At 41.5% G+C, this 144,179-nt stretch overlaps 1 protein-coding gene and 1 pseudogene across 1 annotated transcript; one reads left to right on the top strand and one right to left on the bottom strand.

Moving 5' to 3' along the window:
* Positions 1-31,694: 31,694 nt before the first annotated feature.
* MRPS9 (mitochondrial ribosomal protein S9) lies at positions 31,695-93,338 on the bottom strand. The gene is made up of 11 exons (XM_021680282.1): positions 93,181-93,338; positions 82,133-82,312; positions 63,876-63,938; positions 63,755-63,785; positions 51,324-51,403; positions 42,410-42,495; positions 41,508-41,583; positions 38,884-39,049; positions 37,830-37,938; positions 33,695-33,864; positions 31,695-31,889 (listed from the first exon to the last, which is right to left on the bottom strand). The coding sequence occupies exons 1-11, from the start codon at positions 93,313-93,315 to the stop codon at positions 31,798-31,800; spliced, it is 1,188 nt and encodes a 395-aa protein (XP_021535957.1). The 5' UTR covers positions 93,316-93,338; the 3' UTR covers positions 31,695-31,797.
* Positions 93,339-121,150: 27,812 nt separating this feature from the next.
* Positions 121,151-122,212, top strand: LOC123325986 (annotated as a pseudogene).
* The last annotated feature ends 21,967 nt before the right edge of the window (positions 122,213-144,179 follow it).

Genomic DNA, 144,179 nt, shown 5'->3' with positions numbered 1-144,179 from the left:
TCCAACAGACCAGCCTATGCATTACAGCTTCCAGAACTGGAGGTATCTCTCCCTTAGTTTAGTTCCGAGTCAAAGACTTTTATAGCTTACCATGTGCTAGGCACTGTTCTAAGCATGTTACATATGTTAATTTATTCCTTATAACCACCCTATGAAGTAACTAGTATTTTTCTCCATTTTACAGATAAGGAAAGTGAGGCACAGGAAGGCAAATAAACTGCCCAAGATCACACAGACAGGTGGCAGAGGTAGGTTTCAAATTAAGCAACTCATATCTAGGCTCTTAGCTATGCTGCCTCCCAAATGAATGAAAGAGTAGATTTTTGGATGGATGGATGGATGGATGGATGGATGGATGGATGGATGGATGGGTGGAAGGATGAATGGATGGATGGAAGGATGGATGGATGGTTTGGTGGATAGGTGGATGGATGAATGGATAGGTGGATGGGTGGATGGATGGATGGATGGATGGATAGGTGGATGAGTGGATGGGTGGGTGAGTGGATGGATGGATGAATGGATGGATGGATAGGTGGATGGGTGGATGGATGGATGATGGATGGATGGGTGGATGGATATGTGGATAGGTGGATGGTTGGATGGCTGGATGGATATACAAATGATTGAATGAACAAAGAAGAAGTTTGTCCCAACAAATAGAATCCCCATTAGTCAGAGAACGCTATGGTCCTCAGGGCCTATCTGTGGCCTCCACATGTCAGCATTTAGCCTTGTTCCTGGCCCAGGACTTGCTTTCTAATAAATGCCATGGCTGCCAAAGTATAATACCAGGAGTCCAGTGTTGGGAGGCAGGAAACATGGGTTCTTATTTTGGCTGTACCACCAACTTGTGTGTTTTCAGGTAAATCAATGACCTATTTTCCCATCTGTAACTGAGTGTTCAACTAAAATAATCTCTAATATTTCACAATTCCAAGTGAAATTCTATCAGCAAGCCCAGAAATATAGGAGGTGGGCATGAATCAAGCCTCACAGACACGGAGGATGAAGAACTGGAGAGCACTGCTGAGGCTGGGTGTTGTTCAAGTTCACGGTCCAAGAGACTACAATAGTGTTGTGTGGCCACAGCTCAGGGAGAGGTAGTAGATGAGGCCAGAAAAGGTCAGCTGAGACTGATCCTCAAGGACTTGGAGCAAATGCTGTGGTGTTGCAACTTTGTAGGCAGTGGGAGACACAAGTTTTTTTTTTAATTGTGGCAAAAAATGCATAAAATACTCCTTTTTAACCATTTTTATGTGAACGGTTCAGTTGCAGTAAATACATTCACATTGTTGTGCAATCATCACCCCCATCCATCTCCAGAACGTTTCCATTTTCCCAAACTGAAACTCTGTGCCAATGAAACACTAATTCTCCATTTGCCCCTCCCCCCGAGTCCCTGGCAGCCACCATATGACCTCTGTCTCTATGGATTTGACTTTTCTGGGTACCTCATAGTGGAATCACACAGTATTTGTCCTTTTGTGACTGGTTTATTTCATTTAGATAATGTCCTCAAGACTTATCCATGTTATAGCTCACATCAGAATTTCCTTCCTTTTGAAGGCTTAATAATATTCTATTGCATGTACACACCATATTTTGTTCATCCATTCATCCATCCATGGACACTTGGATTGTTTTCACCCTCTGGCTATTGCCAATAACACTTCTATAAAGATGGACATACAAATATCTGTTTGCACTGAAGGATTTTGAGTAGCATACTGGCTGGACCATATTTTTCCTTTAGAAAGTTCTACCTGGTAGTGCAGAAGAAGATGAGGATGATAACCACAATGAACATTTAACGAGTGACTACTGGGTGCCAGGTGCTGTCTCAGGTGCTGGACATGTATGGACTCACATAATCCCCATCCCATCTCATACCTACTCCCTTGAGATAGATGCTATTATTGTTTCCCTCTTACACATGAGCAAATGAAAAGAAGTTAAAGAACCAGCCCAAAGCTGCAGAAGATAGAGTCTATAATTGAATCTGGAAAGTCTGCCTGTAGAATCTACCTGCTCTCATGATGGATGGGGAGAACGGGCTACAGAATGGAGGTCATTTGTGGGGCTGTTGGAATAGTCCAGGCAGGAGCTCACGAGTTGTGAGATGAACTGAGGAAGCAGTGAAGGATGGACATGAGGGGAGAGATTGGAGAGCTTTAGGAGGTGGGATGGACAAGCTCCTAGTGAGTAAGTGGCCCCAGATGTGAGGAAGGGGAAGGAGTCTGAAGTGAGAGACAGCTTTTGAACTTGGTCACGTAGGTGGAGAGTGGTGTCATTCACTAATAGAACATGAGTAACCTGGCAGGTAAGGTGAGGGGGGAGTAATGATTCTGTTTGGTACCGCTGAATCTGAGATACCTACAGGACCTTCAGATAGAGTTGTCCACTGGGCATCTCTTAGATAAGAATCAAACTCAATAGAAAAACCTTGCTGGAGGCACAGATGGGGAAGCCATTAGCGTAGGGGAGGATTATCATCTTGGAAGCAGATGAGCTTGTCCATGGATCACAAGTATCTGAAAAGAAGGTGGAGACTGAATCCAGGATTGGGAGTCACAAAGCCAGAGTAGAGGACACACTGGGGTTTGTAAATTTTAGAACCAACAGGACAGCATGGAGACAGGGCATGAGGCCCCATTGCATTGTCCTATGTACCATTTATCCCATTTGGGGAAACACCAATGATTAAGGGCTGCGTCTGCAAAGAGAAGACAGCAGACATTTGCAGAGAAGCATCAGAAGGGTAGGAGGACATGGAAGCCGAGGCAGGAGAGTTTCCAGAAGGGTGGTGTTAATGCTTCACAGAAAGCTAAAGCAAAGTGCCTCCAAGATGTCCCTGACTTTTGCAGTTCACATCACTGGTGGCCTCGTAAAGAGCCATTCCATCGAAGAGGTGAAGGCAGGGGCCAGATTGCCTGGAGTGAGGTGCAAAGGGGAGGTTGGAGCATCGATGGGGTATGGAAGCACACCTGGGGAGGAGAGGCCCACTGGAGGGCCCCTGGGGAACTGTGGGCACATTCACAGAATGAGAGGGGGCTCTGCTGAGGGTAACCAGAGGATAACCATGGGACCAGCCGGGGGGAGTCAGTGTATGGGGACTGTGATAAAGTGCACACATGAGCATCCACCCTCAGTAGGAGGGCCACCCCAAAACAGAGGGGCAGTAAAGAATGGCTGCATGTCCATGGGGCAGACTGTGGGCGAGTTGGAGGCTTCCAAAAATGAAAATGCTCAGTGCTGATACGGATATAGTGACGCCGGTACACTCATAGATTGAAATGGCAAGGTCCTTCGGGGAAGTCATTTGGCACCAGGTATAAAGTCATAGTTGGTGCCCATTGACTCGATGAAGTTAGTTTGGAGAATTTACCTTAGGGATAAATGAAAAGAAAAGCATGCATCCAAATGTGCTTGTGGCATATTATTTACAATATTATTTTTTAAAAGCGCATGTGGCTAACGGTATGGAAACCAGTTAATTATGGAACATATGCTCAATGGATGGAATATTATGAGGTCATTAAAATCATAATTATGACACTTATAGCTGCACAGAAAAGTGATTATGACGGTAAATGGAAAACCAGTTTGAAAATTGTATGTGTAGTCTAATTGCAACTATGTGAAATACGCCTTCATGTGAAAACATACTACAATAGAATTCCTAAAAATGATACTAGCTGTTGGCTGGGGATAATGGTAAGATGATTTGTTTTCTTTCTCCATGAGGTAAGCTCCTTCTGAATCCTAATGCTACAGTGCTGGTTGGAAGGATAAACAGTAGCCTGTATCTTGTGAATTATTACTTTATTCAAAAGAAAACATAGCTGATTTTTTCTCCTCTCTGTACTCTGATGGTACTGAGGTCCCCTAAGATGGATTTTACATGGTGTAATGATTCTGTTAGGACCCTCCCCCAGTCCGATGTCAAGATTGAGTGTGGATAATAACTAACAGGGGTCTCCTCGCTGCCAAGGCAGTCTCCGTCATCAGCAGCACCCAGCATCTTTGGGGGCTTTGGCTAGAAAATACGCCAGCCAAACTCTGGATGACATTCTCAGCCCACGCATCATGCCAGAATGGGTTGTTGGTGGGAGGCAGGAAAGGGAAGAGAGGACTCTTTTTGCCAATCCTGGATCCACAACCAGTGAGATTTTCATTCTGCAGGGGTGAGTCCTCGCTGCAACCAGCATGCTCATTTGCTTCCCATACCCTCTCCCCCAAGCCTCGTGATGGAATGCGGTCCTAATGCCTTGTTTTTGAGTCTCAGTCTCTTATTATTGGTCTTCCTCTATTTTGAGTCAAGTCCTCTCTTTTTCTTTTTTTTTTTGTACACTAACATTTAGAGAGTTTGTTAATGGTTCAAAACATTGATGTAAATGTTTTGAAAGGCACTCGAAGTCGAAAGGTAGCCATTCTGGGGGGGGGGGGGGGCAGGGCAGATTGAGGAGGAAGCAGCGGGTCCCTGACCTTCGTGTGCAAGAGTTTTCCTTCATTAGAAGAAGCTGCTGCTAAATACAATTTTGGCTTCTAGTCTTCTCTAACAGTTTACCTTTTGTTAAAAGAAAATAATTTAATAAGAAATATAAATTATAAGTTCAAAATGTAAGCATCAGAAAAATCAAAATTTAGAAATTCATCTGCAATAGATGGATTTTAAAATACAATTAATATCCCTGATGTTTTCAAGAGGCATCACAACGCACATGAATCACCTAGATTATATTCTGGAACGGGGCAGGAATCCCATTCCCCTCGCCTCTCCCTGCGTCTGGCTGCTTATTCGATTGTAAACTACTCCATCTTGTGGCTGAACAAAGTTACTCATAGCTAGAAATCTGGACACTTGTCACAGTGAAAATCACCGTATTCTCTCCTCTGTTATGAAAGTTATGAATGAGCTGTAAAAAATCTAAACCGTCCCTAAAAGAAAAAAGTAAAATGTATCAATCATTTCATTGTCTAGAGGTATCTAGACACACATATTTTATAAGTCAAATATAGGTACATAATACTTGCACATTCTTTTATGTAAGAAACAGTAGTTATCATTTGCCTGTTTTCACTTCAAAGGAATCACCCCATCTCAACACGATTCAGGAGAGAGCTAATCTGTTTTTGGTTGGCAGGTTGGAATAAAAATGGAATATTTTCATATCAGTTGGGGTAACCACAGCCTACGCGGGCCTCGCTTTCCTGATCTGTTATGGGGGTGGTGTCAGGGGATCCACCAGAGAATCCTGATTCCAGCCCCCAGCCCTTCTGGTGCCTGTGGTCTCACACCATTCCACATGTTTATGTTGCCTCCCTGGGGAAGCATTTGGTCTGCAACAGTTAGTAAATGATTCTTCTTTTTTCTTTTTAAAGATTTTATTTATTTATTTGAGAGAGAGGGCATGAGCAGGAGTAAGGGGCAGAGGGAGAAGCAGACTCTCCACGCAGCAGGGAGCACGACGTGGGGCTCAATTCCAGGACCTGGGATCATGACCTGAATGGAAGGCAGACACTTAACCGACTGAGCCACTCAGGCACCCCAGTAAATGATTCTTAAATTCTCCTTCGCTGGAGACATTCAAGGATTCTGTTCCTATCCTAAGAACTAGTGCTTCTCAAAGTGTGGTCCTTGGACACTGGTAGCCTCAGCCTCAGCCTCAGCCTTTTGGTGCAAATTCCCTGGCTTTTCAGACCTCCTGAGTCAGAAACTCAGGGAGGCAGGAACCTGGATGTGTCTGAACAAGACTTCCAGATATTTCTGATGCACACTTATGTTTGACATCAATGAAATATCCCATCCATTCTTATTCACTCTCTCTCACTTTTTCATTATTAATTTTCAAAGTTTTCCCTCCACATAGGATTGGGCTACTGCAGTTCGACTGGTCATAATATGGGTTATAATATTAATTGGTTTGGCAGTTAGTGGCAAGAGTACCACTGATAAAGTAACAGGACAGAGTGACCTAAACTTTAGATGAATCGAGAATGACTTAAATCGGGACTTGGCTTTCCAACTCGAGTGTAAAACCTTTTCCCTACCTTCACTACTAGCACTGGGTCCAAGCTAGCATCATGTCACCTAATTTGGCACAGAAGGCCCCTGTCTGGCCTCCCTGCTCCTCCCACCCACTTCTTGCAGTCACTCCTGGGCGCATCAACCTCTGCTTAGAACACTCATCACTCTCCTAAACTCCCAAGAGAAACTACTGCTTAAATAACTTCAGGGACCTCTACTCCACCCCTCCATCCCTCTGACCTCATCTTATACTATTTCTATCCACCCTCCCACCCTCTGCTCTAGCCACATATGCCTATTCCTGGTCTTACTTCAGGGCCTTTGCACAAGCCCAACCCTTGCTTGGAGCCCTCTGGTCCCGGATGTACCTGTGGCTCACTACCCCGCTGCCTTCACATCTCTGCTTAAATGGCTCCCCCTGACCTCCCTGTTAAAGTTGGAGCTCCTCCAACTTTAACCCCAGTCCCCCATTCCCTGCTTCCTGGCACTTTCCACCGCGTGCAACACCAAGGTATCTGACTTAGTTTATTGTTTGTTTCCTGGCTGGAGTGTGAGCTCTGCGAGGGGCAGATTTTTTTTTTTTTTTTTTAAGATTTTATCCATTTGAGAGAGAGAGAGAGCACACAAGCAGGTGGAGGGGCAGAGGGAGAGAGAGAAGCAGACTCCTTGCTGAGCAGAGAGCCCAATGCGGGGCTCATCCAGGACCCTGGGATCATGACCTGAGCCGAAGGCAGGCGCTTAACCGACTGAACCACCCAGGTGCCACAGGGGTTGGAATTTTGCATTCCACTCTGGAACATCCTCAGCCATTTCACCCGGGTCTACTGGTAGTGGTGATCACTATTTGCTGGATAAATGAAGGAGCATCTGGGGAGCTCTGGCTGGGAGGGGTCCTACTCCTTCTCTTGGATGGGTATCAGCCTGTGAACAATAGGAGTACGGAACTCGACTGGGGAAGGAGGTGCTATGTTGACCCCAGCCAGAGCCATAGTCTTCCATGCAGCGAGGCTCTTGCCTGTCCAGCTGAACTTGGATTCAGAATCCTCCCAGTACAGAGATCCACGCAGCTGCACCCAGTCAATCCATCCATGTGCCATGCCTAAGACTTTGGCCAAAAGGGGCTGATAAGGCAATATGTGTTTGAAAAGAAACTTTCATCTCTCCTTCTGGAAATAAGTCTTTTTTTTTTTTAAGATTTTTTATTTATTTATTTGAGAGAGAGACTGAGAGAGAGAGCATGAGAGGGGGGAGGGTCAGAGGGAGAAGCAGACTCCCTGCTGAGCAAGGAGCCCGATGCGGGACTCGATCCTGGAACTCCAGGATCATGACCTGAGCCGAAGGCAGTCGCTTAACCGACTGAGCCACCCAGGCGCCCTGGAAATAAGTCTTTATGGTAGAGCCATGGGAGGTGCAAAATTACCCCACACAAGCTCTTCTTAGGCCACAAAAACAGCCTGAGAGAAGGCTGTGTCCCTGGGTTGCATTTGGGAATTCAATTTACAGATCTCACCCAGAAGTCCTTGGCTCCTGTGACTCCATGATGTACTTGGAACAGCTCCCTGGAACCTCTGCCCGGCACCAGCTTGGTCTCATTCTTTCCAAGAGTCTGGTATAAAAATAACAAGAACTATATTCCATACACACCTGTATTAGTTCTCTATGTCAGCTGTAACAAGCCAGAAGTTTAATGGCTAAAAACAGCCCAAATTTATTATCTCTACAATTCTGTAGATGAGAAATCCACCTGTGAAGGTTTAGTCTCACCAGGCCAAAATCAGGGTGTGGACAGTCTATGTTCCTTCCTTAATATTAAGGCTAGGGATTCATTTTGCTGATTAGATTAAACGTATAGAATATGGCATCAGTTAGTCAATGTGTAAATTTTCCTATTTAATTTTTCTAACTGAAAGGAAATAATAGAGATTTACTGAGCCACAAGCAAGTTTTTGTTACTCTGCTAATTGAGCTCAGAAGTTAGGCAAATGGTTTTGACAGTATTTGAAAAGACTTGAGGTCTAGAATGAAATCAGTAATAATAGGCATACACTAGGTATGTTAAAAAATTTTATTGAAGTATAGTTGACACACAATGCTTTATCAGTCTCAGGTGTACAACACCGTGACTCAGCAAGTCTATACATCATGCTACGCTCACCACGTGGTAGCGCCCATCTGTCACCATACGTGCTATTACAAGACCATTGACTAGACTCCCTACACCGTACCTTTCATTCCTGTGACCTATTCGTTCCATAACTGGAAGCCTGTACCTCCCACTCCCCTTCCCCCATTCTGCCCATCCTCCCACACCCGCCCCTCTGATAACCATCAGTTTGTTCTCTGTATTTATGGACCTGTTCCTGCTTTTTTTTTCGTTTTGTTTTTTATTTTATTTTTTTATTTTTTTAAATTTTTTATTTATTTGAGAGAGAGAGAATGAGAGACAGAGAGCATGAGAGGGAGGAGGGTCAGAAGCAGACTCCCTGCCAAGCAGGGAGCCCGACGTGGGACTCAATCCAGGGACTCCAGGATCATGACCTGAGCCGAAGGCAGTTGCTTAACTGACTGAGCCACCCAGGCGCCCTCGTTTTGTTTTTTAGATTCCGCATATAAATCATGTGGTATTTGTCTTTCTCTGTCTGACTTATCTCACTTAGCACAATACCCTCTAGCTCTATCCATGTTGTAGAAAATGGTATGTTCTCCTTTTTCACAGCTGAGTAGTACTCCATTGTGTATGTGTATATGTGTGTATATATATTATGTGTTCGAATTTAAATATATATTAAATGTATATACATATATATATTATGTGTTAGAAATTAAAAACCCCCGTCAATTTACCCCACAGCCACTAGTGTCCTCAAGCCCCACAAGCGCTGGTCACGCTCCACACATGGGATGACATCTCAGCTCCCACTCCAGTGTTACCCATGAGTGGGCTGCATTCTGTGGAAGGAGCTAAGTTTGTAACGTAGAGATCTGCTTTGGAGTTTTGGGTGGCTTATTGTTGGTCTCCATATGCTCCCTTCAAGCCCTCTGAGAGCTGAAAGGATGTCTACGAATCAGCCAGGTGGTTCTCGAGAAGGGGCAGCGTGTGGGGACAAGGGTCAGATGCTGATGGCGAGCTGCCCCCTTGCTTAACATACTGCCCTTCGTCCATTCAGATCCCAAGTTCAGAGGCAGGCTGGGTGGGGGGCAAGTGGAGGGAGGGAACTCAGGAATGCTTGGATAGGGAGAGATCTCAGATGGCGATGCCTTGCAGACCGTCGGAAACACCTATCATCTACATGTGATAATAACTGGGGCTTATATTTAGGGAGCTTATAGACAAAAGCCAAAATTAATCCACTGTGCTTTTAATTTTTTATTTCTTTCTTTATTTTTTTAAAAGATTTTATTTATTTATTTGAGAGAGAGAGAATGAGAGAGAGCACATGAAAGGGGGGAGGGGCAGAGGGAGAAGCAGACTCCCTGCCGAGCAGGGAGCCCAATGCAGGACTCGATCCTGGGACTCCAGGATCATGACCTGAGCCGAAGGCAGTCGCTTAACCAACTGAGCCACCCAGGCGCCCAATCCACTGTGCTTTTTAAAATAAGTATTTCAAAGGTAGGAGCAAGAAAATCAGAAATTAAGTAAGTTGACTGGACAGTTTTGAATTTGTCTCATCTCAGTAAGGAACTCAATGGGGATTCTTAGCTTGGTGGTGCGTAGAAGCCCCAGTCCATGGATGACCTTTAGGGATACTGTGAACCCCTCAATGTGATTGTATGATATTGCCCATACATGATGTTTGTCTAGGGCGAGAATCCCCTGCTTTCATCTGATTCCATGACTCCAACATGGATTAGTAGAATTTTTAGGTGGTTTAATTTCACATCATTTGGAAAGAAATCAAGTGTCGGTGGTGTGCATGGTAGCCTCTAGCTCAGAGAATATTTGTTTGCAAAGATGTCTGTAGAGAATGCCTCCAACACCTGTGTGTCGGGCCACAGCTGACTAAGTTTTTGTCATAGGCTGTGAGATAGGTCAAGGCAAAGAGAAGCAGGAACCAGGAGGACCCCTAGAAGAGAGATCATCAACATGAATCTCAACAAGCCAATTAAAGCCAAACCAACTTACAGATGAAGAAATAATCATAGCATTGTCCTCAGAGACCCAGTGACACATCCAGTTAATATTGTTTTCCTATTGATTCTGTTCTCAGGAAGGAAAGGCCCGGGTAGAATGGCAACCCAATGTCACATGCCTCTCTAAACGCTACCTATGGGTCAGGGCTCACTTTCTCCTCAAAGCAGTTTTGACTTTGGGGGTTAACCCTGAACTTCTTTCCCTTTTAGTCTTTGTTGGTTGGACTAATAATTACACTGACACAAAACAGATGAACAGGAGAAAAATGAGTTCTAAGTTTGTCCCTATGGGAGATCACAGAAATAGGAGATTCCCTGAAGTGACCAAGGCAGGCAGCTTCTGTAGCTTTTAAACAGAGAAACAATTATTTGTGAAGAATTGACAGAGGGGTTTGGGCTTGGGGTAGCAAATAAAGGAAGAAGCAACAAGGTTTGTTTATCCAGCCTTGGTGGCCCCGAGGGCGCTATTTCGGCAATTAGGATGCCTTCCACCCTCCAGGTGCAGGGAGGCTAGCCTTCACCGGGGGACTAGTTCCAGCTTTCAGGGGACAAAGGAGGGTCCGAGTGGCCTTCTTGCACTGGCGGTTTCTTAAATGGCTTTCATGCAAAATAATCAACATACCAAAGTGGCATATTTGGGAGTGGCCTGCCCTGAACCCCATCAGTTCCTTCCTCTGAAACTTCCCTGGAAAGTGCACACTTTAAAGGTGAGCTGATGGCTGGAGAGAGCAGAATCCAGTTTGTCACTGAGTGGGAAGAGCTCTGCAAAGGGAGAAAAGAGCGTAGGCTAGAAGCAGGATGGACAGAGATGAACAAAGGGAAGTAATTTGACCCACAACCCATTAAACCACCTCCCAGTCCTGGGACTCGATCAGTCCAATACAATGGTTGTGCTTCATTTATCGGATGGCCAGAGTTCATCTTCTCTTTCAATAGATGTAAGTTAGACTCTACTTGTCCTGTTTCATTTATATTAAAACAGCATTTTTCACCGATGATTGCATACGCTTCTTATCACCCGGCAGTGAGAGCATGATGAATTTGGAGGACGGCGGAAGCAAAGCTGTTAACTTCCAACTGAGTAGCTTCCAAGCCCGCGTGGTGGTGTGGAACTCTTGTTCTCTCACCATGGAAGGATTTAAAATCACCATTTCCAATTCATAACTCTTACAGCTTGGGAATAAGGTCCTCAGTGCTAAAAAGAGCTTGCAGTGGGGATACCCAAGCCGATTTTCTAGTCTAAGATGTTTATGTGGCATGACTTCATGAACAAAGGGGCACAAGTCTGCGATTTGGCCAGCATTTAAGGTGGGGTGTCTAGTGACAGAAAGAGCCAGGGGTCCGGGTCTACATCACCCTGACCACTTGGGTGGGAACCCTTTATAGACCTTGTCACCACATAAGATTAAAAGACCCGTGTGAGGGTGCCTGGGTGGCTCAGTTGGTTAAGCGACTGCCTTCAGCTCAGGTCATGCTCCTGGAGTCCCTGGATCGAGTCCCGCATCGGGCTCCCTGCTCGGCAGGGAGTCTGCTTCTCCCTCTGGCCCTCCCTCCTCTCATGTGCTCTCTCTCATTCTCTCTCTCTCAAATAAATAAATAAAATCTTTAAAAAAAAAAAAAAAAGACCCGTGTGATTCAAAGATAAGATCAGAGCAGAATCTGTAATATCTCAGATCTGGGGCTTTCCATCACCTCTGCTTCTAGTAATGTTAGCATCCACACATCCACACTTTGTCTGGAAGAGCAGAGCAGGTTGCAAAACATCCGACACAGGAAGCCTGCATGCCGGCTTTGGCAGCTATAAATCTTGGTTTTGTCCCCTGGCCAAGTTAGGCCAGATTTCTTGGTCCACTCATATATAGTTTGGGGTGTTGGGTAGTCTAATCAGGGAGCAGCTAAGATACCGCAAGTCATACAAGTGTGGCTTGTGAAACCATCTAAAACATATAGTGATTTGGCAAACATCTGTGCCATGGGAGGTAGTGCTTGAGTCACTTTTAATCTCCTTGACACGTTTGCAGATGCCCAGTGTTTGTCTGCAACATCATCCTGGTATGTCACCCAAGAAGGGCCCAGTGGCACGTCTGTTTTCAGTATAAAGGGAAACATTTTCACCTGTTGTCCTTATCTGGGCAAGGGACTGTCCTTGAGCCTCTCTAGAGGTTTTCCCAAGCCCAGTAACCCACCTGAAGAAGAGGCAGAGTGATGTTTCTCTAGGAGTGAATGCCATTCCCTGCCGTTCACCCACTTTCCATACGCAGTCCGCCACATGGGCAGGAACGAAAACCAGTATAGGTCCTTTTGCACTCTTGAGGATGTCAACATCACCAACAGTCATATTCATGAGTCAACACAGCCAGGGGCTGGTAAACTAGCAAGAGGGGGTGTTGGGTCTGGGGCCAAACTGTTGGAAAGGTAATATTGGTAAGAGCAAGATACAAGTTGAAAGAAAGCCGTCGTGGAAACTCAGAGGGAGCAGAGGACGGACTGAAACAAGCATTCTCCGCTCAGCCTTCTAATACATGATTAATAAATGTGGGGGGAAATGTTCACTAATAACAAACGGGGTGTGTGTATGTGTGTGTGTGTGTGTGTGTGTGTGTGTGTGTAGGGAGTCTTAAAAGAGAGAGAAGGGAAGGTGGAAGCAAGTTTATTAATCCACAAGCTTGGGAAAGGAGGTCTACTCCGTGAGGCCGTCTGTCGGAGTGCTGACAACAGCGAGTCCATCTCTGGTGCTCCACCTCTCACGCCCTGCAATGACCTTCCTCGGGGCCACGTGTTCCAGGTGGTGCAGAGGTTAATGGATGCCCTGCCCCGGGTGTGGGAAGGCTTGTTCTGAGCTTCCCTGAGCACCCAGAAGGCTCCACTCTGGGTAACTGGTGGAGACCCTCTGGCGCATAGATGGCCCCCCTTTAGGTCATGACCTTGTGATCCCACTACCATGTTCCTCATGCTATAAATGCTGGGGATTAAGGCCCGGACTGGAGGGAGAAGGAGGAGCATCCCGGTTCCCCCCTTCAGTAACTTACCCCAAATAAAACTGTGAGCAGTATGGAGTGGCTTGCTTCATTTTTCGGTCTCAAAATGCCTTCTCTGTGTAGAGGAGACCCTTTCCTGACCCTCCTCCGCCTTCTGAGAATTGGCGAGCCAGGCACAGAGCGAAAATGAAACAAGCATGGGTAAAAGGGGGTGCTGGGGGCAGCCTGCAGTCTGCATGGGTGGGGGCAGCCAGGGGTCTGCGCAGGAAATCCCCAGCTGGCTGGACACCGCATGTGGGGAAACTTGGCCAGGTCTTTCAAGCATTCCGGACCAGCGCGTGAGTATGGGGACGGGAACACCCTGCAAAGGCCCCAGGGAATGTTCGAGGTCTCATCTGAAACCGTGGGGAAAAAGCAGAGAAGGGAGAGTGACCAAGCTGTTGCGGCGGTGGCTTGGTTGTTGATCTGAGTGTTCGGAGACCCCAGGGAAAGGGAATTATGAGTAAGGAGAGAATCGGAACGGAGCTTTAGAAAACCTGTCTGAGCCACAGGCTCTTCTAATGGGGATATTACGTGCAAGAGAAGGCCTGGAAATCCTGGCAGGAGCAGGCATGGGTGCAGGGGTGCGGACTGCCCCACACTGAAGTGAGACGTAGTGTGTCTCAGGAGAGCTGGGGCCTGGAGCACGGGGTCCCTGGGACGGAGACTCCCCCGATGAGGAGAACTCGGTCTTGGAGGGAAGAGGAGGAGGTACAGGGCCCTTTGATTCAGGTGGAGAGCCCGGCCGGTTGTGAGCCTGGGCATGACTGAGAAGAATTCCCACTAGTCAGAAGACTGCTATGAGGGAATATTCTGCCATTGAATTCGTGGAGCTAACGAGCCCCTTTAAGCCCAAGGGCCAGGAAGGGGTGGCTGTTTGGATGTCAGGACTGTGGGAAACCGGGGGAGATGGTATTGTATGAAATGGGTTTGAGACACCGGAAATGGCCTCAGTCTCGTGGGACAAAGGTTGTCTGCCTCAGGCTTGGGCGCCAGCACTAACTTGATGCATTAGGTCAGCCTGACATTGAGATAACCTGGCCTCATGAAGGGGCTGTTCCATTCCCTCCCTTACACTGGCCCTCTCTAGAAGAACTACAAGAACTTACACGTGAACTAGGAATGAGGCATGCCATTTACATCCAGCATTTTAGAGGCCCAGACACAGAATGGTTTTTCTGTGGTGTGAAAGACTGATTCGTGCAGTCAGGCCCCCGGGGGCTGTGGTGTGGGGCTTGTGTATCTGCCCTTGCTCCTATGGGTCGTCAGCTCACGGCTACAGTAGCCGCTCTGGTGGCAGACTTATGTGAAACCAAAAGATTCTGTCACAAGGGAAATAGATGGGTTGAAAAATGGAAAAACAAAGGACCCTGCCAAGGACAAAATGGCGGACAGGGGGCCCATCAAGGTCTCTCCTAAACAGCTGTGGCAAGATCCAATATTAGCTGGGACCCGGGGAGAAAATATGGACAAACAATCCAATCTGGTCTTGCTAAGCCTATGGAAGGCGTTGCCTAAGGGAAAGCAGTTTACTCCCTTGAAGGAAGGCTCCGAAAAGCCAAGTGTATCCCTGAGTGCCCTTCCACTAACAGAGGAATTTTAGGGGTGGATCCCCCATACCCGCAGAGACTAGGGGTTAGGCCAACATTGCCCTCTAGTGCATGTGCTAGGGGGCGACCAGAGGCCCCATGTGTTGCACTAACAAACACACTGTACTAGCTCTAATATTCACTGGCTGAATGAACACTTATCTATGGAAACCCCTCTATATTTCAGGGAGAAATAAAGGCTACTGATGGTTATGGGAGACAAACTGTCACCGACTCGAGTCCTTGGGCTCTCCAAGCAGTAGAAATTGGCTGGGGCCAACAGGAATTTCCAGGCAAGGCTTTTACTGGGGCTTATGCTTGAGCACAAGGGAGACAGAATAAGGGAAAGGATCCTTCATGCTGGCATTCTAAACAAAGGCCAGAGAAAGTTTTTGAAAAGACTGAGGTGGGAAAGGAGTGATGTCTAAGAATGGGAGGTGGGGAGAGGTACAGGAAGTTGGGTGCACAGGTGCAGTGGACAGAACATGGTTGTCATGCATTGAATAGCTCATTAGCATGTTAAATCTCCAGCCCTGAGGGTGATCTTTAGTATTATAATGGGGGCAAAAGTCAATGACAGGTCAGTGCAGGGGTCCACCTTGGTGCAGACTGATTTGGTTTGGTCTTCCAGTCTTTGTAGTTGAGCATCTCCTTTGGTAAGCAACCTTCTTCCACCTTCCTGCAAAACATGCTACTCAAGAGTCACAGAGTGTTATCTATCAAGGAACGCTGGATTTTGCGGTCAGGGTTGAGGGGACTTGAGTCCAGTCCCTGCTCTGTCTCAAAATTATTGAGGTCAGACAAACTAGTCTCTACCTACAGACCAGCAGGCTTCCTCCCCACTGTTTTCTAGTGCATATCTCCCCCATTCCTGAATGTATTTGGGGTGTAGATGTTTTACAGGTTTACAACGACAGGTGAATTCAGGTTGTGTATCTGAGTAGAGAAACCCATCATGGTGAGTCATGCAAAATGGGAACCTCTATAGCTGCTGGTTCCCAGAGTGGGACAAATGTAAAACACTATAAGCTGTCAGGGGTGCTCGACGAGATTACTTCCACCGTGACCAAATTAGAGTACGCATGGGTCATCAGGTCCGCTCAAAGCCCATTCAGTAGTCTGGTTGGGCCTGTAAAGAAATCTAAGGGGATCTGGCAAATGACAGTAGATTGTAGGGAACTCAATATAGTTATTCTGCCCATCCACGCTGTGGTGCCAATGTAGTCTTATATTCAGAGAAAATCATGGAGTCCATTAAGACCTACCATTTTGTACTGGGCCTATCTAACGCTTTTTTAGCATTCCATTAGGACTTGAATTCCAAGACCAATTCACTGTCACATGGAACAGGAGACAGTGGACCTTCCAGGCATTACCCCAAGGGTATCTCCATAGTCCCACAGTTTGTCACGGGATAGTAGGCAGAGATTTGGAAGAAAGAATATTGCCAGAGGAGATGGTGCTTTCTCACGATGTAGATGATGTCAACTTGTGATGATTTAGCCTCCCTGTCTCAAGCAGCCATGTCATTCCAGTGTACTTAAAGTCACAAGGATGGGAGATAAATGCTGACAAGATCCCAGGGCCCGGTCAATCAGTACAATGCCTGGGTTCCATCAGGTTGAGGAAGACACAGGTGTTGTGGGAGGTGGTCATCCATAAGATCCGAGCCTTCCCAGTCCCTAATATGGTAAAGGAATCACAGGCTTCTGTTGGTTTATTGGGTTACTGGAGACCTTTTTTTATTTCCCATCTAGAGCAGATATTAAGACCTTTATATGCCTTGGTTAGGAAGGGAAGCCAATGGGCCTGAGGTGCTAACCAACAAGAGGCTTTCTTAAAGGCAAAAATGGTAGTGAAACCAGTACGCCCCAGGAGTATTGATGCCTGATGCGAGTTGTGCATGAGACGTGAGTTCATTTCCAGAAGGGCTTGGCCGGGGCTTGTGGCAATGGCAAAATGTGAAACAAATCCTGTTAGGATTCTGGTCTCGATTATGGAAGGGAACAGAAACCAGGTGTAGTCCCATCGAGAAACAACTTGAGCTGTATATCTTGTACTACAAAAGACAGCAGGACTGATAGCTGACCTGCCTGATGGTAGGAATCTCTCTGCAGGTAGGAGAGTGGATTTAGGACACGTTCAGCAAAGCCTATGTCCAGGAAAACACCTTACAGAAACGGCTTGCTTACCTACAGGAGACATTATGCCTCCCCTCCCCCGAGCAAAGGAAGGGGTAGACTGGCCTCCGGCAGACACCGGGTATACTGATGTCAGTTGCAGGGAAACCCACCTCTTTGGCATTCCTCTGCCATCCCGCTGGATTCTGATGGACTTTGGTTCGGAGAAAGCTATCTGGGAAGCATGCACTAAACCCAGTGTAGCCGTCCAAGTATGGCGTGTGTCCGCTCAGTACCCATCTACACCAACACCACCAGGCAATCATGAGGCAGAACCACAAGTTGCTGACAAGGACTGCCCCTGATGCCATCTCAGGTGACAGCCGGGGCATGTTGGCTGGACCACACACCACCCTCTTTCTTGCTGGCAAATAGATAGCATCGGCCCTCTGCCAGGACTGGCAGGACCCAAATAGGCACTGGCCTGTGTGGATACCTCCACAAGACTTGTGCAAACCTTTGCCTGAAAAAGAGCAAGTACGGGGGGGAGGGGCAGGGGCAGAGGGAGAGAAAAATCTCAAGCAGACTCCCCGCTCAGCTCGGAGCCTGACGTGGGGCTCGATCTCACAAACCTGAGATCACGACCTGAGCTGAAACCAAGAGTCGGACACTTAACCGACTGAGCCACCCAGGCATCTCTCCAGTATTCTTCTTAACCCCTTGACATTGGTGAGGGACCCACACATGGATATAGCTTTTGAACCTCTGACACTCAGTGCTGAGGTAGACAGGTTAGTATGGGTACCAACTGAGACAACTGTGTACAATATAGGCTCACCCTCTTGGATATGAAGGAACATAATTTATGGTATCATCCCTCAGGGAGAATACCTAAGCCAACAGTGGTGTTGAGTCATGGGGACCAAACCACTTCCATGTTGCTCCAAAAGGAAGATTTGTCCATAGCTATTGCCTGTAGAACATTGGTCTTATCGCCTCTACCCTCAGTTGCTGATGTTCCTTCCTATCTGGTCAGGAAACCTCTCCCTGTCATGGATGTTCCCAGTCCCTCTGTGGAAAGGACCTCTTTCCTGAGTCGCTGGGGAACCACAGTTCTGAGTTTTTTCTTTGGGCTTAAGGGCATATTAATGTCGCTGTTGTGGATGCAAGTCACCTCCTGATATGTGGCCCTAGGGTCACGGTGGAAGAAGGGCATGAGGTTGTCTGGGCTGTAAAGATGTCAGGGTGGAGGCCATCTTTGGCTTTCCCTCTTGTTCATGCACCCCAATGCCTTGCAGGGCCAGGTGTTCCAGGGCCTGTGGGGTGAATGTGTGCCCTGACTGGGGTGCAGGAAGGCTTGTTCCGATCTTCCCTAACATGGTGCACAGAGGGCAGAGCAGTGCAGAAGGCCCCACTTTGGGTGACTAGTAGCCTCTAGCGCATAGATGGTGGCCCTTTAGAAGACTGCCATGTGACCTCACCACCATGCTCCTCGTTCCGTAAAAGCTAGGGATTAAGGTCAGACTGGGCAGAGAGTGGGAGTGGAGAATGGCCGCATACCTCCGGGATCGCCCACCTGCCCGATCTCCGCATCAGTCAGTTACCTGGAATAAAACTGTCCGAAAGAGCCTTCTCTGTGTACAGGATGCTTTCCTGACCTCTTCCACCTTCTATCACCATCTGTTTCAAAAGCCTGGGAGTTTGCTCTAGAAATCCTTCCTTTAGGGTCATCTATAGGGATTGTCTTCCAGTTATCTCAGAAGTGATGAGCTGGGTTTTCTTTGGCATAGCTTGCATGAATCCAGGAGGATTTTTCTTTTATTTTCATTGTGGTTCGTGGTCAGCAGTACCTCATAAGGTCCTCCCAGAGAAGAGAGGTAACCATGCATGTTTTCTTCTAAAGACCTTGAACTATATTGGTCTCCTGGTCAAGAGGGATGGCAAGCCTTGTCTATCAGTGGAGGCCATGCCCCTTTTACCTGTTGGTGATACGTTTTAGGTATACTGAAGTGCTTGTATATAGCTAGTCATAGCATCAAATGGTTCACTTAAGTTCCCACAATGTTCACTTATCCCAGGCATGGAAGGTTTGTTTGTTTGTTTGTTTAAGATTTTATTTATTTTTTAGAGTGAGAGAGAGCATGACTGGGCGGGGAGCAGAAGGAGAAGGACAAGCAGACTCCGTGCTGAGCATGGAGCCCGATGTAGGGCTCGATCCCACGACTCTGAGATCATGACCTGAGCTGAAATGAAGAGTCAAATGCTTAATCAACTGAGCCACCAGGCGCCCCCAGGCATGGAGGGTTTTAAATGCCAGGAGGCACTGGGTGTCCAAACACTATTTCGGAAAGGGTCAATCCATGTCTCCTATTTGGAGTGTTCTGGATCTTTATAAGGGGAGGGGTAATGCATCTGGCCATTGAAGTCTAGTTTCTTGACCAGTCTTTCCTACAGTCCTTTGTATGTCTAAATTTTACGTTCTACTTGCCCTGATGATTGAGGACGGTATGGAGTCTGAAACTGTAATGAGTATCCCGAGTCTCTGTAAGCAGATGGTTTCTCTCTGCTGTAAAATGAATTCCTTGGCCTGACTTGATCCATAACAGAGTAACAAAATGTGGAATAATCTGTTATTAATTTCTTTACCACAGTTGTGGTATCAGCACATCTGGCCAGATAGCACTCGGTCCACCCACCAAGGATACAGACTAAAAAAAAACCACACAGTGAGAAGATCCCAAGCCTGGGGGCAAATCTACAAAATCCATTTGGAGCTGCCACTATGTGGGCCTGGGAGGACTTCCTAGGGTATGTCCATTTCTTCCAGAAATTTGGTGATACTGACAAGTGGACACTGGTAAATAATCTGGTCAGCAATTCTGTGGATGCCAGGGCAGAACCAACTGTCTTTTAGTTCCTTACCTATCCCCTGTCCGCACATACGTCCCATTTGGTGGGGGATAAACACATGCTAACAAGTCCAAAGGAAGGGACTATGGCAGTCTGTCTGGCCCAAGGTATAATCCATCTGGTAACTTGTTTGGCACCTTTTTGTATCCATTTGTCTTTTTCAGACTGGGGCGGGGGGCATTTGCCTGATAGTCCATAATACCAGTCAAGGATAAAGGCGGGCTTAAAAGTTGGGTGGAGAAAGGAAGGGGGTTCTGTTTTGGGCTGCATACTTCGCAACTGTGTCGGCCCTATTGCTTCCTAAGGGTGTACCATCCGTTTCCCTAGTATGAGTTGAGCGGCGAATGATGGAGGTTTTAGAAGGAGGGGAATGGCTCGTAACAGGGCAGCGATCGTACGCACGTTAGCAACAGGAGTAGCACAGAGGTGAAGAATCCGAGGGCTTTCCGAACTGCGCCAGCAGCATGGCAGACCCCAAAAGCCTATGTGGAGTCAGTGTAAAAAGTGGCACTTCTCCCTTCCACCAACGTACAAGCTGTGGTGAGCGCTAGCAGTTCAGCCACTTGGGCCGATTTCATAGCGGGCATGGAAGGAATAGCCACCAGTGTCTCACACGGGGACACTATGGCATAGCCGGTTTTTATGTTTCGCTGGAATTTCGTCGACAGGAGCCATTACGAACGAGAAGTAAATCTGGGTTGACTGGGGGGGGTGGTGTCTGGGGCCCCTCCTGTGGCTTTGAGCCCGTTCTTTGGTGGCAAGGCGACCGTCATGGCAGGGGCTGGGGGGCGGTACTGTGGGTAGCATGACGGCTGGATCGAAAGCGTAACGACAGTAAGATGGTGGACGGTTAGTTAGAAGAACTAGGTTGTAGGTACTGTGTCTATGAACTTGTCAGCGGGCAGACACCTCACGGGGAACACAGGTGAGAGGGGAGAGCCCAGTGCAAGGCTCTGTCAGTCAAGATGGCCGTGGTGGCTACAGTAGGTAAACATGAGGGCCATGCCTGCGCCACGGGGCCTGACCCACAGGAGCCCCCCGTGAGTGCTACGCCACAGGATGAATCGGAGACGCAGAGGCTGTCCTGGGACCCCGTTATTTTCATGGCAGTATAGATAAAAAGGTTTGTGAACGTTAGATAAGCCAAGAGCTGGGGGTGTGGACAATGTTCATCTTAAGGCTTCAGAGGAGGTTAAGGCCTTGGAAGGCTGGCCAGGAAATGGGCTCTGGAGGACATACGGAGGTTTAGCAAGGGCAGCAAAATTAGGAATCCATTGGCCGCAGGAACCGGTTGCCCCATAGAAATTTATGTAGCTCTTTTTTGGTTTCGGGGAGAAGGATGGGCAAAAGTGATTCGAGGCATTTTGGGGTGAGCCTTTGAACACCCTGAGGACATCTCATGCCCTGAGTAGGTAACAGCTGTTTGCACCCACTGAAATTTAGATGGGCGGGCCTTATGGCCTCGTTCAGCTGGTGCCTTTCGGAAGATGCGGGCGGCTCTGAGAGTGGCTGGCCTAGCGTGGTTCTAGCGTAAAAGCTCATCAACAGACTGAAGGAGAGGGGAGCCTTGTGTGCAGCCTACGGAACCCAAGTTGGCCTTAAGGACTTAGGAGAGTAGTGAAGGAGACCCATCGTATCTTTGAGGTATCCAAGTCCCCGTTAACTGCTCCCTAAGGCAATCTCGAGTCAGGATGCCGTGGGGCTAAAGAGAAAGCCGAGCAGAAGTCAGCTACTGCAAACCAGACAGCATGCCCTGGAATCGAGGCAAGAACAGTAACTGGATTAGGGACACAGGGTAACAGGGGGGTGCAGGAGTTTATGGCTCTTAGGTCTTGCACAAATGGACAGATTTGGTTCCTGTCTGAGTCCAATTTACCTTCTTTCTTTACTGGCAAAATTGGAGTGTCACAGGGTGAGGCCGTAAAGACCAGTGTGAGATCTGCTGCCAACAAACCTCTTACGGGCTCCAGGCGCCGCTCTGTGTGTCCGGGGGGGGGCGCTGGGCTGCTGATGGGAAGGGCTCATTCCTTTCCAAGAAACACACCCGCTCAGCACTCAGGCACAACCCAACCTCACTCGCATGTGTGGCCCAGAGACAAACTGGGGCATCCTTTACAGACCCATCCTCTTCAGAGGAATTGAAATCAAGATGAGTTACAAGTAAGGAGAGTGGGAAATCTGTGGTTTGGCCGGAGGGCTGGGAGATAGACCCCTCTCTCATTGTATTTTACAGTGGCATTAAACTTACACAACAAGTCTGAACCAGGAAGGTTTGCTGATGAGAAGCTGGACCCCAGAAAGGCATGCTGGGTGCCAGGAGGGCCCATGGAAGAGGGTCCCAGAGTCTCCAGTGGCTCAAATAGAATCAGGTGACAGGCAGAGATGAATCCTCCGAGCAGATGGTAGAGTCACACCAGGCTCGATTTAAACATCCAGTTCTGGGTCCTCTATTTCCACTTGAACGGTGGGCTTGGGTGTGATCGAGGATTAGCTGACTCCATCCACGGATGGCGAACTGTCCCACAGGGGGAGACAAACTGACCTTCTGGGGACATGGGGCCCCGGGGGATGGTTTCCTTGACTTTTCTCTCTGAAGTGCAGGGCAGTTATTCTTCCAATATTGTTTTTTTATAATATCCACAAATGTCTGGAGGCAAATAGGAAGGGTCACAGTGGCCTTGGAGTAGCTTTGAGAGTTACAAGTTGCAGAGAAAGAGTAGTTGATTTAAAAAAATTTTTTTTCCCTACAAGCTATTTTCCAATAATTTAGTAGCTGTTTCACTTATAGGCTGGCCGGCCGATCCAACTATATTATTTTGAAGGTGCCTCTTTATATCAGGGAGAAAGTTTCCTACTAAAGGGGAAATTAAAAGATTTTTATATTCTGGAGTTTCTGGGCTCGGTGCAGTCGCACGTTTGAAGAGTTTGCATAAAGCATTCAGCAAAGGCCTTTGGATGTTCTCCTTCCCTTTGAGTTCACAATTCAACCTTCGACCAATTCACTTTAGGGAGAAAAGCCTCTAATACTGTTCCCATCAAGCCTTGAATATCAGCCTCTAGCTGAGCCATCTTCTGGTCATTTGCAGAAGGGCCTTGGAGAATTTCTGGCCATCTGTTTCCTCTGCGAGGGGGTTTTTCCAGGGGGCTGTCTGGCCTGCCTAATAACCACAGTACAGTCACGGGAGGGAAGAATACTCGCAAGCAGCCGATGCAGGTCTCTGGGAGTAGGGTGGTGAATGGCCACTAATCTTTCTAATTCCTCCCTAAATTGGATAGGATCTTTTCAAAGTGGAGGTAAAAGGGCTTTATTGTTTCAAAGGTCTGCTGCTATCCAGAGGACATGAATTCTTTGTGGTGGGGGGTCCAACATGCCATCTGTGAAGGACCCTGCCTAGGCAGGCCTGAGGCGAGCAGGGTCTGCATAGAGAGCCCTGGCCAGCAGGGGGAGCTATAGGGGGACAGTAAGCCCGCCTCACCACCTGCCCTACGTGTTTCGGCTACACTCACTTCCCGACCTTCAGCACCTCCACAGGCAACCTGTGTACCCTGGGCCAGGAAGTCAGGCCGGGGTGCTCTCTGAAAATCTTGTAGGGAAAGGGAAGTTAAAACAGGGAGCTGATGGGATTTTTCTGGGGAAGATGGAAGAGTTTGGGGAGCTCTGAGAATTTGCTGAGGAGCGGAAGCTGGCTTCTGAGAAGGGGACTTTGACCCAGGGCCTGGAGTTCCATAAGATCTTCTGGAAGGCAGGGGGCAGGGAGCTGGGGTAAAGGGGTGCACGAGAATGTGGAGGCAGGGAATTTATGCTGGATGTGGATTTTAATCTTTGTTCCCAGTCTGATTTCCGTTCCTTCCTCTTGTTAAGGGAGCCGCACAGGTTAGCCATCATACTCCTTGGTGTCCTGTTCTCCATCTGATCTTCCCAGAGACACCAACAAGATCGCTCTGTAGGAGGAGAGCTCTTTTTTTTTTTAAGTAGAGAAATTTTTCCCATTCAAAACATCCATCATCTGGTCATTGACGAGTGGGATCTCCATTAGTATATTTATTCCAAATGCGACTCAATCCAATAAGCCTTTTTAGTGGAAGGACCTGGAGATAACTTCCCAGGCTTAGAATAAATCAATAAATCTTAACCATGGGTGTCAGAGGCACCTCCAAAGTGGGTGCAGAAGATGGAACCCCCACAACCCAAGGTCTCCTGGAGTTACTCTATGAAAACACAGACCTTGGTAGTCACAGGCGAACAGTGTGGTGAAAATGGGGTCTCGGGTCTGTCACGGGAATGTGAGACACCTGCCGTCACAGACCCGCAAATCTGTGATACCAGGCAAGTGCTCCTGGAATGGGGCTCATGAGGCTTTTCTAACATTAGCAAGACAACGAAGGCTGGGTGGAACGACAAAGGCCCCATATGGGCCGGGACCCCTTATAGTAAACTCTCCTGAGAGCAGGCGAGGAAAGACAAAGAGAGTGCTGCCTGACTTTGTGTCTTGGATCCCCAGTCTCTTGGACTGGCCACCACTGGTACCTCCCCCTTCTCGATGGTGGGGACCAGAAGGAATACTCTCTTCACTGGTCCCAAAGCCAAGCTCTCAGGCCACAGAACAAGACAGGAAAACCTCATGCAGTTTTTAGAGAGAGGACCCACAGCAAAGTCTAAGCAGATGCCGGTCTGGTGAGGCTGATGGGGCCGTGCCTGTGTCCCACCCTGTGGGCTTCTGCCCTGTGACAAACAAGACAGACAAAAGAAAACAGTCACTGCCTGTGGAAGGAACAGGATCAATAGAGAACAGAAGTTCTCCTAACAAATCTTTACCAGAGTGCACGCAGGTATTTTCTCCTGCCAGGAAGAGGGCTCTCTCCGGGTTACATCTCTGGGACTCTGCGGGCAGAGCAGGCTGATGTGAGAGGAATTTCACCTCTGCCAGCACCCGTCAGCCGTCCCAGGGCTCAGCCGGGGCAGCCCCCCGGGGCGGGCAGCTTCCAGCCAGGCCAGGCCCCCACACTGGGCGCCAACACCGTAGGGAGGAAAAATGTCCTTTCTTCCCTTCTAGGTTCTGTGGCTGGCCTCATAATTACATTGACACGAGACAGAGGAATAGCAGAAAAACTTTAATTTTGTCCATATGGGGGCTCACAGAAATAGGAGACTCCCCAAAGTGACCAAAGCCTTTGAAACCGAGAAACAATTATTTGTAAGAACTTGACAAGGGGTTTGGGCTTGGGGTAGCAAATAAAGGAAGAAGCCAACAAGGTTTGTTTATCCAGCCTTGGTGGCCCCGAGGGCGCTATTTCGGCAATCAGGATGCCTTCCACCGTCCAGGTGCAGGGAGGCTAGCCTTCACTGGGGGACTAGTTCCTGCTTTCAGGGGACAAAGGAGGGTCCGAGTGACCTTCTTGCACTGGCGGTTTCTTAAATGGCTTTCATGCAAAATAATCAACATACCAAAGTGGCATATTTGGGGGTGGTCTGCCCTGAACCCCTGCACATCTATTCCCCCAGGACGTGTCCACGTCAGAGAGGTATTTTGCTCAAGTTTGCTGAGTGGTCCGCAGAACCCTGGGAGGCAGAGACAGCGGCTCCATATTTCAGACTAGAAAGCGGAGGCTCGGCGAAGGCAGAGTGGCGGTTTCCTGAGCACCTGTTGAGCACCAGGCCCCACAGGGCGCAGCGCCTGGAGGCCCATGGCTGTCCCCTCTGGCATCTGCCCTGGCCGCGCCCTCAGCTCTGACTCCTCTCCCAGCCAACACTTCTCAGCGGGGCTGAACACTTAACTGGCCTCTAATTGTTGTCTCTAAGTCAGACTCTGGGGACAGAACTCTGACTCGACTAGTTTTGGTAGCCCTCTTACTGCCAGACCCAAAGGAGAGCACGTGTGTGGAGGGACAGAAGAGTCCAGGCTGCACGGGGCAGGCAGGCACAGCGCTCCCTTTGAAATGGACCGTTTTTCTGAGGACTCGCTAACGAAGTCCTTGACCTCTGGGGCAAAGGTTTATTCCTGCCCCTTCTGTGAGCCAGGCCCCGGGCCGTGAAGATGAGCCGGACACTCTCTCCGCCTTTGCGGAGCTTGAGGTCCGGTGCGAGGAAAACCCCTAAGTGGGCACTCACTGTTGAGCGCCGTGCCCGCTGCGCAGGGCAGGTATTATGGGAGCAGAGGGGAGCCGGTGGGGGCCGTGGGGCCAGGCCTCAGCACCTCAGATGGCTGGCGGGAGGGTGTTGTAAGGAAGAAACAGGCCCAGAAGGGTGGGGAGAGACCGTGCTCTTTCATGGGTAAGGGGCCCCCGACCACAGTGTGGCAGGGGGAGCACGCAGACTGCCTCTACAGACCTGCAAGGACAATTTCTATTTTTCTTTTTTCTTTTATTTTATCATGTTAGTCACCATACATTACATCATTAGTTTTTGATGTAGTGTTCCATGATTCATTGTTTGTGTATAACACCCAGTGCTCCTTGCAGAACGTGCCCTCTTTAATACCCATCACCAGGCTAACCCATCCCCCTACCCCCCTCCCCTCTAGAACCCTCAGTTTCTCAGAGTCCATAGTCTCCCATGGTTCGTTTCCCCCTCCGATTCCCCCCCTTCATTTTTCCCTCCCTTCTCCTAAGGTCCTCCATGCTATTCCTTATGTTCCACAAATAAGTGAAACCTTATGATAATTGACTTTCACTGCTTGACTTATTTCACTTCGCATAATCTCCTCCAGTCCCATCCGTGTTGATGTGAAAGTTGGGTATTCATCTTTTCTGATGGCTGAGTAATATTCCATTGTATATATGGACCACATCTTCTTTATCCATTCATCTGTTGAAGGGCGTCTCGGCTCTTTCCACAGTTCGGCTATTGTGGACATTGCTGCTATGAACATCGGGGTGCATATGGCCCTTCTTTTCACTACATCTGTGTCTTTGTGGTAAATACTCAGGAGTGCAATTGCTGGGTCATAGGGTAGCTCTATTTTTAATTTTTTGAGGCACCTCCAAACTTTTCCAAAGTGGCTGTACCAACTCGCATTCCCACCAACAGTGTAAGACAGGGTTCCCCTTTCTCCACAACCTCTCCAACATTTGTTGCAAAACCCCCCTTATGTTCGTGCCATTACAGGGATGGACCCCTCTGGGAATCTCATGAGAGCGATGGACCAATGTCCAGGAAGAATTACATATCCATAAAATCTTGGGAAGGATTCTAAGGTTTCACACATGCCCTGAAGTGTGGGGAGCCAAAGAGCGAGCTCCTTAGGAGTTACACGGAGATAACCCAGTGATACTGAGAGGTGTAGGCTGGGCCATCGCAGGCAAACTGGGGGAGTCCTCACCTTCCTCGGGCTTCATCCCTGGACTCGCATCGCTGTTCATGCCTCACCTAGAACCTTCTCCCACCGGCACCTGGCCCACTCATTGTCCTCCTAGTGATCCCATCTTGATGGCATGGCAGGGACATCCCTCTCTGGATGTGATGAAGGCTCAAGGTTGGCTGTCGGGCATGGCATAAATGCTAATTAATCAATGGTTACCCATCCATTACGATCTGCCGGAAACTCCATCGCCTCTGTCAAATCTCCTGACCGCACCGAGCAACAGGCTCTCCTTCCATGGACCGCGTGAGCACGGGTGGTCTGTGCGGGCTCCTGTGCTGTGTGTCCTGCCTCGGCCTCCCACAGGCTTCAGAGCACCATGCTGGAGCCAAGATTCCAGATTCCAACCTGGCCTGGCCACTCCCTCACCGTGCAACTTTGGGGAAGTTACGTAATAATGTCCCTGGGCACTGATTTTTCTCAGGACTACCTATTAATAGGGTTGCTGTGAGGATTAAATACATTCTTACTTGTAAAGTACTGAGTACTTGGCACCGAGTAGGAACTACAGAAGCATTAGCACTTAACTATTATCTGAAGGGAATAATCTTGTCAAATGCCTTAAAAAAAAAAAAAAAAAGTGCCTATCAGCCCTTCTCAATGCCGCATACACGGCTGGTGTTCAGAATCCACTTCCCGAGTTTCTGACTAAGTTGGCCGAGAAGGTCAAGAATCAGAGGCTGGAAAGGTAAGTGCGTTCAGCTCCTGCCCTAAGCACTTGTTTGCAAAAGAGCCGGCCTCAAGCTGAGCAGAGAAACAAGGGTCTGGGCCTGCTTAATCCTCTTCCTTGGCTGCCTCGTCCACACACTCCGATGGCCCAGCTCCTGAGTGGACTGCCACTGCTGTCCCGCTCTATCTTATTTGATCCTCACGAAAGGGCAGGTGGGGCTGCCAGGGCAGACAGTGAGTGACCCCAATCTGACGTGAGGCACTGAGATGCAGAGGGGAGCGGGACCCGCTGCACACACACACAGCCCGCCCTGTCTGCCAGCCCGGGGAGGGCCCCTGCAGCTTCCTTCTCCAGTGGCCTCTGGTCACCCACCAAGACTTCCTCATTCCTCCCCCACCACTGGTGCTGCTTCTGGCTCGTCTCCCTCCTTCAGGCTTTAAACGTCGCTGTTTTCTCCAGAGCAGAGGCTTGGCCTTCTTCCCGCTGCATGTCCCTCCTTGCTGGTTCCAGCCGTGTTTCAAGTGCCCAACCAGGTACTGGCCTCCCAAACCGGCCAGCTGCCTGACGCCCCTGCTCAGTTACAGTCCCTTGTTTCCAACTGTCCCCGAACATCTGAAACTCCAAGCCAGCCCCTCTGGTGTCACTGTCCCCTCCGTCGTGTTTGCAGTTCTCTCCTTTACCAGCTGCCTGCTCACTCTTCTACTTGGCATCTGCCCCTGCCTCTTACAGCCAGCTTGGGCCTGCTCTGGAACATTCTGCACACCTGTCCCCGTTCTGGTCATCCTGCCTGGTCCTTCCGGTCACACAAGCCTCCTGATGGGTCCCCTACTTCGAGTCCCTCCTGTTCCTGCAACAGCTGTGATCTTCCCGAGGTAGAGGTTCTCTCTTGGAGCCCTGGATTCCTGAGAGCCGCCTCACATGAAGGTGGGACCTAACATTCAGACTGTTGTTATAGGCTGTACAATGTAGGGGCTCGGGGTGCCGATCCCTGTGCAGTAGAAAATCCGTGTAGAACTTCGGACTCTCCCAAAATGTACTAATAGCCTACTGTTGACTGGAAGCCTTACCCATAACAAAGAGTTGTTTAGCACACATTTTGTTTATTATATTTATTATATATTCCTATAATAAAGCTAGAGAAAATGTTAAGAAAATCCTAACATACATTCACAGTATTGTACTGAAAAAAAAAATCCAGATATAAGTAGACCCATGCAGCTCAAAGGTCAACTGTATTGTGTGTTGTGATCCTACCTATTAGCTAAACTATTTCAGAGTCGTGTTGCTAACAGTCTGAAATCACTGTTGTAATCTCAACCCTCCTGGCTATTTTCTTGAGAGAAAGCCAGGCTCAGGCATTCTCCGGGGGCAGTAAGCACAGTCACAGCTCTGTGACTCTGTGGCCGCCACAAACCCACCCAGCACCTTCCCCACCAGCAGCAGCCCCGCCTGCTGTTTCTGTCCCGCCCGAACATCCTGAACTTCTGCCTTCTGCCTCTCTGCTGCTGTCGGGGTCTGCACCCCCACCTCCTGCCCCCACCGCTGTCTCCGCCAAGTCTCCAGTCCTTCAGGGCCCCCGGCTTCCCCGCACCAGCACCCTGGTTTCCCCCGAGGCGTCTCTTCCACGAGAAGCGCCGGCCGCCACGCGCTCGGGCTGGCCTGTCCAGAGCTCGCCAGGTGCGCGCCAGGTGCCGGTGGACCCACGCGCCCACCTGCAAGACCTCAGCGGACCCACACCGCACGGCAGGACCGATCGTCACTCCCCTCGTCAAGGTGATAGAAAGCGCGCTCTGACAGAAGCGGGACGAACCTGCCACGACTTCACAGGAGAATGCAGCACAGAGAAACCAGGGCACGTTTTCTACGATTTCGTCCGATGAATAATGCATTGGGCACGATGCGGGGATATGTATGCCCTCGATTTCATTGGGTTACCGCATGGTTTAAGGATCTGAAGTGTATGTACACATTTCAGAACTTAGCCTAGACTTTTTAAAAAACAAATTTACTGAGAAATCAGTACTAGATAATTCCCTACAGAAAGGACAACTGAACACTGAGGGTCTAATTTCTGAAGTATTTATTAAAACAAGTGTATTAAGATGGATTTAAAGCACCCCTGTCACCAATGACCTTTTCCCCTCAAAAACCTGCTGCAAAATTATAATACAGTTAAAATCTAAGTTTCTTAGATTAAAGAACTTTAGAAACCCTATAACAAGCTCCTCAATTTAACACTCAGCTGACTGAGGAGTACGGCTGTTGGCCAGAAACCTTATGTGGTCTTTCAGACCCAGTGCAGGCAATTACAGAGGCTGGCCCAGGGAAGCGGCCCTCCCCACCCCTGCCCTGCGGACAGCTGGTGTGTGGCAGTCTCTGGGGGACCCGTAGTCAAGGACTCGGCCCCTGGCCCCCGCCCTCGCTCTTCCACCTACGTGAACTCGTGGCCTACCCACCTTCCTTCAGAGCCTCTGTATCGCAGGCACCTCTGCGGAGCCTTCCGTGGGCTGGGGGCGCGTCCCTGGCTTATACCGTAGCAGGAAGCAGTTACAGACTTCACTATTAATTTCACTCAGCTTTCTTCCCAGCTTTACTGAGGTAGAATTCAGTGTTGTAATACATTTAAAATGTACAATGTGACGATTTGATATACAGTAGTCCCCCCTTATCTGTGCTTTCAGATCCCCGTGGTCAACCACAGTCTGGGAGCACTTGGTCCTCCTCCTGCTCTATCATCTGAGGGTCAGTAGTGGCCTAACGCCGCGTCCCGATGCCCACGTCTTTCCCCTCTCTTCATCTCCTCATCTCACACCATCATGACAAGGGTGAGTACAGCACAACAGGGTACTCTGAGAGATACCACGTTCACATAACTTTTATTACAGTATACTGTTATAACTATTCCATTTGATCATTATTATTGTTAATCTCTTACTATGCCTAATTTATAAATTAAACTTTATCACAGATATTTATGTAGAGAAAAAAACCCCCGTTATGTATCGGGTTCGGTGGTTTCAGGCACCCCCCCGGGGGTCTTGGAACGTATACCTGTGGATAGGGGGTGGGGGACTATTGTACGCACACACGGGTTGTGAAAGGGTTCCTACCATGAAGTAAATTAACCTATCCATCACCTCATGGTTTCCCCCCCACACACTTTTTTTTTTGGTGAGAATGCTTCAGATCTACTAAGCAAATTTCCATTATATAATACAGAATTATCAGCCGTAATCCCCACATTAGATCCTCAGAACTAATTCATCTTCTAGCTGAAAGCCTGTACCCAACTTGGAGAGCATTATGCTCAGGGAAATAAGCTGGATGAAGACAAAAACCACATGGTATCACTTGTATGTAGCATCTTAAAGCTGAACTCCTACAAACAGTAGAGCGGTGGCTGCCAGGGGCTGGGGGGGAGACTGGCCTATTGTCTGAATCCGCTCCTTGAACATTTGGCAGCTCAGTCCTCTCTGGCTCCTGACAAAGACCCTCACAACTTACTTCATTCTCTTGAACAAGCATTCTCGCCCCTCATTTTGAAAAATATGTTGTAACAATGGCTGTATGGGAAAACAAGAGAATCAGGAGAAATGAGTTCCCTCATTAAATTAGCAGTGTAGCTCTGGTAGGTCCCTTCATTTTGGAGGCTGGGCCTTCTCGTCTGCAAAATGAGGTTACTTGACTAGATGTTGTTGAATGTTCCTTTCAGATCTAATATGCCAAGGTTCTATGAATCATGCTTCTAAAACGACCTTCTGAAAAATAAAGCAGCAGAATGAAGCTAAATATTTTTTAAAAATTATGTTTACAAGGTAACCTTTACAAAGTAGCATTTAAAAATAAACCATCTCACAACTCAAATGCCTGATAGTGTTGCCCTCACACTGGCCAGCAAATATTTATTGTATGTCTGCCGCATGCCAAGCACATATACACGGCGTTTCCTCTCCTCGCCCGTGAAAGAACACTTAGCGCTTCTTCCAGGTGAACTTTCTGCGGGCTCCCTCTTGGCCTGGCTTCTTCCGTTCTCTGACGCGTGGATCAGCAGTCAGCAGTCCAGCTGCGGTGTAGAAAGAGAAGCCTTTATGAAGCATGGGAGATGCACGCTGCCTACAGGAAAGCAACCAGACCTGTAATAATTTACCAGCCTGGTATAAGTCTCACGATAGCAGTTTGCTCTCACTCTTTTAGGATAGTTCCCCCATTTCGGAGACAAACACCGGCTGCACTGTTTGAGTCTGTTCTTCTCTTCCTATGAGGGCTGTGGTTCCTTGTAGGTTTTTAAGCCTGTTCAACTTAAGATAGGTCTGCTCATGTGTGGGTAGTCACTATTCACTGTGACGGCACTGACACTGCCTGCTTATTATTACGGGTGTGAAAGTTCCAACGGAGACACGAGGCAGACAACAAACACTATATGGCTGAGTAAGAGGAAGTCTACGGACACTGTAGATTTGAGAACATGAATATACAAACATACAGGTACAGTATGACTTATCAAACCTATCTGAGAAAAGAAACTTCTGGAAGTTTTCTCTCCCTAATCATCAAGAGCGGGTAATTTCTAGGCAACTGATGAGCTACTCTCAGCATATGCCCCGAATAATGTGCCCCTGTGGTGGCTGGAACCACAGATTTCGAGAATACCAGTGATGAGAAAGCTCTTACAATGCTTTTATAAATACGTAAACAGACCATAGTTTTTCCTTGTCTTTTTTACTCTTCCAACACTAGCACTGCTTTTCCCTGTAGACAAGGTGGGGTTATCTTATTAGGAGTATCTGAATGGGCGTAAAGCAAAGGCAAACTTCAATCACTCATTGTACACCCATTACGTTTTTGCATTTACTTGTCTTTAAAAGGGCATGGAATAAATATTTTGGACAAAATGCAGACAAGACTTGTCTAAATTCTAGTTTGGATTATAAGTAATAATGCTTTATTACTTTTCAATATGCCCACTAAGTCAAACTGGCAGAACTGTGAAGTAAGGTCCTGTAAGTTATTGGAATGACTAGTCATGAATCGTACAAAATGGTAAATTTTTAATAAGCAAATGGATTTTTAAGAGACTTAAAGAATCAACTAGCCTAAGCCGTAAGTGGCGCTTCTCTGCAGCGCAGTATCGGACCGCAGCAGCTCACGCGGGAGGGGCACAGGGCAAGCCATCTTACTTGCCCAGAGAGGAGCTGCGGGGCCCAGAGGCGCTAAGTGACGCGCCCGGGCCACACCGCTGGTCAGTAGTGCCCCCAGGGCTTTCCGCCCTTCGTAAACAGTTCGAAGACGGTCTTCAGCTAGAACCGCCCTGATTTATCGTAAGCGCTTAAAGCAGTGCCCTCATGAACAAACTGACGGCCTCTTCCTTCTCACACTGCAGACTCTCATATTCATGACGAGGTGAGAGTCACCCAGCGAATAAGACAACATAAAATTCAAAGTCACATCACAGTGGAAAAATGGAAATCTCCAATTAATGTTGGAAAGATACAGTATAGGGCTTCATCATCACATCGAACAGTTACAAGTTTCTAGGATAAGACAAAAACAGTCACTGATTCATCTGTTAAACACAACGGGGCAGCGCTTGTTAAGCTGGTTAAGCAGTTAGGCCCTAAAGGCCAGAAGAAGCCTTCCCTGATGCTGGAGGGCCTCCTTTTCTTTTTCTAGCTCAAATTCACTTCACAGAAATCAGAAGTGAAAAGCACTGGTATGGTTCTGGAGCATACAGAGAGAAGCCGGCAAACTGCAATGCCGCGTATTTAACAGTATTTTCTGATTTCCGGGGACTGGTGCAGGAACCAGGGAACACCACAGATCGGGCAGAGATACCCCCCGCCGCCCCGCCACTCTCAACGCGGCTCATACCTTGTCTCATCCACTCGACCTCTTCGTTGGTGACAAAACTGCACAAGGCTCTTGCCACCGCCAGGCGTATGGCTCCAGCCTGGGACGACCGCCCACCCCCGGAGACTGTGCAGGTCACGTCGTGTTCTCCAAGCCGGTCAAGGAAGCAGAAGGGGAACATCAACTGTTCTCTAGAACACATCACAGGGACAGGTAGCTCACTACTGAGATGCTTGTGTTACAAACTGCTCACACTGTCCACATTCACAGAAAGCCAATCAGGCACACCGGCACGCATACTTCAGTCAACCTGTAAGAGGAACAACTCCTGGTGTCTCTGATGTCGAGAACGCTCTGCGGACAGCCACGTTTCTTCTTCTTCCTGGATAGAGCAATACACACCCTCTCACAGTTGAGCCCTTTTCTCTCATGAGAACCTTGCGAAGCTTGAAAATAACCTGGTAAAGAAGTCTCAAAGTTGGGAAATTCCACTCATCAGCGGAATCTCCTGGGATTCAGTGATCGATTATCCAATGCCAGTTAGATTCACTAAACAAAATGCACCATAACACATCTGTGTAATGTAGGATGCTCATCCTGACATGGTTTTGGCAGTTACTAGAGCCACAGTCAACTCCGACCCCACCCCCCACCTCCGAAACACCTGCTCCTATGACTGGTTCTTGAAGTGGCAGGTGCCACGTGACACAGTGCACACCACCAGCTGGGCCCACTTGCCTCGGCAGTCTGTGCCCGCGCGGGCCCCAAAGGCACCCCAGCACTGGAGAATGGAACACGGACAGAACACCACCCGACCTTCTCTTGCTCAACCCAGCAAGGGACTGCTGAACACCATTTATGTACCAGGTCCAATCACCACTGCCTGTCAGTTAACGCTGATCTTGCTGTTTTGCCCCAATAGCTCTACTGAATATTTAGAAAAGCCGATTCATTTTGCATTGACTTGCTTTATCTGACAGTGTAGCTTTCTAGACCTCAAATAAAACTTATACCACAGTGATGCTGAAAGACAGATATGGACAGTTACATTCGACTGTTACTCTTCAAGCTACACGGGCAAAATAATTGCATGCAGACAGATGGACAGAACCTTCTCTCTGAACAGGACTTTCCAAGAACACAGTTAATTAGAATCTGCAATAGTGCTGCTTCAACAGGGATGTTGTTTGAACAGGGATGAAACAACAACAAACACGGGCCTGAAACAACATAAATCCGTATTGCTTTTTTGAATAAAGCAACCAAATCAAAAATAGGAATGTTATAAAAATAATACTGTTCTGGGCGCCTGGGTGGCTCAGTCGGTTAAGCGACTGCCTTCGGCTCAGGTAATGATCCTGGAGTCCCGGGATCGAGTCCCGCATCGGGCTCCCTGCTCAGCGGGGGGTCTGCCTCTCCCTCTGACCCTCTTCCCTCTTGTGCTGTCTCTCATTCTCTCTCTCAAATAAATAAATAAAATCTTAAAAAAAAAATACTGTTCTAAGTAATAGCCATATTATCATAATAACTAAAGAAAATTTAGAGACTGATAATGTAATTCCACCATTCCACTTTTCCAGCAGGGCAAGATAGGCCAAGACAGAATCTATGGGATTGACACCCAGACATGCGTGGGGGGTGGGGGGGACTCTGTGTTGCCTGACACAGGTAAGTGGTTAGTAATGTAAGTGACATTATGGAGCAGCTCTGGTCACCCACTTGTTTGGGAGCTTAAACACTTACCTGTGTTAATTCCTAAAATTCTAAGATTCCCTAACAAATGCTTATATAAAGAAATAGAGACAAATTCAGAAAGAACACATTCTCTAATCTACTCCAGACACACTAGAGGGACTGAACCAGGGGTCAAGGTAAGACAGACCACCAAGAAGGGTCTGGACATTTGGGAAGTGGGTGCACACTAAGGAAGAAAACTTAACTGATACGTAAGTGTGATCCAAAGGGTAACAACTGAAGATGATTATATGTAGCTATCGATTTTAACTAATCTGGACTGCAAACAAATACGTGCAAAAACAGTCTTCATCTGCTCTCAGGCATCTCAGACAGAATCCTGAGTTAAAAGAATCAAATTTATTTTGTTCTTTATTATCTAATCAAAGTCACTTTGAAAAAAATATAAAACAATCTCCTTTTCCATCTTCTCTGAACGAACTCCTTATGGCACCAATTCAAAAGCATATAACTTAGCATATGTACAAATGCATGCTCTTATTTATTTTTAATTGCTTAGAATGCTAACCTTATCTCCCCTATTACACGGCTAGTGCTGTGTGAGGAACGTATTTCTTTTGCACAGATGATCAGTTAAGAGTTACTTTAGTGGTTGCCTGACAGAGCAAAGGACTTTCCAAATCAGAAGGGTTATTAATCTTTGTATTCCACAGTACTAGGCACTTAGTAATAAATGTCTGTTGTGTAAGTGAATGGATGAATGAACAAAAATTTTCTGATAGCACTGGGAAGGCAACACAGTCAACGTTCATTCCCAATGATCTATTTGTGCAAACAGCCTGAAGAAAGGACCCTGGAAAGAGAGCTAGCCATCCAGCTGACTTGTAGGCGAGCATCTGAGAGATCAAGTCCAATTCTCCTACAAACTAGCAAAGTGACCTTTAAGTATCTGGGCTAAGGTCACACAGCTAGAAAACAGAACTCGAAGCGAGATCACCTGATTCTCAGTTTAGCTGTCTTCCTGCTGGTCAGTGGTCACCTTGCTGCTGAATCTGTAAGCTCCTGGCTGCTCCTGCACGTGGGAAGGCCAGCCTAGCACAATCCCTACAACCACTTTAAGATGACGAGATGGTCCGGGTGCCCATTTCTGCCAAGATTCACTTAGGCTTCCCAATCAGAGAGGAAGTCTCTTGATGATAGAAATCATATTTAAATAGCTCTGATATCTTCACAACACCCAGAACAAGACGGTGCACACAGACCGTCCTTAGTAAATGCCTGCTGAATTCAAACTGGAGAGTAAGTTCTAAGGATAACTATTGATTTATGAGTTCAAGCCATAACTGAGATTTATGGTTAAAGCATCAGGAGTTATATCTGAAAGTAAACTAACAGGTTATTACTGGTCAAATGCCATTCCTCCAAGCAGTTTCCAGTGCTGACGTTCTGGGTCTCTCTCTGGCTTTTCTTAAGGGAAAGAAGAGCTTCCTCTACCCATTTCCCTGTGAGAAGGATGGCAGAATTAGCCTACTCCATTTGAATGGAGTTAGAGTGGGTTACTCCTCGACACAGACACACATACCAATAAAATAAACATACATTTCCTGAAGTCATTATTCGGTCCAGAAACTTGCATGACATTAACAGGGTCCTCTCTTCCTTACATAAGCACTGGGATCAGCGGAGCTTTTGCCTCTTTTCACCTTAAATAGCGCACTACACATTCAGGAAACAGGGCCTAATCATGAAGAACTTGTGTTACTTGTGGATAATGACAGTAACTACTAGAAAAATAATAACCGCCTCCAAAAGAGTAAGCCTTTAGATAGTGACTCACAGAGATCGAAGATGAGCATATTTAGAGAACGTGAATTGTAATACTTATTTATGACTAATGTCTATTTCTCCATGGGATACAAAGTTCAAAAAAATAAAACTGCCATATTTGGCACTGGGACCTAAAGCAAAGCCTGATGAGCTCTTGTTTTAACACATCAATGTCAGGTTTAGATTTGCTTGCTCAGTATGTAATCAGTTTCCTCTGAGTAGCAAAAAAAATCCAGAGTGATAAAGCAGACTTTTTCTAATATTTATGCTGGTAAGGGCCAAGGTTGGTTTCTGTTGTTTTGTGCACATCCGCCCCCCAACTAGGGAAACAGAAGGTGGGAATCTACTTTTCTTTCATTTTGGCATAGTCTGCATTTCAGAAAGGAAGATACATCTAAAATACTCAACTTCCAGTAGGATCTGATAGAGGAGGAAGATTCAATTAACGAGGAATTCTAGAGATGCTTTTTCAAAATCTGGAAAATCACATTTAAAAAACAGTGACAGCTTCCCTCTAGCTAGTTTGATTTAATTACATTGGTAAAGAGAAACAATCATTCAGACATATATAATCAGAAAATCATAAGGCTTTTTAATATAAAGACAAAACGCAAACGCAAAATGAGAAACAAACCTGTCTTGTGTCACTGGGAAGTAAAGCAGATAATCGATTCCATTTACTTTTATTTTTCCACTTCCATGCTCATAAACAACTGCTTCCGCTTTTGCACTCTTTCTTTTACCTTTGTAAATACAGAATTTCTATTAGTAAAAATCTTCGAGGTGAATGGGGTAGGTAAAACGACGTTATATTTTTTCCCCAGAAGGACAATATACTATTACACTATACGTAGTAAAGTTCTATGAGTATTATAAGTCAAACAAAAATAAAACAGGCAAACTACACCATTATCGATGCAATAGAGCTTATTATGGGGTAATTTTGTTCCTCAACTCCATTTTAGGAACACCACAATGATTTAAAATTAGTTTCAATGAGCAATGAAGTAATTCGTATTTATTTATGTTACTTTAGAAAAACAACCACTTTACAGTGTTCTTCTTTGATAATCAGTAAGTATATCTAATCATGTAACTTTTAAAAATATATGAACAGTATAATAAAATATAGTTGGTAAAAAAGAAAAGAATCCTCAGGAAAGGTCCCATTTCTTTGAAAGCATTAGTTGAAATGCCAAGGAAGAATGCTCCACTATGAAGAGTTGCAGGTTTATCATTTAATAGGTCAGGCCTTAAAAGCTGCATCATAACGAAAGTCTGCATGGCTCCAAGGAAGATGTGAGGTTGAGGACCTCAAGTTTTCACGTTTCACAGTTTCAGTATCCAACAACCAGATTCCCTGAGCATTTTCATTTTAGATGGGAAACCCTTATCACAAACATTTTTTGTCTCTGCCCGTTGAAAATGTGAAAAAGATTTAACATAAGTCTAAAAATAAAAAGCATCAACAAGATGGGGTAGGTACGCATCCACATTTTTTCCTGGGACATGAGAAGGTTCAGATTTTTGAAACTTCAACAGAGTCTTAAAAATTAGAAAATTCAATGTTTCGGTAGCAAAAAACAAATGGTCGGACCAACTGAATACCAGGGAGTGATAGCAAATAAAAATAATTGTTGTTTCTCAGTTTTCACAAAATTTATTTTCTCTCCACGGAATGTCATTACCTTCGCTGGTGCTGAAGGCCATTCCTTGCTCATCATACTGCACAGGTTCAATCAGCTGTTTTTTTGATTGAATAGTTACACTCCTACGGAATCTCTGCACAAATTCTTCTTCGGCACCACTGTACAGTGTCAATAACCTTTCTAGCAGCCGAATGAACTGTGCATACTACAGACAATAAAATAAAAATTCATTAGAAGATGCAAGTGTAATTGCATTTGCTAAATTTTTTCTATTTCTGTATACCTGATTTTTCCAATGTTGCTTTTCTTGATGAATTTTGACAGGATGACACTCCTGCACCTTCATGCTGCTTTTAAAACAGCATGCAGACACAACACTTCCCCTGTGTATCCCTCAGTGCCCAATCTTTTCTTCTGAGAAACAAGAGAGACTTACCAAGCAAAGAAATATCAGCTTCTCTGTATTTTAATTACATGAAATTGAGATTTAAATTCATTTTCAAAAAATATTTAGATGATCTTCAAGTGTAATTTCTACTCTTTTATTAACTGGATCAAGAGGAGGTTTAAAAATAATTTCCAGTTATGTATAGTAAAATGGGAAGAGTTTGATTTTGAGAAAATGTACCTCTTAAATTATATTTCATAATACATTTGGCAAATATATCTTTAGCTGTTCAAGCTGTGTTACTTTAATGTTTATGATTTCCTTTAAAACCGAACAATCAAGCTATTTAAAAATTCAAGAGATACTTGACTTAAAGGGCAACCTCTTGAAATAAATTATCCCTGCTACTCTGTGCGTTTTTTTTAATAGTTCTCGAACATGTGATTAGAAAGTAAACAACTTGGTATTAACCCCTTAAAATTAGACGCCAGAGTAATCATTCTAAAGTGTTTATGCAGAAGGAGACAACTAATACTCGAGAGCCTTAATGTGGAGTGTGAGACCCAATTTTTGATAACCTTATTTGTGTTTCTGTCAACCCTAAAAATCATACTCTCTTTGTTGCCTCTGACTTTATTGTGGACATCTGCCATTAATGATTTGGAATGTGGAGAAATCTCAACAGTAAGTTTTAAGAGACTGCTTCAATTACTGCTTCCTGTGCTGTCACAATAAAAGAGAGGGGAATTTTCTAGGTAAGGGTGACAGACTTTGCCACCTGCGGTACCTGGACTGACACAGCTCTGTTCTTCCCCTCCATTTCTGGGCCTGTGCCCTCTGCTCTCAGCTGTTCTCTCAATTCCATCACATGCTGACTATGCACGTACAGAGGGGTAGCTACGAGTCTGGCATGGCCTTTCTGATGAGCTAGGGGTAAGGTTTAAGAAGTCCCTGCCTCCCCCATCTTGATACCAGCCAGCAACTTCAGGATCTCTTCTGCTATCCAGTACCCCAAAAGTACAGCAGACTATCACCCACACATCTACTGTCTATGTATAGGAGATACATACATCATTATGTGTATGTATGGAAAATGCATATATTTGGTCTTCCCAGTTGCACACCTCTAAAAAGAAGTCCTTGGGATGTTTTCAAATGGAAAAACAAACAAAATAAACCCCAAAAAACAAACTTGTATTATAAAAAAAATCAAAGCAGCCAGAAAACATAGGAAACAATGAAATGATACATTCAAAGAAGAAGCAAAGAGAGATTTTTTTCAGTTAGATCCAAATGCAGCAATAGCGACTTGGCAGTTAGGATATTAGAAATTAACTCCAGATCTACCACTCACCAAATGCCTGACACCTTGTTAAGCAAGTTGCAACGTTTCCAAATCATTAATTTCTCCAATATGTTAAATGAAAAAAAGCGCAATTTAAGTACATGACTTAAAATCAACACGGGTGGCAAGGTACTAACAATGTTAGCCAGTGCCATGGAAGAAAAAATCCTTCTTGGAACAATTTGTGAAACTTACACTCATATCTTCTAGAAATAATCTAAATTTAGAATATCAGCATATTTAAAACATCAAATTTCCTCAGATAATATTGGTGTATATTAGAGCCTTTAGCAAAAGAGCGCTCCAATGAAAACCTAAAGCAGGGGGCACAGACTTTATAGGGTATAAGACTCACCTGGGGAGCTGGTTAAAAAGAAGAATTCCTGGGTGACACCCCTGGAAATTCTGAGCGAGGTCTGAATTCTTAGGAAACTGCATTTTCTAACCAGTTTTCTGGCTGCATTTTAAGTGATTCTGACATAGGTGGTTTCTCAGATTCCAAGATGAAAAATACCACCCTTATCTAGATACTGCACACAAGTAGGCCAGGGAGCAGCAAATTGCACGAGGGCGACCACGCGCTCCTTTCTTTTTCTACTTCACCTGTGATAACTCCTTACATTAGCTTGTAAAATTAGCTATTGGCTTTACTGAAGGAGATGAAAACTGACCTCTGCTGCGCTTCCCTAGAACCGCCGGCGGAGGACACTGAGGGCACTTGTGGATAGGAGGGTCTGGCCAGGAGGCATGTCACCTTCCTGACCGCAATAAGGCCCTTTGGCAGAAACCAACTATACATATGTTTTAGAAAGGAAAACTGTCTTAGGAACACCTGCCTCTGAGGAACATTACCGTGATGATCCTAAATACAGCAATTGTCTGCATTCTTACGGCACAAGTCCCCTTAAATTTAAAAGATTAATCACTCACATCTTGATCTGACAGTTTTTCCACTAACATTTCTTCTAGTTCCTCCTTAATCAGCCATCTGCTGCCAATCAGGTCTCTGTTAAAATATCACATATATTCTCTTTTAAATTAACCATGCAATTAGAGTTCTATCACAAAAGATCCCACATGCAGTAGCGATTCTTGATTGGGAAACAAATTTTTGTATTCTAGAGCATTAAAATTTCACCTAAGTAAACTATTTTTGAGAAGTGTTATTTCATTCCCTCATTCTACTTTAGGAAAGACATCCAGTCTAGCAAATGTTTTGTTGGAGGACTTAAACACGCTCTTGTGGAACTCATGTGATACACCAAGCTACCAGGTTTCCTAAAAATGAACACTGTGCTTATTTTTCATTATTTACTTCAAAGGAGAAGCAATGGACACAACGTTGGCCTGCCAGAGGACTAAAGTAGTAATCAAGTCCAAATAAAGAGCTAGCGGTGGTATGCACGACTTCAGCAAGGGATTCTCAAAGACTCATGTCTTCTGCATAAGAAGTAGTGAAGCACCGGGCTGACAGATCTAACCTATCACTGTTTGCCCAATGGAAGTCCAAATCTTAACATTTACATGCCTGAACTGTTTTTGGTATTTCAGTAAATATACAGCTATATAAACAAAAATTCTGAGGATCTCCTCTTCAAAAGTTAAGTGCCATTTAATACATAAATCTGGAATGAAGATAAAAATAACAGCTGTAATATCTACTTCCTCCCAAACAAAAAACCAGCCTGTTATTTTGACCCCTAACTTTAATGATCAATGCTGAAATCGGGAACACACTTCTAGGCTTTAAGTATGCCTAAACACCACCAATGACAAGTGGCATGTTTTTCATTCAAATTTTGCATGTATTTTAATGCGAGAGAAGAACTTACTTGGTTTTAGTTTTTTCTGAAAATAAACCTTTGGCTTGCAACTGGTTCTGATGCTTTTCTGCTTCTAGTAGCTTTCCATATGCTTCCTGTGGCAAATAAAATATATACGCTAAAATAAGAGCTACGGTACATTATGACTTCTACTCATATTTTCCCTGTGAGCATCCCTCATTTCAGAAGGGACCTCCTCACAGAATCTAGCTGCACAGCAAATAACACTGAAAACACTTTTTAATTATACTATTTCTCACTCAAACTAAAGGATGGTAGTATAATTTCAATGAGAATTTAGTATCATACATAATAGCATACGTTAACTGATTTTAAATAACTCTGTAAGAAATTTACTCTATAAAAAAATTCTAGTGAGGCTGGAAAACACCAAAGAAAGCTACAAACTATTTTCCTTTAAGTTCCACAAACAAACAAAAATAAAGAAATCATAATTTATATAGCAATATGCACTTTAAATTTAGGGAATTAACCAGCAAAGTTATGATATTTACAACTGAACTCCTTATCTAATATTCAATATTTACATAATATTTAAGTCCTCACCATGTTAGTCTATGTCTTAAAAAGTTTTCTATTATATTTGTTTCATTATTTGATTTGTTTCCATTAATTTACTTTCCAACAAAGTCTGTAAATGTATGTCACTTGTTAAATTGTAATGTAAACCGGGGGGAAAACTGCCATTTTGTTAGAACTTGTAAAAAGCAATAATCTGGCAATGAATAGTATCAATAAAATACATTTTCCAGGAAATGAGTTTACAAAAGTAGAATCATGCAAGTTGTCTCCCAGTTTTTTGACTGAACAAATTTTCATTGAGGACTCACATCCAATATGTGTGTATTCACTTATAATTTAACATAATCTACCATACTGATACCTAATGAGTAGACATTTTCAAAGGATGAGCCAGGGATGATATAAATGACATTTTTTTCTTGCTGATCATGACACCTTCCAATATCATCAGCTACTTACTGTCAGATAATGAAGACACAACTTGTCACTGTAGACATGTTCATCCATCTCTCAAACAGTCTTAATAATTTCAAATTTTGGAAGGGCAACTTCTTGTTGGCTCTGATTAAACTGCCAGAGGTTGCTGACAGAGTTTGTTCTAAGAAAAGGGGAAGTGTCCCTTTGCATGGGTCTCTTGTCTGTACCAGTGTGTGTACATTAACAGTGTACATGAGGATCTCAAACAAAGTGAAACCATCACCAGTTCGGTAACTGTAAAGTTAAGTTTCCAGGGCAGCAGCGGCAGCATAAGCGTAGAACTGGTTAGAACTGTGATTTCTCAGGCCCTAACCCAGACTTTCAGATGAGCAACCTCTGGGGTGGGGCCCACTGATCTGTTTTAATGATGACCCTAAGTTACATACACTGACGTTTGGATCTAAACACTAGAAGTATCAAGAATCTAGTTCAACATAATACAGCAAAGGGACAAATTCAGTTAATTCTATTCTAGTGTCCATATTAAGTATAACAATCTCTACAACTATACCCAAAGCACAAATCCACCACCTGCAGCAGCAGTACTACAACCGTCTACCCCCAAAGAAAGCAAAAATGAATGTGAGCCATCCACGTGTAGTATGTATGCCCGCTATTCAACTTAAAATTCTACAATTTATCTCCCAAGAATTGGTAAGCCTCATTTGACTGGTTCTGTAATTTATCTCCCAAGAAAGGTAAAGTCTCATTTGACTTTTAAGTCATTTTAAAAGGCTAAGATACTGGATTGTGACCCCACCTGGATACCATATCAGAACAATTTCTGTGCACCTGTTTCTAGAAAGCAATTCTCAAATGCTCTGAATAGGTAAAATAAAGGAAGAAACAAGAACCCAGAAGATGAATCCCACCCCACTTGTACAAAGTAGACAGACACAGCGCACACGGCCTCTCTCTGTGCACCGGGCCCCCCGCTGTCAGCAGGCTGGCCCCAGCCACACTGCTACACCTCGGGGCTCCGGTGAAGGAATGGCATCAGTCTCTCTGGTCTGCTCCAGAGTCTGGACGTTCTGAGGGTACGGAAGTCAGAGATGTTGTATTTTTCAAATCCAGCTAAAAAAAATGCGAATCCAAGAGAACACCAACAACAGTAATAAGATGCCTTCTCCTATTTGTAAGGCTGTTAGTTTTTGGAATAACTATGGCAACTAGAAATAATAATAATAATAGCTATTATTATTATTATTGACCTGCCTCATAGTCAAATTTCAAGTCAATGTGTGGACTGCTAAAGTCATCATCATTTTCCAGTGACTCTGGACCAACTTTTTTTTTTAAAGATTTTATTTATTTATTTGAGACAGAGAGAATGAGAGACAGAGAGCATGAGAGGGAGGAGGGTCAGAGGGAGAAGCAGACTCCCTGCCGAGCAGGGAGCCCGATGCGGGACTCGATCCCAGGACTCCAGGATCATGACCCGAGCCGAAGGCAGTCGCTTAACCAACTGAGCCACCCAGGCGCCCCTCTGGACCAACTTTTAAGTCCACACTCTTCTTCACATTTTTTTCACTGTCATTACCTTCCATGGTTATATTTAGCTCCATAATCATTTGGAAGTAGTACAAGTGAAATAATGAGAAAAAAATGTGGACTATGAGAAAACCACCCATGAATGGTACATGTCAAATTTCAAACATGGTAAATTTTATTCATTTACGGCAGACGCTTACACTTTGATGGTTGTGATCCATCGAATTACATAATTCTCATTAAGCCACCCCATACATTTCTTTAAATAGGAAAACACGCATCAAGTATTTAGCGCAATGCCTGACCTGTAGTAAAGGTCAAGAAATGACAGCAGGGGGGAGGTATGGCACTCAAGAGTCTAACAACTGAAACAATTTTACTGGTGTACCATTTCTATTTATTCTTTCTCTTTTATATAATAAAGCCACTCTAGAGATCCTATCTTGGTTAGTTAGAGACAACAGCTCTCTGGAAAGCAGATTCTATAGCTTCAGCTCCCTGAAGAGATGTGTACTAACCTGCATCAAAAAATCCCTGAGGGTATAAAATATGCCAGGAACTGTCAACATCACAGATTATCACTGGTAGCTTCTGATATATTGTTAAGTTTCCACTTAATTTTTAAAGGACACTAGAGAATTAGTGTGACCCCACCTACACTAAGTTTATATACTGTATTTAATAGTATAATTTTCAAATACGACAGGAATAACCCAGATGTGAAATGCTGAATCATTAATCACAGCTATGATTAATATTTCATAAAATCAAAGCAAGCCTATCCACCCCTCGTGTCATCAGATTTCCATAATGTATGAGTCAAATTTAGAAGGTGCCTAATTTGAAAATACCAGATGCTCAGGTTGCAGAAAAGGGATGCGTTTAAACTAAACCCTTCCAAGAGCATGAGCAATATGATTTTTTAGTATTCTTCTAAAATCTGTTTTGGCTATATTAATCATGTAGAAATTCCAATTTTAGGAAGGGTAAACAAAATTTCTTGTTGGGGTGGTATCGGAAAAGTCAACTGTATTTTGATACCCAAAACATACACTAATAAACTAATAGTAACTGTCATCTTAGATGCTAGTTAAATAACAGAATAGTAATGGACTTAAAATATGTGTTTGTCAAAAACAAAAGTCACAGAAAATCAGATTTCCTAAGTAGCAATCTCCCCAATTTTTTGGCTACTGGCATATACAATGAAATAAAATGAAATAAACATAATACAGAATTCATTTATCATAGTTACTATTTATCTAATGTTTTAAGTGACATACTGCTATCACACACCCTTGCTATCACTTTGTGAATACAATATGCTGCCTTAAAAAAGCATGCAGAGATATGTCAGCACCACTCCGTAGCTTTTTAAAAATCAGCACTTTGCACAGTTTTAAAGGAGTTATTTCATAATACCTCATTGTGAGAAGAGTCGCTGTTTTAACTCCATTTTTAAAGATAAGGACACTAAATCAAAAGTTTTAAATATTCACCACAAGGTTACAAAGACGATGCAAACTACGTAAGAATTCTGTGGCACTAAGTCCCCAGGACTTCTGCTCATTGGACTCTGGGATCTTCACATAGTGAAGTCACTTCAAGGGCTGTTGTTCTCAGGCTTTATGAACACAGAAGGTTAAGTCATTTAAAATAAATCAGAGACTTTCTAAATAAGCCAGCCTTTTTTCAAAAGGCAAATGAATCCCGTTTATGCATAAGTTATCAGGATTAGAATTACTTGGTTTTCTTTCAAATTTTAACTTTTTTTCCACTTCAGCAGAATAGTTTAATATATAATGATCTACTTATTCCTTAATTTCAAACTTTTTTGGGTACGATTTCATCTGTGGCCGTGTAATTCCTTCAATTCATGGAAATACTCTGAAAATATTCCATTGTTTACTGTAAAACGAGTCCTAAAATATAAATGAGGTTTATAGATTTAAGAGGCTCAATTCCCAGTGCAGTAAAAACTGCATCTAGGGGCACCTGGGTGGCTCAGTTGGTTAAGCGACTGCCTTCAGCTCAGGTCATGGTCCCAGGGACCCGCATCGGGCTCCCTGCTCGGCGGGGAGCCTGCTTCTCTCTTTCCCACTCCCCCTGCTTGTGTTCCCTCTCTCACTATCTCTCTCTCTCTGTCAAATAAATAAATAAAATCTTAAAAAAAAAAAAACTGCATCTAAAAAGAGATGCACAACCATATCACAGAAATTGGGGTGAAGGAGATTATGTAAAATGTCAGCAAATGCCTAAGGTGTTTGATAAATGATTTTTTCCTAAGCCCTGGTTTCATGGAACATTAAAAGGGGCTCTGGGCAGAAAGGGTTCCGTGATCTGATGTTTGAGCAGTAGTGGGTTACTGTAACAGGCTTCTTCACTGCTGGACTTTATCATGCTATCACGCGGCTCCTGGTGCAGTTTCCCAGGACTCAATGTGCGGCACTGCCAAACTCACTTCGTGGCAGAACCTTTTTCATGAAGAGTATTTTATAACCTGTGTTTCTTACCAAGCACTTCGGGAAAGGCTGCAGTAGACATGCCTGGACTTAATGAATCATATTTTACAAAGGGTTCCCACTTCAGAGTCAAATAATCACCTCCCGTAATGAATTTTAAATAATTTTTAATTCGCTTATAGTGAGTGAATGTAAAATTTTTCAAGAACGTGTATATATTAACAAATAAACCTGAGTTAACATTTTTCCCATAATTAAAGGCCCTGCCCAAACTCAACCACGGCTGTCCAGGTTGTTGTCTCGCTCATGGGCACAGCCTTCTTCCACCACCAGCGTGGCCGGTCTGGACAGGTACCCCCCCACCCCCCCACCAGGCTGGCAGGCCCCAAGGGCACACAGACCACCCTTCTGGCCTGTCTCCTGACTGTGCACACTGGGTTTTCTCCCTCATCTACAGCAAGGCTATTCACAGCTCAGTTGTACCATGGCATAGGATTTTCTTTTCTGCCCGCACACATATATCCTTTAAAAATTCTTCCCTTTCCTTCATACTTTGGCTCAGTTGTTTCAGAAACTTCTCTTTTTCTCCGTTTGTTCCTTCTGCTCCTGAAACCCTCAAATGAAACTCTAAATCATGTCTGAAAAGTATACAAGTTCTCCTCGTCACATGGCTATTATGGAAAAGGAAAGCCATCCATTTTGGGTGAGAAAAGACAGATGAGCCAGTGCCATTAAGCGTGGAGCTCCCTTTTCAGTACTCAACGATCCTTTGAGAAACTCCTTAAGTCTCTTATTTCTTCTTACTTAAACTACTTTTTATTGTTTAAGACACTACTTGTTTATACTGTCCTATACTTTTTACATTACATATGCACACCACATTCACTACAGTGTAAAATCAGTGGGTTTTTATTGACTTTCCCAGGAACCTGAAGACATATATCGTATCCGTAGGAAAAAGGGAGTTCCAAGGAAGGTGGTAACAACCTTTGGAAGGTAACACATTTACAAAGTCTGAGACCACCACGGATCAGCACATTTCCTCCACTTTACGCTTTCCTATCATGCTTCACTTCTGGGCAGGAACAATAAATCGCTTCTTTCTTCTCGTCCTCATCTTCCCTCAAAAACCTCCCTGCCTCTCCACAAGGAGAGGACTGATGATAGACTGGATGGACTGACGATAGGCCAACTGGAAACAGTGTTCACTAAAACACTATGTAAGCCACATCGGGACTCTCTTGTATTAGTTGCTGTGAGGTAATATATAAGTCTATTACACAAACAGTGACCAAATACTAAAAAGAGGAACTGGCATTATTACAGAAGATAAAAAGGTTAATTGATGTCAGAAAGGTCTCCTGGGCAGAACTGCACACATGCTCTAGATCTGTGGGGTTTTTTGTTTGTCAAAAAGCTTGGCCCATGACTGCCATGCCTGACACAATTACAGTTGGCTAATGATAAAAACCTAGTTTGGCTTATGGTCTTTTTACCCTGTCACATGGTAAGAAACTGTATCAAAGAAATGGCAAGAACAAAGATACATTTCCAAGTGTTTAGGGCCTGCCACAGTCTTTGGGGGCTGACTCCTTGCTGCAGTGGGATCACTCTCCTACAGAACGAATAGCATCTGACACCCCACCCACCCACCCCCAGCCCGCCGCCAAAAGGCAGACCGCTCCCCTCCCCGGCCAGGAGAAGGCAGAACAAAGGAGCAAGCAAACACATGAAGCAGTTTTATCCTTTTTCTTTTTACCCAATGCCTGACTTCCCTACAAAACCACTTCTGTAAGCTGACCAGTGGATATTTAGTCACATACTATTTCAAAGTAAGAGAGCGCCTCTAGGAGGAAGCTCATCTGCATGATCTAGGAAAGGAGGCTGGTAGGACTACAGTTGTTAATTAATAACACCGGCCATAGAGGGCGCTGATTGGCATATATTTAGGAAAGCATTTGTCCTTTTCTCCACGCATAAATTTACTTTAAGATTCCATAAAAAGAAGTTTTGCAAATACAAGGTTTTATTAATTATCCGAATTAAAATGCTCAAGTTAACCCAAAAGAGCTGTAATTCATACGTGTAAACTGTTCCGATGAGCAATACAACAAATGCGAAGCCCCACACTGCTTGGGGAGTCAGAACACCCAACAAAATAAACAGCCCTAAATTACTGGAGTTTCACTAAAACAGAAAAGCCCAAAGAACTCTGCTCTACGTAACAGAAACTATACTACTCAAAAAGAAAAAACCAAACCTTTATTAATCAGACGTAATTTGACATTTTCAGTCAGAGTACGGTAGCATTTTATCCACTGAGAAACCGACCGGTTTCTTGAGCAGTACCTTTCTAAAACACAGAAACCAACCCAAATCGAAGTTAGGCCCCTTCTACAAAGTGTAATTTCTTCACTCTGATGGAATGCAACAAAACATCTTGCCCTTGGGTTGCTCAGTTTCAGCCCAAACAAATGCAAATGGCATGTCGGCTGACAGCTGTTTGGTAAGGCTCCCCTACACGACCTGCATGCTTTACTTTTTTCCGTGAAACTCGGGATGAAAGGCAGAAGGCAGGAAGAGAATTAATGTAGCATACAGTCTAAAGGCAATGCTACAACCGTGATTAAGTAGAAAAGTTAAAAGGCACAGATTTTCCACAGCTTCGCTGCGTGCAACCCATCCGTGTAACAAGTTGACAGGCCTAGCGCGTCAGCTCCATCATCCCCTCCGACAGCTAAAACGCAGCACTGCATCCCTTTTCAGAGAAAATTTGCGTCTGCACCATGAAGCGTTGTACATTATTTCTTAGCACTGCAGGGGGCTCAAGTCCATATGGAACCTTCACAAATATTACCACAGATCAAACCAGCGGCGTTGGGAGGCAGATTTGACATACCTATTTAAATGAACAGCAGGGGTCCTCGGGCAGCCTCGGGCTGCGGGGGCAGCTCGGCGGAGCGCCAGCCGCAGCTCCATTAGTCAGCAAAGACACACTCTACATTTATCATTCATTTCATTTCCGCCAGGGCAAGAAGCTCATTTGCCCAAGGTCAACAAAAAGCGAAAAGAAGGTTTTCTTTTTTTTCCCCCAGAAATAAATGTACCTGACAAGTGGGGATTTTGTCCTTTGGGTCTGTGGAGCACAAATAAACACCAGAGAGTTCTAAAAGAGCCGAGTGAATGTGTGCCTGGGATTCAAGCAACCTGAAAGCTGACTGAGGATGGGGAAGCCCAGTGAGTGTTTTTGCAACTTTTAAAAATCGTATTGTGAAGAAAATAAAACTTGACATCGTGTTCTTAAGGTAACACGGGTCCTGTTGTCAAAAATTGGGTATTAGCATCTAGCCATTTTATTCATAGCACCCTAGGGAACCCCCAAATTTGCACGCTACCAAACACAGTTCTGAAACAACAACAGAAAGCTGTTCCCAGTACACTCAAACACAGATGCAAGTCACAGTGTAATAAAACCATTTCTTAGGTCTTTTGGAGGCACAAATTCTAGACTCCTAATGCTGCACTTGCTTCTGAAAGGCAAAAACTGTGTATGAATAAACAGAAAGTACAGACGACATTTTGACTCTCTCCGTGGTCAATGCCTTACAGCCCGACAGCAGCACATACTCGTCCCCTTTCCTGCTTCGCACCTTACCTTCTGTACATGCATTATTACTCAGTGGAGCACTTACCTCCTAAAACAATCTCAATTTGCAAGAACCAGCATTTTAAGGCCAAACCATCCTGATACAAATTCTATGATGTTTATTTACCTTTAGCAAAAATGAATTAATAATACATACAGTCTTTCGACATACTGCCTTACCTCTAGAGGTCTTAGTTTCGCACAATAGGAAACATACGAGGTAAATCCTGAAGCCGAACAAAATATCTGGTACAGTCACTTAGCTTACAGTTCATATTATTAATCACCGATGTAATATACTTACATGCATTAATGAATAATACGACTGTTTGCCAGTATAAAAGAGAAAATGAAATGGACGGCCATCTTCTCCCCACTGGATTGCTAATAAAAAGCCAGATGAAAACAAATAAACAAAAATAAAAATTTATGCTGAGAGAGACCAAATAGCTATGTTTAACTGAAGTTAGGAGACATGTCTACAATTCTGATTAACTTTTAAAATGACAAAACAGCATTAATATTTAGAATTTTAATATTTAGTTCAGCATGTTTAATGTGCATGCAAACTATTTAGGATATTTAATATTCCACACTCATTAACATAAAACAATGTTTGTATCTGATAATATTCCTGTATATTTCATCATGAGAATTCTAGAACTTGTTTTAAATAAACACACATAAAATAGCAAAAATCATCTCGCTGGAACAAAAAAATCTAGGTTTAGCTATAAATACAACACACTCCCATATTCTTAAAAAGGGAAACTGATAAAGTAATGACGTCATACATTCAGGAAATTAGGAAAAGGCATAATAAAACAACAAAGAAAAAAAACTAAATGGATTTTTCCATGCCACATTATTTGTTCCAACTCTGTGGTGACATACCTCCGAGAGTTTAAACGTCTAAAACAGAAGGGGCCCCCACAAGGTGTTATGTGTAATTCCTTTTGAAATACAGATGGTCATTCACATCTAATAAACACCAAACAAACTGAGGAATGAAGTCACTGTAGTAAATGAACCAAACCTGAGTCCACATCCTTTGCCCTTATTTCTACTGAGTTGTTTCTTGGTTAACCATTTGTGGGAACTTCAATATGTTAAAGGTATACTCCTCTGTCAATCACAGAAGTTGAAAACTCTTTTCTTCCAATCTGTCACTTTTTTAAAAAAGATTATTTTTTAGAGAAAGCATCTTTCTTTTTTTTTTTAAGGATGAGGTGCTTTATCTTTTTTTTTTCCCCATGGGGAAGGTGTGTGAGACAAACACAGACAGCCTTAATGTGTTGAAATCCTGTGTCACCCACCTTTTAATTTGGCTTACAGTTGTCTTTCATAGTCAAGAAGTTTAAAATATATGTATACTGTAGAATCTGTCACTTTCCTCTATGGCACGGTTTATCGGCTGTTTCTCACTATCATCCCTACTAAAGAGCCTTGTTAGACATCTTTTTCCTAATTGCCTTACTCCCCATGAAACTTCAATACCACCAATATATTGTGGATCTGTTGATGCACACGGTGGCCCTTTGGAGGGCTGTAAACATTCTAACAGCTCAGACTTTTCTCATCTCCTATGAATCCATTTATGCCCCCCCGGGGACAACATCACTCCTATGGAGAGAGCATGCTTTAAGACTTTAGGCTTTCTAGAAACTATTTTCCTATATTTTCTTCTGGAAAAAAAAAATTTTTCATGTTCAGAAATTTCATTTATCTGAAATCTATGTTCATCAGGCAGAAATCCAAGTTATTACCTTGTCCAGCAAAGAGAATCTTTATCCCATCAGTTTTTTGATACTATACTCTTCTGTTGAGTAATCTTTTTTTAAAGATTAATTTGAGAGAGAGAGAGAGTGTGAGAGAGCACTCGAGCGAGCATGAGCAGGGGTAGGGGCAAAAGGAGAAGGAGAGAGAATCTCAAGCAGACTCCACGCCGAGCACTGAGCCCAAAGTGGGGCTCGATCTCATGACCCCGAGATCACGAACTGAGCCAAAACCAAGAGTCCGACGCTTAACCACCCAGGCGCTCCACTACGCTCTTGTGTTGAAATACCACCTGTACAATAAATAGAATACTTCTGCTTCTGAGGATAACTGACATTACACATAGGCCACTTTAAGTGAATATATTTAAAACAAAGACCAAAATTTCGTAGTAAATTATGAAGAAAAGTCTTGATAGGGATTTTAGCTTAAAAAAGAAAACCAGATTCTTATATGCCAATGGTTGTGGATGAATTAAATACTTCTCCAACATCATTTTCACACACTTCATGAAATCCTGCATATTTTCCAATATTTATAACTTCACTATGCAATCCATTTGCTCTGTATCGTTAAAGCAGTCAGTTAGAAAGCGCCTAAGAAAGACAAATATCATGGCTGCAGATAAGACTCTACTGTAAAAGTTGGGAGGGGTTTCTGAGTTGGGTCTCATTTCATGTGTGAGAGTGTGAGCATATAGAGGTGTGTGTGTATATACTTGATTTCATAATACTTCATTCAATCTAAGATGTTACAGATTTTAAGATGTCCCATCATGTATCTTATACAAAGAAGGAAGGAAAAAGTGCTGATCATCATGGTTTACATTAATTGTAAAATGAATCCTGTTGTCAAATTGTTAAAACTGAAAACTGTTTTAGAATTCACAAAATGTGGTATAAACAAACATGCTAATGCTGAATAATCTCGTCCACAGGTTGGTCTGTCAGAATACTGCACCACTGCCACCATTTGATTAAAATAAGCTTTTGCTGCATTTTGATAGCTGGTAGGGTAAGGTTGCTACATTATCCTTACTTCTTTTTAAAAATTTTTCTCTGCTTCTTGCACATTCACTCTTTCAAATAAAGTTTATAAATATCTCCCAAAAGTCCTACCAGGACTTTGATTCAAATTATATATGTTTGTTCATAATTTTTAAGGAAATAACTTTGCAATATCTTTCTTTACAGGAACATGAAATCTTTTTTCTATTTAGGCTTTCACCTATGAGCTTTAAGTTTCATAATTTTCTACATAAAAACTCTTGCATATTTTTGTAAGTTTTATCTGTATTTTAGTTTTTGTTGTTCTTGACACTGCCCCCTCATTTAACTATATTTTCTATAAAATTAACTTTATGCAATATACCCTTCTTTCACTATTTTTTCAACAAACTTTTTCTTTAGAGCAGTTCACAGCAAAGTTGAGAGGAAGACAGAGATTTCCCATATACCATCTTTGCCCCCACATATGCATAGCCACCTCCATTATAAACATCCCCAGCAGTGTGGTACCTTTGTTACAAGTGATGCGCCTACTCGCTCTGGCGCATCATTATCACCCTAAGTCCATAGTTAACATTAGGGTTCACTCTTGTTGTACACTCGGTGGGTTTGGGCCCACCACTATAATCCTATACAGAGTAATTTCAGTGCCCTAAGGATCCTCTGTGCTCCACCTACTGCCCTATAAACATCTGTCTGCAGGTTTCTGTGTGGCCTTAAGTGTTCAACCCCTCTGGATAAATACCAAGGAACACAAATGCTGGATCATATGGGAAGAGTTATGTTTAGTTTTGTAAGAAACCGCCAAACTCTCTTTAAAAGTGGCTGTACCATTTTTGTAGTCCCAAGAGCTCCTGTTGCTCATCGTCGTTGGCACAATTTGGTGGTGTCAGTGTTCTGGATTTTGGCCATTCTAACAGGTATGTAGTGATATCTCACTGTTGCTTTAATTGGCATTTCCCTGATGTGAAGCATCTTGTCATATGTTTGCCATGTATATATCTTCTGTGGTATCTATTAAGAACTTCGGCCAATTTTTAAATTGGGTCATTGGTTTTCTTACTGTTGAGTTTAAGAATTCCTTGTGTATTGTGGATAACAGTCCTTTATCAATATGTCTTTTCCAAATATTTTCTACAATCTGTGACTTGTCTTTTCATTCTCTTGACAGTGTCTTTCTCATAGCAGAAAATTTGAATTTTAATGAAATCCAGCTTCTCCTTTGGTGTTGTATATAAAAAGCCATGGCCAAACCCAAGGTCTTCTGGGTTATTAACTACTGATTCAATTTCTTTAAATGATATAGGCCTATTCAAATTGTCTACTTCTGGTGTAAGTTTTGGCAGATTGTATCTAACCTACAAGGAAATGGTCCATTTCATGTAGGTTATTGTATCTGTAGGCATAGAGTTGTTCACGGTATTCCTTGATTATCCTTTTAATGTCCCTGGGATCTGTAGCGGTATCCTTTCTTTCATTTCTGGTACTAGTAATCTGTGTCCACACTCCTTTCTTTCAGTTAGCCTGACTAGAGGCTCATCGATTTTATTGATAAAACTGACATATAAAATCTATTATCAAAGAACCAGTTTTTGTTGATTTTCTCCACTGATTTCCTGTTTTCAACTTCACTGACTTCTGCTATAATTTTTATCATTTTTTCTTCTACTTACTTTGGATTTAATTTGCTCTTCTTTATCTAGTTTCCTAAGATGGAAGCTTAGATAAGTGATTTTAGATCTTCTTTTCTACTATACACATTCACAATGCTATAAATTTCCCTCTGAACACATCTTTTTATTCTTTTTATAAAGATTAAATATTAGAATTCCCTTGCCAGAGGCAAGGCTAAAGTTGACTGTTCTAGACTCTTTCAGTACATTTACCTACGTCTACCTACTGAAATACAGAGGACTGTCTGCATGTTTTTTAAAAACACAAATGGTATTAAGCTGTATTTACACTACATACTTCCTATAGACAATTTGTCTTCCCCTGACCCCAAAATTCATGTCGGAACCTAATCCTCAATGTGCTGGTATTTTGGTGTGGGGTCTTTGGGAGGTGATCGGGTCATACGGGCAAAGCCCTCATAAATAGGATGAGTGCCCTCACAGAGGGAACCCCAGAGATCCTGGGTCCCTTCGCCACGTGAGGACACAGGGAAAGACAGTGGTCTATGAACCAGGAAGCAGGCTCTCACCTGCTGTCTTGATTTTGGACTTCCCAGCCTCCAGAACTAGGAGAAATAAATTTCTTTGGTTTGTAAGCTACCGACAGTATGGTAACCTGAATGGACTAGGACAACACTACACCATTTTCACTTCCTTTTCTCACCCAACAGTGTGTCTCATTTGTACCGATACAACTGGAACTACCTTTTTCTCTCTTTTTGGGGGGGATTGAGAGACAGAGGGCGAAGGAGAGAGAGAGGGCGGGAGTATGTGTGAATGAGGGGGGAGCAGGAGGGCAGAGGGAGAGGGAGAGAGGATCTTAAGCAGGCTCCAGTGTCAGTGCGGAGCCCGACACAAGGCTCGATCTCACAACCCCGAGATCATGACCTGACCCAAAATCAAGAGCTGGCCGCTTAACCGAGACTGAGCCACTCAGGCACCCCTGAAACTACCTCTCTCTTGATTATCAGCATATTACTCCACAGTAGGATTCTGTGACAGTTTAGTTAGCTACCCTAATTGGTAAATGTTTAGATGGTTTCTAATTTTTTGCTGACACATAATATTTATAATTTCTAATCTGGTAAGTGTAATGATCTATCATTGTTTTATAAAACATTGTTTCTGATCTGATAATTTCCTGTGTTTACTGGTTACTTGTATTTTCATTTATGAATTGCCTATTTTGTCAGATGCTTAACTGACTGAGCCATCCAGGTACCCCTGTTGCTTGCTTTTTAAATTTATACTGTCTTTTTTCCAAAGAGAAGTTTTGAATTTTAAAATAGATAATTTATTGATCTTTGTCCTTTTCATTTTATGACTTAAGGACATAATATTATCCATTATTTGATAGTTGTATGTTTATCCTTCAACTAGTCACTTTAATTCTATTCTAGAATGTAAATTTCTTAATTCCAAAATCATAAATAAACTTTTAAGTCTTGACCCAATTCTGTCACATTCTGGATACACTCTATTTTTTTTAAATTCCATTGAGTAGATTAAGAAATAGGACACTTCTGGGGCACCTGGGTGGTGCAGCTGGTTGGGTGCCCAGCTCTTGGTTTCAGCTCAGGCCGTGGTCTTGGAGTTGTGGGATCAAGCCCTGTGGTGGGCTTCACGCTCAGCTCAGAGTCTGCTTGATATGTTCTGTCCCTCTCTTTGCCCCTCCTGCTTGTGCTCGCTCTCTAAAATAAATAGGTAAATCTTAAAAAAAAAAAAAAAAAAAAAAAAGGACACCTCTGTCCACAGAAATGCAGACGCCTACTTCCACCTATTTTTTAAAGACTGCTACAAAAATAAAACAGAAAATGAGAATCCAAATGTTCAGCTAAAGAAAATTCATCCTTACCAAAACCAATGACAAAACAGAAGCAAAGTGAAATGCAACACTCCAAACTGAATTAAATATTTTCAAACAAGCACTTGGGTTTACTGGAGAACACTCTGAATCTAATCTTCAAAATATGAGCTCATAATGGACAACTAAAAAAAATGAAACAACTTGATTAAACTCAGGGAAAAAACAGGAAAAAAGCTAAAATCATTAGAAATGTAGACTGACTTATAAATTACCCAAAGAAGAAGTAGATTAAAAACATTATAAAGGACACTGGAGAAAAAGTAGGAAAACAGTCAAGAAAATGAAGATGAGACCAAAAAAAAAAAGGAAGATGCGTCAGAGACAGACTGCAGTTGAAGTGGAAAACAACCAAAGAAGGAATAACATTTATATAATTGGAGTCCCAAGGGGCAAAACAGAAAGTGGAACAGAACTAGTATTTATAACTATTAAAAAAAAACCTTTCTGGGTGTAAAGGACTTGAATCTATGATACTGAAAGACCTCATCGGCAGCACAGTAAGCCAACTTTTTTTTTTTTTTTAAAGACTTTATTTATTTGACAGAAAGATACAAAAGCGAGAGAGGGAACACAAGCAGGGGGAGTGGGAGAGGGAGAAGCAGGCTTCCTGCCGAGCAGGGAGCCTGATGTGGGGCTCGATCCCAGGACCCTGGGATCATGACCTGAGCCAAAGGCAGACGCTTAATGACTGAGCCACCCAGGCGCCCCAGTAAGCTAACTCTTAATAATCAACTCAACATCATACTTCCACAAAGCTACTAAACAAAGATAAAGAATCCTTAGGACCACCAGGGAAAAAGATTAAATGACTTATAAGGAAAGAATAACTAGACTGATCTAAGACTTCTTAAAAACAACAAAGCAAGACAACTATAGCAAGCACTTTCAGGAAACTCAAAAAAAGAAAGTATGAACCAAAGATCTTTCCCTCCAGCCTAGCTGTCCTTCAAGTATCAAGGCTATAGGAAAATAATTTTAAACATGTAAGTGCTCAAGAAATTTTGTAATCTATGAGACCTCTTTGAAGAATCTTTTAGAAAATGAACTCCATTCAACCAAGGATGACAAGGGAAACTTTAGCAAAAGGAGTTTCATAATTTAATTATAGATGTAAAATTAGAACAAAGATGAGTAAGAAGTGTATACAAAGAAATGATGAAAAAAACAGAATACACACGGGATACATATTTTTCTATGTGTATATGTAGCTGTGTATTTTTAAAGCTGGAATTCAATGTTTTTAAAACAGTTCCTGTCCACCAAAATACATACAGGCAGAGAAAAATCACAATTTATTTGTTACCAATGTGATTATCATGTTACTTAAATCATCATTACACTCCATTCCATACTGACTTGTGTGGATTTGGCCACCAAGTTGTCAACTGGCAGGATGCTCATATCATTCTGCACAATTAGCATTTTGCCCTTTACCTATACTGTGGCATGTTTTTATGACAGTATCACTTAAGGGGCACCTGGGTGGTTCAGTTGGTTAAGCATCCGACTCTTGATTTCGGCTCAGGTCATGATCTCAGATAGAGCCCCAGGTCAGGCTCTGTGCTCAGCATGGAGTGGGCTTGAGATTCTTTCCCCTCCTCCCTCTCCTTCCCGCTCTGCTCCTCTGCCCCACTCCCTGCTCGCGTTCTCTCTCTCTTGCGTGCTCTAAAATAAAAATCTTAAAAAAAAAAAAAAAAAGTATCATTAAAAAAAATTAGAACTCATAATTTGAATATTTTTAATATTCAGATATGCAAATAATGATATTCTATTGTAAGTCTAATATAGTTTTTAGTTTGTGGTTTGTATTTTCTGGATGGGCAATCCTAACATCTGTGAATAATAACTGACTTATTCCTAACCTCTCTACCTTTTTTAATCCCACTGGTTAAGCCTTTCAAAACAATACTGAATACCAGAGGCAAGTGTGGGCATACTTATCTTATTCCTGAACGTAAGGTAAAGTAATCCAGTGGTATGTTTTTTAATTTAATGTGTTTCTGTTTCTCCTGATAGTTTTTCTCAAACTAATAGTTTCTTTTTACTTCTAGATTAAGACTTTCATCAAAAAATAAATGCTGAATTTTGTTTAATGACCTTTTTTTATCTATGAAAAGATTTATTCCCTGACTCAAATAACACACTAATAAATTCCTAATATTAAACCATCCTTATATTCCTGGGGGTAAAAAGGACCTCTGGTATATTCTCTTAATATAATGCTTTATTTGGTTTGCTATCATTTTATTTAATGAGATGAGACTAGACTACAGGTTTTTCTGCACTTCACGTCCAGATCTAGTAATTGTGTGAGCCTATAAAGTGAACCTGCAGGTTTTATTTTTTCTACTCTGCAACAGTTCACATAATATAAAAATTCAAGCTTTTACAAGTATGAGAGAACTCAAAGAACCTCTGGGCCTGGTGCTTCTCTGGCTAGATCTCTGATTACCTTTGACTTCTCCAGCTTTTAGTCTAACCAATATTCTCCCTAAGACAATTACTACCTGTTTGAGAGTCAGGGAGGTGTGGCAGTGCTTCGGAGTTGAGACTGTCAGGGCCTACCTACATCCGACCTCAGCCACTTCCTTGCAGGCTTGCAGTTTTATTCTCTCAGTCAGATTGATTTCTTGGGTGTTCAGAACGATTTGATATTTATCTAGCTGTGTGATTGAGGGACGAAGCAAGCTTACGGTCCCCCTACTCCTCCACCATCTTAACTCCTCCCCCCGCCTCAGCCACTTCCTAGCTGTGTGTTCTTGGAAGATTACTCTCCAGGTTTTAATTCCTTCATCTGTGAAATGGGGAACATGATAGTATCTACTTAATAAAACTGTGGTGAAGATTATGAGTAAATACATACAAAGCATTTAGAACTGTTGCCTGGCCCACTCTACGTTTCAATAAATACTAGTTATTAATTAGGATATACATATTTTAAAGATTTTATTTATTTGTCAGAGAATGAGTGAGAGAGAGAGCTCAAGCGAGGGGAGTGGCAGGCAGAGGGAGAAGCGGGCTCCCTGCTGAGCAAGGGTCCTGGGATCATGACCTGAGCCGAAGGAAGAGGCCTAACCAACTGAGCCACCCAGGCGTCCCTATTAATTAGGATATTTTTCAAATTAATTAGAATAAAGCTACCCACAACAATCTTCACTTTAAAACTATCCTCTGAATGTTATTTAAAATGATTAATATTGTCCTAAATTTTATGTTTTCTTTTTTCCTTGACCAGACTTGCCAGAAATTGATCAATTTCATTGGCTTTTTCGAAGAACTAGTTGGTTTTATTTATCCTACCTCAAAATTTCTTCATTCATCAATTCAGTTCCTTTCCTACCTTCTTGAAATGAATACTGAGTTCATTTATTTCTAGTATCTGTTAATGTCTCATAAATACGTTTGCTTCTGCATAATACCTGTCTCTGCATAATACCTGTCTATATCCCGTAGAGTTTGATATGAATTGTTCTCATCTTTCCACATTTCTATATAATCTGTGATTTCCATTCTGATTTCCTCTTTAATCCAACAGTTTTATGGTTCTATTGATTTGAAGTCAGAAGATCTAGCATTTCTACTTTTTGGAATTTGTTAGATTTTCTCTATGAACTATTACATCATAATTCTATTAATATTCCATTAGCATCCACATAGAAAAATGTATTCTTTGTACTTGTAAGTGTAGCTATAAAATCATACTGTGTTATTCAAATTCTTTAGAGCCTTACTTAACAGCTTTTGCTATGAACATTTCAGTGCTAAATGCATGGTACAAAAAGATTCATGGTCGTCAAATCCACTTAAAGGGTATTAGATTCTATCAATATCAAATAAAATTCTTGTCTCATCGAACCACTCCTCGACCCCCCTGAATTCCATTTCATCTAGTGTTAGGCGCTATTCCTTGCATCTGTCATCAATCTGGCATATATCTTTGTTTTTTCCGATATTTTTATCACTTGCCTTAAACAGTAGAGCAGGATTTTTATGTTAACTCAATCTGGAAGCTTCCATCTTTTAATAAAGGAAGTAATGGCACTTTACAAGCATCATAATCTATTCAAATCTAAATTTCACTGATATTTTTTAACATAAAAAATTAGTTTGTCTTATGTTTACAAAGTACAGCAAAATTGGTAGGTAGGTGGCAAAAAATATTTTGCTAATTCTAAAGGAATCCTGTCTAAATATAGTTAACTGCAATATGTAATAAAATCCTACCAATACTGACATAGTTCCAAAATAACAGGAGCATTTTGCAGGGATGTCTAGACATTTCAGTTGTTACATTCTAGCTGATAGTAATAAGAAACTTCTAATACTGAGAAGCTGGTATGATTTGAAAGAAACAGTTTCAGAGGGGCAGATGTATAAGAGACGCAAAGAGACAAAGAGATCAAAGACATGTAAGTGAGGAGCCTGTGAGGCTGAAAAATAGAGAAGCCACTAAAAATAAGAAAAAACAGTTACCACATTTACAGAAAAGACATTAAGTTTCTATGCCTTGTATATACAGTTTTATTTCAATAAAGTTGAGCTGCATCTTTAAAACTGATGTGCACTTGTAACACAGCCTTCATTTATTATCTCCCCAAGAGCTATCAATTGAAATGATGTTATAGTTTATAATCAACTATGTCAAAGAAATGAGGAAATATAAGACAATATATTTATAGAAAAACCCCTAATTTTTATAACAAGATTCAAAATAAAAGTTATCATTTCAAGCGGCGAAGCGACGCCTGGGTGGCTCAGTCGGTTAAGTGTCTGCCTTCGGCTCAAGTCATGATCCCAGAGTCCTGGGATCGAGCCCCACGTCAGGCTCCCTGCTCGGCAGGGAGTCTGCTTCTCCCTCTGCCCCTCCTCATGCCCTCTGCCTCTGCTTCGCCCTCTGCTCCTGCTCTCTCGCTCATTCTCAAATAAATAAATAAATAAAATCTTAAAAAAAAAAGAATGCCTAGCTTTGAACACAGGTTAAGACTTAGCAAAACAAGTACATTTTTTATTGAAATATCTGCTCTCTTACCAATCTCCACTGAATTGGCTCTAAAAGATACTGAGTAATGCCGCCTGCACAATGAGCATCTGTGGCTACCAGGCTCTCCTCTAGGAAATCTACACATCTTTGCTGCAGAGTTACATGCTTACTAAGAGTCAGCTGTGTCCATTCCCAAACCTGTTTATTACAATTATATTTATTTCTGTAATTACATGAATTAAGTATTACATAAACAGATGAAATATGAGTGGAAACAGAAAAGACAGTTTTCGCTGCTGTGAAAACTAAGTTGAATGCTTTAGAAAAACTGAAAGGCAAGTTACTAAAAAAAAAAAAAAGTTTACTCCACTTCAGTGTGGTTAGAGGAAAAATCTGTAGAAATACAGAAATATTCTACACTCAGATTTCTTAGAAAGTTTAAGTTCTTTGCTCCACTATGAGGAAACCAAAACTAAAAAACTTTGATGATGTGTCAGTGACAGCAGGGTTATGCAAAAGAAACAGGGAGAAACAGATACCTGCTTAAAGAAAAAACCCTCTAGGGTTGTAGCAAAAGATTGATGAATAAATATAAATTTATACTGAGTGTTTTTAAGAAGTAATTTCTAGTTTTAGTACTTAAAAAAAAGGTTTTTTTAAAAGTAGGCTCAATACCCAGCATGGAGCCCAATGTGGGGCTTGAACTCATGACCCTCGAGATCAAGACCTGAGCTGAGATCAAGAGTCCAAGGCTTGACTCACTGAAACACCCTAGCTTTAGTACTTTTTAAATTAACTGATAACTACCACCAGTCCACGTTGGCTAACAGGCTTTTAATGTAAACTGGAAAATAGTAAATATATTATTTCCCGGCAAACTTAAAGCCTGTATATGTTTTCTTCAAAACTGAATTTTACACATTCAAGAGATAAAGAGAAAATCTTAAAAGAAGTCAGAGAAAACAGAGGGCCAGGCAAGAATGATGGCTAACTGCTTATCAGAAACAATGCAAGACAAAAGACAATGTAATCATATCAATAAAGGAAAGACAAAAAAAGGGGGGTCTATATTCAGTGAAAATATGCTTCCGAAATGAACAAAAATTTTAAATTTTCAAATAAAAAAAGTTGAATTAGTCTCCAGCAGATCTGTACCAACCTCTTCCTCAAAAAAGCATATTAGAATGTGAATAAATGAATGTGACATTAGAATAGAAATAAACTCTAACCTGATCTAATTATAATATTATTTAATTAAAAAGAAATAGTCTATAAATTCCAGTCATTTATTGTTAGTTATAAAATATCACTGACCGACCTCACAACTGCCACAACACAGGGGTGTGTCTCCACCATATGTGGGCGACTGCTGATATGTAACATAACACTGCGGTAAAGGAAGAATGCTCATTCATTCTTGAGCAAACTTACCTCTTTGTTTTGGAAAAATCTGTTCAGGATGCTGTAAAATAAATTACAATGAATTAGATTATTACTGTAACATATTATAAACCTAAGTGAAATTTTAAAAAATATTAATGAAGAGAACTACCTTCATTATTGGCCTGGCTTGCTTCTCAAACAAACCACTTGGAAAAAGGTAAGCAACAGCTCTCTGAAAACATATAACAAATATAACAAAGGTTAATTAACAACTGTTATAAACACAAGTTAATGTTATGACTAATAGTTCCTGAGTTCCTACATGCCAGATATCAAACTAAGAGTTTCATATACATTATCTCATCTTACAATCTTTTAAACAGGAGAAAAAATTACCACATACACATCCCCCAAAGAAAAAATTATTTGTAACTATTAAACTGGTTATTAATAATTTTCAAGTGTCAGTTTCAAACATGAATGTGATACCACAAATCTCTCTTTATTTTAAAAGCAAACGAGAGGTGTTCCTATACAAACTCTGTGGTAATGTGCTCAAGAGCATCCCTTCGAACTCCCCATTGGCAGTGCAAATATCAAAGACCGAATACTGAAAAGAGGAGGCTCCAAGCCTCATCCACTGTGATAGCTCCAATGTTTCTGATGCTCTTTGAACTCTTCCTAGAAGTTTTGAGAGGTTTTTATACTACATTTTTCCAACCAAGTTCTCTTAAATGTCTGTTTCTCAATGGGCATGCCATGGCATTCTGAGTGTGACAGCTCTGTTGTAGGCAGCCTTGCCCTTCCCCTGTCCTGCAGGTCACTTAACACCCCTGGCCCTTCTCCACCATCTATGCCAGTAATATCCCCAGCGCCTGGGGCACCTGGGTGGCTCAGTCGCTAAGCGTCTGCCTTCAGCTCAGGTCATGATCCCAGGGTCCTGGGATCGAGCCCCACATCGGGCTCCCTGCTCAGCGGGAAGCCTGCTTCTCCCTCTCCCACTCCTCCTGCTTGTGTTCCCTCTCTCGCTGTGTCTCTCTCTGTCAAATAAATAAAATCTTTAAAAAAAAAAAAAATCCCCAGCGCCTGTGACGAATCTCACCCCCACACATTTCCAAAAGCCCCTCACCTCCTAGTACTGCCACCAACTTGACAACTGTGTAAGCCATGACAGCGTCTTCTCGAACACCACTCCTCACAATTAAAAGCAAACCACATGCATTTTCATTTCTCTTGAATGGTGTCAGATGAGAAGTCTGTGGCCTTGGATCTTATGAGCACTGTATCTGAACTCTAAATGAACTGGCAGCTCACATAAACCCAGTGCTATTCTTTTAGAGAGGCTGTTCTCAGGATGGACCTCTCTGCCCACCCACACAGTAAATGCGCTAGACCAGATTTCACCCCTGAAAGTTAGGGACCTGTAACTTGGGGCTTATCAATTCAGTTACCTTAGGGAGCCCATCTCTGGGTCAACCTTCATTCTCCCATTCGGCCGTTTGGCAATAAAACGGACACTAAAGAAACCCTTAGATCACACATCCGAGTGCTAATTTTGTGAACATTTTTTGTTTTTAAAACCAGGGACTCCTCTGCCTTTCCTTCTCTGAGGGAGAAAAGGTGGACTTTTTAGTAAGTGATGTTGAGACAACTGACTGCCATTAGGAAAAAGATAAAAGTGGATGCAAACCAGACACTGTACATGAGAATGAACTGCAGATGGGTCAGAAAGCTAAACACAGAAAATCAAATCAAACAAGTACAAGAAGAAAACAGGGTGAATTCCTTTATATAAGCTATACCCCCACAGGCAAAACCAACATCATCACAGGTGATTCACTGATTTATAACAACAAAATATTAGAAACACCCCCCCATAAGGTTGGCTGCATAAATGAGGGCACATCCATGCCATCAAGCACTCTAGCCATAAAAAAAGATTGATAAAAGCAAGACGCAAAGTAAATGTACTCAGAGTGTGACCTTTGGTGTAAGAAAAAGAAATAAGAAAATACATATAGGAATAGGGGAAAATATACATAGGTTTCTTTCCACAAGGAAGGGTACAGTGGAAACTAATAAAAATCATCATTTATTAAGGGGTGGGCGGCAGCAGGGTGAGGGCCAGGGGATGAGTTAAGGATTCCCTAGGTATGCCTTTATTCAGCTGAACGTCGAAGCCTGAATATGCTTTATATATTAAAGACTAAAATTTTCAAAAACAAACTCTAAAGATTAATACAAACAAAAACAAATAAATCGCAAACAAAAACAAATAAACCTAATTTCTAATGACAAAAAAGAATAGCAAAGAAATCTTCAACTTTACTCGGAAGGCTTATTGTTAGTAATATTAATAATAAAATTCTGAAACATTCTCTGTATATTATAGCATAAAGTAAATAAATGTATTAATTGCATGGTGACCAAAATGTTACTGTAGGAGAAGAGATACAAACATAAAAGAAGAAATGTAATGTTAAGTTTGAATTAGACAAATCAATACATACTTGTGATCTTTAAAAAATATTATTTCCTGGATTATTCCTATAATATTTAAAAGATAGTACTTTTTAGTTCTGTCCCCTGAAAGAGCACAGATGCAATGAAACTCTAAAAGCAATGAGTGGCCCCTAGTATCCAATCTTGGTTTCTAAATACAATTTCCTAGAATAAGGAACAGAGTATCTTAGAGAAATGATTAATTCTAGGCCTAAAGCAGGAAAAGTGCAAAATAAGCCTAAGACACCTTCCTGTGTCAGGAAACAAGGAAGTGCTCAAAAGGACACAGAAGCCAGCTTCAAGCAGCTCCCACTGGCCACATTTGGGACAATGTGAACATCAAAGAACAATGATAATGCCTGGTAACAGACTCAATACATACATGTCGAAGAGTGCGCCTCTACACACTCACTCACTCTCTCTCTCTCTCCAGGGTTCTGAAGGACGGGGCAAGGAGAAAAGGAAGGCCTTTTTATGAAACAATACCAGTTAATAAAAGTAGACGGTATGGCAGAAGTAGAAAATCACTGTTTTACAAGTTCCAAAGTAATCCAATTTCAGCCAAGGAGCACCAGTGGATGACAAAGTCACTGGCTGAAAGGTTACTAGGGAATAGAATATAGAATAGAACCCCAAAAAATCACCCTACAGATAACTTAGTTACAAGGGGAAAAAATTACTTTTACAATAAAGAGGTCTACTGGTCACCAAGGGGTCAGATGTACAATCAATAGTGGGACAAACTCATTATGTACCTCCTGGTGTGAGGGAACAGGAAGTATACAATATCACATAAGTATTACCCTTTATACATTCTAAATCTAATCACAAGAAAGCAAGTAGAAAGCCATAATGTGGACAACTGTATAAGACAAGTGGTCTGGATTCTACAAAACTAGCTAGTTATAAAGACATTTTAGGGAAAACTGAGGAAATTTAAATATAGACTATAGAATATATGACATTGTAGAATTATTGTAATTGTATTAGATATAATAGTGGTATCGTGGAAAAATGGTATAAAGGATGTATGTACTTAGGGGTAAATGCTGATACATATAGGGGTTACGTGTTATGATACTGCATTTTCAACGCTCACTCAAAATAAGTTTTATATATACAGAGAAAGGAAATGTGGCAAAATATTTAACAATTGGCAAATCTATATGAAAGGTATATATGTGCGTGTGTGTTTGTATTCATTGAATATTCAAGTTTTCTGGAAATCTGAAAAATTTCAAAATAAAAAGCTGGGGAAAATGTTAAAAATTAAAAAATAAGTCAGTTGGGTCTTTCCAAACCTAACCTGTCTCAGCAGGGTTACCATGAGCCTACAGCACCTGTGGGCCAGGTGGCCTTCAGGTCTGGTTCCCACAGTCAGTCATGGCAGCCCCAAGGCTGGTCAGACATTTTAGCCAAGGGGCTACTGACTCAAGGCCTGGGTGAGAATATTAGCAGTACGATGAAGTACAACTCCGCATCCTGGGGTAAGCACGCAAGGATCACGGGGGCGGAAGTCCAAACAACTTTCAAATCAGGTTCAAGCTGTCACTGGCATCATTTCAAATATAAAAATTACTAGTAGCCTAGCTGACTACTGAAAAGAGTTCAAGAAGGCAATGAAAATGTAAAGAATTCATTCCGCAGCTAAATTTCTCATGAAAACTAAGATATAGACAAGTCACCAGGAAGTTAATCAGTAGAACTTGAAAATAAAGCATCAATTGCAAAGGGTGTCTAGGTCTTAAGGCAATCTCTGTATTAACTTAAAAACAAGTTAATATTTGGTGGAAATTAAAAAAAAAATCTCACCTAAGAATAAATTAACACATATTTACTAATTCATAATTCTTCACCATATTAAGTGATCATGTTGATTTTATTTATTTATTTTAGAGAGAACATGCAATGCAGGGGGGAGGGCAGGAGCAGAGGGGAGGGCAGAAGCAGAGGAAGAGGGACAAGCAGACTTGGTGCTGAGCGTAAGCAAGACACAGGACTCAATCTCACGACCCTGAGATCATGACCTGAGCCAAAACCAAGAGTCGGACGCTCAACCGACTAAGCCACCCAGGCACCCCTAGGTGATAATAATAACACAACCAACTATATTATACTAACTATAGCATACTATACTATATACTCTATTACTAATTACTGATATGGCGTGTACAATGTACTATGCTATACAGTACCAACTATATTATATTTGTACCGAACTATATTAGGTGCTGTACTAAGTACTGTGGAGAAGGTCCATAGAGCAAGACACCATGTTAGATAAACAGCAAAATCACAAATTCAGTAAAAACAATGAAAAACAAAGGATGGCAGGAAAAGGAACAAAAGAAGAAACGGTACATAAGATAAAACCGCTTTTTTCCCCCCAAATCTGTATTACATCTTTTATACCAAATTATGAGGAATATACTTTCTAATCCCAGTGGAGTTACAACACAGTGTTCTATTAGTCATAAACTGGTTACTTTTTAACCAAACAGAAGATAGAAAACAGGAAAGGCACACTAGGAGTGTGCGTTCTGTCATCTGTTCAGCATGCATGGGACAGTGCGACCAAAACCTAACCTATCACTTCCATTTATCTCCTACAGGCACTCTAAATTGATTTCTTCCAAATTCCGAGGCAAAGGACTACCTGAATTTTATGAAAAAACAATTTTGTTGGCTTTCCAGGCCTGAAACAGTTGTTAAAACTCAAGTAGTTAAATACCATTTTGAAAAAAAGTTTTTATAGGAAGAAGAGAATTCTGAGTGTGAGTATGAAGTTGAGCAGCCAGCCCACTGCCGTGTTTTGGGCAGAGCATCATGTGCTGTAACGTAGGAAAACGCTTACTCTCGCTGCACTTCAGAATTCAGAACAGAGGGAGTGGTGAACGTCTAAATAACATAAGACCCTTACTATGTCCTATAACCATAAAAATATTCTCCGGTAACACCATTCCCAGTGATTCTAACTTGTAAGGACATCAGCTTTATCTAGTTGTTGTAGGGATTAAATAAGGTATTTGCAAAAGCACATCTCGCATGCACTAGATAAATGTGAGCTATACAAAAATGTTCTACGTGAAACACTTCTCCACATTATTTTAAGACTTAAAGTGGCAAAGCTAGAACCTGAACCTCCTGAAATTTAATATCTGAATGTGCTCTTCCCTGCTGAGGTCAGGGAGGCCACCTAGGTCTCTCGGAAAACGGATTTACTTCTACACTGGCATGAAGGACATTCAGCTAGTTAGTGGTAAAATTAGGAGAAAAGCCCAATTGTGCTCAAAGGAAAAGAAACTGACCATTTACTGTGAATCAGTTTTACCTTGATCAATTTTATTCAACAAATATTCATCGCACCTAAGTTCTAGGGACTCAGAGAGTTTAGGAAGCTACGGTTCCTGACGGAATTCCAGCAGCGGAGACAGATATGCACACATAATCTCAAATATGGGGGTTACTGTCAGAGTACACATGAAGTAACATGGCTTGGTACAGAACCTGTGCTGCAACTATTTCTAGGTTACGCGGAGGGAAATAAGGTTAAGTGGCCATGACCTTTTTTCAGCAATTACTTTTCATCTGGCTTTTCTTAGCAGTCACTTGTTCCTTGCCAAGTCAGGTCCTTTACATACTGTTTTCTCTGCCTGGAATACCATCATTCCACTTCTCCATTTAACATATTCCTGTTTGTCTTTTGAGACCTAGCTCCAAGGCCAGCCCTCCTGAGCGACCTCCCCTGACTCCCCGGGGGCTCTGTCATTTCCCTTCTTTGTTTATACCTGTTGGAGCACTCTCCACACTTGTCTACTGCCCTACCACGTCAGTCACACTGGGCAGACAGAGCCCTCAGGTCTCTCCAGCACCACACCGTCTGGCCAGTCTATTCTCTCCCCATCCTTCTCCCCTGGCTTGAACTTCCACACTTTTTGCAGCAATCATAAAGGCTGATGCTCACCTCCTTTCCTTTACATACCAATTCCTGCCCTGTGTGTGAGCCACCTACACAAGACTTCCAGTGTCATCCAGGCCGATAAACCACTCTCAATTCCCATATCCATCCTTAGAAGCACATACCCACTTCCTCAATGACCTTACTCTTTAGCGCAAGGATTTCAATCAGGCCTCACCATAATTCCGCTCCTGTGATTGCTTGGCCTCACCAAGCCTCCCTTTGGAGCCTCATGACTCTTCCACAGAAGGTTGCTGTCTTCCCCTCACAGCCATGTTCCTACCTCTCTCCAAGTTCTTCCCTGGTCTCTTGTAAACACATCTCTGCTCCTCCCTTAAATGCTAGTTCCCTCAGAGTGCCATCTCTGATTCTCCTCCTGTCGAGCAAATTCATGTGGAGAGAGGCTAAACTTCTTTCTCTAGTTTCCAAACCATTCCCAACTGTCAGCTGTGTTTGGGATTGTTCCACTGAAGTTATCCTAACAGCACATTCATAGCTGCTCCTCAAATAACTTACTTTGGCCTTCTCACAGTTCTTTCTCCCAGGCCCTGTTACCAATTCTTTGGATTTTACCTTGGTCACATGTAAAGGGGTGCTCTCAAAGGCAAAGGACCCTGGTTCGTTAGTCACTGATTTCCCACCCCAACCTCGGCAGGTACCACAGTCCCCCTTATTTGCGGAGCATACATTCCAAGACCCTCAGAAGCTGCCTAAAGGGCGCCTGGGTGGCTCAGACGGTTAAGCGTCTGCCTTCGGCTCAGGTCATGATCCCAGAGTCCTGGGATCGAGTCCCGCATCGGGCTCCCTGCTCCTTGGGAGCCTGCTTCTCTCTCTCTCTCTCTCTCTCTCTCTCTGTCTCTCATGAATAAATAAATAAATAAATCTTAAAAAAAAAAAAAAGAAGCTGCCTAAAGCCACAGATAGTACTGATTTCTATATATACTATGCTTTTTCCTATACATACATGCCTATGATAAAGTTTAATTTATAAATTAGATACAGTAAGAGATTAACAATAAAATAATTAACAATATACTGCAATAAAAGTTATGTGAATGTGGTCTCTTTCTCAAAATGCATTACTGTATTGTACTAACATCTTCTTGTGATGGTATGAGATGATAAAATGCCTACATGATGTGATAATGTGAAGCGAATGACAGAGGCACTGTGATGTAATGTTAGACTACTAGTGACCTTTTGATATGTCAGAAGGGGGATCATCTGCTTCTGGACAGATAACTGAAACCACAGAAAGCAAAACCACAGATAGCAGGGGAATATAGTACTCAAAGGATAAAGAAGCAAACTGATTGCAGAGTCCTTGAGTGAATCAACTAGAAAATACAACACTTTATAGATAATTGGGGACATTTAAACACAGGTTAATATATAAATGATCCCATACTGCACTACAGACTATATTCAAATTAATTTTATTAAATGTGATAATGGTATTGTGGTTATATAGGAAAGTATCCTAATTTTTTGGAGATGTATACTCAAGTATGTAGGGGTAAAGCATCATGTTTGTAATTGACTTTAAAAGAAAATAGTTCAGGGGCGCATGGGTGGCTCAGTTGGTTAGACTCAGGTCATGATCTCTGGGTCCTAGAATCAAGCCCTGGGTCAGGCTTCCTACTCAGCAGGGAGTCTACTTCTCCCTCTCCCTCTGACCCCCCCCCCCGGCCCCCCAGGTTCTCTAATAAATAAATAAAATCTTTAAAAAAAAAAGAAAGAAAATAGTTCAGCCACAAAATATACAGGGGAAGCAAATATGGCAAATGTTAAGTTATTTAAACTAGGTGATGGTCATAGGGCATGCATTATACAATTATTTCTCCTTTTCTGTATGAATGAAATTTTCACAAGTATACAAATGTTTACTGCTATTGCTATTAGCCTAGAATATTTCAGGTTTTCAATTTTCAATTCCTACTCCCATGTAATATACATACACATATACATATATCCATGTGTGTGTACACAGATATATATACACACACAAGTCATGAATCTTTTGCTCTTCTATAATTGAATAACCGAACAACTGAAATTGTTTTAGTAAACCTGCTGTTTCTGTCAGATAAAAGCAACCGTTTCCTACACTTCTAAATTTCCATTTATTCTTACAGTGTATTTTTGAACTGTTTTCAAAACCAATTCTTCAGGTATTTGGAATCATGTCACTGAAAAACAATATAAAAATGAAACTGCAGAATGGCAATACTTGTACTTCCCAAGTGTTCCCTTTCTTTCAAATAACACAAGGCAAGAAATGCAAATTCTTACTTTGGGGGAAATGACAGAGCAATCCTCTGGTCAAACACAGTCCGAAAGAACTTTCTCCGATGATGGAAATATTCTATAATCTGTGCTGGCTGATATGACAGTATGTAGCCCATGCGGTTGTTGTGCACTTGATATGTGGCTAGTGTGACTAAAGAACTAAACTTTAATGTTAGTTAATATTAACTACCTGCAAACAATCCCACACAGCTAGTGGCCACCACACAGCTCTAGACGATTTTAACCAAAGCCTTCATGCAGTATGGATAGCACTGCACTGATGTTACCATTGTGTATCTCAAACTTCATTAAACGGTTACAAAGTTATAAAGTCTGTGATTTAATTTTACTGGTCTAACCTAACAAACATATACCCACTTTCATAAGAGAGAATATCAACAACCAAAACATCTTTGAATAGAAGATTTCTATAATGAATCTGGTCATGATAGCCATTCCTCATTTTTTCTTCCATGAGGTGAGAGCATTTGAATACTCTGTGATTTGATTCCCTGGGGGTTTGAATGGGGAACTCAGTATCATCGAAACCATATGGAAAGCTGAATTTCCTGACATCTCTCTTGGCACCACTGAGGCCCTCTGCTACTAACCAGAATGACTAACTTACTTTGTCTAAGGCGAGAGCACTTGGATTCTACACCTCATTTCAGCCTGGATTTCAATGCTGGGGTAGAAGTAGAGATATTTATATACAGGAAGTTGCAGGAAAATGTAGGTATATATATATACACAAACACTCAAAAGGGGCAAAAATGAAAGTAACATCACAAAAGACTCCAGATACCCAATTAGTCTTCTTGTAGTGTTTATTAATTCAGGACAGCTCCCATTGTCCTCTCCTCACCTCCCGTCCTCTGTTGTTCCTTTCCACAGTTAATCTTAACTTGCTACTGGAAAGAAAAAGATATAAATAGGGGCACCTGAGTGGCTCAGTCGTTAAGCGTCTGCCTTTGGCTCAGGTCATGATCCCAGGGTCCTGGGATCGAGCCCCGCATCGGGCTCCCTGCTCCGCGGAAAGCCTGCTTCCCCCACTCCCACTCCCTCTGCTTGTGTTCCCTCCCTCTTAAGCTGTGTCTCTCTCTGTCAAATAAATAAATAAAATCTTAAAAAAATATGTATCTATATAAATATCCAGTTGTGACCCATACTGAATACTCCTGCTTGTTTTGCACCTCTTTTCTCCCCAAAAACAAAGCAAAAGGAAGAAAAAAACAACCAAACATAATGACAAAAATGACAAGCATCCACCTCTTTCTTGTAGCCTCGGAATGCCTACCTGAAGGAACAAGGTCATCCTCCAGAGCTCCTGAAGACAGAGGCTTGTCTGCAACATGCCCTTCAGGGAACACTCCAGCCAGACTTTGCAGGGCCTTCAGTCCAGGTCCACCGTAACTGTCCCCACCACCATCTTAAAGGCAAGAATGGTGAGGGGAGGAAGGTGTGCATCACCTTTCTCTCTAAAGTCTGCTGCTGGTAGTAACACGGCTTTTGGACATTCTCCACGTTTGCAAGTATGAGAACACATGTGCTGCAGTCTGCTGTTCCAGCACCCACCTCACCAGTATGGTCTCACTGAAGTCACTGCCATCTCGTTACTAGAAGCTCTGCATCAGCTCTGAGGGCACTGGCCCCTGCAACGGGAGCAAGACCCACCAGGGAGCACAACAGCCTTCCTGCTTCCTGTCTTTCAGAGCGTCTTCTTATCCTAGGAGCCCCAATGATAAGATTTCGCCTTTCCTGACCAGGATTACTCAGTGGTAATTCAAAGCCAGGCTAGAAGAAGTTAGCTCAGTGGCAGGCACATCCCACATCCATAAAGGGGTCTGTTAGGGCCTAGTGACTTCACACCTATTTTAGTAGAAAGGCATTTGTGCAAGCCCTCCCAAATATGGCATTTAACTCTCCACCTCTCTCCATACCCCCACTAATTTGCCCCTTTGGCTTCCTCAATCGGTTTCTATTAAAAGCCACAGGCTCCAGAGACTTCCTCAAGCTCTCCTTGTAGACGGCAGACAACTTCATCCTCACTCCTTACAATTGACAGCCTCTGTCCCACACTGGAAAAACATTTCATGAAAGATAAAGTCTTCCATGGGCTGATCTCTTGAGTCCTTGGGGCTTCCCAAAATACGCAATATAAAAATACTATTCCCAGTTCAATATAAAGCTATGGATGGTACTTCAAAGAAGAGAATTATAATAAAAAATAAGTAACAAAAATGGTTAGGGGCAGAAGGGCTTTTCCCATAAAATTCTAAATTAAGATAAAGATTTGGTCGGGAAAGGTTCAGAAGTACCAGAAAAGAAAATGAGAAACAAAGGCAAAGAAAGTGTTAAAATAACTCAGTCATTTTTAAGCAGTTTTCCTGATGTTATTAAAAAATATCTGTATTAGCATGGTAAAAGTGCAGAATTTAAATATTATGATAAGGTGAAATTAAGTCAACCAGAAAACCAGTGGAGGAAGGCGGTGAGAGAAATACTTAACTCTGTTAATGTTAACCCATCAATCAACTATAATGTTCTCAGATTCCCTGGTGCATGTGACACTTACCAGGCACCAGAGAAGTACCAGTAGGACATGGCCTAGGTCTTCAAGTATCTTCAAATTAGAGGAAACTTGGCATTTCACATGTGAATTGTGGTTTGGCCCACTTGGACCACGTTTATCAACAACAGAACTAACAGAAATTTCCTAATTATCTGAAATAAGCACCTTTTCACTTCTAAACAACCTACTTAAAACACAGTTATGTAAACTGAGAAACACCCAGTTCTTCCACAAAACAGAAGACAAAAATAATGCATTTGACCCGTGAACAACACAGGTTTGAATTTCTGCAGGGCCATGTATGTACTGATTTTTTTTGACAAACAGCGCAGTACTGTAAATGTTATTTTCCTTATTATTTTCCTAATAACATTTTCTTTTCTTTAGCTTGCTTTATTGTAATTATACAGTATATAATAGACATCATATACAAAATCTGTGTTAATCAACTGCTTATGTTATTGGTAAGGCTTCCAGGCAACAGTAGGCTGTTAGTAAGTAGTTAAGTGATGAGGGAGTCAAAAGTTATATGCGGATTTTCGACTATACAGGGGGTCAGCGCCCCTCACCCCTGTGTTGTTTGAGGGCCAACTGTCTATCAGTTGGGACTCAATTCTTCAAGAAGCTTGAAAACAATATTACTAGCCTAATGTTATTTGTTTTAGGTTAGCATTTGTGTTTCAAGAGAAACTTTTCCCAGTCTAGGAACTAGATTCTGGATGTAGCCTGTAGTTAACACACTGGTATGCAAACATTGTCAGTATCTATGAATATATATACCTGAAGGAGATACCAAATCACTGCCTCACTCTGATTTTGAGGCTGTTGATGACTTATTCTTTCAGTCTGAAGTTCACTCAGAAGAAACTCTGAGCCAGAGGGAGGGAGAGAGGAAAAAAAAGAGCATTGTCCTGTAAGTTCGAGCTTAGTATTTCCTATATTAAGTTCTGAAATTTGTATGGAATTCAGCGTAAGAAAGTTCTTAGGTGTTTTAAACTTAGGTCACATTTGAAAAAATTGTTTCATATTTGAAGTAAGTTCAACGGTTGGTTGTCACAATAACAAAAAACCCCCCACAAAAGCCATGCTTCTTTTGGAAATAAAAAAGTGGAGGTATACATTTAATGGTAAGTATAGGAACTTCTAAAAATTTATTAGACCGTAGCACTGTTTATCTGGATCTAAAACAAAAAAGTGCTGACAAAAATAAAGAATGTAAACTAAAAAAAAAATTAATCCAAATAAGTCATGGAGTAAGGCAATTCTCCTTTGGAAATATGTTCCCTACATTTTTAGATTTTTAACTGGAATAGTGGTAATTCAAGGGTTCCCTAAAATGAAGGCAAAGTATTTAACTACATTCCTAGGCTTAAGTCAAAGTATAAAAGGACTGCAGGCTCAACCCAGGAGGAGCACTGGGTCAGGAATGCAATCTCTATTAATTAGGTATCCCAGCTGGGCAGTGGGTCTGCAGCTGTTAACTCGATCAGCGACTTACCTAAATGTCATCTCTACTGATTCGCTTATAAATTACCAGCAAGTGAGACTAATGTACAGGTGCTAATTTATTTAAACTGTTCTCTACAGTTCTACACAGCTTTACAAACTGCATCTGGCACCTAATGTTAGCTGTCAGTTGTACTTAGACATGCCTGTCCTAACGACTCTGTTCATTAGAAGTGAGCACAAATTATGAAATATTGTGAAAAATGATACATCAAATGGAATGGGCACAGCAAATCAATTAGAGAAACTTCATACAGCATATTCACACTTAGGAGAATAAAACATTCTGATTTCAGAATGAGGTCTATAATACCAATTAAAAAGTAATTGGTAGACTTCAGCAGTGTTATATATCAATTTGCTGGCTTTTTTCCCGAAATTCTATAGTAATGTAGAACTTAACTTTTAATTCCCAAATAAAGACATTAGTAAATTCAAGTGCAATTCTGTATCCATAATATTTAATATAACTGAGATGTCTCCAACTTAAAATTGGTAACTGATACCACTTAATTCAAAAAGGAAAATGCAAATAGCAGTGGTTCTCAACTTTCTTCTGTGCTGACAGCATGATTTCGAAATCACTGTCACCCAGTGTCTGCTCAAGCATAACAACGTGTAACAATGTCACTGGACCAGGCTTTCCCTTTGGGTCACTGAGGGAAACCGCTGCAGCCCCGCCTCTGTCACAGGCTCTGCGGCTGATTTCTTTACAGTCTCCAGACACGCAGCGTCTTCCCTTGGCCAAAGTGTAACTACTTTAAGTTCAATTACAGAACCCACTCAGTGCAATGTTCAATCTGGCAGTTCAATCCTCCTCATGGAGGAACTATACGGTGAGAGCTAAAAATATTTTTTATATGCTGATCAGCATTTGGCAGTAACCTATGAAAGGTCTGAGGAATGGGAGTTGAGAACCACAGCATTAAGATATATTTTCAAAACAGCGTGCATGTCAGTACTTGCAGCAATATATATACATATAGCATACACGTATACATGTATATATGCATGTCACCATACACACTACTTACTGACCATGAGAGGGCAGCCGCTTTCCTCCTGCCACATCTGCCACAGGTGGTCAGGAGCATCACAGTGGTTCAGTGGGGAAGTGCAACAGGTGGTTTCTTTCTTTTCAAAAGAACTTAAAATATTAGGCAAAAATGAAACTACCTTGAAATGGAGAAAATCTGTACTTGCCCATGACTAATTTCTTTCTAGTTAATTTGTTATTTCACAAGCCAAAAATAACTTTTTCATATAAATGCAATACCAAGATTGAGCATTAAATATAAAAAAGTAATTTTGCAAAAACAAATGTAGCAGATATACAATGCTGCAGCTTTAATAATAAACTTCTAAATAACACAACTTTTAAGTAAATATTAAAAGTGACAGAATTATTTTTATTCATAAAATTTTATGTCATATCCTTTCTATTTTACCAACCTACATCTGTACTCTTTAAAAACCTTTATAACTTAAAGAAACGCTAACATGTAAGATTAGCTAGGTACAATTTTTACATATCTATATGCTGGACTCAGTAAGGCCAGGGGCCAGATTTCTATTCAAGTTCAACCTTCTGGAATAAACTTCTAAACCTAGAAATCCACACACACAAAAAATGCCTATGAAGAGTTAACATAGATGACATAAATTCATGACTTTACTTAGTAGGAAGGGCACACAGGGCCTCACGCCAAGTCCAAGGGCTTTTAGTTTTAATTCACAGGCCTAACAAGTTTAGTTATGCCAGAAGGCTGGAAGGCGAGAGGGCCAGAGGCAGATGTGTGCACACAGACATCCTGACGGGAAAGGAGATGACAGGAATCAGTACTAGAGCATGGCCAGGCCATTCAGCACAGGGACAAACAGGAACTATGAGCCCCAGCCACGGTATCAGGTTAACAACCATACTAACAGGAAAATCCTGAGGCACTGTAAGGTTAAATTATACTCACTATACTCTACTAAATAAGGTTGGGGAGAACACTATTTTAGAAAATGTTACCCAAAAAATTAATCTTTGAAAGTGTGGAAAAACAGACTTTGCATATAGGAAAACCTTGTACAGCTCTGGGTTCCTCAACAATAAAGACCCCACAACATTTTTCTGACTGAATGTGGTAATGTAAATCAGGCTCCCAGAAAGCATCTTCGAAGTATATAGGAGGTTTTTAATAAGTGGTGGTATTTTTCATAACCAGTAACAATTAAAAATAGGTTTCCCTTATCTGGAAACTTCACTTCTGTGGAATATCGAATTTCCTGATCATATAAAATAAGAGAAAAATTACTGTATCTGGTTTTAAATTCTGTATTAAAAGCCAAACACATTATAAAAAGCATTATAACCTCTAACTATATAAAAGCAATCATGACATTCTTCCAAAGATTATCTGGAAGCTTAAAATATTTTCCTGATTTTGGATGTCAAATTATTTGGTTTTGTCTTTAGATATAACTAAACATTTTGTCAGTATGGAAATGCTACATAAGACTCATTAGCTATATACTCTCTTTCAGGTTATATATACAGCCAAATCTCAAACAAAAATAACAGTTTTGAAAACATACACAAAACCAGGAACCACGATGAGTATGTAATTTTAATGCTTTGGTAACAGTTGGCTGTCACTGTCCTCTTTTGCTTTTACATCTACTTAGATGCCAATGAGAGTCCACTAAATTTAATAAAATGCCCAAAGAGTTAATTGATATAAAATGTGAGACTTAGTGAGGCAGATCAATCACCTGCAGGTAAGTCTAACACAGCAGAATTATGTCACCGGTGTGAAAGGAGCTAACACTTCCACACAGGCATTTAGGCAATGTGCTGGGTGAGACAAAATCTCAACCTGCGGGTTATGATATCACCTCCGGTGTGGATCACTCAATGATAAATCAATATACTCAAGAGTACTTCCTACTGTTCTCCTCAACACGCAGTCTTAGGTGGGATGGAAGATTTGTGTGACAAAGGCAATCAGAGAACTAGTGAAGGATTCAAATTATGGTAGATTTTACTTATTGCATTTAATAGTAATAGTAATACAATGGCACCTAATTTACCAATGTGAAAATTATACAGTAAGCCTAGGCTTTCAACCAGGTAAATGAATTAAATTATATGCCATGTCTACTACCTAGAAGTTAAATCCTCTTGAAAATATTTTTAACAACCCAAAAATATTCTGATTAAAGATCCAAGCACTGAACTAACCACTCCAAACAACATATAATTTTTAATACTAACATTATGAAAACGGTTATCTTCTCAGACAGAATTACAAAACTGTTGAACAATTCTGTTTCTTTCAATGAGCTGAATATCTCCATGTATACTCAAAAAGGTAGTAAACTCAGCTGGGTAGTGGGATCCTCTTGCTCAGAACAGTTACTCAGGGACACACAGGTCACAAGGAGAGAGGGAAGGGCCAGTTTTAAATGCAAACAGTAATATAAAGAAAATTACCCACAAAACAGCCCAAGGCTGAATGAATTCAACCAAACATTTAAAGAATTAATACCAACTCTTCACAAACTCTTCTAAAAAGAGAGGAAAATACCTACCAACTCATTCAATGAGGCCAAGTATTACCCTGATATCAAAATGAGACAGAGACATACAAGAAAACTACAGATTAGTATCAGTTAGATGCAAAAATCTCAACAAAATACTATCAAACCAAATCCAACAATACATTAAAAAATCATTCACCACAATTAAGTGGTAGATTTATTCCCAGATGCAAGGGTGGTTCAATAATCACAAATCAATCAACATGATATATCACATCAATAAGAGAAAGGATAAAAGCCATATGATCATCTCAATAGATACAGAAAAAGCATTTAACAAAGCATACACAGACATATATGTTCTTTATATATATGTAAAGAACATATACAACTCAACACCCAAAAAGCAAATAATCCAATTAAAAATGGGCAGAAGACATGAACAGGCATTTCTCCAAAGAAGACATCCAGATGGCCAAGAGACACATGAAAAGATGCTCCAACATCATCACCTCATACCTGTCAGAATGGCTAAAATCAGCAACACAAGAAACAACAGATATTGACGAGGATATGGAGAAAAAGGAACCCTTGTGCACTGTTGGTGGGAATGCAAACTGGTACAGCCACTGTGGAAAACAGTATGGAGATTCCTCAAAAAGTTAAAAACAGAACTACCCTATGATCCAGCAATCACACTACTCTATTTACCAAAACAAACAAACAAAACCCCCCAAAAAAACACAACCCCAAAACACTAATTCAAAGGGATTACATGCATCCCTATGTTTATAACAGCATTACTTACAATAGCCAAATCATGGAAGCAGTCCAAATGTCAATGGACAGATGAATGGATAAAGAAGATGTGATACACACACACACATATATGCACACGGGAATATCATTCAGCCATAAAAAATAATGAAATCTTGCCATTTGCGATGACATGGATGGAGCTAGAGTATAATGCTAAGTGAAAGAAGTCAGAGAAAAACAAATACAATATGATTTCACTCACATGTGGAATTTAGGAAACCAAGAAAACAAAAAATGAGCAAAGGAAAAAAAAAAGAGAGACAAACCAAGAAGTAGACTCTTTAACTATATAGAACAAAATGATGGTTACCAGAGGGGAGGGTGTGAGGGGGATGGGTGAAATAAGTGATGGGGATTAAGGGCACTTGTCATGATGACCACTGGGTGATGTAGTGTTAAGTCACTATATTGTATACCTGAAACTAATGTAACATTGTACATTAACTATACTGGAATTCAAAATAAAATTTAAAAAAGTTAGAACAAGCTGCAAAGTGGTTAAACTTTAAGTACCTTTGCTAGCTATGTTGGGATGTCTGGCAAAAAAGTATTATTTATTATTACTACTTTTATTAGGGTTAGAAAAACTCAAGAGAGGAACAATAACAGAGTTCTAACTTTAATTCTCAAATCATTTAGAACATGCCCTGACTTTGAAAATTCAAATACATAGTTAAGATAATAAAAAACACTCAACTCAGGTTTACTTATGGGATTTCCTGTAAACTTCACTATATTTCCATCACCATCTGTTTTATCATTTTGTAAGAAAGCTGAGTTTAAGACTCCACAATAGGTTAAATGTTTCCACATTGTGTATGAGCATTCACAGTGGCTCCTAAGACCTTGAATCAAGAAAATTATCCATTTCTCATTAAAATCTAAAACTCACTATGCTTCATAATGCTTCAAATACAGAGTAACATCTCTCTTTGAAACCATGGTTCCAACTTGAAATACATAGTGGTTTTTGTCCTTATTCTGACAGTTTGATTAAAATTGACACAGAGCTAGGGGCGCCTGGGTAGCACAGTTGGTTAAGGGTCCAACTCTTGGTTTTGTCTCAGGTCGTGATCTCAGGCTCATGAGATTGAGCCCCGCGTCAGGCTCCGAGCCCAGCACAGAGTCTGCTTCAGTTTCCCTCATCCTCTGCCCCTCCCCTCTAGTGCGCTCTCTCTCCGTCTAAAATAAATAAATCATAAAAAAACAAACTCTACAGCAATTACTTTCCCAACAGAGTAATTACACTTACGTCAATATCCTCTTGAGTAAAAGTTTCTGGATCTTCTCCCATCATGTTGGCTAAATGTCTCTTTCCTATGTTGAACTCTTCAATCTGCTTTTTAATAAAATCCACTGTGTAAGTTTCACGTCTTAAGGCTGCAACATTTTTCTTTGTTGTTACACCTGTGGTGTGCCTTAGCCTTAGTATCTAGCAGAAAATATAAACAAAAAGAGAAAAGATTTTAAGTTAAATAATGATCTTGTATGCCACGGTCTATAAATAAAAAAGGATGTTCAAACAGTTGTCTTTATTATAGTACTCAGTTGGCAAGAGTCTGGGAACAGGTAAAAGGCCTGTTAAGAAAGCTGTTAGAAATTGTCCTCCGCTCAAAAGCTTGCTTATAAAAGCCTCTCCTTACATAGTAGTTTAAACTACTGGCATTTCAACACATTAAAACCCAAAATACCTGTAAGTAATATGCTACCTCCTTATCTACTACAACCATCCACATTTGATACCGATTGATCAATGTCAACTAGTTGTGATATTTGACACAAAGGCAATGAAGAGTAAAATGCCACTCCCTTAAAAAGAGGCAAATGCACGTGCAGACAGTACCCAGCAAGCAGAAGTCAAGGGAAGGAAGGAGCATGTACTGGGGGATAACACACTTAGGCTACTGGTAGTCACCTTGTTTAAGGGTACAAATATGGCCCATCTTTCAATGCCTTAAAATAATAGTTTAGCTTAGCTTGAGACTATTCTGTGGTCCTTATTTTAAGCTGATACAGTGAAGAAACTGCTTCACTAAGCACTGACATGATTTATCATTAATTTGGTTCAATACACTAATAGAAATAAGGGCTTTCCCATCCTTTTAAACTATCAGTAATATCACACTTGCTGCTGTTGATTCTTTTAGCTGTAGCACTAGGAATTTCCCCTCAAGGCATTAATAGTTCACCTACAATAAAGGGTGCTAAAGAACCAGAAAAATATTTTCAAATGACTGTTCAGCCACATTCAGTAGCTGGATATAACTAGAACAGATATTTTTGGTCCTGGCTTTTCTCAAAATCTTAATCTGTGGTTCTCAAATTTCATCCCAGCCTCAACAATTTTAAACACTCTTAAGCAATTCAGACCTTAAGAACTGTAATTCTTAGTAACTCATTCACTTCCCTTTTCATTAACATAAATTCTCTTTCACGCATACCAACACCAACACCATCCCTGCCTCATCCATTCCCTAACCCTTTGAGAATCAGAGATTCAAGTAACTAATAATTTGTCACTATAGTAACAATAAAAAGCAGAAGAAAAAATACAGGACAAATATTACAATAACCTATTAATAGTAAAAATGATGTTCTTAAACTCTCACAAATCAAAATAGTGATAAAATGATTTCTTGCTACTCTTAAATGAGCAAGATAGGGCATTTTAAAATTCCATGAAACTTTATAGTTTATTTTTCCTCAGGGGAGCACAAAGGAGTTTCTCTCTTTATATTATTAATTGAGAATCTTAAGATGCTTTATAAAGATACAGTGTCACTATCAATCAGTAAAAACATGACCCAAACTTGCTTACGTATAGTTAGCCTGCCCTTATACAGCCTCTTTGTACACCCGTTACCTCTCCCCACAGCCAGTGCCAACAGCACCAAATCCTCATCTCAGGAGTTTTACCATCTTACTATATTTTTACTTTTTCCAGGGTTTTGCTTCTGTTTCTTTTTTTTTTTTTTTTATGATTTCATGTTTTCTTTGAATACGGGAAGATGCTGCTTCCCGTATTCAAAGTGAAGAGAAAATGCCTGTCTGCGCCAAGAATCATGGCAAAGCTATGGATCTAGAGGAGAAAGCAGCTGTCACTCAGTAGAGGTGATTTTCCCCAATGTTCCACTGCCAAAAGGATGATTACGTTGCTGGTTTCGTAAGTCATATGACAAAATGTTTTGGTCCATAACTAAACAATCCATTTGTAATACAGGTGACCCCACTACACTTCCCACAGATCACCAACCACAGCCGTCAGGAGAAATGAGTTTCCCAGTGAATATGGGAGACTTCCATTCACTGAAGTAATGAGTTCTAAAGGAAGAGTAAGATTAGGAGGAAAGTGATGAGTTCAATTTGGGGCATGACAACCTTGAGATGCTTGATGGGCATCCTGGGAGAGATAGGTGTCCTGGAGGCAGATGGCTCTGTGGGTGTGTACACAGGAGAGATCTGAGCTGGAGATGCCGTCTGTTAATAATCAGCATGGGACATGATGTGACACCATCAAAGTAGGGGAAATGGCAGGCATTAGTGTTAGAATAAAAACATCTATTTTACCATGCAAAGAAACAACACAGTTTGTGAGGGAAAGTAGATGGAAAGGTAAGATTACTTGTCTTATGACCTTTTTTTTTTTTATGAAACAGGACAAGAGATGGGGGTGCAGAGTAAGGGGAGACAGGTTTGATGGACTGAATACTTCATATTCAAAGAGCAATGATACAGTGGTTGTAAAGTAGACAGAACAATTAAAGGAAGAAAATAAGAAAAAAATTTAAGCACCCCTTTATACTGTATGTGAGCCAGGAGAATAATACCAAAGAAATAGTTATGAATCCATATCCATACAACAGCTATAGTATTTTATTAATTATTTTCCTGTTTCCTATATATTTCCTTTGTATGTTTCAGTGGTACATTCAATGTACTAATTAGTTCAGAAGAGTTCTATCATCAGGCAAATTGTACCCTTCAAATTATCAAGTGTTCCATTCTCAGGCAATACTTTTACCTTGAATTTAATTTTGTTGAATCGTAATATTGTAACTTTTTCAAACTTCCCCTTGCCTTTCCCTGGAATATCACTGCCCATATTTTTCATTTAAATTTTGCATCACTAGGTTTTGAGTCAATCTGAGGTTTTTTAATACATGAGAATATCCTACTTAAATGGACTTAATAGATACTGTCTCATTTTCCATCTTATTTTATCTTGTTTTTATTCTTTCATTCCTGTTTTCTTTCTTTTGCAAGATGGTCTATAGTTTTTTTTATATTTGTCTCTTGATCTGGCGATTTAGACACCAGACAGCCTGCTTTTATTTTAGTAATGATTACCTATATGTCTCCGAATAAAATGTTTAAATTATTTCTTCTGTCAACCTCAGAAAGTAACACTCATTGAATTCTCACTTACTTACTGTTTTCTTCTTCGACCATAGAAATTATCTGTTTTTCTGTCCTCCATTCATATCAGCTTCTCTCAGTCTTATTATCTCTTTGTTCTGCATCCTGTATGATTTTTAAACCTTTAATCCTTGGGATTTTTTTGTTTTCTGTGGTGTTAATTCTGCAGCCACTCTGAATTTTTAGCTCTTAAATCACTGGTCTATCTCCAAAAATCTTTCCTTAACTATTTCTTTAATCATATCTTCTTATCTCCTGTTTTATACAGCTCTCCCTAACCCAACCTTTTAAGAATGTCCTTGACAGTGTGAAGCAGTTATACTAAAATAATTTGTGTTTTCTTCATCTCTCTCTCCCATACTGTTCCTTTTCTTTTGTTCCAACAACATTTTAGTATCACCTCAAGCAAAGAGTTGATTATTGGCTTGAAGATTCATTTCTTCACTTGATTTAAAATTATCTTGTGTCTGTCTATATTCTTCAGACTTTGTGACATGTGGCGGCTTTCTTAGTTTTAACATAACTGAGGCTTAAAAAACTGTAAAAAATTTTTTATTTTTGTTCATTTAGAAAGGAATTTTTTTTAAAAGTCCCTACTTTGCTATTTTTCATAATCTCTTTAGGATCTTTAGAATCTTTTCAAAGACATTTGTACACACTGCCTAAGAATATGACATCCGTTTTATTATAAAGCCATCACAGCATCAGTACCAATTACTGAATAGATTTATAAATGTTCTAAATTATTCCAGCAATGATTCACACAAAAATATTTACATTCAAAAGAGTCCATTTCTCATTAGAACAATCCATTAAGTAAGATGATGCTGAATGTGAATCCACTAGATCTTTAGCTATGAACAGCCAGAATTCCTGGAAAGAACGTGCTTTGCTGATAAGTACAAATCTCCAACAAAATTTTCTACAGGTTCTATTTCCAACTGAAAAGCTATGACAGAGATTTTTCCTAACACTTTGTTTTTATGGACTGGTATAGATACAACTTGACAGATTTGTTTCTTTTTTAAGATAATCAGTGGGTCAGACAACTATAATTTCAATCAAGCGGGTTGCCAAAGAAGCAGACACATCCTGACAGAGCAGTGATGTCCCAAATTTGGCCAAATGCCAGGGCTACACACTACTTTAATGATATTGCAAGTATTAAGTAGTTTCCTTTTTGTTCAATTGGATAAAAATGGAACAAAGAAGAATCTGCCGCTTATTTGAATAGAAAAGGCAAAAGAAAAAATACTTTGAGGAATAAAAAGAAAGGTAAAGACTAAAGTCAGATTAGAGAGAACATGGATAGAAACAATATAAGGACACCAAGTTAGAAAGGATAGTAACCTTTTTGAATGAGTTTATATTTTTATCAGCTAGAGGTCTCTGAATGCAAGCAAAAGAAAATGGCTTTGCTTAAGCAAAAGCCACATTTCTTAGAAGACTAACAGGGGCCCAGGACTATAACTTGAAGCAGGCAGCTAAAAAACAGGAACGCAAATGATCCACAACACATTCAAGAAGTCTGTGGCCATTAAGATAAAATACTATTCCAACTGTCCTTAGCTCTCTGCTCAAGATCTCATGGGAGGGACTACCTAATGGGGCTACTTTGGGTCAGATGCTCCAGATTATAGTTCTTCCAGATTGTATCCAGTGGGAAAGAACTCATCCCTCCTGAGAAAATAGAGTGCCCTGCTGAAAGGGAAATGGACAATTAAAAGGTTAAACAAGGAAATCTACTACACTACTTAAGCAAAATTCACCATTTATTTTCTTTACACAATCTTATAAATTTAGAGCCTTAACATACTTACCAATCAAATAAAATATAGGGGCTTTGTTTGAATTGTGCTTTAAACAAACCAGCTATAAAAAATTATTGCTGGGACAACCAGGGAAATTTGAATATGGTATCAGATGATATTAAAATTACTGTTCATTCTGTCAGATATGTGCATAGGAGCATGGAAGCTTATGTTTGTTTTTTTAAAGATTTATTTATTCATTTGAGAGAAGAGAGACAGAGCACGAGTGGAGGGCTGGGGCAGAGGGAGAGGGAGAACAGACTTCCCACTGAGCAGGGAGCCCAATGCGGGGCTCGATCCCAGGACCCTGAGATCAGGACCCGAGCGAAGGCAGATGCTTAATGGACTGAGCCACCTAGGTGCCCCCATGTTTTGTTTTGTTTTTTTCTTTTAAAATCTACCTGTTAGAGATGCACATTCAAGTATATACATAAGTAATATAATGGGAAGCCTGAGATTTACATAAAAGCTTACAGAAAAAAAGGTAGGGAGACAGATGAAACAGGACTGTGAAAACATTAATAACTGTTGAAGCCGGTTAACATATATACACAGCATTCATTATAGTATTCTATTTTTGTAAATGCCTGACTGAACATGCTTTATTTTTCATAATAAAATTCTCAAAAGTAAACTATTTTACAAGTTCTTTTAACAAATTTAAGCAACTACTATGGGCCACGCTATCTACTGAATTTTAACAGAAATAACTGTCAAGCAGACTTGAGTGGTGTTAAAACGAGAACATTGTTGGGATTAACATAACAATAAAAAAATTAAAAAAAAAAAAAAAGAGAACATTGCCATACTGAGAGAAGGAAACATGAAGCATGGTCAAACTGCAGTTTTCTTAAAGTTACTAATCTATCTGGCAAAAAGGAGTGTGGCAGGTGTTCACATGTATACACATGTGCATACACACATGTACACATGCACATATCCCTATACATAAGAACTCTTAACAAGTTTAAATTCAGGAAATGATCAGTGAGCATCTAGGAGGTATCTGTGGGCACTGTACTAGGCATCAGAGTAGGTATACAAAGGTTATGCTATTTTCTCAAGAGGTTTACAAACCAGCTGTAGGGGAAAGACCTAAACACACAAGACACTTAGTTAATAAAAAAGAAGTAAATGTGGGTCTTTCATAGTTGCAGATAGCTTCCAAGATGGCTCCCAGTGATTCTACCGCTGGTATTCATCCTGTTGTTCAATCCCCTCCCCTTGAGTGTGGGCTTCTGTAACTTGCTTGAGTAACTTGCTTCTGATGAATAGAATACTATGAAAGCGATAGAATGTCACCTTTAAGATCATGTTACAAAAAGACTGTCTTCCCTCTTTTTCCCCCTCTCTTGATCAACCTGATGGAAGCCAGATGTGGTGAGCTGCCCTCCAGAGACCCACATGACAAGAACTGAGGGTGGCCTCCACGCAGTCCAATAGCCTGGCAGGAGATGAATCCTGCTAGCACCCACACACAATAAGCAAATGGGGAGGTAGATTTCCACCCTCCAGCCTTGAGACTACTGGAGCCACAGCCAACACCTGGACTGCTACGTTATGGGAGACTCTGATGGAAAACCCAGTAAAACTGTGCCTGCAATCCTGATGCACAGAAACCATGATATAACAAACGTCTGCTGTTTTAAGCTGCTAAATTTGGGGGTAACTTGTTATGCAGCAATAAATAACTAATTTATCATCCTACTTAAAACAATGAAGCATAATACAAGTAGATTTAGTACACTAAATCTATCCTTAAAAGGACAGGATGAGATCTCAAAAGAAAAAACTTATCCCATTAAAGGAGTTTTAATTTCCATTGCTAATAAAATGGGATTTTTAAAAAATTCAGAAGTTACCTAGGGGAAAACGTAACTAATTTACAGAGCTGCAGACAGCATTTGATACAAATGCAAGTCAAGTTTTAATTTCAAAGAGTTTTTAAGAAATTTATCAGTAAACTTTATTAAGACCCCATCATAAACCAACTGGATGCTATGATAAATACAGGACATTATAAGCTCCTAGGAGCCCATAAGATGAGAGAAGAACAGATATTTAAGACAAGAACAACAATGTTTTTACAATAAAATCAAAATACACAAGGGCTAAGCCACCAAATGCCATTGATCATTCTTTGGCAGACAGTCCAATTTAACAAGGGGTGTACTGACTCAGTGAACACAGAAAGTTTAAGCACTAAGTGTTCAGTAGAAAATAAAATTAAGAGGACATATCATTGATAATTGGTAATATTAGCTTTCAAAATAGAAAACTGGTCTACTGCTTTTCCTTATTATAAAAGTCACAGGGGCACCTGGCTGGCTCAGTCAGTAGAGCGTGCAACTCTTGATCTCGGGGATGTAAGTTCAAGCCCCATGTTGGGTGTAGAGATTACTTAAAAACAAAATCTTAAAAAAAAAAAAAATCAGGGGCGCCTGGGTGGTTCAGTCGGTTAAGCATTCAACTCTTGGTTTCGCTCAGGTTATGATCTCAGGGTCCTGAGATCGAGCCCCATGTCAGGCTCTGTGCTCATCAGGGGGAGGGGGGAATCTACTTGAGGATTCTCTCTCTTCCTCTCCCTCCGCTCACACACACTTTCTCTCTCTATATATATAAAAAAATAAATCTTTTTTAAAAAGTCATAAATATTTCAAAAAGCTAAATTAGCATTCTTACATCATACTGACAGAGGATTTAAGAAAATCTGGGTAACCTTTGTAGTACACCATGACTGTCAATTGCTTATAATGCCAGTGCAATGTTCATTAGTGAAAGATTAAAAAAAAAAAAAATTCAAGTACCTTAGTATAGCAAAACAAATCATAATCTGGGCCCTGTCAAACTTCCCCATCTCTCACCATTCTTGCACCAATTATTATACCAATTATAACTGCTATAACCAATTAGTTGTTGTTGCCAGATCCACTGACTCTGTACATCTGTCTCTTCTGTACCTATTAACATCATCATAGAACAGAATACCTCTCTTTTTTCATGTAACTCCTAATTGCTCCTGAAGACTCTTATCATCTCCTTTGAGAAGCCGCCCACCACTCTACCCATTTCAACTCATTTGCATTAGACACTGCATTTCTGTGCTCTTCTGTATTTATCTCTGTAAACCTTATGGTAAACTGTGTGTAGGTCCCTGATATTCAGGGGTTTATAACCTGAGGTTTTGCCATTCACAAATAAGATTCCCTCCTCCATCCCAAATTTGGTACACTTAGATATTTGCAATTATAGCGGCATTAATACGAAACATGTATACCACAAGACTGGTACACAAGAGGAAGTCTGCTAATGAGGGTCCCAACTGAACACACAGGAGTCACAGGTTAAAGAACTTGTTTCTTTTTCCATGTGGCATCAGTATTTCTCACTTTTCTGTGACCCACAGTAATAACTACTATTTAGATCACCTAGGACACACTTATACATATAAACAAAATGCAAAAATACCCTGTATGAGATGTATTTGATTATTATTCCATTGTTTTATGAAACATGGCCCCTAAGAAAAATGTATGTTTTTTTCTGAAAGAGTGAGAAAGAGAGTGTGCGTGTGTGCGCGGGAGTGGGGGGCAGAGGGAGAGAGAGAGAATCCTAAACAGGCTCCACCCCCAGCGCAGAGTCTCAGGCAGGGCTTGATCTCATGACCCTGATATCATGACCTGAGCCCAAATCTAGTTGGATGTCCAACTGACTGAGCCACCCAGGTGGGCCTGAGAAAAATATAACTATTAATGTTAGAGATGGAAGTGAAGGAGTATTAATATTTAAGACAGACAAGCTCTGTGCCAGAAAAAAAAAAAAGCTTTATAAATGTCTTTAACCATATATATGGTAATAGTAAGGGTCTGACTGGGGTCAGTTAAGTCTTTCAGCTTATATGTGAGTTGCACTCTGTGTGGTAAAACATAAACTGTGACAATACTAAGGAATTTGGGGATTGGGCAATCTCAGGATCATCCCTAGAGAGTACTAAGGGTCAGTACTGTCTGGTAATTATTTGATCATGATTTGTTTACTTCACAGTGCCTGGCTCAAGTAAAGTGCTCAGTAAACATTTGCCATATGGAAGGGAAAAAAGCTTTATTTCAAGTCAGGGAGATGAAAATTAAAGTAGCAAGAAAAACATCACTGTTCACTCATCTTACTGAAAAAAATACCTAATGCCAGTAGGAAAAGGGGCACTCTCATACATCAATGATGGAGTAGGAAAAGGGGCACTCTCATACATCAATGATGGAGTGTGGATTGCTACTGCCTTCCTGGAAAGCTATGTGGAAATATCTATTCAAATGTAAGATGTACACATACTTTGTAGCAATAAACTCCCAACTGGAACTCTCTCCTACACAAATAAAAGCAACAGTACCTAAGAATTATTACAGGATGTTTACCGAACATTTTATTAATGGTAAGAAAGTGGAAACAAAATAAGTGTGCATCAACTATTACCACTGACACATATGGATGCATATGATAAAAAGAACATAGAGAAAGACAGAGGATACATAGATTCTGGAGTTTGAGGGAGGGAGAGAAAGTTAGCAGCCCTCCCTCCACACACACACTTAAAGTGTCAGCAATAAAAACATTCTATATGCTATAGCCCCTTTTATAGCTAACTAAGCATATACAGGGAAAATATACTCAAAATAGATGCATGAAAAAATAAAATTTTCCAACATATTTTCCAATGATAAAGTATTAAGGGGCACCCGGGTGACTCGGTCAGTTAAGCATCCCACTCTTGGTTTTGGCTCAGGCCATGATCTCAGGATCCTGGGATGGAGCCCCAAGTAGGGCTCCCCTGCTGAGTGCTTCCCGCTCAGCCAAGAGTCTGCTTCTCCCTCTCTCTCTGCCCTTCCCTATGCTCATGCTCTCTCTCTCAAATAAATAAAATCTTTAAAAAAAAGTATTAAAAAATAAATGATGGGTAAATGAATAGATGGACTAGTTGATTTAGGTTAAAATATAAAAGATGATTAAAAATATACAGCATTCCTTTTCTCAATAGTTTTTATTTCATAATATTTGACTTCTTTGCAATATTTGGTACTTGTTTATCACTTTCCCTACTTAAAACATTCACCTGTTTTCCATAACACCACACTGTCTGGTTCATTGAATGAACTTTGGCAGTTCATTCTCAATCTCCGGGAGGCTCTTCCTTGACTGTTTCCTTCAGGGCCCTGTCCCTCTATTTATTCCAATTCAGGACACCTTCACTAGGTGTCTGAATTCACTTCCAAGGCCTTGATTAACATCTACAAATTAACAGAGGACTTGTAAATCAGATTTCTTCTTGAACAATAAACCTGTCAATCTTTGGGCCTACTAGAAATCTCCACTTGGACATCCCAATTATAAATGTATAATAAACACAATTATATCCAAAACTAAACTCGTTTTCTTCCCTCTCAAAACTTTTCCCTCCTTTTGAAATCCCATGTCAGCAAATGGCACCATCATCCAACTGAGTCCCGTGAAGCTAGAATCTTGGCTTCTCACCGCCCTCAGGAGTAAAGGAGAAGTACAAGTTCTGGTTTCCATCTCTCCAGAGACAAGGTGTCGGGAAAATTAAGAAAACAGAAACTGCACAGATGCAAGGCACTTTTAAAGTCACTATCAAACCTATCCACTGTGACTTTCTCCATTAAGTCTTCCAGACTACTGCAGGAGTCCAGTTCTCATTCACCTCCTCTGGCGCGGCATTCCTCCCCACTGGACCGTGGAGCAAGCGGGAAGGACCGGACCCTACACCACACCTAAGGCACGGACTCCCCTTAGCTTGGCAGCCAACTTAAGGAAGGGGGGGGGTCGCTCTAGTTCCGTCTGCAGATAACTTCCTCCCTCACTGCACCTGCGAAAACCAGAAACAACCTCAAGTGGCCGCTGCAAACCAATACCCATTCCTCCTCTCTCAACCTCAGACCTCTACTAGATACCCCAGACCCTTAAGTCCCCGTCTGAGGGCACGCGAAACGCCAGGGGAAGGTAGCGGCGCCGGCTCCACATCTTGGCGCTACATGGACCAGTGCTTCCACTTCTCCCTTACCTGGAATCCAGCACCTGTCTGCAACTCAGCAGCCGCTGCTTTCCAGACGCCTTGTCTCCGGGCGAGGCTAACCCTACCTCCGAGAAAAAGCCGGTAGGGAGCCGCTGCGCCGCAAGACACACAGGGAGCCGCCATATTGGCTGCCGGAGACCGGGGCAAGAGGGCGAAGGGGCGGGGCCTGAGGCCTGCGCAGGCGCCGGTGGGAGCTAGGTTCCGGGGGCTGCCCGGAAGAAGCAGGGGGCGTGTTCCGCGGTCCGGGGCGGCTCGTCGCTGGTTGGGTGTGTGAGCCCCCGGGGCGTGTCCGACTCCACCCCTAGTTCGTAGTAGCCCCAAGCTGAAGCTCCAAGCTGTACCTCGTGGCCTCTTTCGCCTTCTACAGCTGCTGAATTCTGTTGTTGTCTAAGTCTTGGTATGACTTCCACGTGGCTCTTTAACCAACCCTTCCTTCCCTTGCCCAGCGCTGCACCTCGAGCTGGCTCTCCCTGAACCGCAGAACCCGCGCCGCTCCCCCGCACCTCCTGCAGTCTGACTTCATCACACTCCAACGCGGAGGCTGCTCTCTTTGCTCACGCCAGAATGGACCCCAAGCCTTGCCTCCTATATGTCTTTCTACTATGGGTTTCCCCTTCTCTCTACCTTTCCACATTTTCAGGGTCCAGGGTCTCCACCTCCCTCCAGCAACTGCCAGCCCACTCTACCTTCCATGGCGCTCACACTCCTATTGTTTAATTGTGTAACGCGCGGGCTAAACCATTCACAGGTGAGGATGAAACAGTCTTAGCCATGTTTACGCGCCTCTCCGCGTAGTGTTAGCGCTAAGCCTTAACTTGAAACCCAATCAGAATTAAATGCACCGTCATGGAATAGAAATGAGTACACCTTGCTTTCTGAGACTTGTGTGCCCTTGAGAGTAACTCCCAGGGTGCTTTCTACAAAATACATTTTAAATGATGCAGAAAGCCGCTCTGAAAGGGTTTCCAAACATTTAGAATGGAAGGATCAGTAAAATTAAAACACAAACACACAAAGTTGTCAAGCAAATACATACACCATCATTTCTTAAAACACATTTAGTCATTAAAAAGGTAGAAATGACATAATCCCAGAAAAAAAAAAAGTGTTCCTTTAAATGGAATGCACTTCACTGTATTGAAAACTCACTCTGTTGTTCTGTTACTACCTTTTAGGCTAGTAAAACTTTCATCAGAAATTGGCAGAGGTTCACAAACCAGGATTTGGGAACCAAAACTTTATAGCTCATTAAAATAGATGCCTTTAGACAGCAGTTCCTACACATTGTCACAAAAGTGTTTTTAACTTAATTGTGGGTATTTAATTAAAAAGAAAACAACCAAATAAGTATGTGAAAGCAGAATTTTTACTATTTCTTTAAAATTTTTGGAACATATAAGAACTAAATAAGTTTGGAAATTAAGGTTAGGAATTGTAGAGGTTTCTATTTTTTTTTTCTCTAAAATTCATGTTACAATCTTTCATTAGATTACAGTAAAGTGAATGTAATACATTTCCCACCTCTAGGGGCAACACTTGGACTGCTGCATGAAATTTCCTGTGTAGCCTTTGAGTTTGGAACAAATATACCACTATAGGTTGACATTAGGTACATAATTTGGAGTCAGAAGGAAAGATTGGGATCAGGAATGTGCTAATAAACATTTAAAATATGAAAAAAAAATGTAGTTTTACCATACAGCTAAAGCTTAGATTCATTTAATTTTCCTCTCATTTACTGAGCACCTACTATGTCAGAGGCATCAGGCATCCTAGGCACAAGGATCATAAAGTCCCCAAAGTCCAATATGGTGGGGTCACATCTAATGTGAGGGTTTAGTTCTAAAGTCAGCTTGTAGTCAAAATGTTGAACTAACAAGTGCTGCTGAGACATGAGATAGCAATAACTTCTAGATGCTTCTGGTGGGAGTATACTAGTTCAGCTCTCCTGAAATCAAGCAACCAATCCATGACGTTAAGGGGAGTACACCCTACAATCCATCAGTTACAATCCTAGGTATATACCCTGCAGAAATTCTTGCACAGTGTACCAGAAGACATTTATCGTCATCATCAGTGAGACCCCTGAACTGAGGAACTCCTAGAAGCTTCTGCCTAACTATAAATATTATCTTTTAGAAACTAACGAATTGCTGGAACAAGAAAAAAACATTTGAATATGACCCCCCAGGGCAGACACCTGTGCAGATGAATCATAAAGTGTCTGAGCTTCATTATAATGTTAAAATCCCCACCCTGAGAGGGACATAAGCCTCATTGGCATGACATACAACATATGTATAGGCATGTTTTCTGAGTGGGAATGTGTAACTCTATGCCTGACCATTGCATGTGATGCATCCCCCTCTGAATATTCATCCCAAACCCTAATAAAAGGAAGCTGCTTACCCCTGCTCTGGGAGACACAGCTTTGGAAAGATTCCCATGATCTCAGGCAACTCTACCTCGTGTAGTCTCTGTGGCTAACTCACCAAGGAGCAGACACACATCAGGACACAAACATAAGAATGTTCATAACATTATTTTTTTTGTAACAACAAAAGTAACCTATCTATTGATCTGAGGATGGATGGACGTCAATGAATGAATCACAACCACACAATAATCACCAGGTAGAGGAAAAAAAGGAAGTCACATATGCTTACCTAGTCTGATTCCATTTACATGAAGTTCAAAACCAGGTAAAACGAAGCAACATATTGTTTAAGGATCTATCCCTCTGTAGTAAAACCATAAAGAAAAACAAGAGCATGATCAACACCATCTTGGGAATAGTAAATAACCCAGGAAGGAGGGAGAGGGTGCTGTGAACAGGGCATATGGAGGTGTCAGTGCTCCTGCCAATGTTCTTTGTCTTTAGATAACTGGTGGATATATAGGTGTTCATTTTATCCTTGAATTTCTAAAAATATAGGTACATATAACAGGTACAGCTGATTTCATCTCACCTCCCACCGTGACTCACACTGGGAGATATGGCAGGTTATGGCAGGAGTGTAAATTGGTACAACGGTTATTTCTTTTTTCTGTATTTCTCACACCCCATTTCCTTTCTCTTCTCTCCTTCATTATCTCCTCTTCATCCCCTACCCTCTCTTTTCTCCTTCCCTGTGTAGATAACTTAATGATGAATGATGTAGTTTCCAAAAAATTCACACACACACACACACCCCTTTAAAGGATTCCTGGAACTACAGAGTTTTGTGAGTCAGAGTGAAAAACCATAACCTAGAAAAAGCACAAAGGCTTCATGGGCCCACAGATAACTGAGCTCCTCAGAGAACTTTGGGTCAAAGATGACCAAACACTCTGTGGTTCATGGAAAGTGCACTGAGTGTAGATCAAGAAATATGTGTTATCGTCTGAACTCTGCCATAAACTCACTCTTTGACACTCAGTAGTTCATTTAGCTTATGGAAAACCTCCATTTCTCATTAGTGTAACCAAGGGGTGGATTAGACCAGTGATTCTCAAAAGTATGATCCCCAGAGCAGGAACCTCAGCATTACCTGATTATATTGTGTGTTAAATTATATCCAATTCAGAAGATGTTGATGTCCTAACACCCAGTACCTCATAACATGAACTTATTTGGAAATAAGGGTTATCTAGAGGTAATCAGGTAAAAAATAGATCAGTGGAGTGGGTCCTGATCCAAAATGACAATATTATAGGGAAATTTTGATTTAGAGATAGACATGTACAAAGAGAAAACAATGTAAAGACACAGGAAGAAGATGACCATCCGTAAGCTGTAAGCCATGCAACACGTGAGGCTACCAGAAGCAAGGAAAGAGATCAGGAACAAATTTTCCCTCACAGGCCTCAGAAGAAACTAGCTCTACTAACACCTTGATCTTAGCCTTCCAGCCTCCAGAATTGTGAGACAATAAATTTCTGTTGTTTAAGTCACCCAGTTTATGGCACTTTCTTACAGCAGCCTCAAGAATAAACCCAGTATATTGTTTTTTTAAAATGTCTACAATTTTTTGGTACTCCTTTTTTTTTTTTAAGATTTTATTTATTTGAGGGAGAGAGAGCACAAGAGAGAGCATGAGTGAGAAGAGGGGCAGAGGGAGAAGCAGACTCCCCGCTGAGCAGGGAGCCTGATGCGGGACTCGATCCCAGGACCCTGGGATCATGACCCAAGCTGAAGGCAGATGCTTAACCAACTGAGCCACCCAGGTGCCCCAGTACTCTTCCTTTTAAAAGGTGGAGCCCTTCCTTTTGAATATGAGCTGGATTTAATGACCTGTCTCTCAAGATTAGACTTTAGAACTAGTCACAAATGCTGGCTTCCTGCTTGCTCTCTGTCTCGTGAAGCACCCACTCTGGGGAACTCAGATGCCATGTGGTCAGACAGCCATACCGAGAGATCTGCCTAGGGAGGAACTAAAGTCTCTAGCTAACAATGGTGGGAGTGAGCCATCCTAAAAGTGGGTCCTCCATCCAAGTCTTCATTTGACTTCAGCCCCCAGTCAACAGCTTGATTACAACCTCATGAGAGATCCTGAGCCAGAACCACAAATCTCAGACTCCTGGGTCACAGAAATTATGAGATAATAAATGTACGTTCTTTCAAGCCACTAAAATATGGGTTCATTTGTTATGCAGCAATAGATAACAAACACACCTGGGAATTCGTTAGAAATGCAAATTTTGGGGTCCCAGTCCAGACCTACTACATCTCTGAGTGAGACCCAGCATAAAGCCTTCCAAATCATTCACAGTTCTTGCTAAGGTCAGATTCCATTACATTTCATCAGGTGTTGATACTCTTTCATCTTACCATCTGGTCTGACCGTGCAGATTCATACGTGTCTTTTGTGTGCATGTGTGGTTAAAAAATACACAACATAAAGTTTACCATTTTAACACTTTGTAAGTGTATAGTTCAGTGGCATTAAGAGTGTTCACATTGTTGTGCCACCGTCATCCCCATCCATCTCCAGAATGTGTCAATCTTCCCAAACTGAAATTCTGTCCCCATTAAACACCTCCCAATCACCCTCTTCCCAATCCCTGGTAACCACCATCCTACTTTCTGTCATTATGAATTTGACTATTTTAAGTACCACAGATAAGGGCAATCACAAAATATTTGTCCGTTTAGGCCTGGCTTATTTTACTTAGCATAACGTTTTCAAGTTTCATCCATCTGGTAGCATGTTTCAGGATTTCATTCCTTTTTAAGGATCAATAATATTCCGTTGTTCCATTGTTTCGTTGTTCCACATTTGGTTTATCCATCCATCCATCGAGGGACACATGAGTTATTTCCACCTCCTGGCTATTGTGAATAATGGTGCTATGAACATGAGTGCACAAGTATTTATTTCAATCCCTGCTTTCAATTCTTTTGGGTATATAGCTAGAAGCGGCATTGCAGGATTCTTGTTTTTAATGGGGGCAGACTTTTAACTTAACCTACCCAGGCAGGTGCCCACACAACTTCAGTGAAATTTAAATCTACAACTTAGAATGCTTTTATTATCTAGACCAGCTAAATAAGCAGTGTATGTGGAGTAAGGAAATGAGTAATGCAAATTTCACTGAAGTGTAAAAATATTTATGAGAGGTAATTTTAGTACATTATCGCTATATATGAAGCTTCTGTAACAGTTTAAAAACTGAATCTGTCTCAGCCTACAAGTAAATCTATTCTCCCCAAATGCATATATTTTGCAATATTAATTGGATTTTAATTAATAACAAATAGAACAAATACCTTCTTTGGTATTTTCCCCCACTGTGTTCAATGTGGACCCAATCCATCTACATATGCTCTTTACCTACGAGCTGTCAATTATGCTTGCTATAAAAGACACAGAACTTAGGGAGCTGTCAGTCAGTGCTGTTATGATGCTTCAAGAATCATTTCTCCAGGCTTCGTTATCAAAAATAAAACAAATTTACATGGAACATAAAGGTGGATCGATCACACCATTTGCTGTGCATTGAAAATGATTTCCAACATACATAGTTTCAGGGGCAGTGTGCTTAGGGCCAGTGTCTTCTTGACCATATTTGTAATTATTTTGCATAGATTAAGTCATTTTTTTAAGTGCATGTAGACAGTAGAAGTAGTTACTCTGATTGGGTGGTGGAATTATAAGTGGTTTCCCTACTAGGAATAGTAGTGCGTACAAAATGTTCTATGACATTATGGGTATTTCTTTCATCCATGCCCTCCCTTGGCATGGATTTGGCTCGATACAGGATTCCCTTGTGATGAGCCCTGAACAGAAGTAAAGAAGATCTAGAAAAGGGGAGCTAAATAGCCAAGATTATAGATTGGATATAGTCAAGATACAAGGATTTCAGAGCAAAAAAAAAGTTAAGAAAGAATATAATTGAAATCAATAAAATCAGTGAGGGCCTGGCTAAAATAAATACAGAGTTAATAATCAAATTCCAGAACACTAGAGCCAAAATAAACTTCTTGAGGCATGAAGAGACTATTTTAGGACAAAGAGAGGAGGTGCCACTTTACACAGCAGGGAGGCGATTTAAAAAGTGCATTGTGGGGAAGAATTTGATGCAGGCTGAAAATGTAAATAAGTAGAAGATTGTCATCTGGGCCTGGAAAAAAGAGATGTTCTGAAGTATAATCTTCATTCTTACGCTTTTGAGGAAGTGAAGGTAAGAGCAACATATTTCTAGCATCTCTGAGAAAGCGTATGCATTTAGATGGACCATGAGATATAATTCCAAGAAATATGGAAGAGAGTTGTATAAATTATACAGCATATGCAAGTGAACACACACAAAATATTAATTGAAAGAGCATTATATAACATTGTATGGCAGTCACTGAGGGCTGTTCTAAGTTTTGCCTCATTGAATCATAACACCACCCTTATGAGGGAGACACTGTTATTATCCTCGTATTAGAGATAAGGAAGTTGAAGTGTGGGTGTGTTAAGTAACTTGCATAGGGTGCCACAGCTAGGAAGGCATGGAGCCAAGCAACATGGCACCGGAAGACACTCACCTAACCACACTTTCATATTATGTCCAGTCCCAGGAGAACTGAGTTAGTTAACCAGGGTGTCTTTAGAATCCCCACTTACCCCTTTATACATTGTATCTGCTTGCTGTTAACCATTCTCTCCTGGGACCCAGTTCCCTTGTCCTCTTGTGTTAGCATCCAACCCCACGTAATTCTGCCTGCCGCTCTCAGACTTCTCACCCATCCCATCTCCTGTGTAAGGACATGAGAATACTTCTAAGTTGCTCTTTAGTAGTCAAAAATTGGCTGCCCTTCAGATACGTTTTCTTTGTCTGCACAGTGGTGTGTGTGTGTATGTGTGTGTGTGTGTGTGTGTGTGTGAAGTATAAATGTGGATACTCTAGGTTGACCACATACCCTCCATACCCTCCACTCACCATGTCCCCTCCACTCTTGGGGTCCCACTTCAGGCTGTTCCCACACATGTTCTTATTCCATCCTGCCTTCTGCACTGCCCACCATGACTGCGACACACATGAACTTGAAAAATGTTTCCTGATATAAACATGAACCCCAGAACTATTCAGATTTTGCAGACTCAAAGATAGCTAGAAATGCTGGGGCCCTAGGGCTCAAAGGATTCTTCCAGAAGGGCCAACTAAGGAACTGGTTATTTTATAATTTGGAGACGTAGATAAACCCGCCTAGTGTCTCTGCTGACTTCACTGCCCAGCTGAAAAGTGGAAATTTAGTACTTTAGGAATTGAAGTAAGAAATTCAATCTAAACAAAAACTATTGTGTCTTTATCACCCAGTATTTATTGATACCTATTTTGCAATGTTCTGTGACAGGAACCATCTGAGTATTAATATGATACCTGTCTTTCAGGAGCTTATAAACTTATAAGGGGAAAAAGATATTTACACAAATATGATCATTCTAGAAAGATTGTGATATAGTCATGAAAGAATTGCTAAGTAATTTGGGAGTTTGAGAAGGAAAACATTACTTCCTGCCAAATGGATCAAGATGGTTTTATTTCCTAAATGTTTTATAGAGCTGCAAATCAAAATAAGAAAACCATCTAACTCATTTCTTTACCATTATGCAGAACCACTTCCAAACCCTCTCTGAAAGCAATTATATACCATTTTATAATACCTACCAAGTAGAATTTTCTATCTCAATTTATCAAATCAGGTGATTAAAAATTATTCTTCACTATCCTTAAATGATGCTTAAGCATTTGCATGCCCCCTTTCTGATTTCCACTGAAGACACATTGCTGGCCCATTTTCCAACTGTTTTCCAAAATCAAGTATCATATCTGAAATCTGAAATTGTGTCCAATTGCAAGAAGCATATCACAGCCTAGTGTCTGATTAAACTATCTCATCTCTTTATGAATAGTTTGCTATGATTAGATTGTAAACACCTGCATGGTGTTAACTTGACTTTAGACTCAAAGGAACATTTTATCCTGGGAAATACAGATTCCTGAAATAAGCCTATCAGTTTTCAAACCAAGCTTTTAGAGTTGCATTCTTAATGACCTTTGAAACTTACAAATATTTATGCTTCTGTGGTCAATCCATGATTTCCTGTCATCTTATATATATTTGTCTAGCACTTTTTCGACATAGGTGGCTGACCTCAAGGCACGCCCTTGTCAAATATTCGTATTACTTAAACCTTCTTATCCAGTCAGGGCAATGTGTTTCTTTATGTAGTCAGAATCAAGAGTTCAATTTAAGAATTCAACAACTCATGCAGTTATGCCAGAGAAGGTAGAATTGATAGTACGAGGTAGCACGACTTCCAGATTTTTTAAAAATACATTTGGCCTATGGTTGGAAAGAGAGAATGTGAGAAAAGAAACAAAACTTTAGTTTTGATCTTCTGTCTTTTGTGTGTCCATAATCACACACACACACACACGTATTGTAGATTTGCAGCTTCCCAGCAGCAGGGAGGGATTCCTTCTAGACAACAGTAGGTACAAGTTTTGGGTTAAAAACACTGTGTCAGTGTGTGTTCCATTTCAGGCAATGGTATCCACTCTTAGCTGGTTTCAAGAGGAAGGATTTATTACCAGGTATTCAAAAAAATCATTGAAAGGGGCAGTGGATCAAGCCACAGCTGCACTTTGAGGAACATCTCCCTGAGGACTACACAGCTACTATGTGCACCAGCCAACTGAATATGCCTCATGCTCTGCTCATCTTTTCCCACTTAAACCAGTTACAAATTCAGTCTCAGATGGATACCTCTGATCAGCAGAAACTAAACCGTACCTGGAACTCAAGCTGCAGGGGAGTCTTTAACTTTCCTGCTTTAGCAGAACAGGAGAAAAGTAATTTTTTAATTGTTTTGCTCACTGCACTACTCCTAGCAGTTTTTCAGACAGTACCCAGGACCTGGAATATACATGTTGGTCGAAGGAAGGAAATTAGAAGGGATGTTGAGCAAGCTAATCCACGGTTTTTGCAACAACCACTTAATAGGGATATTACAATATGGGGTTTAAGGCTCCAGTAGATGCTTACATGAGATGAATCTGAAGTCCTTGTCAAATCCCTTGAGCGCAGGGTCCATGTCTGTTTCGTTCATGGTGTATCCTCAGCTGGACTGTGCCTGGCACAATACTAGGCAATCAATAAATGCTTGTTGGTTAAATGAATGATTACATGAAACATAAACTTGCCTTTTTTTTTTTTCCCTATCACCACCATCCTTCAGGGGTCAAGGTTCATATACAGATTGTTCTCCAATTTTTGTTTGATGTCAGATAGATGTCTTTGATAATTCTGTCATTTGATTTCCTTTTCCTAAGTTAAGGAGGTGTACAAATTGAGAATTTGTGAACACCTTTGGGTGCACCTTCTCTTTATACTGTCAACTACATTTATTTTGATGCCTGGGTAGCTCAGCATAAGTTTACTGGCCATTACAGTAACAGTGTGGTTGCCCATTGGGTCCATTTCTACTTTTATCACACAGAAAAGGACCATTGATGATTTTTACCCCTCAGAAAATGCCTTCCTTCTAACCTTAGAAAGTGGCATCTTAGACCTTGAAGCAAGGCAAGCACAACATGATGAGTTAGAAAATAATGATCATCAGATCAGTTTTCCAAATAGCATGTCCTCCATGTGGCTTTGTGTCTGTGATTTGGGATGAAGGATAAGGAGAACTGCCAGTTTCTTGGCAAATGCTTCTCTCCTTTATTTCATATTCATAATACTTGGGTTTTTTTTTTTTTAACTTATTTTCTATTCCTTATATTAGAAACCCTGATTTTTTCATTTCCTAAAAAACTTCACTGATGCTTCATTTTCTATCCACACATCTCCATTATCTTTTGCATGCAGACCCAGTGTGTACATATCTCCATAAATTAGTTATTGTAATGATTATTTAATTGAGGTACCCAAAGTTCAGCACCTTTAGGAATTAAAGTGAATGGATTGCACATTACACACAACTCCATGTTTTATTTTACAAATTTCTACTTTGTAAGATTTGTCTTTCTCCAAAACTAGACTTATAACCTTATCTATACCAAAATGTATACCTTAACTTTATTCAATAATTTATATTTTTCAAGGGTTGTTATATATTTTACCTCATTTGATTCTCACAGCAATCTAATTAGCGTTTAAGCATACCAGGAACTGTCAAGTTTGGATACACTGGCTTGCATATTTTAAGTGTTAAAAGCACATATTAACATTGGAAAAGTGTTATTTGATCTTTAGAAAGAAAAAAAATACCTATTAACACTATGAAAATAAAATACTTCAAAGGAAAAATAAAACGTTATCTAGGTAGATTGGTTGTGAAAATGGAATTGCCTCTTAAATTTCGTAGATGTTCTTAATTTATTCACACACACACACACACACACACACACACACACACACAGAATCAAAATACCCTGAATAATGTGAAAAAATCCTTTAATGATTTTTGAAATAATTTCATGACTGCAAACACTAATTTGCCCTAAATATTGGTATCCAGGTTTCATGACTACTCCCTTGGCCAGGATTCAAGCTTATACTCCAAGTTCATAGTAAGAGTGAATAAGTAAGGATTTAGAAAAACAATTGGCTGAGATATCTCTTCTATTTTTTCCTTGCCATTTTCCTTCTTTGACTTATAATCCTTTCCACATAAACCCTTTCTCTCATAGCTTGATATTAACATCTCTCTTTTTTTCTCTTTGTGGTAACATACATATATCATAATATTTACCATCTTAACTTTTTGAAGTGTATGGTCCAGTACATCTGCACTGTTGTGTGACCATCACCAGCGTCCATCTCCAGAACTCTTTTCATCTTGCAAACCGGAAACTGTGAACCTATAGAAAAACATTCTCCCCTCTCCCAAACCCTAACAACCACCATTCTCTTTTCTGTCCTTATTAATTTGATGACTTAAGGAAACTTATAAAAGTGGAGTCTGACATATATGCCTTTTAGTGACCTGCTTATCTCACTTAGCATAATGTCCTCAACATTAATCCATGTTGTAGCCTATGCCAGAATTTCTTTTCTTTTTTTAAGGCTGAAAACATTCCATTTTATGAATGTACCAGATTTTTATTATGGCTTTATCTGCCAATAGACACTTAGGTTGCTTCCACATTCTTTCTATTGTGAATAATGCCACTATGTGGTTACTATTTGCACAGAATATCTTTTTCCACACATTCACTTTCAACCTATTTGTGTCTTTGATCTAAAGCAAGTCTCTTGTAGACAGCATATAGTTGTATCATATTTTTAAAGCTATACTGTCAATCTCTGTCTTTTGACTGTAGAGTTTAATCCATTTACATTTAAAGTAATTACTGAGGAGGAAGGACTTACCTCTGTCACTTTGCTATCTGTTTTCTATATGCCTTATCACTTTTTGTCTCTCATTGTTGCCCACATTACTATCTTTTTTATGTGTTTAGTTGATGTTTTCATGGTGAAATGTATTAATTTCCTTCTCATTTCCTTTTGTATATTCCATATTTTCTTTGTGATTACCATGAGGATTACACTTGACATCACAAAGTCGTAACACTTTAATTTGAATCTATACCAGCTTAACTTCAATAACACAGAAAACTTCTCCTATACAGCTCCATCCCCACCACTTTCAGTTATCAATGTCACAAAATTACATCTTTATGCATTATGTGTCCAAAACATAAACTAAAATTGTATTTTTTATGTATTAGTCTCTTCCATTATGCACAAAACAAAATATAGAGTTATAAACCAAAGTTAAAGTAATACTAGCTTTTAGACTAATAACTTTTAAAATATATTTGTGTCTTAAATCCTGCAGAGAACAAAAAGTGGAATTACCAATCAAAATTACATTAATACTAGCTTTTATAATTGCCCATGTATTTCACTTCACTGTGATCTTTACTTCTTCATATGGCTTTGACTTGTCTGGTGTCCAAGCATTTCAACCTGCAGGATTCCTTTTCGAATTTTTCATAGGGCAAGTCTAGTGGTGATGAACTCCCTCAGCTTTTGTTTATCTGGGAATGTCTTAATACCTCCCTCATTTCTGAAGGACAGTTTTGCTGAATCTAGGATTCTTGATCAACGATTTTTTCTTTCAGCACTTTGAATACATCAGCCCACTGCCTCTGGTTCCAAAGTTTCTGAAGACAAGTCTGCCGGTGATTCTATTGAGGATTCTTCTTTGTTAAGAGCCACTTCTCTTGCTGTTGTCAAGATTCTCTCTTCATCTTTGGCTTTCAACAGCTTGATTGCAATGTGTCTTGGTGTGGGTCCCTTCGAGTTTGTTCTGCGTGGAGTTCATTGAACTTCTAGTCTATATTTATGTCTTTCATTACATTTGGGGAATTGGGGCCCATTATTTTTTTAAATAATCTCTCTTCCCCTTTCTCTCTTTTCTCTCTTTTGAGATGCCCACAATGTGTATGCTGACTGGCTTATGGTGTCCCATCAGTCCCTTAGCCTCTGTTCACTTCTCTTCAATCTTTTTTTCTTTCCTTAGACTTGATATTTTCCATTTTTCCATATTGACGCTCACTGATTCTTTCTTCTGCCTGCTCAAATCTGCCTCTGAATCCCTCTAGTGAATTTTTCGTTTCAGTTATTGTACTTCTCAGCTCCAGAATTTCTGTTCTTTCTTTTTTTAGGTTTTCAGATCTCTTTTTTGTTATTTTCATTTTGTTTACACATCGTTTTCTTTATTTTCTCCATGTCTGCCATTAGTTCTTTGAACATCTTTAAAACAGATGTTTTAGAGTCTTTGTCTAGTAGGCCCGTCATGTGGTCTTTCTCAGGGACAGTTTTTGTTGTCTTTATCCCCCCTTGAAATGAGCCACACTTTTCTGTTTCATTGAATGCCTTGTGGTTTTGTTTTATTGAAAACTGGGTATTTGAATAAAATACTGAGGTAACTCTGGAAAGCAGATTCTCCCTTTTCCCGGGGTTTGCTGATTTTGGTTTTTGCTTTTATTTTTTTATTGTTGTAGGCTGCTCTGTGCTGGGGATCAGCCTGAGGTATAAACTAAAGGTCTTCTCAAATTTTTTTCTGAGCCTGCACTTTTCCCTGGGTATGCATGATGACTTTCTAAATTCCCCACCATATATGTGGTTGCTTTTGAATATCCTAGAGCTTAACTATCTGGCTCCCAAAGGAGGAAATGGGGTGGGGGGGGGGAACAAAAGAAAATTTTAAAAGACACTGGCCCTTTAAATCCTCTGACAGTCATTTCAGCCTGAAGAGAAGAGGCTTGCAACAGTGGAGGGATGAAGACAACAATGCCTCTCTGTGTCTGCACTCTGCGCCTGTTCTGCTGTGATCAGAAACAGCAATCAGCGATCAGAGCGCAGATCCCTGATATTTGGAGGCAGAGTCCTTATTATCCACCCTGGCCCCCTCAAGCTGTATGCAAGCTGCTCCTGAAACATGTGCACAGCTGTCTATTGTGGGGCCAGAGGATGGGAGATGGGTAGTTGCTACAATGAAATTGACTGAAATTAAGTGCAATTTACCATCCAGAAAATTTACTTCCCCTGGAAGTAGTAAGCCTTCAATAGACTCCAGAGTTCCAAAATAGTGATAGCAGACAGAATCTGCCAGTACAATTACTGTCTAGGTGGGGAGACAGATTCCTAGTGCTCCCTGCTCTGCCATCTCCCCAGAATCCTCCCTTTATTTTTATAAGATAAAAGGTGGCTTTCTTTTTATTTCTTAAAATAGTTCTCTTTGTTTTGTATTTTTAAGACAATAAAATGTTTCCCTGTAGATTACTGCAAAACTCTGAATAGCTTGTCCCTGCACCAATTAAACAATTTTTAAATAAATACCAAATAACATATTAATAGGCAAATTGTCTGATATCTTCGCCCAAAGCAAGACATTTTCCTACTAACATGGTATCATATTAAGGAGCAGATTTTTCTGTGTTTGCTTGTTTTTTTTTTTTTATAGACTGTGAACAAAAGCCGTTTTAGGAAAGGCAACGGACATCCTTTTGCAAGTGCCATCAATATTGAGACCATATTCTATGCCAAAGTTTCTTTACATTGACTGCATGTTGAAAAAACACTGCTGTCTGGCCCTAGGCCCAGAGATTGTGCTTGAATGGTCCGGGGTATGTCCTGGGCTTTGGGAGTTCCAAAAGCTCACATGTGATTCTAATGAGCACAGGAATCTCTGCTCTATGCTTTCTTTCTCTTGTGACAGTGAGCATGCTACTCCAAATATGACTGCTCAGACATTTTTGTACTCTTTCAGGATGAAGCTCATGATTTCTGAATGAGCACTGTCCTCACTTTACAATTCCAGGATATTGTCTAATGTTCCTATGTGTATTGGACACTGTTGGGGCTCAGCCAGATTCAGTTGAATCTCTTTTATTCTTATGCACCCCTCCTTTGGCTTCTGTAGGCTTTTGCTTGTAATTGTCCACACCTGTCTCTTTCTTTGGAGGTCTGCCCAAGGTCTGCTGAAGTCACTTTGGGCACAAGTACAGAAAGCAGGAAATGCCTGGGAGGTCTTGCCTTCTCAGGGAAGCCCCTAGCCAATGGCTGACTGATGCAGCCAATGAAAGCCCAGCTCTCTTGCCTGCAATTGGGATAAACTGAGGAAAACTTGTAACCCAGTTCCCCTGCCAGGTCAGGCTAGTTCTTCTCTTCAGCAAACTTTGCCTGAGATCATACCCTTGCTTGCCTTTTCCCTTTCCCTTTCTTGCTTCCCCTGTCCCTTATTAGTTTCTCCTGGGAGCAGTTCCAGAATAAATCATTTGCACGCTTATCTTTGTCTCAATATATGCTTCTGGTGGCTCCATTGTAACTAACCCCAGAAGTAGGTTAGTTAAGAGAGGAAAGAGAAACTAAGAGAGAGTGAAACATAGATTAGAAAGAAACAAACCAACTTTTATTCTGCAATGCTGAAGAAATTCCAGGGTCAACAAAGAGGACCATCTATGTTTAATCATTTGAAAGTTAAAAGATTATATTGTGTGTTTTTAAAAACTGCCCAGGACTATCATGCCATGACTGCTGATGTATTCATCTATTAGGGAACTGCACCAATAGCAAAATATTTTCATATATGTGATCATCAGTATCAAATTTGCAGAGATGAGTATACGTATTCTGCCAGCATCACTTAACCAGGCAGACTTTTGCAAACTTACACATCCTAATTATATTCTTTGGTTTCTCGCATGAAAAATTACTACATGCCCATGCAGGGACATAGTTCCATGAAAAGTTAGGGCAACAGGATTTCTCTTCCACTCATGCAAACAAAACATTGGGTTACTTTTAAATAGGTCATGATAGTTCAAGAATCATTTTGGACCAGTTGCAGGTGGAAAGGCAGAGTGGGCTTCAATCTTTCTGACACATGAGGCTCCAGAAAGCACTTCTATACCCGATGCTCATTTTCCCCCTGAAGACTGTAACCTTAGCAAGGAAGCAAATGCGACCTGAAGGTTAAAAGTGACCTGAGTCTTCAAGTCTCAGTAAGAAATTGAGGCCAAGAGGAGCATGAAGCTAGTGCTTTTCTAAATACACAGATTCTGAGCCTGAATAAAAGGCTTCATTTTCCAGAGCTGTCAGTCTGATGCATTTCTTGACAATTAGATTTACTAAAGAATTTTATAGAGAAAAAAATGAGAGAGAAATTAAGCAAAATGTCCAGATGTCATCTGTTAAAAATGTTTTATTGAGACAATAAACAAATAACATCAACGAGTACTAAAATTTTAATTAAAATATGATTTACAATGTTGTTATACACCACTAGAAGCGTTCTTATTGATAGGAAATAAGATTGCATTGCTTGTATCCTTAGGACACTCAAACATCCCATTTGACTTTGTGGGTCTCCCCCCAAGTAGGGCGCTCTTATGATGTACTTTCCATGCCCATGAGCATGAAAATTTTCTTCAACATTTTAAAACACAGTAGCAGTGTCAATCGTTTCCTTTCATTGCTGGCTACATCGCTAAATAGATGTATATGATGTTCTTGTGCCTTCTGCTCAGAAAAATCTAAGTATTGCATTTCTGTCAATTCATTGATTGAAGAGCTTCCCCCTCAGAATGTTGACAGCTGTTTCAGACGTTTATAAAATAACTTGGATAACAGCTGCAAACGGGATTGGCTAAAGAAGATTTGGAAGCATGTAATTAGCATTCATCAAATGCACACATTCCCATTGAAAACCCTCTTCAACACAAAAGTTGACTACCAGGAAGCTGATGACTCTTGTTCAATCTGGGAACAGGCCCTGCTAACACTTAACTTTCCATTAGCTGATTTAAAAAGGAGCATATTAATATAGTTACTATTGAATACTATTGAATAAGTTATTGGTGAATGCCGTCTGTAACTGACACTGCTTTAATTTTTGTCCTTTATCCATCAGACAAGCATCCGTGTGAGAGTGGCAGGCCATCTCTTAATAATGTAAATAACTGATAAATTCCTTTACTTGAGCAGATGTAATTCCCAGATATAAAGTAGAAATACACCCAGCTAATTAATTAGCTTTATGGACCAAAAAATACTCTTCGCAAGAAACAACAACATAAATATCTTAGTCACCCCTGTGTTAAAAGTGCATTAAAAGCCTCAAAGTAGGGGCGCCTGGGTGGCTCCGTCGGTTAAGCGTCTGCCTTGGGTTCAGGTCAGGATCTCTGGGTCCTGGGATCAAGCCCCACTTCCAGCTTCGTGCTCAGCGGGGAGCCTACTTCTTCCACTCCCTCTGCCCCGCCCCCCGCTTGTGCACAGGCTCTCTCGCTCGTGCTCTCTCTCGCTCTCTTAAATCTTAAATCTTAAAAAAAAAAAACAAGCCTCAAAGTAAATGCCAAAATGTTAACAGTGATGGTTAGTGCGGCGTGACTGTGGGAGTTTTTCCCTTCTTCCTGTATGTTGTAGGTATTTTATTTGAACCTGTGATTCTTATATGACTGAGAAAATAAACTTTATATGAAAAGGCTTTGAGTACTTCAAGGACGCTACAAGTGTACCTTCCGAGCCAAAAGGAGCACTAGTTTTTCAAGACTTAACTGTCTTGAAAGGACCTTCAGTTTAAAAAGAACTTCCCCAGGCACTGGGTCTATGGATATATGAGTAGACACCGCAGTGCTTGCAACATAACAGCGAAGTGCTTATAAAAGGGTCCTGCAAAGAATGAGGACACTCAAATGGGGCTCACGTTAAGAAAGAAACTATTTTATCTGATTAGTAATATGACTACAGATCTGAATATCCATACAGCAAAACATATGCTATCTAGGGGAGGTGATACTGCTCTTGAGCCCCGCCCCAAAGCATACCCAAATCTGTGCATTTGTTCAGACTCTTCAGTCTCTCTGGCATTCATTCCTTCTTCCTCGCTCAGTTTGACTTCTTCGGGGTTCATTTGGATTGTTGGCTTCTTCCCTGAGCTCTTCCCTCACTCCTGGATTAGTGTACATTCTCCTTCTTGACCCCATCTTCTATCTTCTCTAATACAATGATTTGGCTCTGGCTTCATTCTTAGAGACCACGAATAGCTCTCTCACCAGAGCCAGAAGTTTTTACAGACGGGATTGACTTCTTCATCACTCACCACAATGAGATATCATCATTTTTATTTTTGTGTATGATGCATGTATTTATTTTAATTTTTTACCTGATATTAATGGCTAATATTTTTTACAGCTTCATTGAGGTGTAATTGACATACGTAAATTGCACATCTTTAAAGTGTACAACCTGATAAATTATTATATATATATACACATCTGTAAAACCATCACCACAATCACAATAATGAACAGATCCACATGCCCAAAAGTTTCTTTGTGCCCCTTTGTTATCCCTGCATTCAGCCCCATTCCAGGTGACCACTGAGCTGCTTTCTGTCACTAGAGTTGAGTTTGAATTTTCTAGAATTTTATGTAAATGGAATTATGCAGTATGTACTCCTTTTTCAGGGGCAGAACTCTGATTGCTTTTTTTTAAACTTTTTTATTGTTATGTTAATCACCATACATTACATCATTAGTTTTTGTTGTAGTGTTCCACGATTCATTGTTTGTGCGTAACACTCCATGCTCCATGCAGAACGTGCCCTCTTTAATACCCATCACCAGGCTAACCCATCCTCCCACCCCCCTCCCCTCTAGAACCCTCAGTTTGTTTTTCAGAGTCCATCGTCTCTCATGGTTCGTCTCCCCTCCGATTTTGCCCCCTTCATTCTTCCCCTCCTACTATCTTCTTCTTCTTTTTTTCTTAACATATATTGCATTATTTGTTTCAGAGGTACAGATCTGTGATTCAACAGTCTTGCACAATTCACAGTGCTCACCATAGCACATACCCTCCCCGATGTCTATCACCCAGCCACCCCATCCCTTCCACCCCACCCCCCACTCCAGCAACCCTCAGTTTGTTTACTGAGATGAAGAATTCCTCATATCAGTGAGGTCATATGATACATGTCTTTCTCTTTTTGACTTATTTCGCTCAGCATAACCCCCTCCAGTTCCATCCACGTCATTGCAAAGGGCAAGATCTCATTCCTTTTGATGGCTGCATAATATTCCATTGTATATATACATATACCACATCTTCTTTATCCATTCATCTGTCAATGGACATCTTGGCTCTTTCCACAGTTTGGCTATTGTGGACATTGCTGCTATAAACATTGGGGTGCACGTACCCCTTCGGATCCCTACATTTGTATCTTTGGGGTAAATACCCAGTAGTGCAATTGCTGGGTCGTATAGTAGCTCTATTTTCAACTTTTTGAGGAACCTCCATACTGTTTTTCAGAGTGGTTGCACCAGCTTGCATTCCCACCAACAGCGTAGGAGGGTTCCCCTTTCTCCGCATCCCCGCCAACATCTGTCGTTTCCTGACTTGTTAATTTTAGCCATTCCGACTGATGTGAGGTGGTATCTCATTGAGGTTTTGATTTGGATTTCCCTGATGCTGAGCGATGTTGAGCACTTTTTCATGTGTCTGTTGGCCATTTGGATGTCTTCTTTGCAGGAATGTCTGTTCATGTCTTCTCTCCATTTCTTAATTGGATTCTTTGTTCTTTGGGTGTTGAGTTTGATAAGTTCTTTATAGATTTTGGATACTAGCCCTTTATCTGATATGTCATTTGCAAATATCTTCTCCCATTCTGTCAGTTGTCTTTTGGTTCTGTTGACTGTTTCTTTTGCTGTGCAAAAGCTTTTTATCTTCATGAAGTCCCAATGTTCATTTTTGCCCTTGCTTCCCTTGCCTTTGGTGATGTTTCTAGGAAGAAGTTGCTGCGGCTGAGGTCGAAGAGGTTGCTGCCTGTGTTCTCCTTTTGGATTTTGATGGACTCCTGTCTCACATTGAGTTCTTTCAACCATTTGGAGTTTATTTTTGTGTGTGGTGTAAGGAAATGGTCCAGTTTCATTCTTCTGCCTGTGGCTGTCCAATTTTCCCAACACCATTTGTTGAAGAGACTGTCTTTTTTCCATTGGACATTCTTTCCTGCTTTGTCCAAGATGAGTTGACCATAGAGTTAAGGGTCCATTTCTGGGCTTTCTATTCTGTTCCATTGATCTATGTGTCTGTTTTTGTGCCAGTACCATACTGTCTTGATGATGACAGCTTTGTAATAGAGCTTGAAGTCCGGAATTGTGATGCCACCAGCTTTGCTTTTCTTTTTCAACATTCCTCTGGCTATGTGGGGTCTTTTCTGGTTCCATACACATTTTAGGATTATTTGTTCCATTTCTTTGAAAAGAGTGGATGGTATTTTGATGGGGATTGCACTGAATGTGTAGATTGCTCTAGGTAGCATTGACATCTTCACAATATTTGTTCTTCCAATCCATGAGCATGGAATGTTTTTCCATTTCTTTGTGTCTTCCTCAATTTCTTTCATGAGGATTTTATAGTTTTCTGAGTACAGATTCTTTGCCTCTTTGGTTAGATTTATTCCTCGGTATCTTATGGTTTTGGGTGCAATTGTAAATGGGATGGACTCCTTAATTTCTCTTTCTTCTGTCTTGTTGTTGTTGTATAGGAATGCCACTGATTTCTGTGCATTATCCTGCCACTTTACTGAATTCCTGTATGAGTTCTAGCAGTTTAGGGGTGGAGTCTTTTGGGTTTTCCACATAAAGTATCATATCATTTGCAAAGAGTGAGAGTTTGACTTCTTCTTTGCCGATTTGGATGCCTTTGATTTCTTTTTGTTGTCTGATTGCTGTGGCTAGGACTTCTAATACTATGGTGAATAGCAGTGGTGATAGTGGACATCCCTGCCGCATTCCTGACCTTAGGGGGAAAGCTCTCAGTTTTTCCCCATTGAGAATGATATCCGCTATGGGTTTTTCATAGATGGCTTTTATGATATTGAGGTATGTACCCTCTATCCCCATACTCTGAAGAGTTTTGATCAAGAAAGGATGCTGTATTTTGTCAAATGCTTTTTCTGCATCTATTGAGAGGATCATATGATTCTTGTTCTTTCTTTTGTTAATGTAGTGTATCATGTTGATTGATTTGTGGATGTTGAACCAACCTTGCAGCCCAGGGATAAATCCCACTTGGTCGTGGTGAATAATCCTTTTAATGTACTGTTGGATCCTATTGGCTAGTATTTTGGTGAGAATTTTTGCATCCATGTTCATCAAGGATATTGGTCTGTAATTCTCCTTTTTGATGGGGTCTTTGTCTGGTTTGGGGATCAAGGTAATGGTGGCCTCATAAAACGAGTTTGGAAGTTTTCCTTCCATTTCTATTTTTTGGAACAGTTTCAGAAGAATAGGTATTAATTCTTCTTTAAATGTTTGGTAGAATTCCCCTGGGAAGGCATCTGGCCCTGGGCTTTTGTTTGGAGATTTTTGAGGACTGCTTCAATTTCCTTAGTGGTTATAGGTCTGTTCAGGTTTTCGATTTCTTCCTGGTTCAATTTTGGTAGTTGATACATCTCTAGGAATGCATCCATTTCTTCCAGGTTATCTAATTTGCTGGCATATACTTGCTCATAATATGTTCTTATAATTTTTTGTATTGCTTTGGTGTTGGTTGTGATCGCTCCTCTTTCATTCATGATTTTGTTGAGTTGGGTCATTTCTCTTTTCTTTTTGATAAGTCTGGCCAGAGGTTTATCAATCTTGTTAATTCTTTCAAAGAACCATCTCCTAGTTTCGTTGATCTGTTCTACTGTTCTTTTGGTTTCTATTTCATTGATTTCTGCTCTGATCTTTATTATTTCTCTTCTCCTGCTGGGTTTAGGCTTTATTTGCTGTTCTTTCTCCAGCTCCTTTAGGTGTAGGGTTAGGTTGTGTACTTGGGACCTTTCTTGTTTCTTGAGAAAGGCTTGTATTGCTATATACTTTCCTCTTAGGACTGCCTTTGCTGCATCCCGAAGATTTGGAACAGTTGTGTTTTCATTTTCATTGGTTTCCATGAATTTTTTAAATTCTTTAATTTCCTGGTTGACCCATTCATTCTTTAGTAGGATGCTCTTTAGCCTCCATGTATTTGAGTTCTTTCCAACTTTCCTCTTGTGATTGAGTTCTAGTTTCAAAGCATTGTGGTCTGAAATAGGCAGGGAATGATCCCAATCTTTTGGTACTGGTTGAGACCTGATTTGTGACCTAGGATGTGATCTATTCTGGAGAATGTTCCATGGGGACTAGAGAAGAATGTGTATTCCGTTGCTTTGGGATGGAATGTTCTGAATATGTCTGTGAAGTCCATTTGGTCCAGTGTGTCATTTAAAGTCTTTATTTCCTTGTTGATCTTTGGCTTAGATGATCTGTCCATTTCAGTGAGGGGAGTATTAAAGTCCCCCACTATTATTGTATTGTTGTCAATGTGTTTCTTTGCTTTTGTTATTAATTGCCTTATATAATTGGCCGCTCCCATGTTAGGGCCATAGATATATACAATTATTAGATCTTCTTGTTGGATAGACCCTTTAAGTAGGATATAATGTCCTTTCTCATCTCTTAATAGTCTTTGGTTTAAAATCTAATTTGCCTGATATAAGGATTGCCACCCCAGCTTTCTTTTGGTGTCCATTAGCATGGTAAATGGTTTTCCACCCCCTCACTTTCAATCTGGGGGTGTCTTTGGGTCTAAAATGAGTCTCTTGCAGACAGCATATCGATGGGTCTTGTTTTTTAATCCAATCTGATAGCCTGTGTCTTTTGAGTGGGGCATTTAGCCCATTTACATTCAGGGTAACTATTGAAAGATAGGAATTTAGTGCCATTGTATTGCCTGTAAGGTGACTGTTACTGTATATTGTCTGTGTTCCTTTCTGGTCTATGTTGCTTTTGGGCTCTCTCTTTGCTTAGAGGACCCCTTTCAAGATTTCTTGTAGGGCTGGGTTCGTGTTTGCAAATTCCTTTATTTTGTTTGTCCTGGAAGCTCTTTATCTCACCTTCTATTTTCAATGACAGCCTAGCTGGATATAGTATTCTTGGCTGCATATTTTTCTCGTTTAGTGCTCTGAAGATATCATGCCAGTCCTTTCTAGCCTGCCAGGTCTCTGTGGATAGGTCTGTTGCCAATCTAATGTTTCTACCATTGTAGGTTACCTATCTCTTCTCCCGAGCTGCTTTCAGGATTTTCTCTCTGTCTCTGAGACTTGTAAGTTTTACTATTAGATGTCGGGGTGTTGACCTATTTTTATTGATTTTGAGAGGGGTTCTCTGTGCCTCCTGGATTTTGATGCCTGTTTCCTTCCCCAAATTAGGGAAGTTCTCTGCTATAATTTGCTCTAATATACCTTCTGCCCCTCTCTCTCTTTCTTCTTCTTCTGGGATCCCAGTTATTCTAGTGTTGTTTTGTCTTATGGTATCGCTTAGCCCTCGAATTCTGCCCTCGTGATCCATTAGTTGTTTATCTCTTTTTCTCAGCTTCTTTATTTTCCATCGTTTGGTCTTCTATATCACTGATTCTCTCTTCTGCCTCATTTATCCTAGCAGTTAGCACCCCCATTTTTGATTGCACCTCATTAATAGCCTTTTTGATTTTGAGTGGTTAGATTTTAGTTCTTTTGTTTCTCCAGAAAGGGTTTCTCTAATAACTTCCATGCTTTTTTTCAAGCCCAGTTAGTATCTTTAAAGTGATGATTCTGAACTCTAGATCTGACATCGTACTAGTGTCCATATTGAGTAGGTCCCTGGCAGTCGGTACTACCTCTTGTTCTTTTTGTTGACGTGATTTTTTCCATCTTCTCATTTTGTCCAGAGGAGAATAGATGAATGAGAGAACAAAATGCTAACACGGTAACAACATCCGCAGAAAATATACTCTAAACAAATCAGAAAAGACCTGAAGCTGGGGGAAAAGAAAGGGAAAGAAAGAAAAAAGAAAAAGAAAAAGATAAAAACAAACAAAAACAGGACAAAACAAAAAAAAACAGAATATGATCAAATATGTTCAGGCTGGTGCATAGATCAGTGCCACATGCTAGATTTTGGGTGTATTTTGGTCTATTAGAAGAAAGTGTCTCCCAAAATTTTAAAGAAAGAAAAACTTATATATGTACAAAAATAAGGGTTGATATGATGAAGGGATGGAATATGACTGTAAAGATGAAAATCATAAAAAATTTTATAAAAGGAGTTGATAAGAAGTTGTTTGAAAAAAGAAAGAAGAGGATTTAAAAAAAAAGAAAAAAAGGGGAGAGAATGTGATCAGGCAGGCGAGTAGAACAAAGCCATACACTAGAGATTTAGGGTGTATTTTGATCTGTTAGAAGAAACTGTATCTCAAAATTTTAAAGAGAACAACTTATATATATATGCCAAAAATACTGGTAACTACTATGAAGGGATAGAATATGACTCTAAAAATGAAAAATAAAAATGTTTTTTTAAAAAAGGGATTGATAAGATGTTGGTTGTAAAAGGGAAAAAGAAAAACTAAAAAAAAACGTTAAAAAAATTAACTTTGAAAGACTAAAGAATCATGGGGAAAAAGCCATGGATTCTATGTGCAGTAGTCCCCTAGCACTGGAGTTCTGCCGTTTTCATTGATTGGTAAACTTGGTCTTGGCTGGCTGTTCTTGCTGATCTTCTGGGGGAGGGGCCTGTTGCCGTGGTTCCCAAACGTCTTTGCCGGTGGCGGAACTGCCCCACCCTTGCCGGTCCGGGCTAAGTAATCTGCTGGGATTTGCTCTCAGGAACTTTTGTTCCCTGCAAGCTTTCCATACAGCCTTGGAGGCCAAGAGTGAAAATGGCGGCCTCCTAATCTCCACATGGAGGAGCTGAGAACTTGGGGCCCCGCTCCTCAGTGAGCCCCCAGAGAAAAGCAGTCACTCACTCCCATCTCCCTGGTCTCCGGCCGCACTCCGTGCTCACCCAGCCTGTGACCGAGCGTTTCTATCTCTGGCTCCTAACTAGGTGTGGAGTCTCCAAACCCAGCAGATCCCTGCGGTGTGCTCCCGCGCCACTCCTCCCGGGGGAGGAAGGTGAGTCTCCCTGGATCTGCCGCTTGTTGGGTCCCTGCTGGAGGAGCAGTGGCCCGACTGTGCTGCGGATCACGGTTTAGGGCAACCCCGAGCTGAGAGCCTGCGCCTCGGCTCTGTCTCTGCAGCCGGCTTCCCCACTCCGATACCTGGGAGCTCTGCCACACTCAGGCACCCCCGGTCTTCCTGTGACCCCAAGGGTCCTGAGACCACACTGTCCTGCGAGACTTCCACCCCCTACTTAGCCAGTGGAGTGACATCCCTCAGCAGAGCAGATTTCTAAAAGTTGGCTCTATCACCTGCCAGAAGCGGCCAAAGGAGGCCCCCTCCCCCCGCCGTCTATCTTCCTGAATATCCTCGAATCCAAGGCTATACTGAATAGCCTCAGATTCACTTCTCCGCACGTCCTACCTTCCAGAAAGTGGTCACTTTTCTGTTCAGAGAGTTGTTGCTATTCTTTTCTTTTCTTTGATCTCCTGTTGAGTTTGTAGGTTTTCAGAATGGTTTGATCCCTATCCAGCTGAATTCCTGAGACCAGATGAAATCCAGGTCTCCTACTCCTCTGCCATATTGCTCCGCCCCCTTAAATAAAATCAGAACTCTGTTTGCTTTAACTCAGTTCTTTAAACATTCTTCCACATACTTTTTATCAATAGTTCATTTGTTTTTATTTCTGAGTAAGATTCCTTGGTATAGAGGTTTATCCATTCACTAGTTAATGGACACTTGGGTTGTATCCAGTTTGGGGTCATTTATAAATACAGTGCAAGTTCTTGTGCATTTCTCCTGATTAGATAAATATCTAAGAGTGGAATAGCTGGGTCATAGGGTAGATGTATGTTTAACTTTTTAAGAAAGTGAGCGTTGCTCTGGATCCTTGCCAACACTTGGTGTAGTCAGTCTCTTTATGGTTAGCTATGTGGTGGGTATGAAGGTGTGTCTCATGGTTTTAATTTGCAATTCTCTAAAAACTAATGATACAGAGCATCTTTTCATGTGCTTATTAGCCATCTATGTGTTCTTCTGTTCTAATCTTTGCCCACTTAAAAAATGGGCTTGTCTTATTCTTGAGTTATGAGGTCTTTATCCTTTATCCTTTGTAGGATATATGTTTTGCAAATAATTTCTTCCAGTACATGGCTTGCTTTTTCATTTTCTTAATATTGCCTTTAAGAAGAACAAAAGCTTTTCCTGTCAATGAAGTCCAATTGTTTTGATTTTTCCTTTTATAATTCATATTTTTAGTGTCATATTTAAGAACTCCTTGTTGAACCCAAGGTCACTAGGTTTTTTTCTTATTTCTTATTTTGGATATGTTTTAGTTTTTGCTCTTATGTGTAAATATATGATTTCAAGTTAATATTTTTATATGGTGTGACATAAAGATTGAGGCTATTTTCTGCATATGGCTATCCAATTATTCCAGCACCATTTGGTGAAAAGATTATCTTTTTGTTGACGAATTGCCTTGGCACTTTTGTTGAAAATAAATCTACCATATATATGTAATTCTATTTCTAGAATCTCTATTTCATTGATCTATTTGTCTAACACCAATACCACACTATCTTTTACTGTGACTTATTATAAAGATTAAAAACAGATAATTTAAGGCGTGCCTGGGTGGCTCAGTTGGTTGGGTATCTGACTCTTTTTTTTTTTTTTTTAAAGATTTTATTTATTTTTCAACAGAGAGAGAGACAGCGAGAGAGGGAACACAAGCAGGGGTAGTGGGAGAGGGAGAAGCAGGCTTCCCACTGAGCAGGGAGCCCGATGTGGGCCTCGATCCCAGGACCCTGGGATCATGACCTGAGCTGAAGGCAGACTCTTAACGACTGAGCCACCCAGGTGCCCGGTATCTGACTCTAGATTTTGGCCCAAGTCATGATCTCAGAGTTGTGAGATTTGAGCCTTATATCAGGCTCTGCGCTGAGCATGGAGACTGCTTGGGATTCTCTCTCTCCTTCTCCCTCTGCCCCTCCCTGCTGGTGTGCTTTCTCTCTCTAAAAAAAAATTAATTAATTCTAAAAAAACCCCAGATAATTTAGGTCCTTTATCTTTGCTCATCTTTTCCAATATCATTTTGGTTATTCTAGGTCCAATGAATTCTAGGACACCCACTCGAGCTTCAGTGTCCAGGGTCTTTGTTGGGTCTTCATCACATAGGCATGATTGATTGATTGTCATGTGATTGACCTCAATCTTCAGGCCAACTGTGTGACCACATCCAGAAGGAAGGAGGTAAAGATTTGGAAAAAGGGGGCAAATAAAAGGAATGCTAGTTGGATGGTGAAAATCTAGACACCACTTGGGAAACAGAGACTGATTAAAATCCAGAGTGGCAGAGTGGTCAAAAACGGCTTTTACCGTCTTGTACTGTTGGTGGGAACGCTAACTGGTGTGGCCACAGTGAAAAGAGTATGGAGTTTTCTCAGAAAGTTAAAAATAGAACTACCCTACAATGCAGTCCTACTAGGTATTTACCCGAAGAATGTAAATGTACTAATTCGGGGTGCCTGGAATGCTCAGTCAGTTAAGTGTCTGACTCTTGGTTTCCGTTCAGGTCATGATCTCAGGGTCCTGAGATCAAGACCCACGTTTGGCATTGTGCTCAGCATGGAGTCTGCTTGTCCCTCTCCCTCTGCTCCTCCCCCTGCTCGCTCTCTCATAAATAAATTAAATCTTTAAAAATAAAGAATACAAAAATATTAATTCAGATGGATACATGCACCCTGATGTTTATAGCAACATTATCTACAATAGCCAAATCATGGAGCAGCTTAAGCGTCCATCAACAGATGAATGGATAAAGAAGATGTGGTCCTTTCTGCCTGTGGACACCATGGAGTAAGCATTGTTAAAGTCTCCCCTCCTACTGCAGTCACATCTAAGTCAGAGTCTCTCAAAGAGCCTGAACAGCTGCGGAAGCTCTTCATCAGAGGTTTGAGCTTGAAACAACCCATGAGAGTCTGAGGAGCCATTTTAAGCAATGGGGAACACTTATGGACTATGTGGTAATGAGAGATCCAAACACCAAACACTCCAGATGCTTTGGGTTTGTCAAGTATGCCACTGTGGAGAAGGTGGATGTGGCCACGAATGCAAGGCCACACAAGGTGGATGGAAGACTTGTGGAACCAAAAAGGGCAGTCTCAAGATTCTTTTTATTTAAAAAATTTTTTTAATCTTTTAAATTTTTTAAAGATTTTATATATTTATTTGAGAGAGAAAGAGAATGAGAGACAGAGAGCACGAGAGGGGGGAGGGTCAGAGGGAGAAGCAGACCCCCCGCTGAGCAAGGAGCCCGATGCGGGACTCGATCCCAGGACTCCAGGATCATGACCTGAGCCGAAGGCAGTCGCTTAACCAACTGAGCCACCCAGGCACCCTCAAGAGAATATTCTTAAAGACCTGGCACCCACTTAACTGAAAAAGATTTTTGTTGGTGGCATTAAAGAAGACTCTGAAGGATGTCATCTAAGAGATTGTTTTGAATAGTATGGGAAAATTAAAGTGACTGAAATCATGACTGACCAAGGCAGTGGCAAGAAGAGTGGTTTTGCTTTTGTAACATTTGATGACCATGACTCTGTAGACAAGATTGTCATTCAAAAAGCCCATACTGTGAATGGCCACGACAGTGAAGTAAGGAAAGCCCTGTCTAAGCAAGAGATGGCTGGGGCTTCCTCCAGCCAAAGAGGTTGAAGTGGTTCTGGAAACTCTGGTGGTGGTCGTGGAGGTGGTTTGGGTGGGAATGACAATTTTGGTCATGGAGGGAACTTCAGGGAGCAAGGTGGCTTTGGTGGCAGTCTAAGTGGTGGCGGATATGGTGGCAGCGGGGATGGCTATAATGGGTTTGGTAATGATGGAAGCAACTTTGTAGGTGGTGGAAGCTATGATGATTTTGGCAACTACAACAATCAATCCTCAAATTTTGGACCCATGATCGGAAGAAATTTTGGAGGCAGAGCTCTGACCCCTACAGTGGTGGAGGCCAATACCTTGCCAAACCACGAAACCAAGGTGGCTGTGGCAGTTCCAGCAGCAGCAGTAGCTACAACAGTGGCAGGAGGTTTTAATCCCTGCCAGGAACCAAAGCTTAGCAGGAGAGGAGAGCCAGAGAAGGGACAGAAAAGCTATTGGTTATGATGGATTTGGACCTCAGCCAAGCACAGTGAGGGCAGGGCCGAGCTGCTACAAAAAAGACAGATTTGAGACAATACTCACATGCTCCAGCAAAAAACTTGAGGACTGGATTTGTGACTAATTGTATAACAAGTTATTTTAGTTTCTGTTCTGTGGAAAGTATAATGCATTCCAACAAAGGGTTTTAATGTAGATTTTTTTTTCTTTTTCTACCCATGCTGTTGATTGCTAAATATAATAGTCTGATCATGATGCTGAATAAATGTTTTTTTAAAAAATATATATACACACATGTGTGTGTATATAATGGAATATTACTCAGTCATGAAAAAGAATGAAATCTTGCCCCTTGCAATGATGTGGATGGAGCTAGGGAGTATTATGCTAAGTGAAGTAAGTCAGACAGAGAAAGACAAATACCATATGATTTCACTCATATGTGGAATTTAAGTAACAAAACAAAATGAGCAAAGAAAAAAAAAGAGAGAGACAAACCAAGAAACAGACTCTTAACTACAGAGAACAAACTGGTGGTGACCAGAGGGGAGGTGGGTGGAGGTGGTGGGTTAAATATATGATGGGGATTAAGGAGGGTACTTGTGATGAGTACTGGGTGTTACATGGAAGTGTTGAATCACTACATTGTACACCTGAAACTAATATTACACTGACTGTTGACTGACTGGGATTTAAATTTTATTTAAATTTAACTTTTTAAAGAAGCCTCAGAAGACTTGAACCCTGCTGGCACCTTGATCTTGGACTTCCAGCCTCCAGAATTTTGAGAAAATAAATTTCTGTTGTTTAAGCCACCCAGTGCGTGGTACTTTGTTGTGATAGCCCTAGCAAAATGATACCGTTGCCAAAATATAGTGTGAATAGTTTAATAAATACTAACATCAGTGATGCCTTATGTACGCAAACCAGGGCAGACCAGGTACAGAACAGAGGCAACCCCATGCAAAGCCAAGGTCTAGAGCTAAAATTCACCTTGAGAAATCTTGAAATCCCTAAAACCCTTGGAGGAAGGATTGGACACCCACAGGGAAATCTGGCCAGTATTACCCAGATCCACCCATCTATAGGGGCCTGGTATTCATTTTGGCAAGTGCTTGCTTACATCATACTCAGGCCTGTGGGCCAACTCCTTCCCACTGGCTGTTTTTGTAAATAAAATGTCACTGGCACACAGCCATAACTATTTGTTTACGTATCGTCTATGGCTGCTTTCCTGCAAAATGGCAGAACGGCACGGTTGCTACGGAGGCCATATGGCTTGTGAAATCTAAAATAGTTCCTAAACTTTACAGAAAAAGTTTGAAAAGTTCGAAATGAAGTGAATATTACAACAAAGTATTTCCAAATGCATGATGAACTTGCAGCCGTTGAGGTCCCTCAGGTTCAAGGTGATTCATGTATACCTACAATGGAACTCTGGGAGCCGTGGCTTCCGGGGTGACCTCATGGATCGGTGAGCCGGAGAAAGTAGAAGAGGCGTGCTCGGGGCACTTCGGAAAATGCCATTTGGACACAAGGAAGGAAGGAAAGGCGAGCTAATAAAGAAGACAGGCTGACTACAGGGGACTGAACTGAGGAAGTTTTGAGAACCCAGAGGTACGGAAGACATTTGTCAGGGGATTCACGCAGAGAGCACCCCAGGCGCACGAACCATCCTGGAGAGTACCTTTTTGTTCTGGAAGCAGAAGTGCTAGTCATCCAGATGTCAGCTGGAATGAAGTCTCCCAGACCCTGGCTGTCCCGACAGGCTTGACTCAAAGCTTTGTGGATGTCCTACCCTCCTTGCCTTCCAAGATTTCTAAAAATTCCTGGGACCTTACGTCCCTTCGGTCGCTTTTGTCTCCAAGCTCCTCGTTTCAGTGAGGCTGTATTACCTATTACACATCAATCTGGATGGAACATCCAACCTCTTCCATGAGTTTGTTTCATGGGCATGCATGTACACACACACACACACACACACACACACACACACACACACTCCTAGAAAGCATTCAGCAGAAGAAAATATTTTACTATAAATTTCTGAACCGTGGCTCACAGTGTTCTTCAAAACCGTTGTCCTTAAATAGCCTCTGGCTATTTCACCAACTGGGACATTTCTTCCAGCTGCATTTCCCAGCATCCTCTGCAGTCTCAGGCCAGCCCACTCTCCCCCACCATCTCCGTCCACATCCTTCCCCTTCTCCTCTCCTCCTGCCTCTCAGAGTCAGGAAGAAATGCAGGCCCAGTTAGCTATCCTCTTTGGGTGTCTTCAATGTGTTACCACTGTCTTCTTGATGCCAGTGATATTCAAAGTCTGATTTATTTTGGTCCTTTGTCTGTGATCTGCTTTTTCTCTGTAAAGTTCTGAGAATTTTCAGTCATGATAACTTTTTTCAACTGCTTCCTCCCATCTGTTTTCCCCTGTCCTTTTGGCACCACTATTATCAGCACATTGACTCTTTACTACTTTTTCTTTTTTAAATTAGTTTCAGAGGTAGAATTACTACTTTCTGCTGGGAGGGTTCCTCGGCCTGATTTTCTGCTCATAAAAATCTGCTTTTGGTGGGACCCATGCTGACTTTCATCCCACCCATTCAATTCTTGATGTCAGCAATTACAGTTTTCAATTATTATTTCCACTTGGTTTCTTTTTTTAAAAATAACTGCCTGTTATTAAATAGAATTTAATATTCCATTTTCTAGAAGGAAAGGAATAGTGAAAGACCGCAGGTTGGAAAAGTTCACAGGCTAGGTAATAAAATCAATTCTACCTCCGAGTACAGTACGGTAAAACTGAGAATCTCAAAGACGAGGAGAAAGGTTAGTGTGTTTTCTTGGTTTTCCTTTTAAATGGGAGAAATCTGTAGACAGCAGCCATCTTTGACCTCTTATTTATTTAATAATGATAATCTCTTGGACGACTTGTTCAAGTATAGTGTTGGCTATGATTTTAAGTTAGATAATCGTTTTCATAAGAAGTTTTATTTATTTATTTTTTAGTAATCTCTGCACCCAGCGTGGGGCTCAAACTCATGACCCCCAAGATCAAGAGTTGTGCGCTCTTCTGATGGAGCCAGCCAGGCACCCCTTAAGTTAGATATTCTTTATCGTGTCTAGGAGATAGCATTTTGTTTTTAGTTTTCCAAGAGCTTTTATTTTTCCATCATAATTAGATGTTAGTTTTAACCATATACTTTCTAAAGCATATAAAACCTGCGCATTATAGACTAATGTTGTTTGTAAGTACTATTGGTACCGATTGGTTCCATGAGCAACTTTTAACTCACACTCTTCAATTTACTAGACAATACATGTCTTGAATTCTCTTGTAGGAAAGTGCCAAAACTCTTACTTAGTCTGCCTTTTTCCTTGAAGCCTCATTGAAATTTGACATTTTGGGGCGCCTGGGTGGCTCAGTCAGTTAGAGTCTGCCTTTGGCTCAGGTCATGATCTTGGGGCCCTGGGCTGGAGCCCCACATCAGCTCCCCGCTCAGCGGGGAGTCTGCTTCTCCCTCTCCCTCTGCCCTTCCCCCACTCCTGCGTGCTCTCTCTCTCTCAAATAAAGAAATAAAATCTTTTATTTTTACTTATTTATTTTTAGAAGACATTATTTATTTATTTGAGGGAGAGGGAGAAAGAGAGCTGGCCTGCTGCTAAATGGATCAATTGAATTTTAAATTCTGTTTACCGTATTTTTCACTTCTGAAAGCCCTGGTTGGCTTCATTCAGAATTGTTTGCTCTGTTGTCGTATTTCCAAGCCTCTCTTGAGCAACACATCAAACACATTTGCACCATACACTGGTTCTTTAAATTTAATATTTATTGATTTATTTGAGAGAGAGAGCACAAGTAGGGTGATGGGCAGAAGGAGAGGCAGGCTCTCCGCTGAGCAAGGGAGCCCAATGTGGGACTCAATCCTGGCACTCCAGGATCATGACCTGAGCCAAAGGCAGACACTCAACCAACTGAGCCACCCTAAGGTTAAACCAGGCGCCCCTAAGTTTAATATTTAAAGCCATGGTTCCTAAACTTGAATGTACATCAGAATGATGTGAGAACTTTTTAAAGGTGTATTTCTGAAGAAAGGATCTGTGTTTGCTTTTGCGAGATTTCTGGGGACACTCCCAGACCATTCTAGATTAAATTCTTGCTTGAGGTTTTTTGAAACCCGTAGTGAAGTTGAATTCAGGCTGTTTCATTCATTGCCTTAAGGGTGGGTGATAGTTTTGCTACTCAACAACCAGTTTTGAGATTGGCCATGTCTTTCCAGTCTGATGGAATAGAGGACGTGTTATTTCTAGTTTAACTTTACTGTGAGAGTGTTGCCCTTTCATGTTCTAAGTTTGTGGGGTGGGGGATAAGGTCCTACTTAGCCCCCACTTTGGGCCTTTTCTTCTAACTCTACTCTGCTAAACTGTTGAAAATTGGTGATTAGGCTCACTAGGTCACCAAAACTCTCAGGTTGAAAGTGAATGCGACACCCTGCTGGCCCCTCTGTGTTCTCTGAGTTGTAAACATTCTCTCTTAATCTGTTTCATCTTTTCACTTTGTTTATGGTATTTTTTCAACATAGAGCAAATTTAAATTTTAGTAGGACAATCTAGGAATTATGTCCAATTTTCTCTGGCTTCTGGACTTTATGTAGAAGGTCATTCTCCAATAAAGATTTTTAAAAATTTTTCTTTAAATTTTTCTCTAATAGTTTGTAAACCATCACTGATATATATCTCTCTATATATATCTCTATATATATATCTATATCTATATATATATCTCTCTATATATATATATATAGAGAGATATATATATATCTACATATAGATATATTATCTCACAATGCAGGAATCTAAGTTTGATTTACTCAAAATGGATATTCAGTTGTTCCATATCCATATACTGAATAATTCATTCTTTACCTGATTTAAAGAGGGTAACTTTAAAGAGGGTGACTGATTTAAAATGTCACACTTTTCATGTATCAAATGGCTGTATATTTCTGGATTATATGCTGATATAATAAACTATTTTCTATTACTGGCATAATAACATGCTAGTTTAATTATAATAGTTTTTAAGGACATTTTCATATCTGATAAGATACGTCTCTACTCATTATTCTGTTTTTCAAACATTTCTTGGCAATTTTTTTCTTTTGTTAAACATTTTTTATAAGGGATATAGAATTTTATTCACATTTTGTACCTATAAAGATAACTACCAGTTATTTGGCTTTTATTTTTGATTTATTAATGTAATATCTTACATTTTTTTTAGAGGGAGAGACAGAAAGAGAGGGTGGGGATGGGGGACAGAGGGAGAGGGAGAGAGAGAGAATCTTAAGCAGGCTCCATGCCCAGCGCAGTACGGATGTGGGACTTGATCTCATGACCCTGAGATCATGACCTGAGCAAAAATCAAGAGGCCAGATGCTTAACCAACCGAGCCACCCAGGCACCCCACATTTTAAATTTTTTAATGCTGAAGCATCTTATCAATCCAAAAAATAAACCTTACTTAGTTATTTTATGTCATTGTAAAATTTACTGCTTGACTCTATATGCTAATATCTTTCTTAGAATTTTGGTTATTTATTCTTATGCTATTGTTTTCTCACGTAGAACCTGGTATGTGTCTGCATATAATTTATGGCAAGTTCAATTTGGATTGTTGCTCACCTTTGAATGAGATGAGTTCTTCCCGGGCCAGTTGTCTATGGCAGCTACATGTCAGGGTCATGTTCCAGGCTGGCAAGATTCCTGTGACCCGAGCCTGTGTGAGCATCCTCTTGGCTGTGACTTCTCCCCGGACAAGGACATAAGCCTTACGGTCAGTTCATGAGGCTGAGCCCCTGTCCTCCCCTCCCACTTCACCAAGACACCTCTTTCTGTAATGGCGATCTATGCGATGGTTTATCCAGCATCACCCTCCCTGCTTCTGGAAGCGTCCCAACAAAACAAGGCCAGGGACACTGCAACAAGCAGCTCTCAAGAATGATTAATTTTGCCCTCGGAGTGTGTTACTTACTTCTGAGGATGGTGATTTTATTTCAGTCAAGATCCAGTGGGGAAAGCAGAATGCCACCAGTTATTTTAGTAGAGTGAGTTTAGTATATGAGCTTGATTAAACAGATACTGGAAGATGGAAAATGAGAAAAAGGACACCGACTTAACATAGTGATAGGAACTGCAGGAGGCAGCTACCACTCTTAGCCCCGGGGGAAGTCAGGAGAGAGCCTGGGGTCGTTACAACACAGGAGCTTGGTGTGGGGGGGGACACAGACCTCTGGGACGGATGTCAGCCAGTTGGTCGCTATTTCAGAGGGCATAAGATGATGTTCTAGGAATGTAGGAAAATCTGGAAACTGAAATCAACCGTTTGTGGACCCAATGGCCACTCCTGGGATGAACCCTGGACTGACCCTCTCCTCCCTCCTTCTGTTCCTCTTCTAGCACCCCCTACTGGCAGACTCCGGCAGGAGAAATGTGCTGGCAGCACAGGGAGAGGGAAGGAAGGGCCTTTGAGGGGGAGGCTGAGAGTAGCTTCATGATCGGCTTGGGTCCCTGGGGACCTGGGGACACCTACCGCTTTTTGTTTCACCTTCCCCACCTTTGCCAGCCCTTCCTCATAGCCTGTGGTTCAGGGTTACAGATGTCTCCTCGTTTCAGTGAAAATGGATCTTGCTTCTGCTTTTTGTGCTTTTAACATTCTTGTAGGTACTTTTTCTTCTAGTCCTCCAGTATGATTTTTGAGGAGGGGGAAGAGCAATCCTCTTTACCCCACCATTTGAAAACTTGAAGTCATAAATGTGCTGTTGGCTCTTTAAGTTCCTTTAACAAATCCTTCTCTCTCCCGGCCTTCTGGATAGCATTTTATTATGACTTTCTTTTTCTTGTGTCATTGAGAACATGGTTGTCTTTCTCACCCTAATAAGGTGCAGAATTGTTACCTAAACTTTCTTCTGATTTCTACAGTCATTTTCAGAAGTAGGTTTTCCTTCTATACCCTGAGAATGATGAGCAATAGGAAGGTATGTATAGACAACATGCACGCACACACACACTAGACTCGAATGACGAAGAATCCATCTAAGACTTGGTTTCTACCAGTTAACGGGGTGCGTAGATTTCCCTAGGCCCTGGGCATTGGTCATTTTTATTTTGCTGTATTCTCTTATTTATATTCCCGAGTTCAGATTGAATTCACTGCCCGGCCCAGTTCTGAGTGTTTGGCAGCTATCTGTAATTGTCACTTTTTGGTATTGCAGTAGTGGAAGGATAGGGACCAGCTCATTGTGTGGCCTTTCCTCTAGCTTCCCCTAGGGATGCCAGAGGTGTTGATCGAACGCCCTTTCCAATACATAGAGGAATCCATCAAGATTACAGATCCAAGATAAATAGAATTGAGCCTAGGTCTACGTACCAGACCAGCACCCATGCCTTGTTGTTGAGATTGGTTACTGAGTGACGAGTAACCAACATTGGTGAAATGGAGAATGGGAGGCACACGTCTAACCAGCTGAAGGCTTCTCTGACCCCCACTCAGCCCCATCTCTGGTGACCCATCCCGACTGAATGACCAGGATCTGGGAACCTGTGCCTGGCAGTCACGAGACCTCATCTCGGCTCTTACTGCGTGTGCTGTATTACCCGTCCTGCAATCTTCTTTGTTAGTTTTGTTGGAAGTTTTTATTTTGAGGGGCACCTGGGTGGCTCAGTCGGTTAAGTGTCCGACTCTTGATTTCGGCTCAGGTCAAGATCTTAGGGTCATGAGCTCGAACCCCCCCGGTGGAGCCTGCTTGGGATTCTCCCTCTGCCTCTCACTCGCTCTCTCTCCCTCCCCCTCTTTAAAAATAACAACAACAAAAAACCCACAAAAGCTTAAAATTTTTATTTTGAAATCATTATAGAGTGGCCAAAATTTAAGATATAATTACAGACTAAGCATTAAAAGATTGAAAATAGTTATCGATTAAAGAGTTGCAAAAAACGTTCTTGCGGGTTTCAGGTACCCTTCTCCCAGTTCCTCTCAGTGGTAACATCTTACATAACTATAGAATAATGTCACACCAGGAAATGGACAAGCCACAGAGCTTATCATATTTTACCAGTTCTACATGCATTTTGAGGAATGGGGATCTTGGAGGGAGAGAGACAGAGGGGTGGGGGAGTGTATAATGTCCAAATGTATGGCCTGTGTAGATTCATGTACTCACCACCACAGTCAAGATACACAAGAGTTCCATAACCACAAAGGCTCTCTCCTGCTATCTTTTTATAGCCTCCCCTCACGACTACCACCCCTTAACCTCTGGCAGTAGCCAATCTAGTCTGTCTCTATAATTATGTTAGTTTAAGAATGTTATATAAATGGAATGATGCGAAGATTTTGAGTTTTGTTTTGTTTTATTTTGGTTTTCTTTTAGCCAGCATAAATCCCAGAGAGTTATGCAAGTCATGTGTGGGTCAAAACTTTGTTCCTTGTTATTGCTGACTAGTATTCCATGGCATGGATGTACCACAGGTGGTTTACCATTTGCTCATTGACGGTCATCTGGTTTGTTTCCAATTTTCAACTATAATGAACAAAACAGCTATGAACATTTATGTACAGGTTTTTGTGTGGACATAAATTTTTATCTCTCTGGGATAAATGCTCAGGAATGTCATTACTGGTTGTTTGATAGTTACAGGTTTAGTTTTACTAAAAACCACCAAACTGTTTTCCAGAGCAGTGGTACCATTTTACATTACCACCAGCAATGTCTGAGTAATCCAGTTTCTCTACATCTTCACCAGCATTTGGTGTCAACATTATTTTTTTATTATTATTTTAAACATCTAATTGGTATGTAATGGTATTTTGTGTTGATCTTAATTTGCAATTCCCTGATGACTAATGAAATTGAATAGTTTTCTATGTGCTTATTTGCCATCTGTGTATCCTCTTCCATAAAATGTTCATGTATTTTGCCCATTTTCTAACAAGAATTTTTTTTTTTTTAAGATGAGTTTTGGGACTTCCTTACATATTCCAGGTATAAGTCCTTTGTTGGATATGTGGTTTTCAAATATTTTCTCCTGTTATGTAGTTCGTCTTTTCATACTCTTTTTTTCTTTTTTAAAGATTTAGCCCGTGGCTATTACTGCTAGTAGAACATACTGGGCATCCACACTACCTTCTCCTTCCTCTTACTGCCTAGTTCTCTAACATACAGGACTGATGTGGTATATGGCGACATATAGCTCCTAGGAATGTTTTATTTTTATCTATTCATTTTAAGTAATCTCTATACCCAACATGGGGCTGGAGCTCATGATCCCGCGATAAAGAGTCGAATGAATGCTCCTCTGCCCGAGCCAGCCAGGCACACCACCCTAGGAAATGTTAGAAACTACCAAGCTGAGAAATAATTTGCCATCTCTGAGCCAGGTGATTTTCTGATTCTTTTTAAGTTGTATTTTTAGGACACCGAAAGGAAAAGCTGAGTCAAAGTGGTGAGCACACCAGTTGCTCCCTTCTGAATGTAATACCGCACCAGTACCTGGTTATCACCTACGCAAATTCTGGCCCTCTACGGGGAAACTTGTAGCTTCAAGGTGAGGACTAGAGCCCTCTGATGTAACACCCTATCTGCAGTAATCCAGTCTTTAAACTTGACTTAGCTGAAAACTGCTCTCCCACACAGCTGGTGTCTTCTGTAGGAGGCCCAAGGAAATGGAGTGTGGCCCTTTCTCTCTTCCCTTGGCTCTGCTCCCCATTTGCCCATCAAAACCGAGTGGAGGAGAAAGCAGAAGAGTGGTAAGTGAGGAGAAACATCTGACTGCTACTCTCCTAGGACAGTGTGGTGCCCTCTGCTCCTGGCAGTTGTCAAATTTAATCTTTATTTTGGGGGCATTTCTGTTGATTCTTTGGAGATTCTTGTCACTGGGGACCTTTAATCTATAGTTCTTTCAACCCAGGGGAATGCTTTTCTTTTGGCTTAATTTGTAGAATAGACTAGAGTTAATTTCTTTGTGGCCAGCATATCTTATCTAGAGAAACCTTTTGATTTTTGCAATGAAGTTTGTCTTCTTAAGGCAGATAAAGTAGTTGTTGATATAATCACCGTTGGCAGATAAAGATCTGTTAGAAACAATCTCCCTTCAGTGGAAAGGATTGAGGAAAGAGAATCACTGTTGAAAGGGCTGTGATGGCCTACAGCGCTTGTAACAGTTACCTTTTGCTGTGTAACAAATGACCCCAAACTTGGGCAATTTGGGCTGAGCTCACTGGGGTGCCTCTCTGGTTTCTTCCCAGCTTGACTTTTCTTGGCCAGGCTCTCTCCCGTGTCTGGGGCCTCAGCTGGGAAGCCTGGGACAGCTGTGAGGTCAGCTCCCGGTGCTGTTTCATTGTCCAGCAGGCCAGGCTGGGCTTGTCCACATGGTGGCAAAAGGGCTCCTAGCAGCAAGAAAAGCAGCAACAAGTCCTCTTGACACCTGGGCTTGGAATGCACACAGCCTCACTTCCACTGCATTCTGTTGTTCAGAGCATGTCACACACAGCCCGAATTTAAGAGCTGGAGAGACAGACTTTAGGTCTCGATGAGCAGAGTTACAAATTATGACTACATTTAGTAATCTACCATAATGCTTTAACTTAAATGCCTCCTTCTCATCTTCCCCAAGAGAATAAGCCAAGGGACAGAAAATAGGGAACCAGGAGTAGCCAAGCTAGTCTATTAGGTCGTTAAATCACTTCTCTGACCACTTACAACCATCCTGAGTAAGAGTACTCAGATCATGAAGACAGTGCTTCTTTGGACCAGGGGAGTGAGAATAAAAAGACGGGAGATTAATGCAATATATGTCTTGTCTTTCTGGTGCACAATATCGGATAAATAGGCCCTTTGTTTCCTTTTATAAGTACCGCATTCTAAGACTGTTTAATTTGGGCTCAGGAGAACTGAAATAGGTTTTCTGTAAATAGCCCAAGCTGTGACCAAAGCCATTTTGTAATGAAATTCAAGTTCAACAACTGATGCGGTATGCAGATGCTATATACTACTTCCCATTTGTCTGACACGGAGTGTGGGGAGAGGAGGCATACGCAGCATGATTACCATCTCCCATCCATGTTTTTTGAAATTCTTTGGTTGCCACAAATTTATTGTGCTTGAGTTTAAGAAGATATTTGCCTTTTCCTTGCATCCACAGCAAATAACTTTTTGAAAAGACAAGTTCCAAATGTACTGAAATGGTCTTAATCTAATTTTTCTGTGTACGAGTGAAGGTTCAATGCAAAACAGTAAGTATGACAAACATTTTGGTTTATTAGCCTAACTGTTTAGGGCTGTTGCTTTTGAACTCTTTTCAAGGTTTCAATAACATAAACATATCAGCTGGAAATGATACATTTCTACTGATTTCCATCTGCCCACTCAGATGGAAAAGCCAGTATATTTTTACAACTTAAAAAATCAGTTATTTTTCCCAGGCAAATGCATGAGTGAAATTTTCAAGGCATTTTCCAACATTACACCTGCATTCTGGAGGACAGAATAAGCTTCTTTGTGTCTCAGGAAGGGGGAAAACACCAACCACTGAATACCTCTTGGCTTTGCACAATGACACTATTTAGTATGATATGTACTTAAATTATAGATGCGAATCAGGATTTAGGCACTTAGCCAATATCTAATTACTGACACTATTGCTGAAATGGCAATATAATATGATGTAAGATGATGATGGAAACTTGACCCATTCTGTCTAGATTGTTGGTATGCTGCTGAATATTATCGATGTTTGTTTCTCTGGGTAGATGACGGAATCGTGCAAAGTGTTAAAAAATATATAACAAAGGCATACTTTGCTCCTTTGGCTCCGACATGGTCACACTTCAGAGTATCTTAGAATGAAACTGTCCAAATACCTACAATCTTACCAGCTGAGTTCACAAAGTATTTGAACATCTCTTGTGAACCACTGTGTGTGGGACCTCTTTTGAGCTGTCTTGTGTTCTCCAGAAAGAACAGAATGCATTCAGCACTACAGACTGCTGAATTACCCTTGTCCTTTTGCCTTTAGGTAGTATTTTATTCTTAAATGTGCAATTCTATTTTTCCAGGAAGATTTTTGTGAGTTACAAACGGAGTTACTTATTTCTGTTTTGGGTTTTTTTTTTTTTTTTTGGTGAGATACCAGGGTGCGAGGGAAAAAACACGGGCTTTGCTGTCAGACATCAACAATTTGGTCCAGAATCCACCACGGCCACTTTCTAGCTCCTTGAACTTCAGCCTCGGCATCTGTGTAATTGGGACGATCGCCCCAACAATGCAAGTGGTTGGTGATAATTAGCAACAAGGAATGTAAATTTCTTAGCAGACAGTAAGTGTGTCATAAATAGTAGATATTGTTATAATTGTACTTTGCACAGAATATGCCTGTATTTATATGTATAGTTCATCTTTTAGTTGTGTACTCTGAAATTTTCTTTTACTATATAAAACATTTTGTTTATACATTGAACTAGTTCCCACATTCTGTTAGGCTCATTAGTATTCCTGATAACCACTTAGCCAGAAGCACTTTATATCAGTCCCACACCTAAGTGGGTTCTGTGGGCACAGAGCGTGGTTAACTGCATTGCCTGCTTATTTATGGTGTCGGGGGAAAAGCACTGTCTTTGGAGGCAGGACGCTTGTACTTTTGTTTTTTGAAATTATAAACTCTAGTTGATGACATTTATCCTGATTAGCCCACAGAATAGTGTATGAAAAAATGACCACTTTTTTTAAGTGTTATTATTTGATTTTTTATTAAAAAAATTTTTTTTTAAAGATTTAATTTATTTCAAGAGAGGCAGATTGCAAGTGGGGGGAGGAGCAGAGGGAGAGGGACAAGCAGACTCCGCACTGAGCTCAGCGCTCACCGTGGGGCTCGATCCCTCAACCCTGAGATCACCACCTGAGCCGAAACCGAGTTGGACGCTTAACTGACTGAGCCACCCAGGTGTCCCTAAAATGTTATTATTTTAAATGCTATCTTAAATTATTTAAAAATGTTTTTAATTATTTAAAAATGATACCTTGAATATTACTATTTTAGAAACCTCCTGTCAGTGGAATTATGCAGTATTTGTCTTTTTGTAACTGGCTTATTTTACTTACCATAGTGTCCTCAAGGTTCATCTGCATTGTTGCAAATGGCAAGATTTCCTTCTTTTTTAAGGCTAAATAGTATTCCACTGCTTGTATATACTACATATGCTTTATCCATTCAGCCACCAGTGGACATTTAGGTTTTTTCCACACCTTGGCTTGCTGCAATGGACATAGGAGTGCTACTTTTTAGAGATCCTGATTTTGATTTGGGGAGATATAAACCCAAAAGTGGGATTACTGGATCCTATGGAAGTTCTGTTTTTAATTTTTTGGGAAACCTCCATACTGTTTTCCACAGAGGCTGCACCCTTTTTACATAAAATGTTGGTACATTTGTGAAAAACTCATAGAATGTACACCACCAAGAACAAAGCCCCAACTAGGGATTTGGGGTGAGAATGTTGTGTCAGTGTTGGTGCCTTGATTGTAACAAATGCACCACAGGGCGTGGGATGTTAATAGTGGGGAAGCTCTGCACGTGTGGGGGCAGGAATGTATGGAAGCTCTCTGTACTTCTGTTCGATCTTGTTGTGAATGTAAAACTGCTCTAAAAAATAAAGTCTGTACTTTAAAAATGGTATTAGTACATCAGCTCCTTGGTTCCATCCATATCAAAGTATCATACCGAAATCTACGCGAAGCTCTCATGGAGACTTAATACAGGCAGTATTACATATACAATCCCCTGCCTGGGACCCACTTCCCTGTGGGCCACTGTGTCGTTTTTCTGCTCTCTTTCGCTGGATCATTTGCCGAATGCTCTCCTCCTGTCCTGTCTTAAACCCATTCTACTGGCAAGGCCCAAGCTGATTTCCACTTGGCTAAATGCATTATTGATTCTCAGTGGTTACATGTCATAGCATCTGGCACAGATGATTGGCCCATCCTTGAAACACATCCTTCATTTGGCTTCCAGCTTGCCACAAGTTCCCGATTTTCCTCCTACTTTTGCCCATTCTTCCTCATTTCTCTGCTTCCAGAGTGCTCAGAGCATAGCCCTGGGACTTCCATGCCAGTTTTATGGCTTCAAATTTCATATTAGGATCTTTGGTTCTGAACACCCCTGGAAAATCCCACTGCCTGCATGGCCCCTCACTTGGGTGTCCCGTAGGCATCTCTACCTTACCACTCCCTAGAGTGGGATGACCTTGACCCATCTCCCAGCCCTGCTGCACTGCCACTCTTCCCAGACACCTGCAGGCACTCCTGACTTCTTATCTCACAGCCCACATCCAACCCATCCGGAAATCCTTTTGCGTCTACCTTAAAAACATACCTAGAACTGACTCATGTCTCACCACCTCCACTGCCCCCAAACTGGCTGAAACTACTCTCCTATCTCATCTAGATGGTTGCAGTAACCTCCTGAGTGACCTTCCTACTTCCACTTCTGTTGTTTTGAAATGTCAGTGAGGTCCTGCCATTCCCGTACTCAAAACCTTCCGGTGGCTCCCATTTCACCCAGAGTAAAAGGAAAGTCTTTACAATGTCTACAAAAGCCCCACAGGATCTGCCTGCCCCACTCCTTACCCCCACCAACCTGTGCTTTCCTCTCAGCCCACATATTCACGCCTTGCCACAGTTACTCATATGACACGCCCAAGAATATTTTCAAATGTCCCCTTCTCAATGACACGTCCTTGACCACATTATTTAAATTGTAACCCCCAGCCTTTATCCTCCTTCTCCTCAACACTCATCATCTTTTTTTTTTTTTTTTGAGAGAGAGAGAGAAAGAGAGTGGGAGCAGGGTGGGGAGAGGGGGAGAGAGAGACTCTTCAGCAGGCTCCATGCCCAGTGCAGAACCTGACACAGGGCTCCATCTCATGACCCTGAGATCACGACCTGAGCTGAAATCAAGAGTTGGATGTTTAACCCACTGAACCACCAGGAGCCCCCAACATCTAATTCTTATATACTTTTTGTTCTGTTTATTGCCTGTCTCCCCATCTAGAATGTAGGGCACAAGACTGAATGTACATGATTTTTTCCCCCCATTGCCATAGCCTTAGCCCCTAGCAGGCACAGTAGACACTCAGCTAATACATGAATGAGCGGATTAGTGAATGAGAGCACCTTTCCTTTGACTGAAGTGACAGCCCCTCCTCATGCGAGTGAGAGATAAGTAGCTAACTGTGCTCTTGAAAAAGTCTCCGATGCTAGAAAAATGTAAGTCAAAATCTTTAGAACGATTGTTGCTGTAAATATAACCGACATATTATGCTACAGCGTGAAATGTAAAGTAAACATCATTTTCATCAGAAAGAAAGGTAGTTATTTGCACTGAATCCTGCTCAGCTAGGTGTTGAAGGGTAATTAAAGAGGCACAGGAGGTATGTCTGTAGACCCTGAAAGGCAAGGTAAGTCTTATTTTTGAGTTTATGGCTTGATTATATCAATTTGTCTTCCTTCTACTTTTATTACTTAATGAATGAAAAGGGAGCGGAAACATTTTTTACAATTCTTCGCATTTAGGAAGTTTTTAACTTTAGTAAGAAATGTGTCTTAATTTTTCAAAGCTCTCCCTAAGCGTAGACTTCTTCATTTTATGTTAACTTGAGTTCAGAATGGAATTTCAATGATGCGATTAGTGTTGAAGGCAAGGTTCACTGGTGGAAAGGAATTTTTGCTTCTTTGGTTTGGGTTTATCCCCGTCTGCCTTTGTCAATAGTTTGCTCTGAAATTTCAAGGAACTCCCATCACTCTTCAGTTTTCAGGCTGCAAAATATGAAGAAGAAAAATTACAGCTCTTTTGTAAGAATGCTGCCATGTTTTATAAACTGATGTTAAGAAAGGTAAAAATACTTGAAAATCTGTTGAAAGAAATTTACAGTGTAATGTCAAGTGTACTCAACATGTATTCTAAGAGTGGAAACAGTGGTCAAAGTTTCTGCCGGAAACACCTCTGCAAGGTACCACCCTGTCCACACTGACGCCCAGACCCACCCCTATGGCTTCACTGAGGTGGTCTGGCTCCACCCCAAAAGGCCAGCTTTATGTGAATGACGAAACATCATAAGAGCCCAACTTCTGGTCTCCATATTTAGACGTATTTTAGAAATGGGTAGAAAATTAATTCATCAGTGAAGGAAGCCCACTGACAAAAGTGGGGCACCTGGGTGGCTCAGTCGGTTAAGCATCCAACTCTTGATTTCGGCTCAGGTCATGATCTCAGGGTCGTGAGATCGAGCCCCGAGTCTGCTCAGCGGGAGTCTGTTTGGGATTCTCTCTCCCTCTCCCTCTGCCCCTCCCCTACTCGTTCGCACTCTCTCAAATGATTAAATAAAATCTTTAAAAAAAATGACTTTTTAAAACTGAGTAAATTATCTAAACTAACTGGAAGTTTCTGATTAATGAAGTCATGCTTTATATTTGACACCAAGGCTGTTTTTTTATATCCTCATTTGTTCTTTTTCTCTCATTTCCTTTTGCTTACTCTCCTTTTCTCTCTTTCATTTACTGAGTAATAAGAAATAAACTGATGTCGATAAAATTTGCCTCTTATCTCATCTGCTTGATCAGTATGTGTTCTCCCCTCTCTGCGAGTCTTGTGGGTTTTTAGCTGTAAAAAAACCCTTCCCTATCAGTCTGTTCTGAAATGGTTCATTCTTGGCTTAGGCCAAGATGTGGATATTATTTAAGTTTATATAGACTGAGAAGTAGCTATTATCTCAGTCTGGCTGTATAACAGTTGATTACTTCCTGAAGTACCTCTTTAGATCAAGAATCCTCCTAATAAAAAATCTTTAAAAAATGCTTTTAAATTGCAGAATGTGGAATTAACCAGCCTCCATGTACCACTCAGGCCTCTCCTGGGCTCAATTGTGGAAGGCCCCCTTTCTCCTCCTGGAATGCCACCGAATAATGGCCACGGCATTTGCTTGAAGATGACAGCTGTGGGTTCAGCCTATAACCGATGACCTGGGCAAGACCATTGGTTTTCTCTCTGCTCATCTTGCTGACACAGAGCTCAGAATAGTGTAAAGAAAGCTAAAAGCCTTGGGGAAAAAAAGGTGCCTATGGAAGTTCCAAATATGATTATCCCATTCGGATCAGACTTCTCTGTTTTAAGTATTTCAGCTTAAAAAAGAAAGCCAAACTGCTTACATTTGGGAGGGAGTGAAAACTCCCTGGCTTTTTTTATGTTGCTGCACCAAACGTTTCTATTTTATAGCGGCTTCCTGATGGCATATCCTTTTTCTGTTTTTAGGTATGACGGATGCTGGTGCTGTCTCCACTGCACTTGGGATCAGGGACCACAGCAATGAGCTAGCAGCTTTCTCACGGAGGGACTTGCTCCTATCACTGCGAGTACAGGATTGCATTCCATTTGCAACCTGCTTGTGGTCAGCAGAGGAGAGCTCGTCTGATTCTCGCTGAAGTGATGATTACTCGTTTAGTGTTAGGTAATACTGAGGTGTGAATTCTGCCTTGGCTACTAATTTATAAAACCTTAAACTCATGACCTTAACCTCTTCTTTCTGGAGGTATAATCATCCTGCCAACCCACCCACAGAACCAGAGATGTTGCTGTCGTTGTTAAGGTAAAAGAGGCTCTCTTGGGTATTTTCGGTATTTTTTTTCTTTATGTGTATTCATGGAACTGTAAATCTCTTTATCTGGTGTCGAATATTCTCCACAGCATCTATATTAACTAGAATATTTGGAAATAAGAAGTAAAATATTCATGAAATAAAGCATAGGGCCCTTAATTTTTAAATATTTTGGCATGTTTTAGGGAATTTTAACTGTGAGATCAATTCCTTGCTGAAAAATCAGAATTTTCATTCTTACCAAGTCCCCAGGAGAGGGAAGCTTCTCTCCTTATCCCGTCATCCACTGGAATACATGGTTCACGTGGCAGTGGTCAGGTCTGTGGGGTTTATCAGCATCGTGCCTGGCACCTTGAATGAGTGAGCCAGACTCCACCTTCAAATGGTTAAGCTTTTCTCAGTTCAGAGACAAAATCCCTGTCCTCTGACCAGCATCTAGCTGACTGGTTTAGACACCACATGGAGCACACGTGTAATGGGAAGGTAAAATTTTTTCATGACTTCAAGAGGTTGCTCTGGGGATTGCAAAAGGGAAAGATCTTTAAAGAAACATACAAACAATAACCCATTTCCCCTTTACTTACAGAAATAGTGTTAGAGGAAACTCAGCTAGAGGATAAGCTCTCAGTGTGGGGGTTTCTGCCAGTGCTGGTAATGGGTAGAGGCCGGAAGAGTAAGCTGTTAACTTGGCAGATCACCTTCATCAATTTTTTAAAAGATGTTATTTATTTATTTTGGGGTGTGGGGGGGCATGAGCGGTGAGGGAGGGGCAGAGGGAGGAGCAGACTTCCTGCCGATCAGGGAGCCTGACATGGGGCTTGATCCCAGGACCCTGGGATCGTGACCTGAGCTGAAGGCAGATGCTCAACCAACTGAGCCCCCCAGGCTCCCCTCCTTTATCAATTTTTTAATGTGGAAAGGCAGGTTGGGTGCTTTGTGTAGGGTCCACTTAAGCGCAAAGCTTATCTGAGGCAGAGAATAAACTAGTATGACTTTGGATATTAGCAGCCAGCAGCCGTGAGGAGAGGGAAGGCATCAGGATGCCTGAGAGGGAAAGTGGTCTGAAAAGATACTAACAAGATGGGGCCAAAGGGATAAACTTGGCCTTCTCCACGTCAGTAGATGACAAGACTTTTGAGGACAGCTAAGTCAGGCTATATGTCATTCCTCCCAATAATTCGTTCAGTAGGTATTTATCGAGCACCTGTTGCTTGCCGGGCCTTTGGGTCAGGCACCAGGGACACAATAATCAATTTAAAAAAGAAAAAGAGGGGTGCCTGGGTGGCTCAGTCAGTTAAGTGTCTGCCTTCAGCTCAGGTCATGATCTCAGGGTCCTGGGATTGAGCCCCATGTCGGGCTCCGTGCTCAGCGGGAAGCCTGCTTCTCCCTCTCCCTCTGCCTGCTGCTCCCCCTGCTTGTGCTCTCTCGCTCTCAAATACATAAATAAAATCTAAAAAATAAATAAAGAAAAAAGAAAAAAACAAGGTCTTTACCTTCCTGGGACTTACCATCTAGTGGGAAATAGGATATTCACTAGATAAATGCATTTGGATTATGAATTACAATTAAGATCCGGAAGAAAAGGAACAATGTGGGAAATCTTCTCTAAACTGGGTAAAAGGTGGAACGAAGGAAGCTTTTCTGAGGAAGTGACTTCTGAGCTCAGGGATGAAGAACGTGTAAGAATCATATGTGCAAAACCTGGAAGAAAGAACATTTTGGAAAGCTGGGAAGTGGTGGTGGTGGGGGGCAGCGGCGGGCACACAGCTAGAGCAGCTTGAGCCGGGAGGAGAATGGCACTAAGTAAAGTCATCAGGGTCAGCAGCGATGAGATCATGCAGGGCCTTGGAAGTTCTGCTAAAAAAAATTTTTATTTCAGTCACAATGAAATGGAAACTTCTGAAAGCTTTTAAATGAGAGAAGGGCACGATCCAACTAGAGCTTTCAAAAGCTCGCTCTGGCTGCATTATGGAGCATTAATTAGAAGGGGGGAGAACAGGATGATGACGCAATAGGCAAGAATCATGACACACGGACTGGGTCGTGGCCATGGACACAGACAGATGGCTCAGGGGGGTGTGTGTTCCCGCATGACCCACCAGATCTCCTGTGATCTGAGGAGGTAGGCAGACACCCATCCCTGACATGCTGAGTGGAGAAGAGACAGCAGGCACGGGTCCAGGCTTCTGGGTGGTGAGTGAGTCAATACAGTTGACTTCTTCCTTGATGAGCCATTGTCCATGGGCAACCCTGCCCTCACGCCCATGTTCCTTTTAGAACAGATGCACCCAGAGAAGACCTGTGGTTGGTTGATCCATCTCAGGTTGGCACTGTTTGAGCTGCTCTGCTGGCCTACACCTTTTTCAGGAGCCACCCACCTTTGATCACCACTTGCCAGGCTGGCCTGAGTGGGTGTGGTTCCCGCGGCGTGGCCCCGCCCTGTTCCCATCACGCCTCAGGGCACCCTTACAGGATTGACCCAGAGAGGGCCAAGAGATTCCCCGGTAAGAATTTGGAATTGAAGCAAGGAGAAGTGAGAGCGAGGCTGTGAATAGACCCTGCTAATAGTAGGAGAAATGTAAATGAAAACCACTTACCAGAAGATGCCTTTTATAGCTTCTACATTATTATACTAACAGAAGTAAATTGTATTTTGATTGTGGCCAGTTGAAAACCACATCCTACATGTATGAGGTATATAATCAGCTTAATCAGTTGCTGATCCCAGGACAATTTCGTCCCAGTGTATTGGGAGAGTGCAAATAACATAGAGTTTATTCCATTCTTCTTAGTAATTTAAATGTCACTTTGTTAAATGAACTTGAAGACAGATTTGCATTACTTCAATGCAGGGTTTCCAATAATAATGTAACACTTTTTTTTTTCCCCTTCCAGTACCAAGGCAATGGCTTAATGTAAAAAGCAAGCGGTTAAATTCAAACGTTTTCCCGAATGAGTGTCTTTTAGTGCTGTGATTTTTGGGGGGGGGGGGGGGGGGGTGGGGCATGGGGTCAACTGTATTTTCAAGGTCTCACTAAATGTGCCAGGTGTTAAGCTATTGTGTCTTGACCCACTTCTCTCAAACCCATTTGTGTAATATTTTATGACACTGGGGCTGGAACTCTACGCATCACACTATTGCTCAGCCAGGGGCTGCTGGGATAGACTCTGCCAACAGGGGGCGCTCGGGGTGGGGGTAAGGTGAGCTTTGGAGGTGGAGGGGGTTACTGGTCCCGCGGCACTTGCCGCCTGCTCCTGTCGCCTCACCCAGGCTCACCTCTCTGCTCACACAACAGTGTTCATTCAAATAGTAACAGTTGAATCAAATCTATGGCTGACACTCCCAGGACCAGCTTCACCGCCCCCGCCGGTCGGTGATGTATCAGCACCTTCTCAGACCACCAGGTCCCAGCTCTGCACAGCCTCTTCTTGGAGCCTCTAGCTTTAAATCGTCTCAACCCTCAGCCCTGGGGGAGGGGGCTGCATCCTGCCGTTGCTACCACTGTCATATCTTAATGTTTCCTTTTTGCTTTTTCAACTCTCAATATCTAGCTAACGGTTCTGTATGTTCAATGATCTCTGTTAATGTGAAAAGGTCTCTGATGTAGTTTTGTCTCCTGGCTGGATGCTGAGTGACGCATAAGTTACCGTGGGCCACGGAGAGTGACTGCTTTCTGTGGGGCTTTGAGAGTTCAGCCTCCTTCTGAATCCTGAGACTACATGGACCAGGACTTGGTGTCGCGGAGATGTGACCTGCACGGATCCGTGACGATGGAGACTGTGCAGCCTGGTGCGGTCGCTGCTGGCTGAGAACCTCTGGTCCTGCCAAGCTTCGTTTTTTATTTAACAGGCTGAAAAAGTCCATGCCTTAGGAGCATTGTAGGAATGATAGAAACAGAAGCCATAGGAGGAGCACCTGCCGATTTTTCCAGCTCGACACTGCTGAGAATTCTTAAATAGTAGAATAGAGAGATCTCCTTTCCTAAAGGAAACTGATAGTATAAAAGAATTTTCAGCTCTGCTCCAGATTACCCTTTAGAAGCTCTTACTATACTTGTGGCCAGAGTTCCATCTGGAACTCAGGGAACCATGGTCAGCTGTAAAGTCCTTTTCTTCTTCATTTACACACACTCTGGCAACAAAATGTTAAAAAGGAGCTTATAAAAAAAAACATACAATCCATAGCATGGAGGTGGGGTCAG

Source organism: Neomonachus schauinslandi, chromosome 10, assembly GCF_002201575.2.
Source record: "Neomonachus schauinslandi chromosome 10, ASM220157v2, whole genome shotgun sequence".
NCBI classification, from domain to species: domain Eukaryota; kingdom Metazoa; phylum Chordata; class Mammalia; order Carnivora; family Phocidae; genus Neomonachus; species Neomonachus schauinslandi.
Note: the sequence above shows the minus strand (reverse complement) of the source record. Positions and strands in the feature narration are given on the sequence as shown.

Excerpts from the sequence above, each read along its gene's own strand:
- MRPS9 (XM_021680282.1), bottom strand. The coding sequence starts at position 93,315 with ATGGCGGCTCCCTGTGTGTCTTGCGGCGCAGCGGCTCCCTACCGGCTT. Across the intron at positions 51,404-63,754 it reads GATTTTTCCAAAACAAAGAG|CAATCCAGTGGGGAGAAGAT; the intron begins GTAAGTTTGCTC and ends GCTTTTTATTAG. Across the intron at positions 41,584-42,409 it reads TCAGAAAAAACTAAAACCAA|AGACCTGATTGGCAGCAGAT; the intron begins GTAAGTTCTTCT and ends ATATTTTAACAG.